Genomic DNA, 144179 nt, shown 5'->3' on the forward strand with positions numbered 1-144179 from the left:
CTGGATCGGGAAGAGCCCTTGGAGGAGGAAATGGCAACCCACTCCAGTATTCTTGCTGGAAAACCCCATGGACAGAGGAGCCTGGTGGGCTACCGTCCATAGGGTCTCAAAGAGTCAGACACGGTTGAAGCGACTTAGCCTGCATGTTCACAGTTCCTACGGCTCCTCGCATCTTCTTCCAGCTTCCTTGTCGTGCCTCGTCTTCCCTGGGTTCATTCAACAGTGAGATACAGCGAGACAGTTGGCATAGTCAGCAGGATACAGCGAGACACTCAGGAACAGCCAGATGAGAGAGATGCATAGGGTAAGATATGCAGAGAGTTCAGAATTTCCATGTCTTCTCTGAATTGCTCTGTTTTCATACACCTGGAAGCTCTTTGAACCCTGTTCTTTGGGTTTTCTGAAGGCTTCATTATGTAAGCATGATTGATTAAGTCCCTCTCACCTCCCCTGAGGGCAAGGGATAAGACTGAAAGTTCTAACCCTCTGATCCTGTGATTGTTTTTGTGGTAACCAGCCCCCATCCTTAAGTATTAGTTGCTCAGTCGTGTCTGACTCTTTGCAACCCCACGAACTGTACTACCAAGCCCCTCCATCCTTGGGATTCTCCAGGCAAGAATACTGGAGTGGGATGCCATTCCGTTCTCCAGGGGGTCTTGCCAACCCAGGTCTCCTGCACTTCTCAGGTCTCCTGCACTGCAGGCAGACTCTGAGCCACCAGGGATGCCTGCCCTCCCTTAGGTGTGGTCCAAAGGGCAGTCATTAACATAACCAAGACACCTTTGTTGCTGTTACCACTTAAATTTATGAAATTCTAAGGGTTAAAGGAGGAGCTTGAGATTTTTAGTGCTGGAAAATCTGCTGGAAATCTAAATAATTCAGTTTGGATGAAGGTGAGTAGCCCTTCCTTCTTGACAGCCAACCGAAGAATGCAGACGAAAGCTGAAACAAGAAAAACTTAGATTTTCCTTGTTTCACTTTAGCCTGAAGTCAAGCCCCTGCAGGTATAGAGCATGGAACCGAGTAGGCATTTGGTCGAGACTTGTTGAAGGAAAGAAAGCAGTAGTAAGGATTTAAGAATTGCACACTCTTGACCGACGCCCAAATGGTCACTGGATTTCTAGATCAAAGGCCGCGTTTCAGAACCAACTGGGAGTCTTTTTCTTGGGCACATGCCTAGCCCCCTTAGAACATCCTGGCAGGGCGGTAGCTTTTGAAGTTCCTCAGGTGGTTCTGATATAATCTGATACAACCACTCTTTTGTTAACTGTGGGTCCCCGCCAGTGCTGACCTTGTGATATTTCCCCCGAAATGAAAAGTCACTTTCAGTCTAATGCCTGATTGTGTCACAAGGCCAGTAAACTGACTCCCACCCTTAAAACTGACAGTATTATTTGAATTTAAAAACAAACAAGCCAGCAGGTCAGTGTTTGCTCAAGTGTGACCCGTAGAACGTGGTGCTGTGCGATGCTCTGCAGAAAGCAGTTCTGCGGGCAAATAGGCTTCCATGTTGTCTGTTACCCCTTCTCCCCTCAAATGAACGACTCACAGCACACTCTGCCACTGTGTATCCTGGGTCAGTCCCGCAGTAATAAGGCCCAGATAACCCCGTGGTTCCCAAATACACTGACCCTGCTGCTGCTGCTGCTGCTAAGTCGCTTCAGTCGTGTCCGACTCTGTGCGACCCCACAGACGACCCCCGTATTCACGGGACGTTATCAACATCCTGTAGAAGAACCACAGTAGCAGATACTCGTAAGCCCTGATGCTGACCAGATGACTGGAACCAAATTAGAGTATTAATTTCAGGATCATACCAGTAACTGTTTTATTCTATCATGTAATAAAACTATAAATTCCACTCAACAAATCTTGTGTTTAAAATGCAGACCTCAGTTTTGAGGATGCAAATTATTAAAACTGTTAAATATCAACTATAATTATATAGTCTTTGTACAGGTGAACAAAAACAACTTACATGGTAAATTCTGTTTGTGGTCAGGACATTTAACAGCTTCCGAGGAAGGCAGCCCGTGGAGCTTGGGTTCCTGTTTTTCAGAAGCAGCTCATGGCTCTGCCACACTGTCCTAACTCAACCCTGAAAGGCCAGCTGTGCCTAAAATAAGTTTCTTCATTTAGGTGACTAGGAAACTCCCAATATTTTTGGCCTAGGGGACACTGGGATCTAAGATCACAAACTATTAACTGTTATCCCAGAGCTGTCAGTGGCCATATTCCCCGGCACACAGACTGGCCCAGAGTGAGGCCATCACAAATGGAAATGAATTGGAAGGACCTGAGTCTGACTCACTAGATCCAGTCACCCCTGTGGCAATGCCCACCTTGGTTCTTGAGCCCATTTTTTTGTTTGTTTAGGCATGTTGAATTGTGCTTCTAACACTGTAACTAAGAGTCCTGTCTAATATATCCTTCTCCCAGATCACTTTCCACCTACATGAGCTGTTCCATAGCCAAAGATACATGTGCTTATTCGTTGCAAGAAAAATGTCCGTCAGTGGACTCACTGTGCGCCAGGAGCACTTGTTTCTCTAGGAGGGATCAGGCAGATACAAATTTAGAAAACAGTAGAACAAAGGAGATGGGAACCCCATAGACAGGAAGGAGGGGCTGGGCCCAGCACGCCTCTCACCTGGAGAGTAAGCACCCAGTGCCTTCTTGAGAAACCAGGTGAAAGGGGTTTATTTGTCCAGCCTGGTTGAGAGCAAGGATGGGACACTGGCCCAATACACTTTATTAATGAACACGATAGAGGGTATTTGCAAGGGAGAGGAGAGGAATTCAGAGGTGAAGTGACCCCATTCCAGAAGTCATAGCCACAAGAATGTCTCCCCATGAGCACTGAGGATGGGAAGCCAGGCTGTTCCCAGGCTCAGCAATGGAGGCCTGAGGGGTGGATGTGTTTTTTCAGCCCTTAGTGTTTTTATGCTAGGACTGATTTTAATATGTGGGTCACAGGGTTTTATTGTACGTTTGTGATTTTTACTCATGAACAGAAGCTAGATCCCAGGACCTCAGAGGCAAGGATGCTCAGGAGCCTGCCTTGTCCATTATTTGGGGGAGAGCTGGGGTCAGGATTCGATCCTGGGTGTTCTGGCGCTAGTGATAAAGATTCCGCCTGCCAGTGCAGGAGAAACAAGAGATGTGGGTTCGATCCCTGGGTCGGGAAGATCCCCTGGAGGAGGAAATGGCAACCCACTCTGGTATTCTTGCCTGGAGAACCCCAGGACGGAGGACCCTGGTGGGCTGCAGACCACGGAGCTGCTGAGTCAGACATCACTGAGTGAGCACACAGCCCGAGTTCTGCTGACCAGCCCACAGGCCCTGAGTGCTGAAAGCTGAGCCTTAACATTCATTAGAGGGAGATTAATTGGTAAGGTATAAGGTGCCCTGTTACGGCCTGAACGTGCCCCCCCTCCACCCCAAATTCCTATATGAAGTCCAACCCCCCACTGTGACTCTGTGGAGATGGGCCCTCTAGGGTAAGCTTAAATAAAGGTCACGAGAGCTGGGCCCTTGTAAGGAGACCCCAGGGAGCTTGTCCTCTCACCCTTTGTCTGCGCACATGCACTGAGGGAAGGCCACTCGAGGACACGGGGAGAGGTGGCTGGCTGCAAGCCAGGATGAGAGCTCGCACCAGAAAATGAATTCGCTGGAACCTCAGTCTTGGACGTCTATCCTGCAGAACTGTGAGAAAATAAATTTCTGATGTTTGAGCCACTCAGTCTATGACATTTCATTATGCGGCTGGAGCAGACTACGACATGTGCCCTGAAATGACTTCAGTGATGAAAATGAGCAGATGACCCAGCTGAAGAAGAAAAAAATTATGATCTGTTCACCAAGCTACATTGTCACTGCCCCCAGGCTATTGCTACTGTCCTGTGTGCTTGTAAATGAGGTTCAACACGGCCATTTAACCTGCATATTACTGATGTGGTTACAAAAAAGAACTCGAGGGACTTACCTGGTGGTCCAGTGGCTAAAGATTCTGCCCCGAGTGCAGGGTGCCTGGGTTTAATTCCTGGTCGGGGGAGATCCCCCCTGCCTCAACTAATTGTTCTCATGTTAAAACTAAGACCTGGCACAGCCAAATAAATATATTTTTGGAGAACAAAACTCAAAGATCACTCAGACTTCAGGAACCTGCAGTCTGAAATTTGCTCTGCTCTAAATATCACCAAATGAGGGCCACGCACACAGCAGAATTCAATACCAAAGTCAAAATTTTTCCTTGAAAATAGATTTAATCTTATTCAAATTAGAAATGTTCTGCATCTCTCTCCAAAACCACCTCCAAAATTCTCCTCTTGATATATGAAAAGTCTTCTAGGGAAGCTTTATGAAACTACTGAAAGAAATCTCCGTATTTCTTCAGGGTGGATCTGTCAAAAGGTACACAAGCAAAAACTTTCCATGTTTGAGCTGCTCACGGGAGGAAGGGGCGGGGTGGAGGGACTAGTCACCACGTGCGAACACACGCCCCTCTGCCTTGTCAGTTAACACTGGTAGCGCGCACAGAGGCGAAGGACTCTCAGGGGGAAGGTTTCACTGGGCAGAGGGTAACAGAGAGGAGCCAGAAACTGGGCAGGAGACGGACGTGTGTTCACCTGAACATTAGAGGCTAAGAGTGAAAAATCAACATTCAGTGATCAGTGACCTTAAAGGGCTCAACTCTCCCTTCTTGGCACAAGCGACAGTCCCACCATTCTAAGCTCCCAAATTCTAGAACAAGATAAAAAGATTAACAAAAATAGAGCATGTGGGAACCGCTGATTCTGTGTGCAGAGGATCCACGCTGGAACCTCAGGGCGCCCTGGGCAGGCAGCACCCCTGCATGGAGGGGAGGGTCGGGGGAGGAGGCCAGCGGCGGAGAGGTTGCCAACCCAGGGCCTGCGGGCTGCGGATGCTGTGTTCCCTCCTGCCGCCGGGCAGCTGGGACGCCCCTCTCCAAGGAGACCAGGGCCTACTTGGTCATCTTGCGGATCATGTAGTTGAGGATGCCCCCGTTATGGAAATAAGTGAGCTCCACGTCGGTGTCAAACCTCATGACAGCCTGGAAGGTCTTCCCGGTATCCAGCTGGGAGGATGGAGAAGCAGAGAAGAATTGCTGAGGGAGGAGACGAGCCAGCCCTCAGACTGCCCCTCCAAGTTCAGTCCATGCCCCGGCAGCACCCAGCACCCGGAGCAGGTGCCGGCCAGCCCCAGCCCAGACCCGCTGAGCAGTAAGCTGCGTTTTACTTAACAAGATGCCCCAGGTACTGATCTACAAGGTAAAGCCCTGCAGAGCATCTGTGATGGAAGTGAGAGACACCGGAGAATTAGAAACAGCCTCTCGGGGCAGCAATTACTAGCGATGTTTGGAATATTTTCGAAGCTTTCACCAGGGACGGCGGGAGGAAGGAAGTGTTGGCAGCCAGCAGGCGCTTTGTTAAGGCTGTCCCCTAGGCGCTGGCCCAGAGGCTCAGCCTGGGATACGGCTCAGCAGCTCAGTCTGCCTGGGCGGCTAGATCACCCTGGGACCACGGGGCCACACTTCATCCTTGCCTTACCCAGGGCTAATCTGCCATTTTCACCTCAGTGCTCATCAAAGCCAGGGCCTGGGGTGAGGTGCAGGGATGGGGTGAGTGTGTCTGTTCACATTTTTATAATAAAAAGGTGTTTTAAATGCCCTGTCCCTGAACTTTTCATCACTATTCTCCCAATGCAGGAGACACGAGTTCGATCCCTGGGTGGGGAACTAAGATCCTGCATGACCTGTAGCATGACCAAATTAAAACAAACAAAAAAAAGACTGATGACGAACAAGGGTCCCTTTTAGCTGGACCTGGCATGGAAAGGCACTGACTTACCTTGATCTGGACTTTCATTCGTGGTTTCAGGGTTTCTGGAATGCTGATAGTGTATCGTTCACGCCCGGTGAGTCCCAGGGTGTCTGCACTCTCCCCAGGGAGGTACTCGAGAGGGATCACCCCCATCCCGACCAAGTTACTTCGGTGAATGCGCTCGTAACTCTCCGCTAGGACAGCTCTGATTCCCTGAGAAACCAAGAGAGTAAGTAGTTCAGACAGTTTTTCTTTAGATACACAGACGCCTTACAGAAGGGTTCTTAGGTCACAACTCTTCTGCCTAAATTCTTAAATACCAATTAATCCTTTACATAAAATGTTGCCATTATGAAGAGCACCGTAGCTGACCGACTGCCTCCACTGGATAAGCAGCATGTAGGCAATGAAATGAACTCTCTGCTTCCACCCCCACCAACCCTGGATGGAGACACTGGTACTGTGCCCTGCACCCTGGGAGTCGGTGGTCTGTCAAGATATTTGAACCCACAAAGTCTAACCGCACACTTAGTTTGTGATACAAACTCTCATTGTGTCTGGAAACCACACTACAAATAAACACAAAGAAAATTCATTTCCCCCTTGAATTTTGGTATTATTGTAGGCTGTATTAGCAGACACAGAAGATTTAATCAAAACCCAACTTTCAGAACATACTTCAGAGAAAGGAACTGGTTACCTGCTGTGTGCTGCTTTTATACCTCCTGTTTCAAGGATCAAATTGCACTGAATATAATCTTGATATAAAGCTTCCTATAAAGTACATTTTATTGGTAACCTATAACTGACAATATACAGCAATGATCAGTAAACCAGGATACCTGATTAACTAGAACACCCAAATCTCAAATATTAGTTAACTGTAATATAATATTAAGACACCCGTAAAAGCTCTCAACATCCTTTCAGATCCCCTTAATCAGGGTCACTCAGGAAGCTTGTTAAAAATGTAGATTCTTGGGTACTTACTACCCCTGATCTACCGTATCAGAGTCTCTTGCAGAAGCATGGGTGGGAGAAGATGGGATTCTTTTAAGTCTGGAGAACCATGGCTAGACAGAGGTGTTCTATGACTCTGCTGATATTACAGTCACCAGGGGAGGCTTTTAAAATCCAGACGTCCAGGCCTTTCATCTTACCAACCAAACCAGAACGTCTGGGAATGAAATCTGGGCATAGGTATTTTTTAAATCACAAAGTGTTTCCAAGTTTAAAAACACAGATTTAAAGGAGCTGATTCTTTAGGACAGTAGGTATTTTGTATAGATTTATGTACGTATGTACTGTGTATTTATTTGGGGGGAAGTGGCAATGGTTGTAAACACAGGTTATTCACGCCCCAAGCTTTGTGAGGAGGGCTGTGTGGGGCTGCAGGTCACGCTGCCCGGCCCTCTCTGCCTGCAGACAACGTGGCTGAGGCTGGCCAGCTACAGAAGGAAGTGTGTGCACGGCTGTCTGGGCAGACAGAACTCAGGGCAGTTCTGTAGAGAAGCTGACACTTGTGGAGTCAGGACCCTAAAAGATGGCTGTTCCCTTGCTCTTTGTATACCCTCTTCTCTCCTGGTCAGGCTTCGCCTCCGCCCTACTCACCTGCATGCTTGCCCTCTGCCCCTTAAGCCAAGACGGCCCCACCTGTTAGTCCATTAAAGGGAAACATTTACCCTCTGATGGCTGTTACTTGAGGGGCTATGAGGGACATGCCCCAGCCCTGGTCTCCCTGTAACTGACAGCCAACCTGATGTCAATCCCTGCTCTAATAAATGGGAGGAGCCGCCCCCTCCTCCCAGGCGTAGAAGTGTGTCCTGCCGGCAGTCAGCCGCACCCCACAAGGCTTCAGATGTGTAAGAGCCTCCCTCTATGAGATCACTGATGCCTCTCTCGCCATAGCCAGGCTATTTCCCTGGCCCTGTGGCTGGTGCAGCCCCACCAGACTCGAGAGCCCCGTGCCAGGACTCGCCTATCCAGACCTTACTGTCTCCCGCCAGCCCCCGACTGCTCCTGCTCTCACTGCTGTTGGCAGTGCCTGGCTCCCTTCCTAAAAGCCTTCCTTTTGTGATTTCTTAGGTTCTTTTCAGCAGTTTCTAGAAAAGGCAGGCCTTTGACAAATTACCAACTAATAACATATCTTTTCTCTACACCGCCCCCTCCACTGCAAACTGATGGACTTAAAGAAAAGGGGGCTGGTGTTGGTAAGACCTGGGCATCTGGAGGGCTGTCTGCCAGACAGCCATGTATTCTTTACGGCACTTGTGGATATCAACTGAGTTAGCATCTGCCAAGTGCATGGATTTGCTCAAGCCATCATTATTTAAACTGATATCAGCTAAGCTACTCTACCCCACCCTGAGGAGGGAAGCCAGGCACGAGGAATGGCCCTGCTTTCAGGGCCAGCAAAGGGGCCAGAGGTAAAAACTCCCTGTGGGTGCCCCACCCACAGGGACAGCTTACAGGTCAAGCCCTGAAACTGGCTGAAGGTTCTGAAGAGCTGTCTGTCTACACACAGAGAGGGCTTCCTTTTCTACTGAGCCTGTGCACAGACCATTCACTGGCAGTAAAAAGCAGCTGTAAAAAGTGCATTCCCTGAGTTTATTCAGAGCTCAGGCTCCTGGGCTTCCCTTGTGGCTCAGCTGGTAAAGAATCCACCTGCAGTGTGGGAGACCTGGGTTCGATCCCTGGGTTGGGAAGATCCCCTGGAGAAGGGAACGGCTACCCACTCCAGCATTCTGGCCTGGAGAATTCCATGGACTGTATAGATCATGGGGTTGCAAAGGGTTGGACACAATTGAGAGACTTTCACTTTTAGGCTCCTGATAGCTTCCCTTCTGTGAACCTAACAGTCAAGACAGTAGCACCAGCTTATTCCTCACATTGACCTGGGACAAGGGCCTTAAATAAGCTTCCGGTGCTAACCTGAGAACATTATGAAAACCATGAAACTTTCCCCATTAAAAAAAAAAAAAGACACACATTCCACACTTCTGGATGTAATTTCATAGACTTCAAGATCCTCCCCTCAACTGTCGTACAGACACGCCCAAAGATCCATGGCTCCCAGCGTAGCAACATGTGATGGCGGGGAACCTAGTGACTCATTTCACTCCGGGAGAGAAGCCCCGATCTACCAAGCAGGAGGCGAGAAAACAGTCCACGCTTCCCCGAGCTTGCTTTGCTCTCCCACAGCATCTTCTTGGAAAGTAAAGCCTTCCCCCCAGCTTCCCTTCTGGTTCAGGCAGGCAGCTGCCTGCAGGGCTGTCTCTGCGTCCTACTCACCAGGAGGAAAGGGCCCTTGGCGGCCCAGTCTCGGGAGCTGCCCGAGCCGTACTCTTTGCCGGCCAGGACGATGAGGGGGAGGCCCGCCTGCTGGTACCGCTCAGCCGCGTCGAACACATCAAGCTGAGGAGGAGAGGAGGAAGGTTTTACCGACAGAGTGAAGGCACAGAGTGAAGGCACAGCGTGCAGACAGAGGCCAGTGAGTCCTGGGGGGACATGCAGGAGTGTCTGTAGTCAGCCAAGCCAGTGTAAAGTCAATGGCAAGCTCAACCAATCAGTTGCCTGGTCTACAAATTTCCAGTTAATGCTGTCTATTAGTACTTACCTCTATCAATATGAATTTTATACTCTTAAGTGAAATGCCTTATTGCCCTAATTTTAGAAAAACATTCAAATCCAAGGGCATCGGGGGAAAAAGGAAATTAGAGCAGTTTTTTTTTTTTAAACTTTTCCATTGATTAAAATATTTTAAAGCAAAAGCAGAGAATCCCACCTAAATGTGGGTTTTGATTCTGTACCAGAGATGATGGTGATGGTCAGTTGTGAAGGGTGGCCTAACACAAAAAAAGGTCATGTATTTGGAAATTACAAAAATGCAGACTTTTATTCATTACCCTTCTGCTGAGCCAGCATGGGGAATCCCGCCCGTGGCAAAGGTCATGAGGAAGGGGGCCTGGCAAAAAGCAAAGGCTGACCTCAGGCCTCATGGGTGCCCCTGGATTTTCCTGAGCATCTGCCCCTCAAACCAGAGTCTGCCTGCTTTATTGTACTGTGCTTTCCACTCTTCTGACGTAACAGGGGGCTATCCCCGACCACCTTTCTCTGGAAAGAATTAACTTAGAGCTCCAGTTAACAGTCTCCTGCATATAAAAGGAGTGTCTCAGCTCAAACCCCTCTGATGGCTCTCTAACTTGCCTGACAGTTAGAGACTTTTACAACTTGTGATTGTTTACAGCCCCTCAACGCGAGAGGCACGCAGCTTAAAATGTCTTAAAGATATAGAGCCTTTTCTAAAGAGCTAAGAATTATATTGGTGATGGGTTTCATTGTTGAGTCAATGACTGCTGCCAGGCCTCCATATTCTTTATCTTTTAGGCACCTGGAGGATATTAATCAATGTAATTGGGATATAGAAAAAGGAATATAGTAGTTTTGATGTTAGCAACACTAGACTTTTGAGTTAGTGAACTTTCTCTTTGTTATAAATCACTGTACTCCTCCTTCCTTGTTATAAATTGTTGTGTCCTTGCTATATAAGAATGTAACCTTAATTAGCGCTTTCTGAGAGTGGCACCAGACTTTAGTAAGAACAACACTTTTAAGGCAAATAAGTTTTCTGGTTGACAGACCCTTATCAGAAAAGGGCCGTAAAATGCTAATAGGCCTCCTGGCCAGAAGATGAAGTAAATCACCTAAGACTTGTGTATACAGCTAGGTATGCAGAGAGAAAGCCTGGTCTCGATAAGAGTCAGGGATGCTGACGCTGCATAACTTTTTATTATCCATTGATCTCTATGTACAACCAAAAGTATAAAAAGCTTTTCTGGACAATAAAGGACAGACCAGTTTCTCGGGCCAGTTCCTGGAAAGACTGGTTCCTCCGTGTCTTCTTTTCTTTCTTACTCTATTTTCTGGCTGATTCCCATATGGGGCATAGAGGCTAGCAGTGTCTACTTATTTGCCCAGGCTTCTAAGGCCCACGCGAGAGGGAGCCCAAGGCGGGGCACCCTCCACTATTCATGCAGGTGCCTGCGGCCCTACGTAGACGGTTCAAGTCCCTTGTCTCAGGGCTTTATTGGCTTTCTATGTAAACCAAGGAATACAGCCTCTTTCTCCCCTCTATTCTCTTAACTGCAAACTCTTTCCTTATCTCTCTCTAAATCTATATATCTCTCTCGCCACGCTGTCCCCGCTTCGGATACCCTGGATCCAACCGGGGCTGGACCCCGACACCCTTCTACATGGAGATCAAGGAAACAATAGTAGTAACCCTGATGAAGCACCAATCAATAAAGGACAAGAAAGGGTTAAGGAATCTCAGTATATATGAGAAACAGCTTTAACAAATAGATTCATTTGTTTCTCATAGGAACTCGGAACATTCTGCTGAGCTGAGGCTTCACAAAGACAGGTGATATCATTGATGGCGAATAATGAAACTTTTTTTTTTTGTCGCTACTTAAGTCAGAAAATAAGATCTGTCCAAAGAGGGAGTGTTTGATTTGAAAGGAGCTCTAGAAAGGTATATAATCAAACTCTCAAGTAGGCTTTCACAAATTACTATTGTGGTGAAAGGATGGAGACTGTGGTTAATGTCACACGGCACAGCCTAAATATAGGTAGGATCTGTCTGTCTTCAGTTGAACAGAACTCACAAATATGGAAACAGTTGGAAAAAAAAAAAAACAGAGTAAAAGTCTGCTCTAACCAAAAAGCCTGGATGCTTTCAAAGACTAGAAAAGAAACAACCTACCCGATATTTTCAGAGGTATCTATTGCTAGTTTGGATATTAAGAATGTGGGAGTGTGTGCTTTAAAGTGCTTTCAAAACTACCACAGAGCTGACAGTCTCCACGGCAGAGACAGGGACTCCATGGCAGAGCGGGTGGTGGAACCCAGCTGTGCGGACTCAGCAGGTTCGAATTCTGGGTCCTGCCTTTTCTCCTGTAGCAAGCAGCTTATAAAGCATCGGCTCCCTGCACTCGCCCTCTCTTCTAAAGAAAGCATAAAAGTTAGTGGTTTCTTCTGATATCTCACCTCTGGATCCCTAAGTACATAATTGGTCAGTTCATTTCTCCTTTTTTATTATCCATTAAATTCCTACTTAGAGGATTTAGTTCTTTCAACTACCACTCTTGTAGGGCCCTCCCCCTCCCCAACCTCTCCTCTCCAGGGCCTTCTAATATCGCTGTCATATCTTTTTTTATTTTTGGCCATACGTTTTGATTACATACATGCTATTTTATTTACAGCTGAGCCACATAATGGACTCAGATTTCCTTTTCTTGGCAATTAAAAAAAATTTATTTCCCACTGGAAATAATAAATTTGTATGTGTGTGTGTGTGTGCGTGCGTTCACCTGTTTCTGTGTCCCTACCCATTAACTAACGAATATACTACCTAAAGTATCGATACAAGTCTTTTCTGAAGACATTCACAGCTATCAGGCAATTTACTTTGAAAATCTTTCTCACGGGGTGTCACTCCTGATGCCCTCATTCCTGTGGACCGCTGACTCTCTGAGGTGTGTTCACGTGACAGAGGAGTCTTCCTTCCCCAGCATCCTGGCGACTCCCTGCACTTCCTTTTCCTGGGTCCTACATCTTCCCCTATATTTGGTTTATTCTCTCGTTTTGGTGGAACACAATTACCAAACAGCTTTCTGAGGCTGGGGCTGGCACATTATTTTTAAGGCTTCTGAATATCTGAATGTGCTGTTGCTTTACCCTCACTCGGCTGGGCGTATGAGGGATACAGATTTTAGAGTGCCGACAACTTTCCTCAGCCTGAGTCTCCTGGGTTGCCTTGGGGGCGTCTGACCCCCAGAAGAGTGCACGTAAGCCTCTTTCCCCCTCTCCGAAGTTTCTAGGTCTTCTCCTGCCTCTGCTGTTCTTAACTTCACGGAGATGTGACTTGGAGTGAGCATTAACCATGTGGCTGGGTGGGCTCAGTGGACCTTTCAATCTGGAATCTGAGATTTTGCACTTGAAGAATTGCTTGTGTTAACTCTTAACAATTTCCTGTCCGATCTTATCTGTTCTTTTTAGCATCATCTTTATTCAGTCAGTTGCTGGTTCTCCTCGGTTCAGGCTTTGATTTTTCTTAGGTTTCCTATTTTCCCCTTTGTCTTTCTACCTTCTGGAAGATTTTCTCAACTAGTCAACTTTTCCTGTGAAATTTTTTAGGGACTTTTTTTTTTTAAGAGCTCCTTCTTGTCTTCTGATTACACCAACAGAAAATAATCTCATCACTCTGATGAAATAACTGTTTTTCTTAGTTTTCTTCTACTCTGTGCATTACCTGTTTTTCTCTTTATTCTTCTGTTTCTTGTCTAGGTCTGTCTTTCAAGTTCAAGGCCTGACTCCAATGTCTCTTTATCTCTGATGCTGTCTCCTTATTTAAGCTGAGGCACTAACCATCTGACTAGGAGTTCTGCGCACGGTAGGGCTGTCAGTGAGGGGCCCCACCATGACAGCTGGCATCCCGGAGGCCCTCAAAGGCTACTAACTGCGAGCCCCTGCTTCGTCTCTTGGGGATTTTACCATTCATTTGGACCCTTTCCCTTAGTAGTCTATTGGCCCTGCTAGTCACTGAACAAATATGTCCTGGCACTCACGTTGTGCTGGATGGGCTTCCCAGGTGGTGCACTGGTAAAGAACCCACCTGCCAATGCAGGAGACACAAGAGATGTGGGTTTGAGCCCTGGGTTGGGAAGGTGCCCTGGAGTAGGAAATGGTAACCCACTCCAGTATTCTTGCCTGGGATATCCCATGGACAGAGGAGCCTGGCGGGCTATAGTCCATGGGGTTGCAGAGTTGACTGAGTGCCTGAAGCACGTATGCCACCCAGGGTTAAGCCTCAGAACCTTAAAAAGTAGATATTATTTTACTTTGCAAGTACGAAAAGTGAGGCTCAGAGAGGTAGGCAGATTGCTGAAGAAGGCTCCACAGCTGGTCTGAGGTGGAGCTAGGACTTGAACCCAGGCTTGTCTGACTTCAAGGGCAGGCTTTCCCACCTCTCCGCATGCCTGCCCTCTGTGAACAGACAATTCCAGCTCTAATAAACCACCTCCACGTGGTTCCCATTAGGACCCAAGCAGGCCTGCACAGTCCTCTACATTCTTCCTTCCCTAACGGTATGATTAATTAAATTTTACTGGAGTCATAAAACAGCACTTCTTAGTAAATATCCTCTACCTTAACCTGGAATTTCCCCTTCAAGTATTCTGAACCGAGGAAACCTCAATCGGAGGCTTTTTAAGCTCAACTCCTAAGAAACTAGATTTAGTTAAAGCACAAAGCAGAAGTCTCTAAGCAGGAAAAGGCCTCCCAGTTTAAAGGGACTCTTCTTTAGGGATGAACTCTACATATATGGAACACTTGGCAAGAGGGACTATGTAAAGCAAGAGGCAGGAGGAGGTGTGGAAAATAAAAATAAGACCGAAGGGAAAGAGACAGTGCAAGCACTGAACCACCCAGAGCCTGAGAAATGCTGGCTTCTAGAGGAAGCAGAAGACATCATACTCACAACTTCACCAGAAGGCAGATGGATAGTCTGTGGTGCCTGCTTGTTCAAGAATTTGTTTAATAAGCGGATGTTGGCAAATGTCCCACGCGCCATGATGGCATCATTCCCTCGGCGGGAGCCATAGGAGTTGAATTCTCGAGGAGTCAGGCTGGTAACGAAGGCAGGAGAGAAGCTGGTTTAGGGAACTGAGAGATTAAACCTGGCATACACCATGAAAGGGGGAAAAAAATCACAAACCTAGGTATTTCTGTAAGTCTACTAAGTATTGTTCTCCAAGGTGGAAAAACTGTTTCCATAGCTTCGACTGAGGGCACAATGAGAGGTGGCAGGTGCGATGGTGAATCTATAGCCTCCCAGCATCAACCTACAGTCTTATAAATCTGGGTAGAGCAATTGGGAGGAACTTTAGAAAGAGCATTTTATTTATTCAGTAAGGTAGCCTATAAAGCTTCATTAAAAATAAAATGTTAAAAATGGGTGGGAAAAAAAAAAGAAGCAAAGGGACTACTTGGGTAGGTCAGTTTGGTAGAGCCAAGAGTGGGGGGACACATAAAATACATTCTATAAATTAAACAGAAGAAGGTTCAAATTTGTCCAGGAACTCAATGCAATTAAAAAACACGTAACTGGCAACGTGACTTAGTATTACTGTAAGATCAAAGCCGGGCAGGGACGAAGGAGCAGAACAAGAACTGCTAGTCCTAAAATCAAAGAAAAGTCTGGTCTGTGGGTCCGAATGAAAGGACGTTTTGAGACGTCAGGAACAACATCTTAACAATGAACAGTGACCAGTTCACTGGGATGTTTCTTAAAATGCTAGGAACCATGTGTGTTGATGATTCATTCGTGAGTGCAATTCTGAAGACTGAGAATCTAAGCATGGCCTTCAGGAGTAGGTAAGTGTGTCTATGAACCCCTGAAATTATGTCCAAAATGTGGGTATGTATTTTTCGGGAAAGGTGTATTTCCTTTCATTCTATTCTCTAAAGAGTATCAATAACCACCAATCAAAAGAGGTGTTGGTTACTTCTCTCTTCCTAGTTCCTTCTTCCAGCCTCAACTCTGTTTCTCTAGCTTCTCTGTCCTTAGAAGCCTTTCCCATTCATTCATTCAACAGCTTTTCACTGAGCACCAACTACATGCCAGGCGCTGTCAGGTGCCTGGGATACAGCAAATCCCTGCTTTCGCAGGGCTTACATCCTAGAAGGTAGAGACAGAGAAGTTTTTTTAAAAGAGCATCCTACACAAGTGTTACAAGATTGTGGTTAATACCTAAGAAAAGGTATGCCAGGGCAAGAGCATGGTGGGCGTGACCTTATGGAGGAAGACTTGAACTTGGCGTGGGAGTTCGTTAAGAGGGTATCTTGGGGAAAGGCATCCGAGAGAAGACAGTCAGCTCACCCGAAGGCTCTCAGGCAGAGGGGTACTTGGCCTTATTTGAACATGCAAGGAACCAGATGGTGGGCAGTGTGTCCCGAGCAGTGTGGGTGAGGGGACGAGCAGGACTCCCAGACCCACCTTGAACATCTGCCCTTTGCTATTTGCTGATGGACTTCCATCTCCCACTCAAGACAGAACCATCCCTTTAAAAGCTCATAATATGAGGACTTCCCTTAGGTGGTCCAGGGGCTAAGACACCACACTTCCAGTGCAGTGGGCCCGGGTTCCATCCCTGGTCGGGGAACTAGATCCCACATGCTGCAACTAAGACCCGGCCCAGCCAAATAAACAAATAAATGTTAAAATCTCGTATGTATTAGGTTGGTCAAAAAGTTTGTTTGGCTTTTTCCATGCCATCTTAACAGTAGACAACCCTGAGTGAACTTTTTGGCCAACCCACTATCTGTGCATGGGCAGTTGCCATACATTTTAAAAAGTAGTTGCCCCACATTAAAGAAAAGTCTCAACATGACCACTGTGCGTTCACCTCCGCTAGATCTGGGCTGTCTTCTTAAACTCACAACACGCACATCCTGGGGAATAGGAGATATTCTCGGTCTGAATGAACAGACTGCCCCATGGGATGTACTAGGACAAGGCAGAGACTGAATGAGCAAGAGAGAAGGGGAAAGCTGTGAGGAGAATGGGTTACCTGCCCAGCAAGTGGGAGGAGGGGCAAGGGAGCTGCCTCTCCCACAGGGAAAAAAGGAAAAAAAGCTTCAGTGCTGTTTCTCATACTGGCTCTGGGCCCTGTCCCTGATGAAGGTGACTCAGCACGTGGGGATGGGGCCAGGAATGTTCATCTCCCCAGAAGAACCTCAAGGCAAGTCAGGTCTGGGATGGACACTGGCTGGTATCGGTGCACTGTGGTGGTGGTTTAGTATCCGACTCTTTGCGACCCCATGGACTGTAGCCCGCCAGGCTCCTCTGTCCATGGGGACCCTCCAGGCAAGAATACTGGAGTGGGTTGCCATGTCCTTCTCCAGGGGATCTTCTTGACTCAGGGTTTGTTAAATAGCAGTATATAATATTAGTGTGAAAGTGAAAGTGAAGTTGCTCAGTTGTGTCCGACTCTGCGACCCCATGGACTGTAGCCTACCAGGCTCCTCTGTCGACGGGATTTTCCAGGCAATCGTACTGGAGTGGATTGCCATTTCCTTCTCCAGGGGATCTTCCCAACCCAGGGATCGAACCCAGTCTCCTGCATTGTAGACAGACGCTTAACCGTCTGAGCCACCAGGGAAGTCAATATTAGTGTAATACCTGTTAAAATAGGTATATGACTGAAGGATTGCTGAATGGAGGTGTAAACTGCAAATCCTCAAAGCTGTTCTGTAAAGAATATGTCTCTTGGGACTTCCTTGGTGGTCCAGTGGATAAGACTCTGTGCTTCCAATGCTGGGTCCTGGGTTCAATCCCCAGCCAGGGAACTAAGATCCTATGTACTGCAACCAAGCCCATACGCCGCAACTACTGAGCCTGTGCACTCCAGAGCCCACACGCCACAACCAGAGAATCCACGGGCTGCAACAAAGACCCAGCACAGCCAAAATAAGTAGTAAATAAAACACAGCACATGTCTGTCAACTAGGAAATGTCAAAGCATTTCTGGTTAACCCCCTGCCAAGTGCTTCAAGTATAACCAGGCCACACAGGGGAAGACTGGAGCCTTGTACATAAACCATCAGCCAAGCTGGTGGCAGGGATGACAGCCGAGTCTAATAAGTAGACTTGCTCATAAAGAAGGTCTCTACGTGCTGGGGTTCATGTGCTGGTGGATTCTCTAGTAGCTTCAAAGCTACAAACAGAAAGAGTGATTGGTTTTCAGGCTCCAGGGTTCAGTGAAAAACTGGAGTCTGACTCCAAACAGACCTCATGAACAGAGGACTAATGACCTCATGCTGTCCCTTTTGTCTTCGGGCCTCCCCTCTCCCATCATTATTACCCTCTGTTAGTTAAGTAGCGAGCAGCAGGGCTGTTTCTTGCGATGTTTCCAGCTGGAGAGATGTGGTCTGTTGTTACTGAATCTCCCAAGTTTAACAGCACATAGGCATCCACGATAGACTTAGGGGGCTGAAGATCCAAAGTCTAGCAGAGAACACAGTAAGTCAGTGTTTGCCCGGCTTTTCTCCAACGCATCACCAGGGGAGCCTCAACAGTAGTGGTCCATGGATCTGACCCTGATGACAGCTCTACATCAACACACAGAGAATTCTGGTTTTATTGGGTTTATCAGGGGTGTTTAGTAAGGCAACGTGAATTTATGCAAAACATCCATATCTCACCCTTGAAGGAGGTGAAGTATTGGCACTATCCCCTCAAAAACAAAAGGGATGCTGCGGCAAATGGCAGTCTTTCTCCACATCCAGAGAAGGTCCCAAACGCTGGGTACGGCAGGAGTCCTGCCTTCTACTCACATCCTCTCATCCCCTCCTCCTACCGGGAGAGCACAGACTCCTGATCATCAGTTTCAGAGAAGATTTCCCTTGTTTGTATGGGTATAAGGCTTAAGTACGGCAGGTCCTAGAGGCTGTTCTCCTGGACAGTCCCCCTCAGACGTTACTGAGTCTCTATCCCCGTGATACTTGATCTCCAGGGGTCTCTGCACAGCCATGTGGAAGCCCTGGACAGACAAACCACAGGCCCACTCCAGCCAAATAACCCAGCTTCCTCAGGCTCTCCTCAGTGTTATCTGCTCAGGTTTGTAAAGGTTTCAATGAAGTAGGTAGTCAAAGTGAGGGTACTGGTTAATCAAGTAGATTTTACAAGCCAAGAAACTTTTTGAAGAACTCATTTTGTTAAGAAAAAACAAAACAAGTCCTACCAGGTCTTCAAAGAATGGTGGTGATTTAATGTATGTAGATTTGGGATTCCAGCAATATAGCTTATCTGACGGGGCTGCTAAGGCATTCCAGCTCTCATTCACAGTCTTGGGGAGAGAGAAAAAAAGGAGAGGCAGGACTAAGCATAGTTCATCCTGATGAAAACTTAACATGTGAACATAATATTCAAGCTAAGAGTACAGTAAGACCCATTCTTAGTCTAAATGGTCACACAACATGTCTATACAAAGATAACACGATGCTAAGTAATTTAAAAATACACATGCCCTGTAACAGGCCATCTCTAAAATGACCCCACGGACCTGCCTCCTGGGAATCCTACCTGTAAATGAACCCCTGCTGCTGAGTGAGGGCTGAGCCTAGTGACTCATTTCCAGGATGAGGTTACAGAGACTGCCTTCTGTCTCTTCACCCTTTTACTTGCTCTTGCTGGCTCTGCTGGAAGCCAGCCACCATGCTGTGAAGAGACCCACCAGTAAGGTCCTGAGGGGGCCCTCTCGCTGACAGTCAGTGAGAAGCTGTAGCCTTCACCCACAGCACGTGAGGTCCTGTATCCTGCCAATGACCACACGAGCGGTCTAAGAACTGGCTCCTCCCCAGTCGAATCATCACGTGAGGCCACAGCCTCAGATGACACCGGGAATGAAGCCTTGTGAAGGCAGACACAGCTTGTTAAGTGGCACCTCCATTTCTGACCCATAGAAACAGATAAAAAATGTTTGCTGTTTTAATTCACTAACTTTAGGAGGAACGTGTTGCAGAGCAACAGGTAACTAACACATATAATTTATGAAATAACAATCCAGGTTGAACCTGAGGAGAAATTATTGATGCTCTGAAGATTTGGGGAGGTAGACTTCTGGTCACAAGAACATTAGATAGTAAGTGACAGCCACTATGTGTTCAAATTGGCTTGAATTTGCTCCACATGTCATTAACTCAGCCTCTAGAGAAATGCATTTAACCCAGTAGCCACCAAACTCCCTTCAACCATTTCCCAACGAGCAGCTTGTGGGATTCAGTGTGTGAGTGTGACTCCCATTTGACTCTGCTCCCCAGTCTGCCCTCATATTTCAAGCCACCAGCCCCAGCCAGAAGCCCTGGGGTCAGCTTAACACAGAAACCAGGGAACAGGGTAACATTCGAGTCTTGGAAAGTGATATGGAGCCCCATACATTTCCCCTCTGTTTGTAAAATGCACAGCAAGTTTTTTTTTTTTTTTTAATTTCAGCAGCTTGATAGTTTGGTGCTTCCAACTGAGTGGCTTTTATTTGTATTACTCTTTGAAGCAGGCAAATAAATCTGAGAGGTGCGTTCAGCCATGTGGCCCCTCAGTGACACACTATAGTGACATCGGGCTCCTCAACCACAGCTCATGCTCTCCCCGGGCTGTCAGAAGAAGAGGGGAGCCATGCAAGAGCTAGCCAGGAGCCACATCCATGCCGAGTCCCATGCCTCCTGAGCCTGCTGCTCATGTGTCCAAATCTGGGAACATCTGGGGAGAGTTGGGTCTGGAAGAGCCTGAGTTGTAGGAGCAAAATGATTGTCCCACTTTCCCAGTTATCTGAAGAAATGCTACCTTGTCTAGTTGACACTGGCACTAGCCTCAAGGTTGGCAGAGAAGACGCAGGGGAGCGACTTCCCCTTGACACTGGGGCAGGGACCTCACCTCTATTTTCTGGTAGACCTCCTTAAACATCCCGGGGATCACGTACTGACGCTCCACCGCCTGGATCTCATCTCTGGTCGGCCAGATATCTTTCAGAAATACTTGCTGTCCCTTGGCATTGACACCTGGGGAGAAAATGTTTATTAGTGAGATGAACTTCATCTCATATCCAATTTTCATGGTCACAGGCAGTCAGCCCCGTCTCATTGTTCAGGGCAGTTACGTTCAGAAAATTCTCTGTGCACACTGAGAAAACACTCAGCCACCGCCCGGAAGAAACACACAGGTTAGGCTCCCAAGGGTTATCCACAACACTGCTGTCAACTGGTCAATACGTAACGCGGTTTCACATGTTTTTGCTTACATACCGTTGATACATTCACACTGAACTCGGGAGCCTGTCTCACATGAGGCCTGTCATAGCCTTCCTGAGCTCAGGAATACTCCACAGCCCTTTAGCCCTACTCTCTGGTCATTTTAAACAGTAAAACCACCAAAAAAAAGCACAAATGTGTGAAAAACATCATGCTACCCAGAGCACAAATAGAACCATTTGCAGTAGAGACTTGAAATAAAAATACAGAGTGTCACCGTGCTTGACCTCAGCTGAGAGCAGGCACAGTGAGTGACTCAGGGATTTCACCGCCTTGTGCATGTCTGTGAGTGACCATGGGAGGGTGATAAGTGCTGATTCTGGGGGTGAAAATCCACTTCTATGAGTAGTCAAATTTAAAAATATGGAATACATATGTAATGAAGATCAGCTGCACGTCTAAAGCTAAGATTTCCTTAAAGTAAATTCCAGGGCACTGTTTTCATATTATCTAATCTGCATAGCATGGACTGAGGAGGGCACACAAGGAGGCCAGGGGAAAGGAAAACAAGCATCATGTCCCCCAAGCTTTGAGAAGCTGCACACCGTGGACGTGTTCCTACAGCACAGATATTAACCAGGCTATCATGAGACTGAAGCAGGAACTGGAAAGGGAGGGACTGAAGCAGAGGCCAAAATGGCAAGACCTCCGTTACTCTAAGTGTTTCTTTCCCTTTTTGTCCCTTCCCCTTTCGTAAATTCTTGTTTAGCTAGTTCAGTTATGTCTTAGCTGTGTGCTGGGAAAGGAAGCAAAGACCCTTCTTCCTCCTCTGATCTTTGGAGGTTCTAGGCTTCATTATTTATTAAGGAAAGCAATAACTATTTTCCAGTAATGTTTTCAAATTCATTGGGGGAAAAAAATTGTAACCCCGCAAATCAGATCTTACCTAATGGCTCTTTCTCAAAGTCGATCCTGATGGTCCCAGCAATTGCATAGGCTATTACTAAGGGCGGAGAGGCTAAATAGTTGGCTCGGGTATTGGGGTGGACTCGCCCTTCAAAGTTCCTGTTCCCAGACAGTACTCCAACAGCTACGAGGTCTCCCTGTGTGCGGCAAGGGGGAAACAGGTTGCAGAGACAACAGACGGCCTGGGCTTCCGACCTATCTGTTTTAGCCTTCCTCTAAGTCAAGGAGCCCTTTAGGCTTCCCCTGCACTTGGGCCTCTCCCCGGGGGAGGAGACCACAGGGTGAGCCTGGGGGAGCCATGCTGGGTCAAGAGCAGCAGAGAGACGCCCTGGATGGTTCTGCTCAGGAGCAAATACCAGGTGGGTCAGAAGGCAGCATCCCAGTTATTCTGCAGCCGGGGGCCCGAGAACAGGTGGGGAAGATGACAGGTTGACAGTCGGAGGAAGCCACACTGGCTGACAGGGATACCATAATCAGTGCAAGCAGATGAAATAGTATTTTTCCACGCTATAGAATTTATGGGACAAAAATCAAGCCAATGAGTTTATGTTCAGTTGTCTGACTTGGAACCAGCCTGCAGACAATAGGAAGAAATCATTCTGGCGCCTTCGCATGTGTGGGGCATGTGCCGGCCAGGTACCGCACTAAGTCCTTAGCGTCCACTATCACCAGAAAGCTCGCAGCTTTCTGAAACACGTACTATCATCACTTCCCGTTTACAGTTGTGAAAACTGAGGCACAAAGAGGTTCATGAACTTGCTCAAAGATATATAGTTAATAAGTTTAACTCAACTCTCCAAAGACCATTCTCTTAACCACATCCCATGCTTCCCTGAACGTTCTTTAAAATTACCAGCATTTCATCACATATCATGCGAAAAAGAAAGACCCACAGGCTGCCCTGCTCATTACCTGTACGATGGCCTCGACCACAGCTTCCGGTAAGGGCCCGCTGTTGCCGATGCAGGTCATGCAGCCATAGCCCACCACGTCAAACCTGGTGCGGGAGAGAAGCACGGGATGCAGAATGACTCTCAGGGGGCCCACCTGCTGGTTCCTGGAGACCACTGATTTAAAGAAGGGTAACACAGGGCTGTTCCTGTGAGGCTTTCATTCTCGGGAACATTTTGATCTGCTATTCATCCATGCCAAATCATTCGATTAAGGCTCCTTTTTATAATTCACTTAAAGAAAAAAGACTGAAGTACAGTTGATTTTATATTTATATTCTATTTGACCTATTTTATACCTAGTAGTGTGAATCCTTTAATCCCATATTCCTAATCCCTCCCCCTTCCAAATCCCTGATTTCCCCTTTGGTAACAAGTTTGTTTCTGTATCTGTGAGTCTGTTTCTATTTTGTAAAAAGACTCATTTACATCATTTTTTTTTAAAGAGTCCACATACTACTGCTAATATATAATATTCGTTTTTCTCTGTTGACTCACTTCATTTAGCACCATATTCTCTGCTGCTGCTGCTGCTAAGTCGCTTCAGTCGTGTCCGACTCTGTGCGACCCCATAGACGACAGCCCAACAGGCTCCGCCATCCCTGGGATTCTCCATATTCTCTAGGTCCATCCACATTGTTGTGAATGGCAATACTTCATTCTATTTTATTGAGTAGTATTCTGTTATGTATGTATCTTTTTATCCATTCATCTGTTGATGGACACTTAGGTTGCTTCCATGTCCCAGCTATTACAAATAGTGCTGCTGTGAACACGTGGTTGCATTTATCTTTTTGAATTAGTTTTTGTCTTTTCCAGGTATATGCCCAGGAGTGGAACTGCTGGCAATATAGTAGTTCTACTATTTTTAGTTTTTAAGGAACCTCCATACTGTTTTCCATATTGGTGACACCAATTTACATCCTCACCTACAATGTAAGAAGGTTCCCTTTTCTCTATACCCTCCACAGCATTTATTATCTGTAAGCCTTTTTGATGATGGCCTTTCTGACTTGCGTAAGGTGATACCTCATTGTAGTTTTGATTTGCATTCCTCCAATTATTAGTGATACTGAGGATCTTTTTATGTGCCTGTTGGTATCTGTAAGTCTTTTTTGAAAAAATGTCTATTCAGGTCTTCTGCTCATTTTTTGTTGGGGTTGTCTGTCTGATGTTGAGCTGTATGAGCTATCTGTATATTTTGGAAATTCACCCCTTGTCGGTTGCATTGTTTGCAAATATTTTCCTCCCATTCTATAGCTTATCTTTTAATTCTGCTGATGGTTTACTTTGATGTGCAGAGTTTTTTTGATTCCGATTAGGTCCTATTTATTTTTGCTTTTGTTTTGCCTTGGGATATTGTCAAAGAATCTTTGGCCTATATTCCCTTCTGGTAGTTTTATGGTGTCATGTCTTACATTTAAGTCTTTAAGCCATTTTTAGTTTATTTTTGTATATAGTGTGAAGAGTATCCTAATTTCATTCATTTAAATGAGGCTGTCCGGCTTTCCCAAACCACTTATTGAAGAGAGTGTCTTGTTTCCATTGCATATTCTTACCTCCTTTGTCGAAGATTAATTAACTATAGGTGAATGAGTTTATTTCTGGTCTCTCTATTCTATTCCATATAATTTACTTTTAAATTAATTTACTTTTTAAATTTATAAGTAAATTATGAGGAGACTACCTAAATGATCTGTAATTTTTAAAAGTTGAAATCAGATATCTGATATCTTTATTCACTACTCTTATTATATATTCCCAGGGACTTCCAACTTTTATGAGGTACATGATAAAGATCTATGTCAATTAAAGTAGTAATAGTGGGTTACTAGGAGAAACTGTATTTGGAAACAAATAATTGACTTCAGTCATAACATTTCATAACATTTCTAGGCATGTGAAATAATTATTTTCATAGAGAGGGCAGACTCTCTGTGGCAGAGCCAATATTAGCCCACAGCACACCTTCATGTAACTGAGAAAAGCTGCCCCTTCCCTAGGAGGGCAGTGCTAAGTGGAGCACGGGCTTGATATCAGCCCATGCTCTCTTCACAGATACCCTTGTCTGATGAACAACCAGCGCAACTGTACAGGAAGGCCCTGTCTGTTGGAAAGTGAGGGTTTAAGTCTGCATTGACGGAAGAGTATGCAATTAGATACCGTCAGATAAGCTTACATCCATTTCAAGCTGACTGTGCAAGGTATCTGCGGAATACCACGCAACAAAAGCAATGGTGTAAGAGACTCCGCCCTCACCCAAGCTGAGACAGGTAAGGCATGACTCCGCTTTCCCGCAGGTAGTAGGTGACCACGCCGCTGCCAGGAGACAGGCTAGTTTTGATGTAAGGCTTCACGCTCAGGCCCGCATCCACAGCCTTCTTTGCTAACAAGCCTGTGAAACGGCAAACACAGACATGGTTGCGGGCTGCCTACTCCAGGTGCCACAGACAGTTCAGGAAACACTGACTTTGCTCTGCACCTCCTGCACAGCCTGACAGGACCCCACTCACACTGGTGCTTTCTGCCATTTTTGCTGCCTAATAGAAACCAAAGCCTGGCGTGCTGTAGTCTATGGGGCCATAGAGAGTCGAACATGACTGAGAGACTAAACGATAGAAACCAAATGCTCACTGGCACAAAGTCACTCATGTTTGTTCAGTAAGCTCAAAATGAGCCATGGACATGAATGACATAAAAAGAGAAGTGCTTTTTGTCTTTCAAAGAGATAAACCATTCATGATTATACTAGAGAGTGGGTTTTTAATTTCTGGAGGGAAAGCAATCTTTCTAATTATATTAAAAAAGAATTGCCAGGGCCCCTTCTTAAAGTATACGAATTGTGTACTAGTTGGTGAGGAGTAGAGTCCATCTAGATGTTAAAAATCTTGCTCTCAGATATTTCTTAAAGTGGAAGATCAAGGGCTGCTGGGTCACTTGATTCTGGGCAAATCCAGAGGCTATGTACTACAGGGACACTTGGGTGCTCTGACTTAGGACATCTCATGGAAGTAGGAAAGAAATAAGGACTGTGGGTATTAAGAAACAAGAAGCTACAGACAAGCTGGTGTCTTACCTTAAGGAAACACATTTGTCCAAAGCTTAGGGGGCAACAGACGAATTCTTGGACAAAGAAAGTTTTCCTTATGCACCTGTCCACTTCATAAAGGAAGAACTACCTGTGTGTGGACATAAGAGGAACTCTTCGGGATGTTTTAAAATTTGGAAACTAAAGGGACCTTACATTAATGAAACTCTGCATGTAAACATTAAATAACCAAAACTGTGTAATAGGCAGATAAGTTTGATCAACCAAGTGCCCTGTGTGCTAATTCAGATGCCCTTGACAATGTATCTAAGATTAAATGCCACTGTATAAAAAGGGATTTTATGAAGAACAAGCTGTGGCATGAAAACATTTTTTCCTTTTTTTAAATTCTGACACAAGATTCTAGGCTTTACCAGAAATTCATCTTTCTTTCCTCTCTCTTCCTTATTTTCTGTGTTAATTCTAAAGGCCATACTACTTTAAATATTTTGTATTGGGCACTGTTTATTGAATAAACATTTCTGGGCCAATTAGTCTCTGCATCTGGGAAGGATAAGGTTCAGAGAACAAAATGTTAGTCACTCAGTCGTGTCCGACTCTTTGTGACCCCATGGACTGTAGCCCACCAGGCTCCTCTGTCCATAGGACTCCAGCAAGAATACTGGAGGGGGTTGCCATTCCCTTCTCCAGGGGATCTTCCTAACCCAAGGATCAAATCCGGGTCTCCTGTACTGCAGGTAGATTCTTCGCGGTCTGAACCACCAGGGAAGCCCCATACACAGAACTTAATTAAGCCCTTGGGTTATGTCTTGGAAATTCCCACCCACATGTCCACATGACCATCAGATGTATTTACCTGCCCCTAACATCACAGATGGATTACTGGTGTTTGTGCAGCTAGTAATGGCAGCAATTACCACAGAACCATGAGCAAGGGTGAACTTGCTGTTATTATAGATAAATGTCTTATGGTCATTATGATGGTCTGGAGCAACCTGGAATCCTTTAAATCCTTGCTATAGGAAGAAAAAAAGAAGATTATATATATACGGTCAAAAGTTCTCACTTTGGAAGGAGAAGAAGCACTTTGGTAATTATAATTCTTAAAACATAAACATCTCAGCTGGTAAACTCTGAAATGCTACAGAAAAATTAAAGTTCCCTTTCCTCTTTTTAAATCTTTATAAAAGGGAGTCTTGATTTCTGAATCTTATTTTGCTTTGAAATTATTAACAATTACCTCCTTCCCACCTTAAATATTGAAATGCTAAAACTACAAATTTAACTTAAAGTTAGTCTATCTAGAGCAAATTAGTACAGATTTAATGGTGACAGAGGGCACAGACACTAACCATAAGGAAATTTAGAAAATAGTGCCGTAAGAGTCTAGTAAAAGAATCAGACGTGCAAATAATATAAAGTACCAACAATGAAGTTAAAGGGTATGAAACGCCATCACAGGGGTTTAGACTGATGCCAGAACGTTCAAATGAGGGAGAGATGACTTTGTGCTATGAGATCTGAGGTCATGCTGTGGAGATGCTGAGAGATTGGGGCATGCTGGTGAGGAAGGCGCATGTGGGCAGAGGGGGCATGAACAAAATTCGTGGCCAGAATAGCTTGTTCACGCAGAGTGAATGCTGTGGTGAGAGTCAGGTGAAGAGTGGACATGCTCTGGAAAAGGAAGAGTTAGGAAAAATGAAAAGGAGGGTTGAGTGTGTTTATAGGCAAAAGAGGACTGTAAGGAAGCTGCTCAGCTCTTAGCTAAGGTGGGAGGAGGCACCAAGGGGTTCAGTTTGGAGAGGAAATGCCTTCAGTACTAGGCTTCAGGAAGATTCATCATCGAGATGGGTGAAAAGAAGCCTGTGCATGAAGAAGCCAGGCATGGGGAGGGTCTCCACCCACCTCTCCCAGCTCCCTACCTTGGCCCCCAGGCAGCTCTCAAAGTCCTTTTTCATATCAGACACGGCGACTTTGTCCTGAGGCCTTTTGGGTCCGCTGCAGCAAGGCACTACTGTTTTCAAGTCTAACTCCACAACCTGTCCACCCAGAAGAAAAGGAACCACAGAACCGTCATTATACCCACAAAGAAAAGAAAAAAAACAGCTGTGCCAGAGAATTTACACAGCAATAAAAACAAACCAAACTGACACATTCAAAACCAAGAAAGTCAGGGTCCCTTTTTAACACTGAAGGGAATTTCCAGAGATCCAGATGGGCACTTGGTAGCATGCGACAGGCAGAAGCCTTGCCCACTCTCAGAAAGACCAGGGTGGGCACTATGCTGCTGTGGTCTTCCACTTGGCCCTCTTTATAAAGTAGCTCATACATCCTTTCTATTGCTTAAGTTAGTGTGAGATGTGTTTCCTACTGAAATGACAGATAAACCACGTAATTTTTCTAAGATGACTTGGGGGGATGTTGTCATTAAGTCATCAATGCCAAGAAATGGGCCCTAGTCTGATGGAGTATTTCCTTCCCTCAGTGTGTTAATAATAGGAAAGGAAATAATAGTCCCACATCTGGTTTATCCTCCGATCTTGGCTGTAGAGAAAAGTGGGGTTTAGTTTGCACCCTAGACAATGAGTGAAGATAAGCAGTGGATAAATCTCAACTAACTGATTGGCTCACACTTAATCTATTGGCTTGCACTTTCATTTCTTTCCCATCTATAATTCTGATGAGCTTATCAGCCTTTAAATAGCTCCAGTCCTTCTAAACTTCTTCTCCAAGGGTCGTCTACATCAGAGGAATAAATCAAAAAAGGAGACACTCAACCTAATGGTCAGGAAGAATGGGGGAAGTTATGTTATTTTGTTATGTCTGCAATTCCTTATCTTTTTTATTTTTTCAGCCTTTAACACCCTGTTCTTTTGTGATAACTTGGCAGTGACTAACTTCCTACAAGTACACTCCCCCTAGGAAAAACTTTCACAATTAAAACCACAGGCTCGAGGAAGAGGAAACGTGTTCAATGAGAGGTGCTCCCATACCTGGGCAAAGTCTGGGTCTTGAGAGGAGTCACTGAAGTCCCGAAACATTCCTACAGCCTGAAGATACTGCTTAATATGCTTTACTTTTTCTTTGTCACGACCTAATGGGCATTTTAAGAAGTAGCAAGTAACAGACGTCAGTATTTTCTGATGAAACTAATACCGTCAGTAGCAACTGCATAAACAATGAGGGTTTCACTTAAGACACTCCAAGCCCTCTGCTGACACTGCAGCCTGCAGGCTCATGGTCTGACTTTCCAACTGATGCTGCTGTTTACTAGGGACCATGAACCAACCTGCTGTTCTATTGAAGGGACTGTTTTCTGAAAAGGATTCTACTCTTAGTTATAAGTACTCCTCTCTCTGGGTTATAGTTCTTTTTTTTTTTTTCCCCAATTATTTGGCAGCACTGTGTGGCATGTAGGATCTTAGTTCCCTGACCAGGGATGAAACCCATGCCCGCTGCATTGGAAGCATGGAGACTTAAATCACTGGACCACTGGGGAAGTCCTGATTATGGTTCTTAATTAAGAGGCTCCTGAAAGTGAAAGTGAAAGTGAAGTCGCTCAGTCGTGTCCGACTCTTTGCGACCCCATGGACTGTAGCCCACCACGCTTCTCTGTCCGTGGGATTTTCTGGGCAAGAGTACTGGAGTGGGTTGCCATTTCCTCCTCCAGAGGATCTTCCCGACCCAGGGATCAAACCCAGGTCTCCTGCATTGTAAGCGAGACGCTTTACCGTCTGAGCCACCAGGGAAGTAACACTAAGAGGCTCCTAAGGCTTAGCAAATTGCCAAAGTGCCCCTCCTATGCATCTGCCTTCAACTGGCCATCGACCCTCAACATTCTACATTAGCCCTGTTAAAACAGTAATTCCCCCCACCTCCTATCACAGAACACAAGCTGTGTGCCCAGCACTGTGGGCTACACTTTTTCAATACATTATTTCAATCTCTAATCCTTTATCCCAACCTTCTGAGACAAACACTATTATTATCCTCATGTATAGATGAGGAAATACTGGCTCAAGAAGATTAAATAACTTTTCCTGGAACACAGGCTGTAAATAAATGGCAGAACCAGGAGCCAAAGCTGAGTTTAACTCCAAAGTTCAAAGTTCTAACTCATGATACTGTATCACCAGGAATATGACCCCAAACGCTCTGCTGTTTCATTCAGAAAGCTCCTGGTTACAGGAGATAATATGTATGGTTTGCCCAAATGGACACGCAGAACTCCCATTTCTCTGACAGTAAATTAAGACTGCTGGAGAGCTTGATTCTTGGATCCACATCAGATCAGCATTTGTTGTTTGCCTGTTCATTTTCACTGAATTGTCAAGGTCATCAGCTGTTCAGCAAGGATCTTACAACAGATGACTGTCTGATCTTCTTCAGCATATTTATCATGACCTGTTGTTGCGTTCCAGTGTTCACTACACCCCATGTCACCCTCCCCATGAAAACACATGGGAGAAATTTCTCTTAGGTTTCCGTTAAGAAAGGGTTCGCCTTCTCTAAAACCATTTGTTGCATTTCAATAGATGCTAGAAATTCAGTACCAGATCAGTAAGAGGTTCAGTGGCCACCTCTAGCTCCCAGAACCCAATCTTATCTCTGGAGTAGTTTGCAGCTTTCCCCTCCCCACCATCCCTTCCCTTCTCTTCTTTAGGGTGATGCCTCCACTGTTTAATTGAGGGACAGAGGCAGAAGGTAGCACTCCGATTGTCAGCTTTCCCTGAACTATACAAAGGACCTTCTGTTCTCAGGGTTCTGCACTTACCTGTCTGCACCAGGTACTTGATACTGACTTCATCAACTGGGAAAAAGGCAGCAGTGGCCCCATACTCTGGACACATGTTGGCAATCGTAGCTCGGTCAGCAATGGACAGTTGGGCTACTCCTGGCCCAAAGAACTCGACAAACTTGCCCACTACCCCAACCTGGCGGAGGTGCTGAGCAACAGGATAATAACAGAATTTGAGATTTGATAACCCATATTTTTTTTCAGCATTTACTTTTTATGGTCATGCCAGGTGGCACGCAGGATTGCAGTTCCCCAATCAGGGACTGAACTCGTGCTCCCCACATTGGGAGAGCAGAGTCTTGACCAGTGGACCAACAGAGAAGTCCTGATAACTCTGATTTAAAATGCAGAACTATCCCCTTGCCATTCTCATAAACTAGCCTTGTGAGTCAACACAAACAATAAATTAGCCCAATATATTTTGGATTATGGGCTTCCCAGCTGGCTCAGTGGTAAAGAATCTGCCTACCAATGTAGGAGACGCAGGCTGGACCCTTGGGTTGGGAAGATCCCCTGGAGTAGGAAATGGCAACCTGCTCTAGTATTTTTGCCTGGAAAATTCCATGGACAGAGGAGCCTGGCAGGCTACAGTCCATGGGGTCGCAAAGAGTCAGACACAGCTGAGCACACATTATAGATTACTCTTAAAAATAAAACTTAAAAAGCAATGCAACTAATACAACATGGTATCCTGTAGTAGATCCTAGAACCGAAAAGGGACGTTACTACAAAGACTGGTGGAGTTTCTAGTTTAGTTAAAAATGGCATACCAATGTTAACTACTATTTCTGATAAATGTACCATGGTTATGTAAGATGTTAACATTTGGGGGAGCTGAGAGAAAGGTAACAGAACTCTGTATTACCTTTACATTAACTCGCCTATAAATCTAAAATTATTTCAAAGCAGTTCTTGAAAAAGAAAAAATAATATAAAAACACAATATTAAGAAAAGTTTTTCAAAATGAGAAAACGTTCTAAGGATTAAATAAGTTCTTTCAACTTAAATTAGTTATGATTTGCACTTACTGAGTAAGCAAATGCCTTGTTTCCAAGTGCATAATGAATGAATATCCTGAACACAGGTATAAGTCAAAGGTAACCAAAAGATTCAGGCAGTCTGACTCCCACAGCTTTTCCATACAAGCCATCAGCCAGAGCTGCAGCATCAGTGACCAGCTTGGGCCTGCATGAAATCAGTTTCATGAAGTGTGGACAGCCACGTAGACAGGCTCTTCTGATTATGTGGAATTCTGCCAAATTTTGTGGGTAAAGCCTATATTATTCTACACTTGCACGATGTGGACATCTCTGATAAGCTATAATATTCAAATGCATCCAATTCTGATTTCCATGATGATTAAATCAAAAGTATAGTATCCATCTCAAATACCCCAAGCCTCCAAACTATACAACCAGAAAAAACTTTGTGATAATAAAAAATTACTTTTCTAATAATCTTTCAAAATGAAACTGTCTTCCTTCTGCAAAGCAAGCAAATCATTATAAAAGATTACTTTCAACAAGGGCAAAAATAAAAAACAAACAAAAAAACAACTAACTAGTATTTTCCAGCTTGGAAAAACATCGTTACAATAATGTAACTTAAAATACACAGAAAGAAATTTTAAAAGTCAAAAATCATTCATAGAAAGAGTTTGCTATTTACATACAAAGAAGAACCACATGGAAAAATACAGAAGTATAAAAATATGCATGGAAATGATTTTGTACAACCTCAGCACAGTGATTATCTCTAGAAATGAGGAGGGTGGCTTTAGCCATAAACATTACATTTCACTTCTTTAAAAAATGTACATACAGAGAGAGCTCTGAAGCAAAAACAGCAAAATGTTACCATCTGTTAAGTTTATGTGGTGGGCATATAAGTGTCATTTTAACTTCTGTGTATTTAAACTATTTCACGGTTTCAAAAACTTTTTTTTTTTAAAGAAAAATATCCATGCAGCAACAGAAGAGTAATGTGAACCTAATGATCTGAAATTTGACCACAGAATTCTCACCTTATCTCGTCGCTTTTAAAGTCATCAACGTACTGTTTCCTAGCATTTCTAGAGCACATGGAAACCAAGAGAGAGTCCATCAAGGACTTCCTTCCAGTTTGTCACTGAGACTCTCTAAGACCCCAGAAGAGGCAGCACTTGGTTACCTTGGTGATGGTGAGCACGATGTCAGTGGATGTTACCAGGGGGTGGGGATTGCCCACCAGCCTGTAGCCGATCACCTGGGGAAGCACCATGCTGATTGGCTGGCCCAGCATCACAGCTTCTGCTTCGATACCACCCACACCTGTATGCAATAATGGTTTCATGACTCCTCAGGCATAGTTCAGTATCATTAATAAGTAGTCAACCCACCCTCAGTATTTTACTAGTGTAGAGTTATATTTCCATAAAGAACAGTTATCTTTCCTCTATTTCCCTCTACAGAATTTTAAACAAGTGTTTCTCAGAGTGTGGTCTCCCGACATCTAGATCAAAATCCCCACGATTCCACACTGAAAAGGAGAGTGAGGGTCAGGAGTATCCATTTTTAACAAACTCTCCGGGTGGTTTTCATTTATTTTAAATGTCCCTAACCCCTTGTTCCAATTCATTCTTCCAAACATCATACTGACTGCATAAAAGGCACAAAACACTTTTCGGGGTACTGGAAATATAACAGTAAGCAAAACAGACAAAAATACCTCTCTGATATTTGTTGGTCACGCAAATTCATGCTGCTGGAATGTAATGGGATCAAAGTAAATCGAGGTCCAGGCCACAGACCAGCACATATGGAACAGGAACCCGAAAGAGCACTCACCCCAACCAAGGACACCCAAACCATCAATCATGGTGGTGTGCGAATCTGTGCCCACCAGGCTGTCTGGGTAGTAATATCCATCCTGATCAAAGACCACTCTCGCCAAATACTCCAGATTCACCTGGTGGATGATTCCTGAGCCTGGTGGAATAATCCTCATGTTGCAAAAGGCCTGAGAGCCCCACTACGGTTGAGAAATGGGAGGAACACTGTGAATGCCAGACACACGTTTATGCAGCTCACCTCGCCCTCGCACCCCACACATATGGAGGATCAATCAGTGGAACCAAGCTCTGCCCGTACCTTTAAAAATTCAAATCGTTCTTTATTTCTTTCAAATTCCAAGTCTTGATTCTTCTTTAAACTGTCTGCCCTGTCAAAGAGAACAACTAAACGTATAAATTTTGAGACTTAAAATGTTACCAGTCAAAGCTATTGATGATAATAAGCCAAATGGCATATCATCTGGGTGGTAGTGCATTTCTTCACATGGCAAAGAAGAGTTAACTAAAGAAAAAAGAACTTTATTTTTGATTCAGGTGATTTTTTTTACCATGCCTTTAAACATGGTGGGTAGAAAACATTGAGTGAATCTAAGTAAAAACTATTCTAATCATAAAGTCTGAGTCTTAGGAACAGACTTAAGACTTTTATGAGGAGAACAGCAGTTTAGATTCTTAAAGAAGCCTTCTTTCCATACACCTTTCTCATCTGTGACTTTGTTACGACACCTCTCTGAGCTGAGCCATGCCTGGGCCTGGCATTTTCATCTGTTTTATGTTGGGAGACAGGAACCCAGTGATGCCAGGAGGCACAGGAATTTGTAGGATCACAACCTCCTATCCTCCAAATGGAGGTTTACAGGGCAGATGGTGCCGCCCAAGAACATCTATAAACCCCAAAATACATGCCAAGGTTTGCTCAAAGTCATTCCATCCATCAGGATGGACATGGACAATGCAGAACATCAGGAAGCTTTTCTAGAATTTTTATAATCAAACTACATTGTTTTGAGTCCAGGTAGTACATCCTAGTACACTGAGGGCTCCATCCCTGTGGTCCCCACCTGTGTCTTCAGGTCCTCTACCTTCATCCTAGTACACTGAGGGCTCCATCCCTCCGGTCCCCACCTGTGTCTTCAGGTCCTCCACCTTCATCCTAGTACACTGAGGGCTCCATCCCCTTCAGCGAGTCCCCCACCTGTGTCTTCAGGTCCTCCACCTTCATCCTAGTACACTGAGGGCTCCATCCCTCTGGTCCCCACCTGTGTCGTCAGGTCCTCTACCTTCATCCTAGTACACTGAGGGCTCCATCCTCCTCCCGCTAGTCCTTCATCCTCATCCCACCTGTGTCTTCAGGTCCTCTACCTTCATCCTAGTACACTGAGGGCTCCATCCCTCCGGTCCCCACCTGTGTCTTCAGGTCCTCCACCTTCATCCTAGTACACTGAGGGCTCCATCCCTCCAGTCCCCACCTGTGTCTTCAGGTCCTCTACCTTCATCCTAGTACACTGAGGGCTCCATCCCTCCAGTCCCCACCTGTGTCTTCAGGTCTTCCACCTTCATGACTCAGAATAAGTCATAGTGGCAACTCGGCATGATTAGCACACAGGAAGCACGTGTAGACTATGCATCATGGACTGGGTGCACATAGGAAACGACAGTAAAATTAACAGCTAAGAGCCAAGTCACACCTCACTAATTGATAGTTAACACTTACTGACATTACAAGAGCTAGGCACTAAAGTGCTTTACATTTATTTTCTAATTTAGTCTTCAAAATAGCGCTTTAAGTTAGGGGCAACTAATATCCACATTTTTTTCAAAAGGAGACAGACAGAAGGTAAGGTGCTCAAGACTACCCAGCAAGTAAATGATGGAACTGGTATTGAAACCCAGGCGGTCTGACTCCAGAATCGATGTTCTAAATTCCTATACTGCCTCCTTGCAGTAGTAGTTACAGAAACTGCAGCAGTGGTGCTGGTATTGTAACAGCAACAACTACCATAATAATTGCAGCAGAAGCCAGCATGCAAGACTGCATGATGCGTCATGGACTTTACACACACGAACTCATTCAATCATCATAACAACCCCTCACGTAGGTACTATTATTGCAATGTACAGAAGAGGAAGCCAAGGCACAGAAAGATTAGATAATTTTTCCAAGTACACTGAGGGCTCCATCCCTCCAGTCCCCACCTGTGTCTTCAGGTCCTTCACCTTCATCCTAGTACACTGAAGGTCTCCATCCCTCCACCTTCATCCTAGTACACTGAGGGCTCCATCCTTCCACCTTCATCCTAGTACACTGAGGGCTCCATCCCTCCAGTCCCCACCTGTGTCTTCAGGTCCTCCACCTTCATCCTAGTACACTGAGGGCTCCATCCCTCCAGTCCCCACCTGTGTCTTCAGGTCCTTCACCTTCATCCTAGTACACTGAAGGCTCCATCCCTCCACCTTCATCCTAGTACACTGAGGGCTCCATCCTTCCACCTTCATCCTAGTACACTGAGGGCTCCATCCCTCCAGTCCCCACCTGGGTCTTCAGGTCCAGATCCATATTCCCAATGTATCCTGAGCATCCACACCAGGAACACTTTGGGTACCACAAATGCAACAGGTCAAATCCTAATGTGTGGCCTTCCTCCCTGCATCTCCTCCTTGTCCTTGTCTGTCCATCCCTCATCTAATGATCTCCTCTTCTCCCACTTAGTACCTACAGCTAGCAGAGTATTTATTCCAGAAACAGTCTCCTGCCCAGTTTCTCTCAATCTAGTCAACCTATCTTTTGTACCGTCACCAGAATTTGGTTTTCCAAAATACAGATCATCACAACCCATGTTGAATCTGCCAGGGGATCCCATTTTCTAAATACAGTACAAATCCCTTTCTTTAAAAAACAAGGTCCTTCAGCCTGACCTCAGAATTCCTTCATGCACTCTCTCCCATCCTCCAGTCCAAACTTTCAGCTTCAGCGGCACTGTGGCCTTCATACTCTCCCACACCACACTTTCCTCATGCCTTCGCATGCTCTGTTCTCTCTGTGTAGAATGCCTTTCCAGTTCCTTGTGGTAAACATGCCTGGGGACCTAGATTAAGTGATACTCCTGGAAGAACCTCCCAACTCTCCAAGTTAGAGATTTCGTTTCTACACTTATTAACTGCATTCAAGCTATGCATTCTCTAATCTCTCTGCTTTCTGAGACTAACCTGCTTCTTGAACAAATACTGGCACACAATAGGTTTGTTAAATAGAATTATTTTTAATTTAAAAAAAAGCAAAGGCATCTCGGAACATTATTCTTAATCATGTATGGCCCTGCTCTATCTCTTCGGCTGTACTCTGAGCACTCATGGACTCCCAGTCATTATGCCTCCTCATCCTCCTGTTTCTAGAAGAACGTCAGAGCTCCTTACAGCAGAAGCAGGGCTGGAAGAAGACCATTTAACCCGCAGAATTTTGGGACCATCAGTTTGATATAAATGACACAGTCACAGGACAAGCAGAAGCCAGAATGTTTAGGCTGCTTTGTGATATGTTAATTCTAAGTTAAAAAAAAAAAAAAGAAACCCACCAACAACAACCCTTTTAGTCACTAAAACAGAACAACTTTCATGCTAACCTTGGCTCCTTCTTTAACTTAGTTCTAGTTATTCAAATGAATAAACACACCTAGAATTCAGAGCTTTCCACCACTCAGAACTGCCCCACATTTACCCAACCTGGTGAGTTTTTAATAAGATCTCTGAATGTGAATGGCCTCACAGATTAAAGAGGAAATGTTCCCTTATTTACATAAATTGAAATCAGATCTGGATGTAGTTCCAACTTTCTGAGTATTACATTTAATGGTACTCCAGAAATTCACAGAAAATATTTATAGAGGAAATAGTTCGTAGTTCGGACATGCTTGAAATCTGGTTGGAAATTGTTATATTCTTATTGGGATTTTTAAAAAGATTATTTTTGAGATAACTTTGAAAAACATTATAATAATGCATTAGTTAGATCCTTGATCCCTGAAGATAGTGTGAAGCCAATTACTAATATTCAAACCAAGGAAAGAGCTTAGAAATACTTAAGAGAAAATTCACCATCCTATCACTCCTTACTCAGTTGTACTAACTCATTTCTGGAAATAGCTGGAAATAAGCCCACAGCACAGAGTTCCACAAAAGCTGAGACATATCACATTTAATTCTTTACAAAAATGAGGAAACAGACTGGGAGGTCAAATTGCAAAACCAAACTCAAGAAATAAAAACAAAACATTAGCAATGAAAATGCTTCTCACAGAAATGTTTCTCTCGAATTAAAAAAAAAAAAGTGTTTGCTAGATTTGGGTATCATTTTAGATTAAAGCTCAACCTTGGACTTTGCGTTTTTCAAAACAATATTTTCAGTATTACAGTGTAAATGAAAAATGTCCATAAAAAATTGAAACCTGAGTTGATAGATGTCACAGCTTCAAGAGGAAATCAAGTCACAGTTGGTGCTGATTCAGATTCTTTACCTACTTAAGAGTCAGGAGTTCTTTGAGTTTTGAGTTAAATAACTTCAGACATTAAAACAACTGCAATTCTGTCTCCACCAGTACTTTTACCTTCCAGGCCAGGGAAATAAAGGTAAATCCGTGAGGCCAATGAGAGGCTTCAAGAAAGATAAAAGTGGCCCATGATTTTGTGAGGTTGTTGTTCAGCTGCTAAATCGAGTCCGACTCTGTGACCCCATGGTCTTCCCTTGTCTTTCACTACCTCCCAGAGTTTGCTCAAATTCACGTCCATTGAGTCAGTGATGCCATCCAACCATTTCATCCTCTGCCACCCTCTTCTCCTTTGCCTTTGTGACCTTACTTTTTATTCATTTCTGAAGTGGGACTTTAGGAAACATACTTACTCTTCAGTAGGACAACAGTTTGTGTATTTTTAACTCTTCCCTTTGAAATCAAAATATTAGATTGAGCTCATGTAATTTAAGGGGAAAAAAACTAAGCCTAAGGATGGGTTGAGTCCAAAGGAAAGGAAAGAGCTGGCAAGTATCCAGTCTGCTTGTTCCAAGAACTGACAGTTCAGGAGACAAAACAGATTTCTCTCTATTCCTGAATTTTTCTGGTTTGGATATTGTCAATACTAATTTGAGAATGACCAGTTTCTACATTTCTCTTAAGGCTATATGGAACCCACTTAAATTGCCAAGGAAGCAAATAAAGGTTTTGGGTTTTTTTTTTTCCCCTTTGTGTGGCTGGTTTCACATTCTTAAATGAACTTCTATTATAAAAACAACAGCTTCTTATTGTAAAGATAAAGAATAGTTACAATTGCTTAGCAGTTTGGCACCTCTCTTTCTAATTCTCTAATCTCTGCCTACCTTTTAATTGTGGAGAAGGCAATGGCACCCCACTCCAGTACTCCTGCCTGGAAAATCCCATAGACGGAGGAGCCTGGAAGGCTGCAGTCCATGCGGTCGCTGAGGGTCAGATACGACTTCACTTTCACTTTCACTTTTTACTTTCATGCATTGGAGAAGGAAACGGCAACCCACTCCGGTGTTCTTGCCTGGAGAATCCCACGGATGGGGGAGCCTGGTGGGCTGCCATCTATGGGGTCGCACAGAATCGGACACGACTGAAGAGACTTGGCAGCAGCAGGTTTTCATTGAGCTGGGATCATTCTCACAGGCAATTTCTACCTGGCTCCTTGAGCTAACACATGAGCATGTTCCAAGTGTTATTAAGGATTTAAATATAACCCTAAAGGTTACTTAATATATTTATTTTAAGGATGTTATGTAATTTAATAAATCACTCTCCTTTGTTGGGACACCTAGAATGCTTTTAGGTTTTCTCTATTACAAATAATACTTTAAAGAGCACTATTTAGTCACTAAGCTTCTGCTGAATTTCAGAAATCTATAAAGGGTATGTTTAGAAGCATAAATCCCAGGACAAAGGATATGGCAATTTCTAAGGATCCAAATACACAGTGCTTTCATTATTTCTAATTTCCAGCACTATCAGCAGTGTATAAAAGTGTCTCCATCATGACACCTTTATAATTAATAACATTTATTTTCTAATCTTAACTATGTTGATAAGAGAAAATGGTATCTCAAGGATTTAATTTACCTTTTTATTACTTGTAAAGTTGAAAAGGTTGTATATACTGTTCACCATTTTCTTTTACTGTGAAATGTCTACTTTCCTTTGCCCATTTATTTGCTGGGTTTTACTGCTTCTTTTCTTTTTTCAAATAGGTTACACGTACTCTGTATATATTAAGGCTATTAACTCTTTTGAAAATATTTTTCAAGTTATCTCCTGTTAACTTTGAAGTCCTTACATCTATAGTTTTTGTGCCTTTGTTTCATTCATTGCCTCTCAATCGAGAAAAGTCTTTCTCATCAAGACATTTGATACATATAAAGTTACATTTTCTTCTAAATGTTTGATGATTTAATTTAAAAAATATTAATGCTTTCAATCATAGGTACTGTTTTTCCTACCAAAGAATTAATTTTCCCAGCATTGTATGCAGAACAGTTATTTCTTTTTAACTAAGGTTCTATCTAAAGTTGGAAATAATTTTACTTAGTTATGTTTCTAGGTGAAGGTATCAGCCTTCTAGCAGTACCTGGCTGCCCTCCCTGTATTCATATCCTTGTTGTATAATCTTGCAGTTATTGGAGTGTATGCCTCCACCCCTGACTTTGGGCTCGACCGCGGGCCTTGCTCTGATTAACATCATTGTGAACAGAAGTGATCAGATGTCAGTCCCTCATCAAGGCCTCGAGAGATACTGCAGGTTCCTGCTTGCTCTCTCAAGCCTCTGCGATGCCCAGACAGCTGCTTTCTCCAAAGCAGCCCACAGAGAATGGGGTAGGCCCAGCTGCCCTGCAGATGTGCAGTGTAAGCAGTCAACCCCGTCAAGGCTGGGTGAGGCACAGCTGCCCAACCGCACTCAGCTGAGATTAGCTGACCTCGCAACTAATTGGTAGATGTGTAAGAGATACATTTTTATCATCTACTGCCACTGAGATTTTACTGGTAGGTTATTGGTAGGGTTATAACAGGAAGAGAGAAGAGGATATCCTGAACTGTAGAAGAAACAGCGGAAAAGAAAGGTACAGACATTATGGACACTCATGTGGAGAGGCAGTGATGGCTGGATATAAAATAATTACTTGAAATCAAAAGAGGAATAAGGATCCAGTGGTTAGAAAAAGCAAAACAAAACACCTAAACACTTTTAAGGTCACACACATACTTGTACTAACAAGCCCTCCTGGCAGAAATCTGTTAGTGTTTTTCACCCAAACTTCAAGCTTAAACACAGCCTGCTCCCCTGAAGGAAGTAAAAAGAAAGAAAAAAAGATTAATGTCCCCATCACTAAAAAAAAAAAAAAACAAAAAAACTTCAAGGGAAAATATATAGTAAGTTTGAGTTTTTCTGAATATATCTTTCAAAGATTTTTCTTCTCTTATTTAATGATACACACACACACACACACACACACACACACACACGAAAGACTTATACTCCAAGATTTTGCACAAAGCAGAAAACCCAAATATTCATCCTAGTCTCTCACCTTCTGTTGAAATCAACCTGGATGGAATGATCAATGACAAGATCAGCAGGACAGATGGGGTTTATTTTCTCTGGATTGCCTCCTAACTTTTTCACAGCATCACGCATGGCAGCAAAGTCAACCACAGCTGGCACACCCCTAAGAAATGGGAAAATTAAGCAGAAAACAAATCTGTTAAACAAGTGTTATGTGGGTTTTTTCCAGCTTTTGTTTCTGCTGAAAATATTGGCAAGAGAGGTGAAGCTTTCTCACCAGTGGAGTAAATGATAGATGTCAGAAAAGTGAAAGCTGCTAAATACATTTCCTTGAGTGGAAATCACATCAGTAATGAGCATCATGGCTGAGCAGTACCTCTATATGCAATTTTATTCCTGCGTTAAAGTTAACAACCAAAGTGGTTTAGGCAGAGAAACTGTCAAAAAGCTGGCACTTAAAAACTTGAGAACTTTTTCTATCACTGTTCCCTACTCACATGGTGGGCTCGCAAAGTCTTTGGCAAGACATACAGATCACACCCTTCAACTTCAGACCAAATTTAAAGGAATGGATGTAACTCAGAAAAGCAGGCTGTGAATCAGGCTTATATTAAGCGCATCCTTCCTTTTGATTATATTAGAGAGTAAAATATGAGTAATCGTCCTCTAAAAAAATGAAATTTGGTCTCCAGAAGGAATAAAATAACATCGTTTAAAAAAATGACAAGGTAGGCTGTGAAGGGGTGAAGGGCTTCCCTGGAGGTCCACTGATTAAGAACCCACTTGCCAATGCAGGGAACACGGCTTCAATCCCTGATCCGGGAAGACCCCATACGTCCCAAGGCAACTCAGCCCGTGTGCCACAACTACTGAGCCTGTGCTCAAGAGCCCAGGAGCCGCAGCTGCTGAAGGCCACGCTTTGAGAACCTGTGCTGTGCAAGAAGAGAGAAGCCAGCACACCGCAGCGAGAGAGGGCCCCCGCTCACTGCAGCTAGAGGCCCAAGGGCAGCAGTGAAGGCAGCGCAGCCAAAAGTAAACAGACAAATCAGCAGACTGCCTTTTTAAGTGAGGCTGTGACGGGAAGCAGTTCTTGGGGCTAGCAGGGTGTGAGCAGACTTAACAGCAACACATCAGGCCTTGCAAACTACGCATCTCCCCTCCGGTGATCCAGATCAACATTCCAAAGATGTCTGTTTAAAACCTGGCTCCCTGGATGACCGGATGTGGGGGAGAAAAGATTCTAAGACAGTTCCACTTCATGCTGTCTCTTTCAACTTTTTTGCTAGTACACTGAGGGCTAGGATCATCAAGGCCAAGGACAATGACCTCCGCTGCTGGAAAAGGTGGATGAGTACCGTCCCTGAGATTATCTCTTGCCATCTGGGGTGACCGCCCTCTTTTGCTTTCAAGTATCTCTGAGTATTGAGTGAAAAATCACACAATCACTGTGTTGTTTTTTTGTTTTTGCCTTTAAAAAGCCTTCTCTACAGAGTGACAAGGGAGGGAGAGGAGAGAGTAAGGTGACACGAGGCTCACGTAAAGTCCTGCAGGATGACTCGGGCAGGCTTAAAGGGCACTTCTATGTTCTTATGCTGCATGACCTTCCAATTCAGGATATTTTCAACGTCATTCTTCTTCACCAAAAATTGATCACAGTTCCGAATGGCTGCCTCCAGGAGAACTCTGATAGAAAATGGTAAGGACCCTAGGAATAAAAGGAGAAAGCATAACAAAACAAACAAAAAACCATGAGCCATCTTATTATCAGAGCTCTTTAAAGCCTGTCTCCATCCAAACCTGATGCAAGGCAACATCCCCTCTAGTCTTTCAACAAGGAAAGAGAGCACATTTAAACTGATTTCAGCGATTTGAAATATCAGAATATTGAATGGGCTTGAGACATTCAGTTATTAGAAAATACCTACAGCCTAGGCAAAAATAAAATATCACAGTTAATTCTTTCATAGCCAGTGGCTGCCTAGCCTTGGAATCCAGTAATATAGCTTCCCTTAAGTTATCATGAAAGCAATCAGTCTAGATTATTTAATTTGCTGTATTACTGTTAGTGAGTAAAGCACACACATACACACATACAGAGTAGTATTTGTTATGAAACCTCAGTGTGTGAAAAATGAGAAAATAACCCCTTTACAAAGATTAAAATTAGACCCAAGAACAGTCATATATACCTTTCAAAGGAAATAAACACCTAAACTCCACGGAGTATGGTCATCGGTAACCATGTTTTTTAGAGTAACACAATGGTAATTTTTAAGAGAACTTAGTTTGCTTATAAAAGAAGTGGTTCATCTTGATACATAAGAATTATTCACTAGTATTATCCAGAAAAGGCAAGAGTACAAAGGCAGAAAGCATAGGAGTTGGGACCAAAAAGGCCTGTGTTTTCACCCTCTTCCGCTATCTTTTTGTTGCTGCTCAGTTGCCAAGTTGTGTCTCAGCTGCACACCATGAACTGCAGCATGCCAGGCTTCCCTGTCCTTCACTATCTTCCTGAGTCTGCTCAAACTCATGTCCACTGAATCAGCGATGCCCTCCAACCACCTTATCCTGTGTCGTTCCCTTCTACTCTTGCCCTCAGTCTTTCCCAGGATCAGGGTCTTTTCCAGTGAAACAGCATCAGGTAGCCAAGGAATCAGAGCTTCAGCTTCAGCATCGGTCCTTCCATTGGATAGTCAGGGTAGATTTCCTTTAGGTTTGACTGGTTTGATCCAGTGGATGTTGGCAATTTGATCTCTGCTACCCCTGCCTTTTCCAAATCCAGCTTGTACATCTGGAAGATGTACTTACTGCTGAAGCCTAGCTTGAAGGATTTTGAGCATTACCTTGCCAGTGTGTGAAAAGAGTACACTTGTGTGGTAGTCTGAACATTCCTTTGCATTGCCCTTTGGGATTGGAATGAGAACTGTCCTTTTCCAGGCCTGTGGCCACTGCTGAGTTTTCCAGATTTGCTGGCATATTGAGTGCAGCACTTTCACAGCATCATCTTTTAGGATTTGAAATAGTACTCTGCCTGGAAAATCCCATGGATGGAGGGACTTGGTAGGCTGCAGTCCATGGGGTCGCTAGGAGTTGGACACAACTGAGCGACTTCACTTTCATTTTTCACTTTCATGCCTTGGAGAAGGAAATGGCAACCCACTCCAGTGTTCTTGCCTGAAGAATCCCAGGGACCGGGGAGCCTGGTGGGCTGCCGTCTATGGGGTCGCACAGAGTTGGACACGACTGAAGTGACATAGCAGCAGCAGCAGCAGCAGCAGCAGCAGCTAGAATTCCATCACCTCCACTAGCTTTGTTTGTAGGAATGCTTCCTAAGAGCCACTTGACTTCACACTCCAGGAAATCTGCCTCTAGGTGAGTAATCACACCATCATGGTTATCTGGGTCATTAAGTTTTTCGTACACTTCTGTGTATTCTTGACACCTCTTCTTAATCTCTTCTGCTTCTGTTAGGTCCTTGCTGTTTCTGTCTTTTATTGTGCCCATCTGTGCATGAAATGTTCCCTTGGAATCTCTATTTTCTTGAAGAGATCTCTAGTCTTTCCCATTCTATTTTTTTTTTTTCTCTATTTATTTGCATTGTTCACTTAAGGCTTTCTTATCTCTCTTTGCTTTTCTCTGGAACTCTGCATTCAGTTTTGTGTCTCTTTCCCTGCCTTTCGCTTCTCTTCTTTTCTCCGCTATTTGTAAGTCCTTCTCAGACAACCATTTTGCCTTCTGGCATTTCTTCTTCTCGGGGATGGATTTGGTCACCACCTCCTGTACAGTGTTATGGACTACAGTCCATAGTTCTTCAGACACTCTGTCTACCATATCTAATCCCTTGAATCTATTTGTCACCTCCACTGTATAATCATAAAGGATTTGATTTAGGTCATACCTGAATGGTCTAGTGGTTTTCCCCACTTTCTTTAATTTAAGCCTGAATTTGGCAATAAGGAGTTCATGATCTGAGCCACAGTCAGCTCCAGGTCTTGTTTTTGCTGACTGTATAGAGCTTCTCCATCTTTGGCTGCAAAGAATATAATCACTCTGATTTTGGTATTGACCATCTGGTGATGTCCATAGGTAGAGCTGTCTCTTGTGTTGTTGGAAAAGGGTGTTTGCTCTAACCAGTATGTTCTCTTGGCAAAACTTTTGTTAGCCTTTGCCCTGCTTTGTTTTGTGCTCCAAGACCAAACTTGCCTGTTACTCCAGCTATCTCTTGACTTCCTACTTTTGCATTCCAGTCCCCTGTGATGAAAAGCACATTCTTTTTTTGTTGTTAGTTCTAGAAGGTCTTGTAGGTCTTCATAGAATTGTTCAACTTTAGCTTCTTTGGCATTAGTGGTTGGGGCAAGACTTGAATGTTGAATGGTTTGCCTTGGAAATGAACAGAGATCATTCTCTCATTTTTGAGACTGCACCCAAGTACTGCATTTCAGACTCTTGTTGACTGTGAGGGCTACTCCATTTTCTTCTAAGGGATTCATGTCCACAGTAGTCAGTATAATAATCATCGTTATTAAATTCTCCCTTTCCCATTTTAGTTCAGTGATTCCTAAAATGCCAATGTTTACTCTTGCCACTTCCTTTTTGACCACATCCAATGTACCTTGATGCATGGACCTAACATTCCAGGTTCCTGTTCAATACTGTTCTTTACAGCATTGGACTTTACTTTCACCACCAGACACAGCACAATTGGGCATCCTTTCCACTTTGGCTCAGCCTCTTCATTCTTTCTGAAGCTGTTTCTCTGCTCTTCCCCAGCAGCATACTGGACACCTACTGACCTTGGAGGCTCATCTTCCAGTGTCATATCTTTTTGCCTTTTCATACTGCTTATGGGGTTCTCAAGGCAAGAGTACTGGAGTGGTTTGCCATTCCCTTCTCCAGTGGAGCACGTTTTGTCAGGCCCTGACTAGCAGGGACATGTCCTTCTGCTGTCCCATGTAGCTCGAGGACGTGCCCAGTGCCCTGGCTGTCCCACTGCTGGTTCTCGTTGAGCGTGTAAACCTTCACTGGCTGCTGGGCATGTTGGTCAACATTCCACCCGGGGGCCTGGGCAAAGGCCCTGCTGGAGTTGCTGGCTGGAGCTGACTGATGTTGGAGGAAACCCAGGAGCGCAGGGCTCCCCAGCCTCTCTGCTGCCACTGCTCGCCCTAGGGCCAATCCGCCACCCAGTGGCCTGACTGTTGCTGCTGGCTGCCTACTACCTACATAGTTGTTATTTAACCATATCATTGATTCTTTTGGGGCCTCAGCTTCCTCAGGACTTTTTAATGTTTTTGAATATAGCCTGACAGGCTTGTTATTCAGATCAAATAATATACATGTACAAATACTCTCTATATCAAGTGTTATATAAATGTTATATGTATATAATCATTATCTACTTGAAAATGAGCAATGTAAGAAGGGTGTGTGTGTGTATTTCTGTGGTTAATCCAAGACCATTCAGCCATTCTCTGCTACTCCCTCTTCCAACTCTCCTAAAGGCTGATTTATTAGGTAGTTTACTTATTATGCAACTGACACGCCAATTGCTATCAGAGCATTTATATCAAAGAGCCAGGTGCCTACCATATCTGGAATCCTCCAATTTATTCAAATTGAAGAACTTCTTTCCTGGTTGTGCAGGATCCAAAGGCTCAACAAGGTGTGCGAATGGGTTGCTCATGATTCCTGATGACCACGTGTCCCTGAAAAGGACAGAGAACATTTAATTTCTCCTCTCAAAGCTGGATCTTATTTATTCCAATGAGTATTTGCCCTCTTTAACAGTTATGATACACACTGACTTCATGAAATCACTTATTATCTTTTCAGAGTGGTGGGAAGGTGGGACACGAATACCAGAATGATATTCTTAGCAAAGAAAATGACCTCTGTGAAGCTCCTATGAAAGCTAGCATTCACCTCTCAAGAGTGTAGATTCCAAACTTCTTTTGTCTTATATCTACAACTTTCCAACATGGCACTGATAAGACATGAGGCAGAAGGGAAATGAAGGAAGTGTCACACGGCAAGTTGCGAACACATGAACATCTGAGCTGGATTCATGCTTTGCTTGACCAGAGGTAAGAGGTCGGAGCAGGTGACATTGTACAACTACATAAAACCTGAACTCTGGGAAAGCAGGCTTGAAAACAGCTGTTTTCTTCTGTAGTTGCCTCTGCAGCATTTTAAATAAACTTGTTAGTTAGAAGTCTTCTGGACTCACTTTTACATAATGGTAGCGAGAGTGTGTTCACATCAAGGAATCTTTAAGGTACCTGGTAGATGTATAAAAGGCTAAACTCACAAATAAGTTTGGAGAGGACCCTCTACCCCAGCTCTGGGCAGAACTTCTCCTGTATCTTTTTATAAATTGTAAGTGGTGAACGAAAAATATCTGGCCTGCACCATACAGATAAACAGCGATTCAAATAACTATAAGACTTAGAGTAAAACACTCCAGGGCAGGAGCTGGAAGACTTGCTTTCTAAATCTACGTCTTTGGCGAAAATCCTTATCAGTCCATTCTTCAGTCTTAATTATTACATAAGAATAGTAAAATTTCCCTACTTAATCCAAGTTTTATGAATAAATATTTAAAAGTTCAACCTATTTTGGGGATGACTGATATGAAATGATCAACATATTACTATAAAATGAGAAAAATGAAAAGATATATATCTCGATAAACCCATCATAAATTGGAAATACCATAAGCTGAAATGCATTTAATGTACTAAGCTACTGAACATCATAGTTTAGCTAAGCCTACCAGGATATTCTCAGAACTCTTAATGCTAGCTTACAGTTGGGCAAGATAACCTCACACAGAGTTGAGTATCTCATGTAATGTATTGACTACTGTATTGAAAATGAAAAACAGAGTGGCTGTTTGAGTACAGAATGGCTGTGAGGTTGTTCATCCCAGGGATGGCATGACTGACTAGGAGCTGCGGCTACAGCTACTCACGATCACAGTAGAGTACTGTACCGCATAGCACCAGCCCGGGCAAGGATCAAAACTCAAAACTCACAGTGTGTTTCCACTGAATGCCTATTGCTTTTGCTCCAAAGTGGTAAAAAAAAAAAACAAAAAAAACACCCGTAAGCTGAACCACTGTAAATCGAGGACTGTAGAGAAAAGAGCTGTTTGTAAGGATGAGCAGTGACAGCGGCTCTTGTCTCCAGAGACAGGCCCATGTTTTCATCAAGACACAAAACAGACTGCTTCCTTTAGGGAATGCGTGAGTTACAGTTGCTCAGCCGTGTCCAACTCTTTGCGACCCCACGGACTGTAGCCTGCCAGGCTCCTCTGTCTACAGGATTCTCCAGACAAGAATACTGGAGTGGGTTGCCATTCCCTTCTCCACGGGATCTTCCCAACCCAGGGATCAAACCTGGGGCTCCTACACTGCACGCAGATTCTCTACTGTCTGAGCCAAGAGGGAAGCCCCTTAAGAGGGACAGAGGCCTGAAAGTCAGGACCGGGAGGACAACTCACATTTATCGTATATCCTTTGGTATTGTTTGCATTTTAAACTGAGTACAAATAAAGTTGTTTGAAAATGAGTTAAAAACTTAAGAGAGAGAATGTGTTCATTCACTCTGTCTGAAGCCCAGTGCTGGGCTACTCTGATGAGAGGCAGCTGAATGAGGAGTAGCCCTGCCTTCCTGGAGTTCCCCGTGCAGGAGGGCCAGGATGGTCTGGGCACCTGTAATGGACAGGAGAGAATGCAGTGGAAAGGCATGTGTGTGTGAGAGAGACAGTGTGTGTGTGTGTGTGTGTGTCTGTCTGTGTAGAGGTGGAGCGGGTGGGGTGGGGGTGGGGAAACGGATCTGATTCGCACCTTGTTGCTAGGAGTGGCTTCTTTCCCCTGCATCCATATGGTATTTTTTTTTTTTAATCTTTATTGAATTTGTTCTAGTATTGCTTCTGCTGTGTATGTTCTGGTTTTTGGGCCTCAAGGCATGTGGGATCCTAGCTCCCCAACCAGGGATCAAACCGGTACTCCCTGCATTGGATGGCAAAGTCTTAACCAGTGGGCGGCCGTGGAAGTCCCATCCCACGTGGTTTTTGCTGGAGCTGCAATTTGGTGAGCGAGGCTAAAGGCCAAGTGACTGCCTTCTCTAGGAATTCTGGAACTGAAACTACAGAAAGGCCAGCAGGGGACGCTGGGGCATGCTGCAGCTCTATTTACAAAAGCACGTACCCCAGGTCATCTGCAGCAGAATTACCTGGGGATCTTTCTTGTTAAAAATAGACTCCTGAGTCCCAACCCCGCTCCCCAGGCTGCTGAATCAGAAGGGACTGGGGAAGCAGCAGGACCCAATAATCTCCCAGGTGTCTCTAGAAGGTGTCCAGTCTGAGAATCATTGCTGGACAGTGTGGAGGGTCAGGTGAGGAACGCCCACTTACTTCAGAAGGCAGTGAGGTACCATGGAAGGGAGATGTGTAAGATGGTGAGGGAATGAAACCAAAATACCACCCCAATTCAGGAAGGGGCCCTGAACAAGGGAAGCAGGCAGTGCCCGGCCAGGCAGCTCAGGCATTGTTTGCCCCGCCAAGGGAGCAGCACCCACTTGGCTCCAGCCACAGGCTGCATGCAGGAATGCCAGCCCGGTGTGGACGGTGTTCAAGCGAGGCTGGCAACCTGGATTTCCACCCAAACTCTCTTGATTTACAAATGTTGGTAACTATATTTTCCTAAATGACTGAGTGGGCCTGCACCATGATGGCCAAACCAAACACGCCCATGGGCGAGCCCTGACCTGCGTTCTCACTCAGCCTGGCAGATGTTTTGGAGGAATGGTAGGAAACTAAAGAGAAAACTTGGGCAAGGAAACTCTGGAAGTGTTGGGGACCTTTTGCAAAACCAGGCATGGTGGCCAGGTCATATCTTTAAAAAGTCTTAAGTCACATTAAATCATTTCTGTTTCTCTGTCAAGCCCTAAAAGGGCTAGTTTGCCAAAATTCTATAGGCAAACCAGTTGCTAAATTGTACCCATATCTGCCGTGATGCGGTAAGAACTCAACATGTCAATTTGCTTCCCTGAAGCTTACAAATGTGGGCTTCCCAGGTGGCGCTAGCCGTAAAGAACCTACTTGCCAATGCACAAGGCATGAGTCGCAAGTTCGATACCTGGATCAGGAAGATCCCCCGGAGGAGGGCATGGCAACCCACTCCAGTATTCTTGCTTGGAGAATCTCATGGACAGAGGAGCCTGGCAGGCTACAGTCCATGGGGTAGCAAGGAGTCAGACATGACTGAAGCGACTCAATACAGCTTACAGATGCCCCCAGCAGAACTCTGGAAGTCTTACATGATTCTTGCTGTTCCTACCACCCTACAAAGCCAGCTGGTATTTCAGGATGGATATATGTCTCCTTGGTGGCTTAGATGGTAAAGAATCTGCCTGCAGTGCAGGAGACCTGGGTTTGATCCCTGGGTCGGAAAGATCCCCTGGAGAAGGAAATAGCAACCCACTCCAGTATTCTTGCCAGAATAATCCTGTGAACAGAGGAGCCTGGTGGGTTACAGTCTATGGGGTTGCAAAGAGTCAGACATGACTGAGCGACTTTCACTCATTCACTCACATATGGTGACCAGTGTGGCTCTTGTAGAAAATATGTTGTGTAACACACTATCTGCCTCCTTTTTTCTTTAAAACCTACATAATTATCTAGTTTCAGTACATAAATGAAGGAAATCTTACTTGCAGAAGTTAGGAGACAGACGAACCAATTACTGATTACTAAGTATCAGGATGTACCGTTGACTTCATACCATCTTCTATAACCCTGGCCACAACTCTGTAAATTTCAGCCTACTATTACTCTCATTTTATAGCAGAGAAGACCGCAGCTCTGAGACATGAATAGCTCGCCACAGGGCAAACATCCAGTTAGAGGCAGAGCTAGGCTTTGATCTCTGGCTTTCTCTACCAGCTCCTTGGGGCCACCTCTCGAGGTGTGGCAACTCCTCATCTGAAGGAGGTGCTGGCTGGAGGCCACCAAGCAACCCCTAGTGTTGATAAAAAGCCAGGAGACTTGCGGGCCTGCAAAATCCTCCTACAAGCCTCAGTTCTGAATACTAGAGTCGCCTTTCCTTCTATCCAGGGCTCAGCCAGCACAGTGGCCTGGGCTGGGCACTGATTGCCACACGTCCCTTGCCACTCTGAGCCCCAGGTCAGTGGAAAGCAAGAGCAGCTGTATTTTTGCAACCCCAAACTGGTTTTGCTTGGAAGTTGGGAAATGTCTACTCCTCACCCTTCTCCCCCAACCCCTGCTTTAAATCTGGAGGGTTCTGGAAATCAGAGCCACTCCAAAGTTTCACTCACTTTGTCGTTTGTATTTCAAATGATATTATAGGAGTTCACAGTGCTTCAGGAACCCCAAGAGGGAGCCAAAGTGACCACATTCCAAGCAGGGTGTGAGGAGAAGGATCTCTGCCTTGGGGACAAGCCAGACCAGAGCAGAATCTAGGCATCAGGGATATACGTAGGTCTGCCTGACCCTCTCCAGAACCCTCAAACCCCATCCCCAAGCCTCAAGTATTATTACTACGGGACCTGCAGCCCCAAATTATCCCGAGACCTGTGATTTTGCTAGAAACCCCACCAACTGGCCAGGGAATCTTGTCTACTTCCACAGTCACAGAAACCACAGACCTCGTTGCTTCAACTCCTTTCCTATCTGCTCTGCCTTGTTCCCTTTCGTCTGTTTTATCTAACCCCCATTCAATACTAATAAGGGAGGAATGAACAAACAGGATTGTTTTGGAGAGAGTGGAGTGTTATCCTAGGTTTTTTCTTTTATGGAAAGAGGAAAGGTTAGTGTATACATGGAAATACGTTCGGGTTGCTGCCTCTTCTGTTCCACAGAATAAGGTGGTACTGCATGGAGGCAAAGGATAAAAAGAGGAAAAGAAAAGAAGAAAAGAGATTTTTTAAAAAAGAAAGGAAAGCAGGGGAAATGTTATATTTAAGCAGCGAGTTTGCAGCTCATTCAGCGCTTGTCCTTCCTGAACACTTGTGTTGAGAAGGCCAGAACTGCTGACCTTTGCCTCTGAATCAAGCGGGACCCAGGGACAGTTCTTAAACAAAAGGAATCCAAAAAGAGACCTTTGTACTGTCTCTGAAACCCTTCACTACATCTGTGTACATTTTGAAAGAAAAGATAATTGTTTGGTAGAGAAATGGGTGTTTCTCAAAGCTAACCCATCCTGAAATACCAGCTGGGTCACTTAGCATGACCCTTACAGGTACATTCTGTGCACGGAGGAGTGGGAGTGGGGTAGGGAGTGCTGGACACCAGAATTTTAAAGTAAATCACTAAAAATACTAAACAGTAGGCACGGGTGGGCAGATCTGAGACATTTACCAAGTGAACTGTGCTCCTTGTAAAAAGCTCAGTGCAGGGATCCTTTCCAGCCGCACACAGCGCTGCTGCCTACTGATCTTTGGCCTCAGTTTAGGGCGTGGGCGGGAGGCTTGGAGAGGCACCTTCACTTGTGCCTAAGCCACATGGCACCAGCCCATCACCATGCCCCGTGTGCTTGTGCTCAGTCGCTCAGCCACACCCGACCCTTTCGTGATCCCATGGACTGTAGCCCACCAGGCTCCTCTGTCCATGGCAATTCTCCAGGCAAGAATATTGGAGTGGGTTGCCATGCCCTCCCCCAGGGGATCTTCCCAACCCAGAGACTGAACCCACGTCTCCCGCATTGCAGGCAGATTCTTTTACCATCTGAGCCATCAGAGAAACCCACCACTCCCTAGGTGAGCACAGTAGATGCTGAGGATGCAATGAGATAAATCAGAGAATGTTGAGCCTTCCTTGAAAGAACTGTAGATATCACCAACATTCCCCTGACGAGGAAATAGAGTCCCTAAAAAGAAGGTGATAGCCTGGGGGGTGGTTACAGGATTGTTAAGTGGCAGAACGAGGAAGAAAATATATCTGATTTTCCTTCCAATTAAAAGTACATTTCCCTGGCAGGGGTGAAAAAAAAAAAAACAAACTTAAAATCCTCCATAAATAGAGTTTAAAAAGTACTACTTAGACATATTACAGTCTTCTGGCACTTTCATGAGTTAGCTTTATAATCATTCACTGAACCTTCTATGATTCAAAATTCCAGAGAACTGACTGACAGCTAAACTTTGGGAAAACAACTTGTGGTTAAGTTTTTAACTATCTGGATGTTCTGGATGACTAGTTTATTCCAAGAGAGGCAGACGAGTAAGGGTAAATCAATCCTATAGATGTAAATATCAGACTCACATACTATTGTATAAGTAAATAAAAACAAGAAAGATATAAAGTTAAGGTATACAGATAGTTAACAGCCACAAGAAAAGATGTTCAACATGACTTCTCATCAGAAAAATGCAACCCAAGACCACAATGTCAGTGGTTTTGCAAATCAAAACCAGTCTCACACCAATAAAAATGGCTACCATGAGAAGAAGACATACAGATGGCTAACAAACACATGAAAAGATGCTCAATATCAGTCATCGTCAGAGAAATGCAGATCAAAACCACAATGAGGTACCACTTCACACCAGGAGAATGTCTGCGATCCAAAAGTCTGCAAGCAATAAATGCTGGAGAGGGTGTGGAGAAAAGGGAACCCTCTTACACTGTTGGTGCGAATGCAAACTAGTCCAGCCATATGGAGAACAGCGTGGAGATTCCTTAAAAAACTGGAAATAGAACTGCCTTATGACCCAGCAATCCCACTGCTGGGCATACACACCAAGGAAACCAGAATTGAAAGAGACACATGTACCCCAATGTTCATCACAGCACTGTTTACAATAGCTAGGACGTGGAAGCAACCTAGATGTCCATCAGCAGATGAATGGATAAGAAAGCTGTGGTACATATACACAATGGAATATTGCTCAGCTATTAAAAAGAACACATTTGAATCAGTTCTAATGAGGTGGATGAAACTGGAGCCTATTATACAGAGTGAAGTAAGCCAGAAAGAAAAACACCAATACAGTATATTAATGCCTATATATGGAATTTAGAAAGATGGTAATGATAACCCTATATGTGAGACAGAGACACAGATGTATAGAACAGTCTTTTGGACTCTGACGGAGAAGACGAGGGTGGGATCATTTGAGAGAATAGCATTGAAACATGTATAATATCATATGTGAAACAGATCGCCAGTCCAGGTTCGATGCATGAGACGGGGTGCTCAGGGCTGGTGCACTGGGATGACCCTGAGGGATGGGATGGGGAGGGAGGAGGGAGGGGGGTTCAGGATGGGGAGCACATGTACAACCATGGCTGATTCATGTCAAGGTATGGCAAAACCCATACAATATTGTAAAGTAATTAGCCTCCAATTAAAAAAATAAATTAAAAATTAAAAATATATATAGCATTAAAAAAAGACACAATCTCATAATCTTGCAAGATAGGTGAATTAATAATATAACTATTTTTCATGAGAAAAAAGAGAAAAGACCACAAATAACAAATGGTGGCCAGGATGTGGGGAAAAGGGAACCGTCATATGCTGTTGGTAGGAATGTCAATGGATACAGCCACTGTGGAAAATAGTATGGAGGTTCTCAAAAAACTAAAACCAGAACTACAATATGATCCAGCAATTCCACTGCTGGGTATATATCCAAAGGAAACGCAAACACTAATTTGAAAAGATACATGCACCCCAACGTTCAAAGCAGCATTCTTTACAATAACTAAGATATGCGAGCAACCTAAGTATCCATCAACAGATGAATGGATAAAGAAGATGTGATATATAATATATATATATATATACACACACACATATATATAATATATATGTTTAATGGAATACTACTCAACATGAAAAAGAATGAAATTTTGCCACTTCTACCAACTAGACTTGAAGGAAATAAGTCAGACAAATATGATATATTTTCACTTACACATGGAATTGAAAGAATAAAACAAATGAACATAACAGAACAGAAACAGCACAAAATAGACACAGAGATCAACAGGGAAGAACAGAGGGCTCAGAAATAAATTCACACACGGATGGTCAGTTAATCTACAATCAAGGAGGCAAGAATATACAGTGAAGGAAAAACACTCTCTTCAATAAGTGGTACTGGGAAAAGTGGACAGCTACATGTAAAAGAATAACATAAGGACATTTTCTAATACTATACACAAAATAAACTCAAAGTAGATTAGAAGCCTACATTTAAGACCAGAAACCATAAAACTCCTTGAAGAAAACATCGGTGGAACACTCTCTGACGTAAGCCATAGCAATATATTCTTGGACCTGTGTCCAAAAGCAAAATAAAAATAAATCACGGGACCTAATTAAATATATAGCTTTTGCACAGCAAAGGAAACCATTGGCAAAATGAAGACAACCTATGAAATTAGAGAAAATATTTGCAAATAATACGACCAATAAAGGGTTAGTTAATATTCAAAATACATAAACAGCTCATACAATTCAATACCAAAAAAAAACCCCAAACAACTCAATTAAAAATAAGACCTAGAATAACCTATGTGAAATCTTAAAAATTAAACAAATTAGTGAATATTTAAAAAAAACCTCACAGATATAAACAAACTAGCGATTAATATTGGGGAGGAGACGGTGAGGAGGGCAAGACAGGGGTAGAGGACTTCAAGGTATAAACTATGTATAAAATAAGCTACAAAGATGCATTGTACAGCACAGGGACTATAGCCAATATTTTACAGTAACCGTAAGTGGAGTATAACCGTTAGAAATTGTGAATCACTATGTTATACCCCTGAAATCTAGAAAAAGATCAGAAAACTATTGGTACAGTAAAATAAAATTTTAAAAACAGATATTCATTGTGGAAACATTAGAATATGCAAGTAAACGAAAAGAAGAAAATAAGTCACCTGTAACACCATGGTGTGGAGTTTCATTTAACATGAATTTTAAATGTATTTGGATTTTTAAAAAATGGATTAGACCTCATATTGCTTTGTAAACTGCTTCCCCCCCCCCCACTTATCAGTAGACCACAAACATCTTTATGGAGCCATCATGTGATTTTTTTTTATATGGTATTTCATATCACTTTTAACTACACCATAAAAATCTCTCCTTCAGTCATGTAATAATTTATTTAAATTTCTTATTATTAAAATGTGTAGGTGGTATCCAAGCATTAACATTCAAACACTGCTTGCACTTTTTGCATACACTTCTTTAGATAGGTCCTTAATCCAGTTCCTCAAAATAAACCCTGAGCTCTCAGTTCCTCGAAGTAGGACAGCTGGGTGGAAGGATCCGATAGCTCCATTTGGATACACATCACCAGGCCGCCAGGGAAAGGCTGTACCAATTTTATGACCCTTCTCTGACGCAGAGTAAAAACAAAAGTGCCTAAACCAGGGAACATAATTTGTCTTTATCTTTTCCAAACTGAGAGATTAAAAAGTTAACCTTGGGCATTTGTCTAACGGCTAGTAAAGGTGAGTACTTTTCCATCCTTCTCTTAGACATCTGAATTTCTTCTGTAAGCTCCGTCTGCCAGAAAGGCCAAACTGAGTGACGCTGAGATGGCCTCTGGTGACCAAATGTTCTCATACCTGAAGGGACGTTGCTGAGTTATTCCTGTGGATGAGACTCAGCTCTGTAATTCGGGAGAGGCACGGACTTGCCTCTTGGCCTCTATCTGATGTCGAGACCTGCAAGATTCCCCTTTACAAGCAGGGAGCCCTGACAACCTGATGCATAACCTGACCCCATGCTCAGGTGCACTGTGCACCTCGCTGGTTAGAGCCGCGCATGTGACCGATTCCTGACAGCGTGGGCAAAATCTCTACTGGGATCAGTGAACGCTGCTACCTGTTACCCAGACCATTTTCAAGCCCAGGCAGCAGTCTTACTAATGGATTTTGTGAGGGAGACTGAGTAGCTTATGGGCAGGACACTGCTAAACCGTCGCTCTTGCTAGAAGACTGTTGTTGTAGTTGTTTAGGTGCTAAGCCATGTCTCTCTGTGACCCCATGGACTGCAGCACACCTTCACTATCCTTCACTTCCCTGTAAAGGACTGTCTCCCAGAGTCTGCTCAAACTCATGTCCATTCAGTCAATGATGCCATCCAACTATCTCATCCTTTGTTGCCCTCTTCTACTGCCCTCAGTCTTTTCTAGCAGCAGGGTCTTTCCCAGTGAGTCAGCTCTTCATATCATGTTGCCAAAGTATTGGAGCTTCAGCTTTAGCGTCGGTCCTTCCAATGAATATTCGGGGTTGATTTCCTTTAGGATTGACTGATTTGATCTCCTTGAGTCTAAGGGACTCTCAAGAGTCTTCTCTAGTACCACAGTTAGAAAGCATCAGTTCTTTGGTGCTCAGCCTTCTTTATGGTTGTCCAACTCTCACATCCATACATGACTACTGGAAAAACCACAGCTTTGACCAGACGGACCTTCATCGGCAAACTGATGTCTCTACTTTTTTTTTTTTTTTTAAAGATTTACTCACTTGGCTGTGGTGGGCCTTTGCTGCTGCACACAGGCTTTCTAGTTGCTGAGAGCGGGGACTACTCTTCAGTTGCAGTGCTTGGGCCTCTCCCTGCAGGGGCCTCTCCTGCTGCAGAGCACAGGCTCTAGGGTGTGCAGGCTATGGCAGTCGTGGCGGATGGGCTCCAGAATGCTGGCATGTGAGATCGTCCCAGGCTAGGGATTGAAGCGGTGTCCTGTGCATCGCAAGGTGGATTCTCAACCCCTGGACCACCAGGGAAGCCTAGTCTCTGCTTTAGGTCTACGCTGTCTAGGTTTGTCACAAACCTAGACACTTGCTCGTTTTATTTCAAGGAGCAAGTGTCTTTTAATTTCATTGCTGCAGTCATCATCTGCAGTGAGTCTGGAGCCCAAGAAAGCAGTCTGTCACCGTTTCCATTGTTTCCCCAACTATTTGCCATGAAGTCATAGGACTGGATGCTATGACCTTAGTTTTTCCAATGTTGAGTTTTAAGGCAGTATTTTCACTCTCCTTTTTCACCCTCATCAAGAGGTTCTTTAGTTATTTTTCACTTTCTGCCATAAAGGTGGTGTTATCTACATATTTGAGGTTATTGATATTTCTCCCAGCAATCTTGATTCCAGCTTGAGCTTCATCCAGCCTGGAATTTCACAATATACTCTGCAAAGAAGTTAAATAAGCAGGGTGAAAATATATAGCCTTGACGTACTCCTTTCCCATTTTGAATCAGTTCATTGTTCCATGTCCCGTTCTAACTGTTGCTTCCTAACTTACATACAGGTTTTGCAGGAAACAGGTAAGGTGATCTGGTATTCCTACCTCTAAGAATTTTCCACAGTTTGTTGTGATCCACACAGTGAAAGGCTTTAGCATTGTCAACGAAGCAGATGTTTTTCTGGAATTCCCTTGCTTTTTCTATGATCCAACGGATGTTGGCAATTTGATCTCTGGTTCCTCTGCCTTTTCTAAATCCAGTTTGTATATCTAAGTTCTTGGTTCACATTCTACTGAAGTCTGGCTTGAAGGATTTAAGCATTACCTTGGTAGCACGTGAAATGAGTGCAACTGTTCTGGTAGTTTGAACATTCTTTGGCATTCTTTGCCCTTCTTTGGGATTGGAATGAAAACTTTCCCAGTCCTGTGGCCACTGCTGAGTGTTCCAAATTTGCTGGCATATTGAGTGCAGCACTTTCACAGCATCATCTTTCAGGATTTGAAGTAGCTCAACTGGAATTTCATCACCTCTACTAGCTTTGTTCGTAGGGATCCTTTCTAAGGCCCACTTGACTTCACATTCCAAGATGTCTGGCTCTAGGTGAGTGATCACACCATCGTGGTTATCTGTGTCATTAAGACTTGTTTTGTACAATTCTTCTGTGTATTCTTGCCACCTCTTCTTAATATCTTCTGCTTCTGTTAGGTCCATACCGTTTCTGTCCTTTATTGAAGGACAGAAGACTGCCTGGGACCACATACCAGCTGACAGTGATGGTATCTGTTTGGTACAGTCAGATTTGTAGAGATGTTTGCAATAGGTGAATGATTTCAGCTAAATGCCAATGATAAAATAAGATTCGCCTTTTCAGGTCTCTTTCCAGGCTTTGGAGATATAATTCTAATTACATTTAGCTGCTTCTACTGTCACAGTTGAATCCTCTTAGGTTATTTTGTGATAGAGAAAGAAGCATGGATGTGAACGACCCCTATGACCAACCACAGGATTCCCAGGCACCAGCAGGAAGGAGCAGAGGAAAGCTGTAACCCAGGCAGCAGAACTCCTGTCAGAAGTGGGTGGGGTGTCTCTTGTGCCATCCAAACACTTCATTTAGGAAGAGAGGGGAAGCTGGGGACAGACAGGTATACACTGTGTAGTTAAAATGGATAACCAACAAGGGCCTACTGTAGAGCACAGGGAACCCTGCTCGATGTTATGTGGCAGCCTGGATGGGAGGGGAGTGAGGGGAGAATGGATACATGTATGCGTGTGGTTGAGTCCCTTTGCTGTTCACATGAAGCTACCACAACACTGTTAATAGGCTATACCCTAGGGGAAAATTAAAAATTAAGAACAACAACAACAACGACAACTATAAGTGGGGAGAAAAGGGTTTGGGGTGGGGTGGAGACTGTGCATATCAGTTCCCTGGAAAGCTTCTATAGTTTGAAAGGCTTTCAGGTGATTCACTGAGAACCTCTGTGCTATGGTCTAAAGTACAGACAACACGCCCTCTGAATTACTTATTGAGCACATCTAAGACACACAGAGTGGATTTTTTAAATCTGTGCAAACATCAGAAAGAGGTGTATTCTGTAATTCATACGGTTTATTCACCTTGCTTCTCACAGTTTCCTAAATACACCCTTCCTGATTTTTCCTAGCTTGCAATCCAAAGTAACATAACATCGCTGCATCTCTCAGAGTTTACTTCAGTTCACTCTCAAGATTAGCTGTGCTTCCTTTTCTTCTGTTTAAAGAGAAATTAATTGGTCCCGCTCCCAAACTGACTGCTGTGTATCTAAACATCATGCTGCTTATAAACAGCTTTTTGTCAAAAGTGAGATTCCAAGGATGTCTATGTATATATAAACACGATTGAGGTCAGAACCATTCAGGCCAGCAAACCACCATGCTGGTCAGCTTGGTTCTTTTACAAACGAGAGAGCTAGAAATGTTTGTTTTTTTGCTTTATTTGATGCAGATGCATCTGGGAAGCTGAAATAGCTAAATATCTCTGAATATTCCCAGCATGTGTGTGTTAGTTACTCAGTTTTTGTCCGACTCTTAGCGACCCCGGGAACAGTAGCTGGCTAGGCTCCTCTGTCCGTGGAATTCTCTAGGCAAGACTACGGAAGTGGGTTGCCATTCCCTTCTCCATGGGATCTTCTCAACTCAGGGATCAAACCCAGATCTTCTGTGTTGCAGGCAGATTCTTTACTGTCTGAGCTACCAAGGAAGCCCAATTTTCAGAGACCAAATCATTTCTTTGATCTTCCTAGCTGTTCATAAAAGTACTTGGGGGGAAAAAAAAAAAAACAAAAAATAATACAAAAATCTCTTAAATGTGATACTTGCAACCAAAAGAATTTTAAAGGAGAAGTCATAAGTGCAATTATCTATTTTGGCAGAGAATGGGGGAAAAAAAAGGTAGTGCTGTTGTATGAAAAATGGGGCAAGAAAGGATGGTCATGTCCTAGGTCTCGAGTGGCCAAGTGAGGGCCCTTGGCTTTGTGCAGGAAAGAATTCAAGGTGAGCCATGGTAAAGTGAAAATGGTTTTATTTAGAGAGACCCACACTCTGTCCATAGATAAGAGTGTGGGCCATCTCCGAAGGTGAGAGGTGGCTCTAGGGCATGGGGTCCTCTTGGAAAGTTAGACCAGACCCCGAGTGTAGGGGTGGTTAGTTTCTATGGGCTGGGGAATTTCACTGGATACTGAGGAGGAGGAATATTCTAGCTATCTTGGTGAGGGGGTGGGGATTTCCAGGTACTGGGGCAACTCCTACTTTTTGACTTTCTATGGTTGGCCCTATAACTGTCATGGCACCTGTGAGACATTTAGCATATGCTAATTACAGGGCTTCCCTGGTGGCTCAGATGGTAAAGCATCTGCCTGCAATGCAGGAGACCTGCATTCAATTCCTGGGTCAGGAAGACTCCTGGCGAAGGGAATGGCAACCCACTCTGGTATTCTTACTGGCGAATTCCATGGACAGAGGAGCCTGGCGGGCTACAGTCCATGAGATCCCAGAGTCAGACATGACAGCATTAATGTGTTACAGCGAGTGTTCAATGAGGCTCAAGGTCTGTGGGAAACTGAGTCTCCTGCCATCTTGAACCTAGTGGTTTCTACCCAGCTTCTGTCATATCCTCAGAATATGTTCTTCTTTCAAAGGTTGCACCCTGTCCTCTTCCCTCCTGTCTCAGTGCAGAAGGAGGGTCTTGGAGAAGGAATGGCTTTATAAGAATATTAGCAAATCCATCAGCACATTTTTCTCGGGCACTGATTAATGCAAGGTGCACTTTACACCACAGAAATTAATGAGACTCTGCCTTCAGAAAGCTTTGCAGTCACACAATAACTTGTCACTCTGGGTTACAATTTTAACTTATCACAAGTTAACTTATTACAATTTTAACTAACTCTTTTGTCTCATCCTGGACCACTGGCCAGAGTGCTCCACATATATTCCTAGAGTTTTTAAAAGAGCTGCAACAGTTTTTGAAGGATTTAGTTTCATTCGATGGAGAAGGAAATGGCAACTCACTCCAGTGTTCTTGCCTGGAGAATCCCAGGGACAGAGGAGCCTGGTGGGCTGCCGTCTATGGGGTCACACAGAGTCGGACACAAATGAAGCGACTTAGCAGCAGCGGCAGTTTCCTTCGAAATAAGCCAGAACCTTTCTAGGCCTCAGTTTCCCAGTCTGTAACACAGGGCTACTTGATGATCTAAAAAGTCCTTTCTGGGTGAAAAAGAGTCTATAATTCATTCATTCATTTGTTCAATGCATCTTTAGATTAACCATGTAATATGTCTTAGGCACTCAGGAACAAAACTGACAAAGCTCCCTCATGGTGCTTCCATTTCAGTAGGGGGAGACTAAACAAATAAATACAGAAACAGGACGTCAGGCTGTGACCGGTTCCACGGATAAAGCAGGGCCAGGCAGCAGGGCGTGCTCTGCGCAGCGCTGTCGGGTGATCTAAGAAGGCCTCACTGGCACGGAGCCGCTTGAGACAAGCTGTGGAGGGAGTGAGGGGGATCTGGAGGAGGGGTCAGATCACATGCGAAGGCCCCGAGGTGGGTCTGAGGGAAGGCAGAAGGGGTGAGCGAGGGCAGGAAAGGAGGAGACTGAGGCTGGGTGTAGCAGAGCCCGTCACCGTAGGAGCTCGGACTAAGGGCCAACCACAAAGTGCGCTCCTAACTTTAGAAGTGGTTTAACTGTACATTTCCAACACCAGAATTTAGGTTTGGTAAGATGCTAACTCATAATACGAAAACATCTGATTGTCATTTAAGAAGTAGCTACTTCCTGAAATCTAACCTTTCTGTTCCTCCAAACTTCATTAAGTCACATTGGAAATTTTCAGGATGTATCATAGAAGTGATCATGACTCACTCAGCAGATGTGCACAGCCACAGCCAAAGGCAGTGGTCAGAATTTGGGTGGATCATAGCCCTGTGACCATGGCACTGTCTGAACAAGCCCCCCTCGCCTCTTTGAGGCTCAGTGCCCAAGATGGCACATCACCGCATGCAATTCCCAACACAGAAAGCTTGCCTGACACATCTTTTAAGCTCATTTAAAGTTAACTACAGTAGCACAAACCCCAAAGAGCAGAAATAGTTATTTTTATTTTCTGGTATCACTACGAGCGAATATAGATAGGTTCACAAGAAAGTCTTGGTGAACTTCACGCCTATCATTCTGGAGATGCACTGAGGGAGGCAAGTCCTGTGGGGTCATGGAGCATTTGTCCAGAGAGTAAAGGAAGAAGCAGGGCAGGGCGGGGTCTTCCTTGGTGGTCCAATGGCTGACTCTGTGCTCCCAGTGCAGAGGGCTCCATTTCCATCCCTGGTCAGGGGACTAGATCACAGGTTGCAACTAAGACCCAGTTCAGCCAAATAAAATAATAAATAAATAACTTTTAAAAAAGGAAGAAGCAGCAGCAGCAAGGGCAGGACCCATCAGAACTAGGCATCTCAACTAGCCCGCTCTGGACCTCATCCTCTTCTCTTTGAGGCCAGTCCTCTTCAAGGCTGCTCTTCTTAAACTGTGGTTCCCTACCCTGCAGCAACCCACCATCACCAGTAGGGTTTCCAAAACGACACCTGCAGAGACCCCAGCCAAGCCCTGATATATCTGAGTCCCAAGGGCAAGGGAAGCGACGTGAGTCCCTCGAGCTCCTACCTCACTTGGTAGTTCCTTGGTAATGAACTTCTCTAACTCGAATTTTAGAAATTAGAAAGAGTGTCACCACAAAAGGGTTGGGCATCAGGATGCCAGAGGTCACTCCGGGCAGCATTTCTCTCCATGAATTCACCGAGGTTCTGATGTGATCTGCCCCCACCCACTTTAGCACTGCTGGGATCCAACAGTGATGACTCATGCTGGTCAATTTCTCAGAAGTTTGAGCTATAAACCCACATTTCTTGGTTTTCCAGAAGAAAGGCAGCAGCAAGGAGGACCTGATGCTACTGTTTTTTTTTTCCCCACAGTCAGGTGGTTAGGAGTGGGAACGCAGCTGCCAGATAGCAGGAGTGCTGAAAGGGAACTCAAAGTCAAGTGCATCTGCCCTTAAGCCCAGCTCTTGAGCAATAATGCTCTAACCCCATCTCAGTGGCCCACAGGGCCACGCAGCATCCATACGCAATGGCCACTTCACTGGGTCAAAGATGGGACAAGTATTAGAGCAGCATTTGACAACGACGCATCTGGTTTCTGAGCTGCTGATCTGTCCAAGAAAAGGGACTATTGCAGATTCAGTTTTACATTCGACCGTGAAAGACACTGGTTTGACTTTGATGGGATAAAGACATAGCGCTCCCCCCGCCTCCCCGCCATCTTCAGTTACACAGACTGCTCAGGAGGTTATGACACGATCAAGCAGTCCATCCCGCAGCAGTGGTGGATGCAGGCCGATAAAGGGAACTCCACGGGGGATGCCCTGGCGGCCCAGTGGTTAGGGCTCCACACTTCCACTATAGCGGGTGGGTTCAATCCCTGGTCAGGGAACTAAGATCCCACATGCCTCACAATGCTGCCAAAGACAAACAGACAAAAGAAGCATCGAAGGAGAGCACCTGATCCAGTATGGGAAGGGGTCAGGAAGGCCTCTGGGGACAGGTGACACCATGCAGGAGTCTTGGAGAACTACACTGAGGGAGGGAGTCAGGGAAAAAATATTCCGGGCACAGAAGACAGCACATGTGAAGGTATGGAAGTGAGACCCCGTGGATGTCACAGAGCTGTTCCACGCGTCTGAAGGGGAGGTTCATGATGGCGGAGCTCAGAGGAGAGGGGAAGGGTGGGGCCCATATCACGAGGGACCTTGAAGAAAGGTGCAGAAAGACTTGAAGGGAGACATGTTAAAAGGTTCTTAGCTGAAATCTTCAAGACCTGATTGGATATTATACATCCCTCTGGTAGAGGTGGCTTCCCAGGTGGCACTCATGATAAAGAACCCACCTTCCAATGCAGGAGACATAAAGAGATGTGGGTTGGATCTCTCGGTTGGGAAGATCCCCTGGAGGAGGGTATGGCAACCCACTCCAGTATTCTAGCCTGGAAAGCCCCATGGAGCTCAGTGGTCTACAGTCCATAGGTTGCACAGAGTAGGACACGACAGAAGCGACTTAGCATGCAGGCACACTGGTTAAGATAGGAGCTGACTTGGGGGAAGGATGCTAGACTGGCATCAGGGAGGCAGGTTATGGCGCTGTTGCAGTCATCAAGTCAGAAGTGGGGGGCAGGGCAACAGATCCCGGGGGCAGCTAAGAAAGGAGAACGGGCTGAGGGTGGGGGAGGAAGAGAGATCTCGGATGGCTCCGTGTTCCCCATCTGCGCAACGTGGCAGAGCCAGTGACCATGACAAACACCTGGGTACTGCTTTCAGACGGTGAATTTGCCTTGAAGAGGAATGGCAGGCAGCAGCACACATGGGCCTGGAGCTCAGGAGGTCTGGGCTAAGAGAAGTGTGGACAGGCCTCTGCTGTGAGTGCTACATCACTCCATGGCGCTGCAGCCAGCTGACGTGAGCGGAGCCCCTGTGGAGTGCCCGACACTTTGTCCACAGCATCTAATATGGTCCCTCAACAACTGTGACATAGGGATCACCCCCCAGCTGCACAGATGAGAAGACTGAGGATCGCAGATGATACGTATTGATAACCTGTCAACACCCCATGGCTGGAAAGTGGCCAGTTTGTGTTTTGTTTTTAGTTGCTCAGTCGTGTCCGACTCTGCAACCCCATAGTCTATAGCCCGCCAGGCGCCTCTGTCCATGGGAGTTTCCAGGTGAGAATACTGGAGTGGGTTGCCCATCCCTTCCCCCGAGGATCTTCCCAACTCAGGGATCGAACTCGTGTCTCCTGCATTGGCAGGCAGGCTCTTTACCACTGAGCCACCAGTGGCCAACTCCCTTGCCCTATGCGTTTCCAAACAAGCAGAGAATCTTATAGTTACTCCTCATCCAAAAACCTATATTAACCAAATAGATTTAAAAAGTTAAATCTCACTTTTTAAAACAATCTTCCAACTCTAAAGTACATATGTGAGGACTAGATAATTTGGATAATTTGAGGTAGTCATGTCCAACTCTTTGTGGACTATAGCCCACCAGGCTCCTCTGTCCATGGGATTCTCCAGGCAAGAATACTGGAGTGGGTTGCCATTCCCTTCTCCAGGGCATCTTCCTGACTCAAGTATCAAACCACGGTCTCTTGCATTGAAGGCAGATTCCTTACCATCTGAGCTACAAGGGAAGCCAATAGAGTAGTGAGGACTAGATAGCTGCCCTCTAATTGCCCCTAAAATACCCTTGATTTCAGGATAAATTTGTATAGATGTATATTTCAGTATAGACGATTACATATAGTAATCATACATATAGATTAAATTACATATAGTATATGTAATTTCAGTACCGATGGCTTCTGAAGTATGGGCTGATGTAAAAAATCCATTATCAGGCATCACCAGCCTTAAAATGTAACTGATTCCTTATCTGAGCAGATAAGGTTTTATGAAACATAACAATTCTTATTGTTTTGGCTGTGCCACAAGGCTTGTGAGATCTGAATTCCCTGACCAGGAATAGGATCCGTGCTCCCTGCAGCGGAAGCTCAAGTCCTAACCGCTGGACTGCTGGGGCAGGCTCAGCATAACATAGCAAGTGCTGGTCTTGATGCTACCACTATTACACAACTGTCCTGAGTATGTCTGTGTAGTTCTCGCATGTAACCAACTGTCCACAATGATTTGTTCACTTCTCTTCACAACCAGAAGTTCAAACCTGGTAAGTCTGTAGCAGAACTCTTTCTTAGACTGACACGCCTCCTTCAAGAGCTAAGCCACAATGTGTACTTTGCTTTGTAAGTTTACAGTCATGATCATGAAAGGATGATGAGGTTGAAGAATAATGCTCCATCCGTGTCAGTTTGAGCAAGAGCCCAGGCAATTCCCACAGTTCAAAGATGGGTTTCCTCAAAGTTCTGAAGTCACAGAAACAGAAATGACAGAGAAGCCCACTAGCACTCATACAGAGCAGCCTTGCCAATTCATCAGAAAGTAGATCAATTTCTACAACCTGAGGAATTTGGAAAGTGATTGGTTCAGAGTGTGCTATCACTTTGGTAGTTTCATGCATCAGGATATACACACTGACTTCAAGAATCTGGTCTGGCTCCCAAATCCATGTCATGTTTAGAGAGTTTCCTGGCTTTGCATGCTCCCCATAGCCAATCCCAGAGAAGGAGGCAACAGAGGATGAGACGGTTGGATGGCATCACTGACTCAATGGACATGAGTTTGAGCAAGCTCCAGGAGACTGCGAAGGACAGGGAAGCCAGGCATGCCGCAGTTCATGGGGTCAAAAAGAGTCAGACACGACTTAGCAACTGAACATCCTGACTTCAAGAACCTGGTCTGGCTCCCCAGTACACGTCATGTTTAGAGAATTTGTCTTTGCATGTTCCCAATATTCAATCCCAAAGCCCTTTGGTTTCCAATCTACTCTTAAAATCAGACTCTGGCACTTTCTGTCATAGACAAGATTCACTCTAGCTGTTTACTTTTTGTAGATTTAAGGTAACATTACCTGACTGCACTGCTCTGCCCAGCTCACAAGGGCCACTGTGATTATTAAAGGAGGCACTAGATGAAAAGATGATGAATACTGGAAATGACTCTACACCCAGGAGCTACCAGTATTCATGACATTGATTGATATCAACTTACTTCATGGGGCGTGTGGACCCTACATGTAGTCTATTTCTTTTACTGAAGATTTAAGCCTACATCTTACAACATGATAGATATTCTAAAAGAGGGTCACTGTTTCCTGTTGAGGGAAAAAAGCACTCCAGAATCAGAGAGGGCTTCCAGATACATGTGAAAAAATGACAACAGACCAGAAAGATAATTTCCTCAAAAAAAGTTGCCTTTTTTATGTTGGTTCAAATTGGAGATTCTTTTTGTTGCAGTTCTTTAAAAATTATGTGGATGAGATAAAACATTTGTGGTCCTAGACAATATGGGAAAAATTTCCCTTGAACATGATGCATTTCTCTTGTAATCAAAAATGTTCTCCAGTGCTTGAGTTAAATTAATTTAGCATCTATTTCTTGAGCATCTTCTCTGCACAAAGTATTGCTTCCCTGGTAGCTCAGTTGGTAAAGAATCCACCTGCAATGCAGGAGACCCCGGTTTGATTTCTGGGTTGGGAAGATCCCCTGGAGAAGGGATAGGCTACCCACTCCAGTATTCTTGCCTGGAGAATCCCCATAGACAAACGAGCCTGGCGGGCTACAGTCCATGGGGTCACAGTCAGACACGACCGAGCAACTAAGCACAAGCAGCAAGGAGAAAGGGAGAAAGGAAAACCTTGTTTTACTTGAATATTACAAAGATGATGATCTGGCTAAGGAGACTGAAATAAGCTTGCTGTTTGCAAAGGGTCATAAGAGAGGCCAGAGGAAAGAGACAGCTGTGACTAGGGGAGGTGAGAAAGCCTTAACAGAGCAGAACTGGGAGACAGGAAGAAGAAAGGCCAAGAGGCAAGCAAACGCAGAGGCAGAGAAGCGGGACCACATAGCAAGTGTGTGAAGCCCACTTCAGGGGTTCAGTCATGCTGACTGCAGGGCACAAGACTTTAAGATTTTGCTACAGCAGTCAGTACATGCTTGGTACTAAAAAGACACAACAAAGAATACTTTTTTCATTAGTTTATACAGTTGAACATAAAGATGTTAATGTTCATAACTGCTGAAGCTGGGGATTTATATTCTCCATTTCTTTGTATGTCTGAAGTTTTCCATTAAAAATGGCTAAAAAAAATTAATGAAGGCCAGTGAGTCTGGGGAGGTAGTCAGCTGATGGCTTCTCGGGTGATGGTGCAAATCCAATAAGAACTGTCTAACCTCTGGGTCACTTGGAAGGAGAGGGCAGGGCTGATTGGAAGGAGAGATTGGAGCTGATCTCACAGGGGGAAGTAGACACCGCACAATGTGACTGAGGGCTGTTTTTGTTTCCCCCCTGAGTCGCTTTCCACACACTTCTTTCTCCACTTCCCACTGGGAGGAAGGGAGTAGCAAGGGTCTGCTACTGGCCAGGTGGCATGGTCCATCTAAGCAAAACGAAGGCAATTATGTTGTCCTCTGTATACAAGTAACTGTAGGGGCTATTTCTGGTCATATCAAGTTTAATACTTGTTTAGTGGTTGCTAGCAACTATTAATCGGAGGAGGCAATGGCACCCCACTCCAGTGCCATTCTTGCCTGGAGAATCCCAGGGACTGGGGAGCCTGGTTGGCTGCCGTCTATGGGGTCGCACAGAGTCGGACACGACTGAAGCAACTTAGCAGCAGCAGCAGCAGCAACTATTAATATGCAAAGTGAAGATAAATAAAAATCTACTGTACCCCACCACCAAGAGAAAGCCACTTGGCATGTGGGCATATCCTTTGCCCCACTTGGTGCATGGGCACATCAGAACGTACATGAGCATGCTTTCTCTTCTCATAACTTTCTCACAGAGAAACAGTCTTGGGTATCACATTTTTAAAATTTTGAAACTGTACTTTATGACATTTCATGAAATAGCACTTTACAACAGCAGTTTAAGGGGGGTATGATGATCCACTGAAGAACAGTCTGATCTGGTGGCTTCTAACCTTACATCAAACTATACTGTTCAAGAATGTTTTGATCTCAGAGGGCTCTCTCCTAGTATCATTTTGACTTAATATATATATACTAGTATCACAGATACTAGTTTAGAAATGTGATGTAATAAAGTAATTTGTTTTCTTGGGAGAGAGGGAGTAGTGGTAACATTCTTATCAGAGAAATACTCCTATCTTCTTTGAAAAAGTGTATGTTGTTGGGATTTCAGTTTTTGTTTTCAGATTGTAAAAGCAATACAGGAATGCTGCTAAACAGGCGGTCATATGGTATCATACAGAGTAACAAGGAGAAGGTTCCTGCCTTTTTTCTGACTGCATTGCCCAGAACTGACTGGTAAAGGTTTGGGATGTCTGTCTTCCAAACATTTATAAGGCCATGGTGTGTGTATGTGTGTCCAGTTGCTAAGTCGTGTCTGATTCTTTGCAACCCCATGGACTGTACCCTGCCAGGCTCTCCTGTTCGTGGGATCTTCCAGGCAGAAATACTGGTGTGGGTTGCCATTTCCTTCTCCAGGGGTCTTCCCGACCTAGCAATAGAACCCTCATCTGCTATATTGGCAGGCAGATTCTTTACCGTTGAGCCACAACGGTACTCTTATAAGGCTATATATGTACTAATTTCTATCTGGAACTTGTGCTGACAGAGCAAGAAGCCTAGGAAGAAATCCAATGAGGGGTCCCCACCTACCACACAGCAGCCTGCAGGACACTGGGGTCTGGCAGAGGCTGAGGAAGGGCCACCCACAGGGACAAACACCCCCCAACCCCGAAAGTGGAAAGGGAAAGAGCACCAAGACTGGGAAATCATATTCCAATAAATGCAAGGTTGCACAACCACACACAGAAGTGATCATGGAGGAAAGGGAGGCAATAACATGCCTCCCTGTTCTCTTCGAAATCACTTCCGACCCACTTGGAAGCTCTTGAACAAACTCCTCCACACTTGGCACGGCTCCCTATGGGCATGTCTCTGAACCCATGGGTCCTGTGTGCCACATCCCCACTACAATCTGAAGGCATACATAGGCCACCTCTGCAGGCACAGAAATAACCCAAGGCATCTGAGAGCCTTGCCAGTTTTCAGGAGGCGTGCAGGGCTCATTATCTTTTACGTGGGGACACAGTACTTGGGTTTCCAGAGTGAGGTCAGCTTGGTTGCAGCTACCAGAGGTTAACCATCCTTCCTTGGGGTGATCCGTGTTCCCATTCAGAGGAAGGATCACAAACAAGAAGCGGGATCAATGACTTGAGCCCCTGAAGCATTTCCTACTCCAGTGGTTCTCAAAGTGTGGTGCAGAGGACTCTAGGGATTCACAAAGTCAAAACCACTTTCATAATAATACCAAGACGCTATCTGATGCTTTTACTCGCACACGTTCAGGAGTACACAGTGGAGTTTTCCAGAGGTGACATGACATGTAACACCACAACAGACAATGCAGAAGCAAGATATAAGAACCCTAGCTGCCACTTATTAAAACTGATAGATTTGCAAAAATATAATACCATGATACTCTTGTCAGTAACATTCTATTTTGAAAGGTATGGTTATTTTCATAAACACATATCAACATATAATGCATGCATGTCTCTGTGCTCAGTCATATCAGACTCTTTGCTACCCCCATAGACTGTAGCCCATCAGGCTCCTAAGTCCACGGGATTCTCCAGGCAAGGATACTGGAGTGGGTTGCCATTTTCATATCCAGGGGATATTCCCAACCCAGGGATCAAACCTACATCTCTTATGTCTCCTGCACTGGCAGGTGGATTCTTTACCACTATTTTTAAATGAGATACTAAATATATTGAAAAATTCTGTTTTAGTTATACATGATAAATATTGAGACACATAACCCACATAAAAGCTCCTTGATATACTAATTTTTAAGAGTGTATAGGGGAGTTTTAGAACTGCTGAGAGGCTGTTTCCGACTCTCTGCCCCCGTTCCCGCAACACACACACTCACTCACTCACTCACTCCTCCCTGGGTCTGTGAGTCTTTAGGATGGACTCTGTCCCCACTGCTGAGAGACTGTTTCCGACTCTCTGCCCCCATCCCCGCAACACACACAGACACAGACACACATACAGACACACTCACTCACTCCTCCCTGGGTCTGTGAATCTTCAGGATGGACTGTGTCCCCACCCCTTCCACCGAGGGTCTCTTCCCTCCTCACTCCATTTCCCCCTTACCACCTGGTGTGGACTCCGCGATCTGTCGGAACCCCAGTGGGAAATGTCCCTCCCTCGCCACCCCCAGCTCGACGAGGACTCCCCGGCGAGGCCCGCACACCCTCCTTGGGGGCAGGACTCCCCGGTTCAGTGTGCCGGGACAAGTCGCAGCGTGGATTCTCCCGGCGGCCCCCACAGCCTCGCCGACTCCCGGCTGAGGCCCGCACAAGCTCGGCGCGGACTCTCCCGGCGGCCGGCACAGCCCGGGCGAAGGAGGCCGAGGAGAGCCATTTCCAGTCCCGCCCCGGTCCTCGGCGCGGCACGGGCTGGGAACAGGGCGGAGGGGTCAGTCCCCAGGAACTAGTCCCGATTCTCCCGGCTGCCTTCCCGCTCCCCCGGGCGGCCCGGCGCGCTGCAGCCCGGCTCGGGGAGGCGGCCCGGGGTTCCGCCGACCCGCATTCCCCCGCCGGGGCAGGGCGGCCGGCGCTCGGGCCCGGGGACCCGCGTTGGGCCGCATGGTACTCACCGCGGGGCGCACGGCGGACTCCGACTGGCGCGCGGAACCAGGCTGGGGGCGCTCTCCCGGGCTGAGTCCAGCCGCCGGCGCCGCTCCGCCCCCTGTCGCCGCAGGGCCGCCAGCCGAGGGGCGGGGCCGGGCCGGGGCCGGGCCGGGGCCTGCGGGCGGGGCGGGGCCTGCGCGCGGGGCGGGGCTTGCGGGTGGGGAGACCTCGCCCGGGAGGGAGCCGGGTAGCTGGGGGTCAGCGGCAGGAAGCCGCCTCAGGACAGGATCCTCCCATGCTGGCCCGGCCGGGGACACGCTCACTCTTGGGCGTGGAGTGTGACTGCCCAGCTCGCAGGGAGGGAGCTGAAGGGGCAGGTGAGAAATGCAGCTTTTAAAAATGATTTGACCATCACTGTGGAGGCTTCCCTCTCCGACACCCCGGTACGTGGTCACCTCCCCTCTCTCCACTTTGCCCTCACCCCGCCCCCACCTTAGCGCCTGGCAAAGCGAGCCGAGTGACTGCCAGGACTTCAGAGTTTCCATGGTTATGGAGTGCAAAGTTTCAGTGTTTTTTTTTTTTTTTTTTTTTTTAATGTCTAGCAACACTTCCTAATGCAGGCTGCTCACCTGTCAGAAGTCAGAGAAATGACTGAGTTGACTCAGTAGGCCTTCCTCACTGCACCTAGTTTCTATAGGTTGGTTGGCGTCGCGCCTGCTCAGGCAAATTTGACTGATTAGATCTTTCTAGAGAAAAGGTGAGGGTTTTGCCCAACTTATATGAAGAGTGATTGTAGTTTTCTATCTTGAGTATGTGGATATACGGCTTATAGAAAGAAGGAGTAGTGACTATCCCCATAGGGGCCAACCTGTGTGACGTAGCGTTTTTAGCTTCCCAGGTGAGGCTAGCGGTAAAGAACCCGCCTGCCAATGCAGGAGACAGAAGAAAAACGGGTTCATAACCCTGGGTTGGGAAGATCCCCTGGAGAAGGAGGAAATGACAACCCACTCCAGTATTCTTGCCTGGAGAATCCCATGGACAGAGGAACCTGGTGAGTTATAGTCCATGGGGTTGCAAAGAGTCGGGCACTGCTGAGCAACTAACACTGCTGTTACTATACTCGTTTGAAGAAGGACATATTTACTGTGTAGTAAACATTGCTTCCCAGGTGGCTCAGTGGTAAAGAATCCACCTGCCAGTGCAGATGGAGGCGTGCGTTGAATACCTGGGTCAGGAATATCCCCTGGAGGAGGAAATGGCAGAATCCCCATGGACAAAGCAGCCTGGCGGGCTGTAGTTCATGGGGTCGCAAAGAATTGGACATGACTGAGTGAGCGCGCACACACACATAACAAGCATTATATTTTTACTGTATGGGAGAAGACTTTCTTCCTACCCACTTTCTAAACTGTTACCATTCACATCCACTGAACAAACTTCCCTTGAGTGGACTGGGGTCCCCTTAGAGAGTATGTGCAGAAGGCTGAGGGGTAGGGAGAAAAGACATCCAGCTAAATTTTGATTCTTAACCAAGGTAGCCCTTCACAAAGCAAAATTTCTTAATGTTCAATGATAACATACATGTAATAGGAGAGCTGATAATCCTTGACAGGAAATAATTAAATCAGAACTATAAAAGGAATTGAGATTTATTAGTAAACGCTCTGGCCAAAACTGTGAAGGAAAAAGTTCTCGCGTCATCCTACTCTTTTGCTCTTGGGCCTGTCACCAGGAATGTGTGGATTGCAAAACCCAGTGACCTCTCTTCTGTTCTTGCCCTTGCTGACTGCTCTGTGATATTTGATACTGGTAATAGGTCTTTCCTTGAAATTTTAACCTCCTTTTGGCTTTAGAGGCTTCTACTCTCATGATTCACCTCTTCTTAATTTGGCCCCTCTTTCTTAGGCTCTTTCAGTGCACTTTTTCTCGTCTCACTTTACATGTAACTCCATACACTGATGAAGTCTTCGTCATCTACTTTCTCTCTATGCAAACTCCCAGCTAAGGTCTGCTCTGTCTCCGTCATTGACCTTAACCTTCTTCAGATCTCCACACTCTTTTAACAGCAGCTATTTGTGGAGCATTAGCACTTGAGTAGGAGAAGGCAATGGCACCCCACTCCAGTACTCTTGCCTGGAAAATCCCATGGATGGAGGAGCCTGGTGGGCTGCAGTCTATGGGGTCGCGAAGAGTTGGACACGACTGAGCGACTTCACTTTTCACTTTCATGCATTGGAGAAGGAGATGGCAACCCACTCCAGTGTTCTTGCCTGGAGAATCCCAGGGATGGCGGAGCCTGGTGGGCTGCTGTCTATGGGGTCACACAGAGTCGGACACGACTGAAGTGACTAAGCAGCAGCAACAGCAGCAGCAGCAGGACTTTGCTGGTGATCCAGTGGTTGAGAATCTGCCTGCCAGTACAGAGGATATGGGTTTGATCTCTGGTCTGAGAAGATCCCATGTGCTGCAGGACAGCTGGGCCCAGGTGCCTCAGCTACTGAAGTCCATGCTCTAGCACCCATGCTCTGCAAAAGAGAAGCCACCGCAATGAGATGCCTATGCATTGCCACTAGAGAGTAACCCCTGCTCATCACAATTAGAGAAAACCCTCACACAGCAAAGAAGACCCCGCACAGCCAATAAACGAATTTCAAAAGTATATAATTATTTAAATGAAATCATTGGATACTCTGAGGTTATAAGTTACTAGTTCTTTGCAGACAAGAAGAGGAGCTTAAATGTTCCAGGAGGGAACTTTGGTCTGTTCCTATATGGTCTAAAATTCTTTATTCATTTATTTTCAGGCCTGTGTCTCTCTGTTTGACAGTCCAGAGTTCCCTGCTACAGCTCTGTAATTTAGGTGCACTCAGGTAAAGATGCTCTCCATCCTGGGGATGGAGGTGTTAGAAATCATATCACAGTCATATTACTGTTCTGACTCTGCTGCTACTGACTTATTTAGTATTTTTTTCTGGATAATGATCTGTAATAAGTCTTTCATTGCTGAACATATTGTTGTTATTGTTCAGTTGCTCAGTTTTGTCTGATTCTTTGTGACCCCATGGACTGCAGCACCCCAGGCTTCTTGGTTCTTCACTGTCTCTCAGAGTTTGCTCAAACTCATGTCCATTGAGTCAGTGATGCCATCCAGCCATCTCACCTTCTGTCATCCCCTTCTCCTCCTGCCTTCAATCTCTTCTAGCATCAGGGTCTGTTCCACTGAGTCAGTTCTTCGCATCAGGTGGCCAAAGTATTGGAGCTTCAGCTTCAGCTTCAGCATCAGTCCTTCTAATGAATATTCAGTACTGATTTCTTTTAGGATTGACTGATTTGATCTCCTTGCAGTCCAAGGGATTCCGAAGAGTCTTCTCCAACACCACAGTTCGAAAGCATCAATTATTCAGTGCTCAGCCTTCTTTATGGTCCAACACTCACATCAACACATGACTACTAGAACAATCATAGCTTTGACTATATGGATATGTGTCGGCAAAGTGATGCCTCTGCTTTCTAATACGCTGTCTAGGTTTGTCATAGCCTGGACATATACTTGATATTTATGTTGTACCTACTTGTATTGTAAATGTGCATGAAGTCCAGAAGAGATTCTTGCATTCAGGGACTGTGGCAGGTAGAGAACCTGCCTCTGTTCTCTTCCCAGCAGTCTGCAAAAGAATGTAAAATCTGAGAGGAAATGGAATTACAGCTTTAAGGATTTAAAAAGTGGCAGCTTGGAAAGGCAGTTTCCCAGTACAATATCGCCACCTGCCGGATCCAGGCACTAAGTACACCCATTTTAAAAGGGGGAAGTAGCAATTGATGTTGCCAAGTGCTGGTTGAAGATGAATGCCTGGTCCTTACATAAAGGCTTAGGCCTCTGCAACCTGATGTCCCCATTCCTGGGTGAGCTAACTCAGACTTGACAACCAGTAAGGAAAAAGTCAGGGTTCCCTAGTAACTCATTAGTACAGAATCTGTCTGCAATGCAGGAGATGCCGGTTTGATTCCTGGGTCAGGAAGTTTCCTTGGAGGAGGAAATGGCTACCCACTCCAGTGTTCTTGCCTAGGAAATCCCATGGACAGAGATGCCTGGTGGGTTACGGTCTGTGGGGGTCGGAAAAGAGTCAAATATGACTTAGCGACTTAACAACAGCAAGGAAAAAGTCCAGTCTTACTTGTTAAATGGAGATTGTATGGCCTGGCCCCAGCAGCATCTTAGTTTATTTGAAAAAATGGCAGCTATTGCTGATAGCTTACAGTGAATGGTGCCACTGAATTCATGGTCTTTGGAGAAAATTTAACTCCGGGACCAAAGACAGTCTCAGTCAGTCAATGCTTTGTGTAGATTTTATTTAAAGTGAAAGTGACGGAAAAATCTTCTGACGTAGACATCAGAAGGGGGCTGGCAAGTACCGGCCTCATCGGTTTAAGCAGGGTCTTATGTACTTCTCAGACTTCCCTGGTGGCTCGGATGGTAAAGCGTCTGTCTACAATGCGGGAGACCTGGGTTCGATCTCTGGGTCGGGAAGATCTGCTGGAGAAGGAAATGGCAATCCACTCCAGTACTATTGCCTGGAAAATCCCATGGATGGAGGAGTGTGGTAGGCTACAAGTCCATGGGGTCACAAAGAGTTGGACACGACTGAGAGATCCACCTCACCCATAACATTCATCCAAAGCCTAGAAATTAAAAAAAAAGAAAAAAAGGCATGTCCTTGAACAAGAGATATTGCTGCTTACAAGGCCTACTTGTCTAAGGCAAAAGAATGTGAAAAAGAATGTTTGCCTCCACCTTAAAGGGCCTTAGGCTTGGACTCCTTATCAGCCTGCCTAAGTTAACCTCTCATTGCTTTGGAGACACTTTATCCTCCATTCAGTTCAGTTCAGTCGCTCAGTCGTGTCCGACTCTTTGTGACCTCATGAATCACAGCACGCCAGGCCTCCCTGTCTATCACCAACTCCCGGAGTTCACTCAGACTCACATCCATCCAGTCAGTGATGCCATCCAGCCATCTCATCCTCTGTCATCCCCTTCTCCTCCTGCCCCCAATCCCTCCCAGCATCAGACTCTTTTCCAATAAGTCAACTCTTCGCATGAGGTGCCAAAAGTACTGGAGCTTCAGCTTTATCATCATTCCTTCCAAAGAAATCCCAGGGCTGCTCTACTTCAGAATGGACTGGTTGGATCTCCTTGCAGTCCAAGGGACTCTCAAGAGTCTTCTCCAACACCACAGTTCAAAAGCATCGATTCTTCCGTGCTCAGCCTTCTTCACAGTCCAACTCTCACATCCATACATGACCACAGGAAAAACCATAACCTTGACTAGACGGACCTTAGTCGGCAAAGTAATGTCTCTGCTTTTGAATATCCTCCGTTATACCACCTGACATAAATCTATCAGTTTATTGGGGCCCTTTGTTCACAGAGGTTCATCTTAATGCCTGGTTCACTGATGGTTTGGCTAAGTTGCATCCTCTTAGTGCCCACTGGCCTGCTTCCGATGTTCAGTGGCTGCTCAATATATGCCATCTTGAAAACTTGTGTGGTTGTCCACTCACTGGGCAGAACTCAAGGCCATTCTCATAACTCTGGCCAATATTCCTTTTGATGTAAGAAATTTTTAAAAATTTTTGACCTGGTCCTTGGGATTTTGCCAACTATTTAGCCGACTGGTCTACTATCTGGCCTGCTACTTGGAGTACGTGTAGATGAAACAACTGGCATCTCTGGTGGGAACACTTTAGGCCCCAAATGTGTGAGGGTGGGGACAGTTCATAGTCTTGTTGTCCCGTAGGTCCACCAGCAACACTGGAGTCAGATAACAACTGCAGCTGACATTCTGTGGGTGTGGCTGGCCCTGAATTCCTCTGCCTGATGGCAGATGCTCTTGCTGTCATCAGTAGCAGCTCTGCACATGGACCCCCCTGTAAGCAGGTACAGCCTTGTTTCATTGTGACTTTGAAATTCACGTGCTTTTCTGATCCTTGCGAGGTCTTTGGTTATGCCGTGTATGGAAAAGGAGTCTACAACCCCTTATTACACTGCCCATGTGATGTAAACACTGCCTTCTGTAATTGTTGGCAGTGACCCCAAAGATCTGTAGGTTAGTGTAAACTCTCATGGCTTGTAGTGGATACTAGACAGCCTTACACTAGACTGCATCCTGACTGAAATAAAATCCCTTGGTCTCCCCGAGGACAGTTGCCTGGGCCCCGGAAGGCATATTTAAGTCAATACGGCAGGTTAATTTTTTCTTGCTTTTGGAGTCCTAGTGACAGAAGCCTTGATTACATGCAGTGTGAGAACATTTGAACTGACTTAGTTCTAGCTGCTGTTGGTTAGGGTAATGAGAGTGGTCAACAGTATGGCATACTTCTGTGATTTTTGCCAGAAGTCAAGACAGGGAGGAACAACAGGTGGATTGATGGGGAACGCAATCTTCCATGGCCCCTGCACATTTTTGCTGGGTATGCCAAGAACACAAGGTCCTGTCTGCTGTTTACACATGCCGTTCCTTAGGGTGGTGTTTACAGAGAGCAGAGATTGTTAGAATTATATAAAGTCAGGCATGTGCCTCAGAATTACTAGGTGAGGAGAGGAATTGAGTGAGACTATAGATGAAACAGTATTGTCTAAGAATTTATGATCGTTGAGTCTGGATCATGGGTGCGTGTGAGTTCAAAGTGCAGACTTTGTTATCACTATGCTGCGTGCAGTCTCTTTAGTCATGTCCACTTCTTTACAACCCTATGGACCGTAGCCTGCCAGGCTCCTCTGTCCATGGGATTCTCCAGGCAAGAGTATTGGTGTGGTCCCATGGGAGGGAACGATGTGGAAGAGCCTAAGTTCTTGTGAATTCCCAAGTTCATTGCTCCTCCTCTGCAGCACAAACCTACTGTATGTATTACATCCTTCTGGGGTCCTCCATGTCACTCACTCCCATGGGACCCGAGGCAAGGACTTGATACTCATGCCGCTTGCTGTGCCTTGAGTAATCAAGTTTTTCTATGACCCAGGAGTCTCCTGCCCCCTGCCAATATTCATAAATTAGTAACAGTCTCTTATTAGCTTGGAAGTACGCTATAATCTCAAACCCTCACGGGTATCTGTGTTTTTTGGGAGGACAAAGGATGTTATGGTTTTTGCTTGAAGTCACCAGGCACAAAGTTAGTTGTGTAACTTTGTTTTTATATTGAGGAAAAGAATTCAGTTCATTAAACTTTTCCTGAAGCTGCACCAAATTTCGCAGAGCTTGAAATCTGGCACTTTTTCATTCAGCCACTTTTTAAGTTTTATTTAAAAACTTTAAAATAATGAAAGGTCTCAGCCATTTACAAAAGTAGAGAGACTAGAATTGTGAGCACCGATATAGATATACCTCAGCTTCAGCAATTTTCAACTCATAGCTAATCTGATTACTTCTGTATCTGTCTCCCATCCCTGATAACTTGAAAGCACATTTATGAAATCATATCACTTCATTTTTAATATATTTTAATTTAAAATGATTGACTGGAATTTGCTTTGTTTTATAGTATCTGTATTCTTTGAATTTCTAAGAACTATTTTGTGGACATAAGATATATAGCACCACTAATAATAATTGATGGAAAACCATCACAATTCTCCTTCTCCTTGATCTCTGAAATATTTCAGAGGTACCAAAACTCTGGTAAATGGTATGTTGCTGAGTGGTAAATGTATGTTGCTGTTTGGTCGCTAAGTCGTGTCAGACCACTGTGACTCCATGGACTGTAGCTCACCAGGCTCCTCTTTCTTTGGAATTTCCCAGGCGAGAATACTGGAGTGGGTTGCTGTTTTCTTCTCCAGGGGATCTTCCTGACCCAGGGATCAAACCCATGTTTCCTGCATTGGCAGGTGGATTCTTTATCACAGAGCCACCAGGGAAGCCCAGTAAATGTATAGGGTTGAGTTTTTTAGTTATTTTAAACATATAAAAAAATCACATATAACTTTATAACGAGCTTCCATGTGCCTGTAAACAAAGAGAACACATTGAACAAAGAGTGTCACCTTGATAGCAAAGGGTTAAATAGAAACTCCCTGCAGTCTCCCACCAAGAGCACACAGGAGGAGAATTCTGGGTAGAGAAAGACGTTAGGGGAGTGGTGGGGGTGGGGTGGGGTGGGGGAAGCATTCTGTGTTTTGCATATTGTGCAGCTAGATGGTTAAGATGCATGTCTAAGGAAGAATTTTAACTACCCCAGATTGTTGCATTTTTCCATTCATAGAAAAACACTAAAGTAATTAACTTGAGAGATCTGTGTTTTTTTGTGTGTGATTATCAGTAATCTTACCAAGATGGATGCTTGACTACATGCATTTTCCTGCAAAAAATTCATACATAAACTAGCTCCTCCCCCACTTCTTCAGAGCAGTTCCTCAGGGCTGAAAGGCTGTCTCCTGGGTTGTTGTCCTCAGTAAGGTCCCCTAAATAAAACTGAAACTCACTGCTTTTATGTCATTTTTTTTTCAGTTGACATAGCCATGACCCAGACTCAAGTCTTTAGACAATATTATTTCTTCTATATCCTCACTCAATTCTTCCTCACACCTGATAGTTTTGAAGCAAATACCTGACTTTATACAATTTCATATATTATATATTTTGTTTTAAAAATGTAACCACAGTACCGTCACATAACAAAGTTAAAAATAATTTCAGAATATCATAAAATATCTCATCTATGTTCAAATGTTCCTTTCTTATAAAAATTTTAAAACAATTTGCTTGTTTAAATCAGGCTCATTCTCTTTTCTCTGTTAATTCACAGGTTTACATACTATTTTTTGATTTGTTGAAGTAATAATTGTGTTCTACCACCTGCATTTTGCTGATTGCATCTCTATGATGTCATTAATATGTTTGTTCCCTGCAGAAGATGGGCTTCCCTGATAGTTCAGCTGGTGAAGAATCTGCCTGCAGTGCTGGAGACCCTGGTTCGATTCCTGGGATGGGAAGATCCTCTGGAGAAGGGATAGGCTACCCATTCCAGTATTCTTGGGCTTAACTGGTGGCTCAGCTGGTAAACAATCCGCCTGTGATACAGGAGACTTGGGTTCGATCTTTGGGTTGGGAAGATCCCCTGGAGAAGGGAAAGGCTACCCACTCCAGTATTCTGGCCAGGAGAGTTCCATGGACTGTATAGTCCATAGAGATTGCATCTTTATAAGGTCATTAATATGTTTGTCACCTGCAATAGATACATGTATATTGAAGTGTGATTAGATTTATGGTTCCCATGTTTTATACAAGAAGACTTCATAGATGATATGTATGTGTGAGTGCTTGCTCAAGCATGTCTGACTCTTTGTGGCCGCATGGACTGTAGCCCACTAGGCTCCTCTGTCCATGGAATTTTCTAGGCAAGAATACTGGAATGGGTTGCCATTTCCTTTTCCAGGGGCTGTCCCCAATCCAGGGACCTCTTGTGTCTCCTGTGTTGGCAGGCTGTTTCTTTAGCAGCTGGGCCACCAGATGACATTGTGTAGTTTTATCAGGAGGTATACACTATCTGATTGTCTCCTTTTATATGTGAATGTGAGCAGGCATTGATGATCAATGGCTAGACTTATTAATCTTTATAAGTTGCAAATGAAGATATTATAATAGAATCAAGTTGACTCCTGAGTTCTTTTGACATAACCCAGTTGTCCTTGATAGTGTCCTTGCTTTCTGGTGTAACAAGAGCTTCCTTACTTGTTTGTATAATACGTTTTCTGTTCCAGATCTAGAGCCTGCCATCTCTCAAAAGAGTCCTGGCTCCATTTAGTGGGAACTGGTATTTAAAGATATAACCTGGGCACTAGAGGTCCTCATACCTGCATGGTCTAATGGTTTCCCCTGTTTTCTTCAATTTAAAGTCTGAATTTGGCAATAGAGTTCATGATCTGAGCCATAGTCAGCTCCCAGTCTTGTTTTTGCTAACTATATAGAGCTTCTCCATCTTTCACTGCAAAGAATATAATCAATCTTGCCAGGGTCCAGCCCTGGTGGATCCAGGGTAATTCAAAGGGGAGACGGAGTCGGCGTCTTAGAAAAGAATTATTTAATTAGAAATATAAAGATTAGGAAAGAATAGTATAGTAGGAAAATTAATGGAGAAAAGATGCTGAATAACTTGGTTTATGTGGAAAACCAATAAAGTTCCAAGACAAGGAACTTGCACCGTCTACGTGGGCCACCGGCACCCACTTGAATAGGGGAGGGTGCCCTACCTTGGGCTCCCTCTCGCGTGGGTCTTAGAAGCCAGGGCAAATAAGTAGACTTGGTGAGCCTCTGCGTTCCAAGGGATCAGCCTGAAAAGGAGAGGGAGGGAGAGGGAGAGAGAGAAAGAGTCGACAGGGGGGAGGCCAAGCTTGTACAAAAACTCCATAAATTTATTTTTAAAAGGTGTTTATATACCCTAAGTTTTACATAATGGAAGATACACAGTCATGCAGGGGCAGCAGTCCTGACCCTTTCTGTATATCTTTTTGTACACAAAAGGTCTCAGGTGATTTACATTATCTTCTGGCCAAGAAGCCTGTTAAAACTTTATGGCTCTCTTCCTTAATGAATGTTAATCTCATTTCCCCTGAAGTGTTTTTCTTTAATCTGCATCACCCTCAAAGCACTAAAGTTACATCCCTATAGAACAAAGGTGCAGTGGGTTATAACAAAGAAGGAACTTAACTCAAAGATCTATGTTGTTACTTGTTTTTTTCTCTATACCAACTATATCAACAAATAAAAGATATGAAAAGTTGGCAGCAAGTATTGGCTCAACAAATGAAACCTTCAATCAGTCCTATTCTAATGATTTTGACTCCTTGGAAGCCCCTACATTCCTAGGATGTTTTAAGCTTCCTGTGCCTCTCTCGGTTGGGAGGCTGCAAACAATCACATGCGCAGCTGTAAGAGTCCTGTAGGCAGGCTAGAAAGCCATCAGAGGGGTCTTTGGATTGAAACACTCGTATTATGCCCAGGAGACTTATTATCTAAAAGCTCTAAATTACCTTTTTCCAGAAAAAGGGGGTGGGGGGACAGCCCCCTGTTAATGTCAGAAAAGTAGGCAAAAAGCACAATGAAGTAAGGCAGGCAGACTCTGGTTTTGGGGCAGATGCATGAGCAGATTCAGTGAGGCTCCCTTAAGGCCGGACTTGCCTTTGCCTGTCGGACCCCTTAACCTCATGACCTTTGCCACGGACGGGACTCCTCGTGCTGGCTCCCGGCACAATCTGATTTCAGTATTAACCATCTGGTGATGTCCATGTGTAGAGTCATCTCTCGTGTTGTTGGAAGAGGGTGTTTGCTATGACCAGTGCGTTCTCTTGGCAAAACTCTGTTAGCCTTTGGCCTGCTTCATTCTGTACTCCAAGGTCAAATTTGCCTGTTACTCCAGGTATTTCTTGACTTCCTACTTTTGCATTCCAGTCCCCTACAATGAAAAGGACATCTTTTTGGGTGTTAGTTCTAGAAGGTCTTGTAGGTTTTCATAGAACCGTTCAACTTCAGCTTCTTCAGCATTACTTGTTGGGGCATAGACTTGGATTACTGTTGATATTGAATGGTTTGCCTTGGAAACAAACAGAGGTCATTCTGTCATTTTTGAGATTGCATCCAAGTACTGCATTTTGGACTCTTTGGTTAACTATGATGGCTACTCCATTTCTTCTAAGGGATTCTTGCCCACAGTAGTAGATATAATGCTCATCTGAGTTAAATTCACCCATTCCAGTCCATTTTAGTTCACTGATGCCTAAAATGTCAGCATTCACTTTTGCCATCTCCTGTTTGACCACTTCCAATTTGCCTTGATTCATGGATCTAACATTCCAGGTTCCTATGCAACATTGCTCTTTACAGCATTGGACCTTGTTTCTATCACCAGTCACATCCACAACTGAGTGTTGTTTTTGCTTTGGCTCTGTCCCCTCATTCTTTCTGGAGTTAGCTCTCCACTGATCTCTAGTAGCATATTGGGCACCTACCGACCTGGGAGTTCATCTTTCAGTGTCCTATCTTTTTGCCTTTTCCTACTGTTCATGGGGTTCTCAAGGCAAGAATACTGAAGTGGTTTGCCATTCCCTTCTCCAGCGAACCATGTTTTGTCAGAACTCTCCACCATGACCTGTTTGTCTTGGGTGGCCCCACACAGCATGGCTCATAGTTTCACTGAGTTAGACAAGGCTGTGGTTCATGTGATCAGATTGGTTAGTTTTCTGTGATTGTGGTTTTCCATCTGTCTGCCTTCTGATGGAGAAGGATAGGAGGCTTACGGCAGCTTCCTGATGGGAGAGACTGACTGAGGGGGAAACTGGGTCTTGTTCTGATGGGCGGGACCATGCTCAGTAAATCTTTAATCTAATTTCTTATTCATGAGTGGGGCTGTGTTCCCTCCCTATTACTTACCTGGGGCCAAACTATGGTGGAGGTAATGAAGACAATGACGACCTCCTTCAAAAGTCCCATGCAGGCACTGCCACACTCAGTGCCCCTGACCCTGAAGCAGACCACAGCTGACCCACGCCTCTGCCAGAGACTCCTGCACACTCACAGGCAAGTCTGGCTCAGTCTCTTGTGGGGTCACTGCGCCTTTCTCCTGGGTCCTGGTGTGCACAAGGTTCTGTTTGTACCCTCCAAGCATCTATTCCCCAGTCCTGTGTAAGTTCTGGCAGGTCTATGGTGGGGTTAATGGCCACCTCCTCCAAGAGGGCTTATGCCATACCCAGGTCTGCTGCACCCAGCCTCCCTGCCCCTGCAGCAGTCCACTGCTGACCTGTACCTCCCCAGGAGACACTCAAACACAGTTCTGTCTCAGTCTCTGTGGGGTCTTTGGGTCCTGGTGTGCACAAGGTTTGTCTGAGCCCTCTGAATGTCTCTGGCAGGTATGGGGTTTGATTCTAAACATGATTTCGCCCCTCCTACCATCTTTCTGGGGCTTCTACTTTGCTCTTGGACACAGGGTATCTCCTCAAGGTCACTCCAGCTCCATGCAGCTGCCGTTCCAGACTGGGAGCTGACTGTGGCTCAGATCATGAACTCCTTATTGCCAAATTCAGACTTAAATTGAAGAAAGTAGGGAAAATCACGAGACCATTCAGGTATGACCTAAATCAAATCCCTGAATGATTATACAGTGAAAGTGACAAATAGATTTAAGGGATTAGATCTGATAGAGTGCTTGAAGAACTATGAGGAGGTTTGTGACATTGTTCAGGAGGCAGATATCAAGACCATTCCAAAGAAAAAGAAATACAAAAAGGCAAAATGGTTGTCTGAGGAGGCATTACAAAAAGCTGTGAAAAGAAGAGACGCTAAAGGCAAAGGAGAAAAGGAAAGATATACCCATTTGAATGCAGAGTTATAAAGAATAGCAAGGAGAGAGAAAAAAACCTTTCCTCAATGATCAGTGCAAAGAAATAGAGGAAAACAATAGAAGAGGAAAGACTAGAGATCTCTTCAAGAAAATTAGAGATACCAAAGGAACATTTCATGCAAAGATGGGCACCATAAAGGACAGAAATGGTATGGACATAAGAGAAGCAGAAGATATTAAGAAGAGGTGGCAAGAATACACAGAAGAACTATACAGAAAAGATCTTCATGACCCAGATAATCACAATGGTATGATCACTCACCTAGAGCCAGACATCCTGGAATGTGAAGTCAAGTGGGCCTTAGAAAGCATCACTATGAACAAAGCTAGTGGAGGTGATGAAATTCCAGTTGAGTTATTTCAAATCCTAAAAGATGACGCTGTGAAAGTGCTGCACTCCATATGCCAGCAAATTTGGAAAACTCAGCAGTGGCCACAGGACTGGAAGAGGTCAGTTTTCATTCCAATCCCAAAGAAAGGCAATGCCAAAGAATGCTCAAACTACCACACAATTGTACTCATCTCACACGCTAGCAGAGTATTGCTCAAAATTATACAAGTCAAGCTTCACTAGTTACGTGAACTGTGAACTTCCAGATGTTCAAGCTGGATTTAGAAAAGACAGAGGAGCCAGAGATCAGATTGTCAACATCTATTGGATCATAGAAAAAGCAAGAGAGTTCCAGAAAAAAAATCTACTTCTGCTTTATTGACTATGCCAAAGCCTTTGACTGTGTGGATCACAAGAAACTGTGGAAAATTCTGAAAGAGATGGGAATACCAGATCACCTAACCTGCCTCTTGAGAAATCTGTATGGAGGTCAGGAAGCAACAGTTAGAACTGGACATGGAACAACAGACTGGTTCCAAATAGGAAAAGGAATACGTCAAGGCTGTATATTGTCACTCTGCTTATTTAACTTATATGCAGGGTACATCATTAGAAACACTGGGCTAGATGAAGCACAAACTGGAATCAAGATTAGTGGGAGAAATATCAATAACCTCAGATATGCAGATGACACCACCCTTATGGCAGAAAGTGAAAAGAACTAAAGAGCCTCTTGATGATAGTGAAAGAAGAGAGTGAAAAAGTTGGTTTAAAACTAAACTTTCAGAAAACTAAGATCATGGCATCTGGTCCCATCACTTCATGGGAAATAGATGGGGAAACAATGGAAACAGTGTCAGACTTTATTTTTCAGGGCTCCAAAATCACTGTGATGGTGACTGAAGCCATGAAATTAAAAGACCCTGGCTCCTCGGAAGAAAAGCTATGACAGATCTAGACAATGTATTAAAAAGCAGAAATATTTCTTTGCCAACAAAAGTCTGTCTAGTTAAAGCTTTGGTTTTTCCAGTAGTCATGTATGGATATGAGAGTTGGACTATAAAGAAAGCTGAGCACCGAAGAATTGATGCTTTTGAACTGTGGTATTGGAGAAGACTCTTGAGAGTCCCTTGGACTGCAAGGAGATCCAACCAGTCCATCCTAAAGGAAATCATTCCTGAATATTCTTTGGAAGGACTGATGCTGAAGCTGAAACTCCAATACTTTGGCCACCTGATGCATAGAAATGACTCATTTGAAAAGACCCTGATGCTGGGCAAGATTGAAGGCAGGAGGAGAAGGGGATGACAGAGGGTGAGGTGGTTGGATACCATCACTGACTCAATGGACATGAGTTTGAGTAAACTCTGAGGGTTGGTGATGGACAATGAAGCCTGGTGTGCTGCAGTCCATGGGACTGCAAAGAGTCAGACAGGACTGAGCGAGTGAACTGAACTGAGGGGTCCTCATTGCTGTTGGATTGGTCTTTGTGGAAACAGTGCCTTTTCAGTATACAGAGCCTTTGTTTATTGTTTGCAAAATATATCATTTAGAATATTTAATTTTCTTTGTGATTATTTAAATTATTTTAAGGTTTCAAAGTTTTGATAATATTTGTAATAAGAAATATGTATTTGGTCTTTGTCCCTGTTTCTGGCACAGAGCTCCTAAAACCCTTGGCATTTCCTGAGTGATTAGAGCATACATCAATTCAGTTCAGTTCAGTCGCTCAGTCGTGTCCAACTCTTTGCGACCTTGTGAATCACAGCACTCCAGGCCTCCCTGTCCATCACCAATGCCCAGAGTTCACTCAGACTTATGTCCATCAAGTCGGTGACCATCCAGCCATCTCATCCTCTGTCGTCCCCTCTCCCTCCTGCCCCCAATCCCTCCTAGCATCAGGGTCTTTTCCAATGAGTGAACTCTTCGCATGAGGTGGCCAAAGTACTGGAGTTTCAGCTTTAGCGTCATTCGTTCCAAAGAACACCCAGAACTGATCTCCTTTAGGATGGACTGGTTGGATCTCCTTGCAGTCCAAGGGACTCTCAAGAGTCTTCAACACCACAGTTCAAAAGCATCAATTCTGTGGTGCTCAGCTTTTTTCACAGTCCAATTCTCACATCCATACATGACCACTGGGAAAACCATAGCCTTGACTAGATGGACCTTTGTTGGCAAAGTAATGTCTCTGCTTTTCAATATGCTATCTAGGTTGGTCATAACTTTCCTTCCATGGAGTAAGTGTCTTTTAATTTCATGGCTGCAACCACCATCTGCAGTGATTTTGCAGCCCCCCAAAATAAAGTCTGACACTGTTTCCACTGTTTCCCCATCTATTTCCCATGAAGTGATGGGACCAGATGCCATGATATTCGTTTTCTGAATGTTGAGCTTTGAGCCAACTTTTTCACTCCTTTTTCACTTTCATCAAGAGGCTTTTTAGTTCCTCACTTTCTGCCATAAGGGTGGTGTCATCTGCATATCTGAGGTTATTGATATTTCTCCCAGTAATCTTGATTCCAGCTTGTGCTTCTTCCAGCCCAGTGTTTCGCATGATGTACTCTGCATAGAAGTTAAATAAGCAGGGTGACAATATACAGCCTTGACGTACTCCTTTTCCTATTTGGAACCAGTCTGTTTTTCCATGTTCAGTTCTAACTGTTGCTTCCTGACCTGCATATAGGTTTCTCAAGAGGCAGGTCAGGTGGTCTGATATTCCCATCTCTCTCAGAATTTTCCACAGTTTATTGTGATCCACACAGTCAAAGGCTTTGGCATAGTCGATAAAGCAGAAATAGATGTTTTTCTGGAACTCTCTTACTTTTTCCATGATTCAGCAGATATTGGCAATTTGATCTCTGGTTCCTCTGCCTTTTCTAAAACCAGCTTGAACATCTAGAAGTTCAACTCACATACTGCTGAAGCCTGACTTGGAGAATTTTGAGCACTACTTGACTAGCGTGTGAGATGAGTGCAGTTGTGCAGTAGTTTGAGCATTCTTTGGCATTGCCTTTCTTTGGGATTGGAATGAGAACTGACCTTTTCTAGTTTTGTGGCCACTGCTGAGTGTTCCAAAGTTGCTGGCAAATTGAGTGCAGCACTTTAACAGCATCATCTTTCAGGATTTGAAATAGCTTAACTGGAATTCCATCACCTCCACTAGCTTTGTTCATAGTGATGCTTTCTAAGGCCCATTTGACTTCACATTCCAGGATGTCTGGCTCTAGATGAGTGATCACACCATCGTGATTATCCGGGTCGTGAAGCTGTTTTTTATACAATTCTGCATATTCTTGCCACCTCTTCTTAATATCTTCTGCTTGTGTTAGGTCCATACCATTTCTGTCCTTTATCGAGCCCATCTTTGCATGAAATGTTCCCTTGGTATCTCTAATTTTCTTGAAGAGATCTCTAGTCTTTCCCATTCTGTTGTTTTCCTCTGTTTCTTTGCATTGATCTCTGAGGAAGGTTTCTTATCTCTCCTTGCTATTCTTTGGAAATCTGCATTCAGATGCTTATATCTTTCCTTTTCCCCTTTGCTTTTGCTTCTCTTTCCACAGCTATTTGTAAGGCCTCCTCAGACAGCCATTTTGTTTTTTTGCATTTCTTTTCCATGGGGTTGGTCTTGATCCTTGTCTGCTGTACAATGTCAGGAACCTCAGTCCATAGTTCATCAGGTACTCTGTCTATCAGATCTAGTTCCTGAAATCTCTTTCTCACTTCTACTGTATAATCATAAGGGATTTGATTTAGGTCATACCTGAATGGTCTAGTGGTTTTCCCCACTTTCTTCGATTTAAGTCTGAATTTGGTAATAAGGAGTTCATGATCTGATCCACAGTCAGCTCCTGGTCCTTGTTTTTGCTGACTGTATAGAGCTTCTCCATCTTTGGCTGCCAAGAACATAATCAGTCTGATTTTGGTGTTGACATTCTGGTGTGTTATGTTAATGGAGTGGATTTGGGAAAGCACGTAAGGATGGGAACTGATAGCCAGAGGTGCAAACCTGTGATTAGGTTTGGAATGTTCAGTCCCACCCCTTGACATTTAGGGAGGGGAGAGGAGCTGGAGGTTGAGTACGTCACAGCCAAAGATTTAATCAATCCTCTGTAATAAAACCTCCATAAAACCCCAAAGGGGCAGGATTTGAAGAGCCTCCTGGTTGGTGGACACGTGGAGGTTTGGGAAGACTGGTGTGCCTGGAGAGAGCATAGAGGCTCTGTGCCCTTTCCCCTTACCGTGCCCTGTGCCTCTCTTCCATCTGGCTGTTCTTGAATTATATCCTTTTGTAAAAAACTGGTGATCTAGGAAGTAAAATGTTCCTCTGAGTTCTGTGAGTCATTCTAGCAACTTAATTGAATTGGGAGGTTGTTGGATCCTCCCATCTATTGTCATTTGGTCAGAAGCACAGATAATAACCCAGACTTGTGAAAGTGAAACAGTGAAAGCCACTCAGTTGTGTCCAACCACCTGGACTGTAGCCCTGCCAGGGTTCTCTGTCCATGGGGATTCTCCAGGCAGGAATACTGGAGTGGGTTGCCCTTCCCTCCTCTAGGGGAATCTTCCTGACCTGGGGATCAAACTGCAGTCTCCTTCATTGCAGGCAGATTCTTTACCCTCTGAGCCACCAGGGGAGTGAGTTGTGACTGGCACCCAAAGTTGGGGGTGTTAGGGGCAGGGACAGTCTTTTAGGACAGAGCCCTTAATCCATGGGACCTGATGCTGTGTCCAGGGACTGGCAGTGTGCAGTTGATTGTAGGGTGGCTAGCTGGTATTGAAGAATTGCTTGTTGGTGTGGGGACCCATTCCACATATACACCCTCAAGGTGGGTGTAAAGTCGAATCTATGAAACCCGGTATATCCAGAGAAATCTAGGTTCTGTCCCTGTCTTCTTCAGCCTATTCTTACTACCTCCAATGGGTATCCTGTTTTTTTTTTGTTGTTGTTGTTGTTGTTTTTTGTTTGTTTATCCTTCCACTTAATTTAACAAAAGTAAATATATGACTGTTTTCTTATTCTTTCCTTTCTTAGACAAATAACAGCAATCTACACACATTTTATCCCTCTTGCTTTTATTTTTTTGCCCAACCATGTATTATGGAGATCACTCCATAGTGGTAATAGTGCCTTTTCCCATTCATTTTTATGACTTTATAATATCCTGTTATGTGTATGTACCATTGGTAAACATTTTTGTCTCCAGTCTTTGCTAAGAGAAATAGTCTTTCAAAGAAAGACCGTATATTTTTTGCATAGAGTACTAGCAGTGGTGTTGATGGGTCAATGGGTAAATCCAGGTTACTTTTGCTAAATATTGCCAAATTCTTTTCTGTATCAGTTAGGTTTTGCCATGAATTGAATGTTTGCATCCCCCCCCACCAAGATTTGTACGTTGAAATTCTGATGCCCTAATGTGACAGTATTTGAAAGTGGGGCCCTTGGGAAACGATTAGATCATGAGGATGAGGCCCTCATGAATGGGGTTAGAAGAGGCTAGAGAACTAGCCAGGTCTCTTGTTGCCATGTGAGGCTACAATATTAGCAGCTGTAACTTCTTCTGCAACCTAGAAGAGGACTCCTGCTAGAACCTGACTGTGCCGGTACCTTCTCTTTAGCGTCTACAACCATGAGCAATATTAACACATATTTGTTGTTTCAGTCACCCAGATTATGGTCATTTGTAATAGCAGCCCAAACTGACTAAGACAAAGTCACATTTGGAAATAGAAACCACACTGTTGTGGTCCAAGCAGACATGGGGCACAATGAGCAAATGAGTGGAGAATAGTTTATTAGAGAGTGAGACGCTAATAGTCAATTTTTATAGCCTCAAGACAAAGAAGATTCCTATTGGAATGGTGGCATTAGGTGATTGGTTAGGATGCTATAAGGTGTGTAATTGGATAAGTATTTTACCTAATATGGGGTCAGGGAACTGGCTGGTTTAAATCCAGAGGCTCATGGCAACAGTTGCTATGGAGCTTCATCAGTTCCTCAGATTTTTGTACTGTGACCTTGGTATAAAGCTCTATACACACCAGCTATTTGAACCAAAAGAATTTCATATAATATAAAGACTTCCTAGGTGGCAATAATGGTAAAGAATTCACCTGCTAATGCAGGAGACATAAGAGATGCAGGTTCAGTCTTTGATTTGGGAAGATCCCCTGGAGGATGGCACGGCAATCCACTCCAGTATTCTTGCCTGAAAAATTCCATGGACAGAGAAGCCTGGTAGGCTATAGCCCATGGGGTTGCAAAGAGTTGGACATGACTGAAGTGACTTAGCAAAGGCTTGTTCAATAGGTGTGTATTAGTCACTCAGTCATGTCCAACTCTTTGCTGACCCCATGGACTGTAGCCCAACCAGGCTCCTCTGTCCATGGGATTCTCCAGGAAAGCATACTGAAGTGGGTTGCCATTTCCTTCTCCAGGGATCTTCCCAACCCAGGGCTTGAACCTGGGTCTCCCACATTGCAGGCAGTCTCTTCATCAACTGAGCCACCAAGGAAGCCTCGCTCCATAAATGTTATTGATTCTTGTTGAGTTGCTCAGTCATGTCTGACTCTTTTTGCGACCCCACGGACTGTAACGCTCCAGGCTCCTCTGTCCATGGGATTTCCCAGGCAAGAATACTGGAATAATTTGCCATTTTCTTCTCCAGGGGATCTTCCTTACCCAGGAATTGAACCTGCTTCTCCTGCATTGCAGGTGGATTCTTTACTGCTAAGCCACTAGGGAAGCACTATAATCTTATTAATCAGTTCAGTTCAGTTCAGTTCAGTCACTCAGTCATGTCCAACTCTTTGTGACCCCATGAATCACAGCACACCAGGCCTCCCTGTCCATTACCAACTCCTGGAGTTCACTCAAACTCACGTCCATTCAGTCAGTGATGACATCCAGCCATCTCATCCTCTGTCGTCCCCTCTTCCTCCTGCCCCCAATCCCTCCCAGCAGCAGAGTCTTTTCCAATGAGTCAACTCTTCACATGAGGTGGCCAAAATACTGGAGTTTCAGCTTCAGCATCATTCCTTCCAAAGAACACCCAGGGTTGATCTCCTTCAGAATGGACTGGTTGGATCTCCTTGCAGTCCAAGGGACTCTCAAGAGTCTTCTCCAACACCACAGTTCAAAAAGCATCAATTCTTCGGTGCTCAGCTTTCTTCACAGTCCAAGTCTCACATCCATACATGACCACTGGGAAAACCATAGCCTTGACTAGACGCACCTTAGTTGGCAAAGTAATGTCTCTGCTTTTGAATATGCTGTCTAGGTTGGTCATAACTTTCCTCCCAAGGAGGAAGTGTCTTTTAATTTCATGGCTGCAATCACCATCTGCAGTGATTTTGAAGCCCCCCAAAATAAAGTCTGACACTGTTTCCACTGTTTCCCCATCGGTTTCCCATGAAGTGATGGGACCAGATGCCATGATCTTAGTCTTCTGGATGTTGAGCTTTAAGCCAACTTTTTCACTCTCCTCTTTCACTTTCATCAAGAGGCCTTTTAGTTCCTCTTTACTTTCTGCCATAAGAGTGATGTCATCTGCATATCTGAGGTTATTGATATTTCTCCCAGTAATCTTGATTGCAGCTTATGCTTCTTCCAGCCGAGTGTTTCTCATGATGTACTCTGCATAGAAGTTAAATAAGCAGGGTGACAATATACAGCCTTGACGTACTCCTTTTCCTATTTGGAACCAGTCTGTTGTTCCATGTCCAGTTCTGACTGTTGCTGCCTGACCTGCATATATCAAGAGGCAGGTTAGGTGGTCTGGTATTCCCACCTCTCTCAGAATTTTCCACAGTTTATTGTGATCCACACAGTCAAAGGCTTTGGCATAGTTATTAATAGTTGAATGTAAAAAGACAAAAAAGCAGCAATTGTAGGCAGCTGCTCCCAGCCTTTGGCTGAGGTCACTTAGAGGAGAAGTCCTTTGGAGCTGCACCTCAGACCTCTGAGAAGATGATACTGTTGGACTGGTGGGTGGTTCTGAGTTTGAAACAGGGAGCCTTGTGGGCCCAGGACCCCGACTTGAAGGAGGAGAGGGCCAGTTGATTTTGATGTCTCTATGGGGAGACAGAGGTTTGCAAGTTCAGGGAAAACTGAATTTGCTGCTCTGTGAAGGTTTCTCTGGTGACTTCCCTGGTGGCTCAGAGGGAAAGAATATGTCTGCAATGTGGGAGACCTGGGTTCGATCCCTGGGACAGGAAGATCCCCTGGAGAGGGGAATGGCTACCCATTCCAGTACTCTTGCCTGCAGAATTCCATGGACAGAGGAGCCTGAAGAACTGCAGTCCTTGGACACAACTGAGCGACCAACAATTTCACTTTCACTTTGTGTGAATGTACTGCCACTGCAGAGTGAAAGCTCTGCAGAGCTGATTCCTGGGAACTGCAAACAGACAGGGTGCTCTCCAGAAACAGACAGGATGCCCCCCAGGAAACAAACAGGACTCACCCCAGGAAACAGACAGGATGCCCCCAGGAAACAGGATGCACCCCAGGAAACAGACAGGATGCCTCCCAGGAAACAGACAGGATGCCCCCAGGAAACAGAATGCACCCCAGGAAACAGACAAGAGGCACCCCAGGAAACACACAGGACGCCCCCCAGGAAACAGACAGGATGCCCCCAGGAAACAGGATGCACCTGAGGAAACAGGATGCCCCTAGGAAACAGACAGGATGCCCCTAGGAAACAGACAGGATACCCCCAGGAAACAGGACGCACCCCAGGAAACAGGCAAGAGGCACCCCAGGAAACAGACAGGACACCCCCCAGGAAACAGGACACCCCCAGGAAACAGGACGCCCCCCAGGAAACAGACAGGACACCCCCCAGGAAACAGGACACCCCCCAGGAAACAGGACGCCCCCCAGGAAACAGACAGGACACCCCCCAGGAAACAGGATGCCCCCCAGGAAACAGACAGGATGCACCCCAGGAAACAGACAGGACGCAACCCAGGAAACAGACAAGAGGCACCCCAGGAAACAGGGCACCCCCCAGGAAACAGACAGGATGCACTTCAGGAAACAGACAAGGGACACCCCAGGAAACAGACAAGAGGCACCCCAGGAAACAGACAGGACACCCCCCAGCAAACAGACAGGATGCCCCCCAGGAAACAGACAGGATGCCCCCCAGGAAACAGACAGGACCTTAGCAACAGAATATTTTGTCAGACTTGCAGATTTTTGCCATCAGATGATTTTTTTAAACAACAAGCTATTATCTACCTTATAAATTGTAAAGTATAGCAAAACATGGAAGATATAATAGTTCTTACTGCTTTTATGCTTATTACCTATAATGACTTTAACAATGCTTGTAAAACAATACACAACTATACAGAAATGCAGCTGACACAGACTAATGGACAGTTCTGTGACCAAGGATAAAATGACTGCTCAAGATAGCTTGAACCATCAGCTGGCAAAAGTGAACAATAGAATCTTTTGTATTTTTTTTCCTTGGAAATTTACAGTTTATCCTGCTCAGATTTATGCCTCGAACAGCTTTTGCTATAAAACAAAAATCTTTCTTTAAAAAGAGTTTTTACTCCTTGCTTCATTTTAAGATTGGGCTTCCCTGGTACCTCACCTGGTAAAGAATCCGCTCGCAATGCAGGAGACTTGGGTTCAATCCCTGGGTTGGGAAAATCCCCTGGAGAAGGGAATAGCTACCCACTTCAGTACTCTTGCTTGGAGAATTCCATGGACAGAAGAGCCGGGTGGGCTACAGTCCATGGGGTTGCAAAGAGTAGGACATGACTCTTTGATTAACACAAAGAGGATTGATTAACACAAAGAGGATTGATTAACACACTTACTTTAAGATCACCTACATAAAAGGGAACATCTAGAAAACACCCTTGTCGGTTGTTTTCATTGATACATATTTTGACATTACATATAGAAAGCCAATTAGTCATCTGTAATTTCTATACCTTTACTGATAAAATAATTGTTTCCTTACCTCTCTAGCTAGGTATCCCAGTCTTTTAAGTATATTGAGGATCAAAACATGCTTCCTGCTGGGGAAAATCACTCAGAGATACATTCTCTTACATTCTAGACACATTCTCCATTAAGTTTTGAAACCTTTGATTGAAATCTGCAAAGGTTAAGTCATCATGTAAATAGCAGTGCTATTAACAATCACAAAATTAATGAGAATAATAATGAGTTCAAGTGTGTAAAATGCCAGAGTTAGCATAAACATTGTAATGCCTCTGTGTATGACATTTTTGTTTTGCTATAGGGAAAAGTTCTGTGAGCTCGTTGCCTAAGTGGAACTGATACATTATTACTACAAATAAGCTTCTCATTATCTATCACTTTTTGCAGCTTTTGGAGAAAGCAAAATGATGTATTCATGAAGGAGACACTTATGGCTGTGCAGTAAAATAAAAAAAAGCTGGCTTTAAACAGAGGTGAAATTTAAAACACTTCTGTATATCACTTTCATTGTCACTGTGAAACTAAGACACATTCACTGCAAAAAACTTAAAAAATATATCCGTGTGCTCATTCATGTGTATGCGCACACACACCCACATACACACATACATACACACACTCCATTAAAAACTGCCCACAATTCTTCTACCCATGAATGACATGAATGACTTATCACTGGTGGTATGTTTAGTTCTATAGGTCTCTGTCTTATCTCAGTAAGTGAGGAACACACAATATGTATTTTATTTGTTGTGTTTTTGTCAAAACATATCATAAACTTTTTTCAATCCATTGAAAGTTAATTGAAACCATGATTTTTATTCTGCTGCATAATATTGCATCACACAAATAGGTTGTATTTTACTTAACCTTTGACCATTCCACATTTTTAACTATGTAAAAATTTCCTTATTTTTCATTATAAAGATGAACATTTTTATGCATAAAATTTTGACCACATTTCTCATTATTTCCTTTGCACAAATTCCTAGAAGAAGAATTGCTGGATCAAAGGATTTGTACTTTCTGAAAACTTTTAAACTGTGTTTCCAAATTATCCTTCAGAAACTTTATATTAGTTTAAATCTTCACCTTCTGAGGCAGAGTAACTCTCTTTTGGGATCCTTCATAATGCTGGATATTAATTTCTAAAAAAATTGATGGGATAAATTGGTAGTTTGTCCTTGTTAAAAATTTCAATTTCTTGGATATTAATTTATAAATAAAATTATAAGACCAACATATTCCTGATTTAGCTTTGATCAAAATGATAGTTGAAATCAGAGACCATGCATTTCAGCATCAGAAATCTTGAGAGGAAAAATAATTGCTGACATGATGGTTTGAAGATGTAAAGTATCAAGATAGTCATTTTATGCTATTAAGGAGATGAGGGCAAAATGATAAAAGTGTGATGTTTTTCAAGTGTAATATTAGCCAGAATTATACTGTTTTGATTACTATAGCTTTGTAATATAATTTGAAAGAACAAAATGTGATACCTCGAACATTGTTCTTCCTCAAGATTGCTTTGACATTTGGAATCTTCTGTGTTTCCATATGAATTTTAAGATAGCTTTTTCTGTTTCTGTGAAAAATGCCATTGGAATTTTCATGGGGATTGCATTGAATCTCTGGGTTGCTTTTAGTAGTATGTCATTTTAACAATGTTACTTCTTCCAGTTCATAAACATGGGAAATCTTTCCATTTATTTGTGTCTTCTTCTGTTTCTTTCATCAATGTCTTACAGTTTTATTGGCTAAGAGAGTAGATCTTAAGCATTTTCACCACACACACACAAAGGGCAACTATATGAGCTATTGTATGTGATCATTAGCTTGATTGTGGTAATAATTTCTCAATATATACATATATCAAATTGTGTAACTTAAAATATAGAATTTGTATTTGTCAATTGTACCTTAATACAGCTGGAAAAAATGGTTTAGCCTTTTGGAAAAAAGTATAAATATTAATTAGGTTGGGGAATAAAGTTCTGGTCAAAATTTGCATATATGTATATATATATTAGTGTAGGAAATATTCTTGCCTGGAAAATCCCATGGATAGAGGAGCCTGATGGGCTACAGTCCATGGGGTTGCAAAGAGTTGGATACAACTGAGTGATTGAGCATATATATATATACATACATATATATATATATGTCATCATGAATTTGGATCTGGCTAGTTTTTCAGCAACATGTTCTTTAGTAACACACTGATCTTTAACCTTGAGATTTTTAAAAAAATTGTTTTAATTTTGTATTGGGATATAGCCAGTTAATAAACAATGTTGTGATAGTTTCAAGTGAACAGCAAAGGGACTCAGCCATACATACACATGTATCCACTCTCCCCCAAACTTCCCTCCCAACTAGGCTGCCAGGACTATTATAATTCTTGGCTGTGTTGGGTCTTTGCTTTTGTGCTTGGGCTTCTTCTGGTTGTGGTGAGCAGGGGCTGCTCTTTGTTGCGATGTGCAGGTTTCTCATTGTGGTGGCTTCTCTTGTTGCAGAGCATGGGCTCCAGGCATGCAGATTTCAGCAGCTGCAGTATATGGGCTCAATAATTGTGGCTCACAGGCTCTAGACTGCAGGCTCAGTAGTTGTGGCCCATGGGCTCAGTTGCCCTGTGGCATGTGCGATCTTCCCGGACCAGGGATTGTACTTGTGTCTCTTGCATTGGCAGGCAGATTCTGGACCACTAGGGAAGTGCCCATCTTTGAGATTAGTTTAGAAAACTATTTTGGAGTGGAGAATTTTATTTATTTAACACAGGTTATAGACATTTATATTTGAATTTTGTAATATTTCATTAACAGTTTATGAATTTATTGACCTTGTGATAATTAAACAAGCCATACAAAAATTCTCTTGGAAATACATGGATTATATGATAGAAATATATGGTATTTTAAACAAACATTTAAAAGCAAAATACAATTAAAAGTTACAGAAAATAAGTAGTATTGATCAGGATGTGGAGAAATTGGAACCTTTATTCACTGCTCGTGGAAATATAAAATAGTGCAGCCATTTTGAAAACAGTGGAAGTTTTTCAAAATGTTATATATACTTATCATATGAACCAACAGTTCTGCTTGGGTATAGGTATATACCCAAGAGACGTGAAAACATATGTCCTTATAAACATGTATACATAAATGTTTATGGAAACATAATTTATGAAACAACTCAAATGTCCATCAATTAAAGGATTCATAATCAAAAAGTGGTATATCCCATTTAATGGAATATTTTTGTTGTTTAGTTTGTTGCTAAGTTGCGTCCGACTCTTATGTGACCCCAGGGACTATAGCCTGCCAGGCTCTGTCCATGGGATTCTTCAGGCAAGAATACTGAGTGGGTTCCCTTGCCCTCCTCGTTGAGGGGATCTTCCCAACCCAGGGATTGAACCCATGTCTCTTAAATCTCCTGCATTGGCAGGTGAGTTCTTTACCACTAGCATCACCTGGAAAGCCCCACTAAATGAAGAGAGTCAGTCATAAAAGAACACATACTGTATGATTCCATTTGCATGAAATGTCCAGAGCAGGCAAATCCTCAACATAATATTAGCCAATCAAGTTTATCAGCATATAAATAGGATAGCATACCATGAAAAAGAGATTTATCTTAAAAAAGCAGGAGTAGTTCAACATTTGAAAATTAACCAGTGTAATTCACTATATTAACAGATTAAGAAAAGCTACAACCATCTTAACAGATGGAGAAAAGATTCAGCATTCACTCATAATAAAAACTTTGGCAAACTAGGAACAGAGGGGAACTTCCTCAACCTGATAAAGGGCAGCTACAGTAAACTTATAGCTAATGTCATGCTTAATGGCAAAAGACTGACTGCTTTCCCTGTAAGATCAGAGACAAGGCAAGAATGTCCACTGGCACCACTTCTATTCAATTTTTTTCCAGATTCAAGTCAGTGAAATAAGCCAGGAAAACGATAGAGTTTATAAAACCTGGAAAGAAAGAACTGTATTCTATTTGTGAAAAGTGAAGGTGAAGTCGCTCAGTCGTGTCCGACTCTTTGTGACCTCATGTATTGTAGTTTACCAGGCTCCTCCATCCATGGGATTTTCCAGGCAAGATTACTGGGGTGGGTTGCCATTTTCTTCTCCATTCTATTTGTAGGTGACATGAATAACTATGAGGAAAATCCCAAAGAATTTACAAAAAGATTATTAGAACTAAAAAGTTGGTGTAGCAGGGTTTTAGGATACAAGGTCAATATATAAAATTCAATTGTATTTTATGTATTAACAACAAATGGTAGGAAATTAAAATTAAAGATCAGTACTATTTGCAAAAGTACAAAAATTATAATAGGTATAAATCTCAAAAAAATACATGTGGAATCTGTGTGCTGTAAACTAAGAAACACTGATGAATAAAATCAAAGAAGAACTAAATAGAGAGTCATACAGTGTTCTTGAATATGAAGCTTCAATATTATTAGGATATTAAATCTTTCCAATTTGAACTATAGATTCAATGTAACATTAATCAAATCCAACAGGATTCTTTTGGTAGAAGTTGATAAGCTGATTTTAAAATTTCCAATGATGGAAAGGCAAATGAAATCGAGTATCTGTAACAGTTTTGAAAAAGAAGACTCAATCTGAAACATTCATTGTATGTGATTTCAAGATTTATTTTAAAACTGTTTCAGTTAAGATAGTATAGTATTGGCGAAATAATAGATACATCAATCAATGCAAGAGAATAGAAAGCCTGGAAATATACATACATATATATATGTATTATTAAAAGATAGTTGATTTTCAACAAAGATGCAAATGCAATTCAATGGAAAGAGGGCAGGAAAAATTATATATTCATATGTAGGAAAATTATTTTCAATCCATACCTCAGATTACAGTCAAGAATTACTCAAAATAGATCATATCTTTAAATTAAAATCTAAAACTATAAAAGTTCTGGAGAACAACATAGGAGAAAATACTTATGTGTGTTATTAGTAACCTTCCAAAAAAAAGAAAAGGATAGATTTCCTAGATATGACACTAACCACACAAATCATAGAAGAAAAATATTGAGATCCCCCCACCAGACACATACCTTTTTATTTCCTTGAAATATGAAAGTATATTTTATGATTTATTGATTGTTATTTGTCAGAGAAACTAACAGGAACTTGAACACTTTATTTTTAAGAGCCATTTTAGGTCCACAGAAAAATTGAATGGAAAGTACAGCGTTCTCAGGTACTCCTCGTATTCACTCTTTCACTAAGTGACTTGCATTTAAGATTATTCCATGTCTTTTCATGGTTTGATAGCTTAATTCTTTTTAATGCTGGATAGTATTCTGTTATCTGGTATACCACAGTTCATTTAATCATTCATCTAATGAAGGACAACTTGGTTATTTCTAAATTTTGGCAATTATGACTAAAGCTGCTTGGGGGGCTTGCCTTCCCTGGTAGTTCAGTGGTAAAGAATCTGCCTGCTGAAGCAAGGGACACAGGTTTGATCCTTGGTCCAGAAAGATCGCACATGCCATGGGATAAATAAGCCCACGAGATACAATTACTGAGCCAGTGATCTAGAACCCATGATGCTGCAACTACTGAGTAAACCTTGCTTGCCACAACTAGAGAAAGCCCATGGGCAACAAATGAAGGCCCAGCACAGCCATAAGCAAATAAATAAATCTTAAAAATAAAATGCTGCTTTAAACATCCACATGCAGGTTTTTATGTGGACATTAGTTTTCAGTTCATTTGGGTAAATATCAAGAAGTGCAATTGCTGAATTGTGTGATAACAGTATGATTAGCTTTGTAAGAAATTGCCAGTTGGCTTCCAAAGTGGCTGTACCATTTTGCATTCCTGCCTACACTGAATGAGTTCCTGTTGCACCACATCCTCTCCAGCATTTGATGTCAGTGTTCTGAATTTAAGTCATTTTAATTTAGGCATGAAGTGGTATCTCCTTGTTGTGTAAATTTGCAGTTCCCTGGTGACATATGATGTTGAGCATCTTTTCATGTGTTTACTTGCCATGGGTATATCTTTGGTGAGGTATCTGTTTAGGTCTTTTGTCCATTTAAAATCAGATTGTCCATTTTCATATTGTTGAGTTTTAAATGTTCTTTGTATACTTTGGATTACAGTCCTTTGTCAGATGTGTGTTTTGCAAATATTTTCTCCTAGTTGGTGTCTTGTCTTCTCATTCTCTTGATGTTATCTTTTACCGAGCAAAATTTTTTAACATTAGTGAGTTCTTTTATCTATGGGTCAGGCCTTTGGTGGTGTATCTAAACAGTCCTTTTCATACCTAAGGTCATCTAGATTTTCTCCTACATTATCTTTTTATTTTATAGTTTTGATTTTACATTTAGGTCTGTGATCCATGTTGAGTTAATTTTTGTGGAGGGTGGGAAGTGGTGTTTCAATTTTTTGTCTGTTTGCATGCAGATATCCAGCTGTTTCAGCACCATTTGTTAAAAAGACTGTCTTTGCTCCACTGTGCTGGCTTTGCTCCTTTGTCAGAGATCAAATGTTGCTGTATTTATGCAGCTCTATTTCTGGGCTCTGTATTCAGTTCCATTGATCTTTTTGACAATTCTTTTACTGATATTAGAGTCTTGATTACTGTAGCTTCATAGTAAGTCTTGAAGTCAGGTAGTTAGTCCTTTAATATTGAATTGGCTATTTTGAGTCTTTTACCTTTCTATATAAACTTTAAAATCTGTTTGTGGGTATCCATAAAATAACTTGTGCATACCTGGGCTAAGTCCCTTTTTGTTGTGGTGTACCACATTCTTTTTATACATTGTCGGGTTTGATTTGCTATTATTTTGTCAAGGATTTTTTCATCTATGTTCATGAGAGTTATTGATCTATAGTTTTCTTGAATGTTTTTGTCTGGTTTGATTTAGGGTGATGCTGGCTTCGTAGAATGACTTGGGAAGTATTTCCTCTGCTTTTATAATTTCTTTCTTAAATGTTTAGCAGAATTAACCAGTGAACCCATCTGAACTTAATGCTTTTTTTTTTTTAGAAGTTTACTAATCATTGATTTACTTTTGTTCATAGCTAAAGTCCTCTTCAGATTTTCTACTTCTTTTTGTGTGAATTTTGGCAGATTGTGTCATTCAAGGACTTGGTTGATATCATCTAGGTTATCAGATTTGTGGGCACAGAGGTTGATGGTTTCCCTTTGTTATCTCTTCTATGTCCATGAGATCCATAGTGATGGCCTTCTTCCATTTCTGATATTAGTAATTTGTGTCTTCTCTCTTTTTGCTTAGTTACCCTGGCTAGCGGCTTATCAATTTTATTGATTTTTAAAAAACCTAACTCTGTGTTTTGTTTATTTTCTCTATTGATTTCCTATTTTCAAGTTCACTGATTTCTGTTCTAATTCTTCTTGTTTTCTCTTCTGTTCCCACTTGTGTCTTCCTGTCTGAAACTTCATAGTTTTCATTAAGGCTCTTATTTCTTGCTGTTTATGAACCTCTCTGATTTTAGGTCCTCTTAAGTTGTTTCTTCAGGTCAGAGATTCAATTTGTGAAAGATTAAGAGGACTTGTGGGAAAAACTTCTCTTCTTCCTACAACAACTACTCCTATTACTATAATCTCCCACTTATTGAATATTTAGTATGCATTTAAAGGTATTTAAAGGAATTTTAAAGGTATTTAAAGGAATGATGCTGAAGCTGAAACTCCAGTACTTTGGCCACCTCATGCGAAGAGTTGACTCAGTGGAAAAGACTGATGCTGGGAGGGATTGGGGGCAGGAGGAGAAGGGGACGACAGAGGATGAGATGGCTGGATGGCATCACAGACTCGATGGACGTGAGTTTGAGTGAACTCTGGGAGTTGGTGATGGACAGGGAGGCCTGACGTGCTGCGTTTCATGGGGTCGCAAAGAGTCGGACACGACTGAGTGACTGAACTGACTGACTGACTGACTGAGGTTATTTAATCTTCAAAATAGTCCTACAGAGGAGTAATTAGTATTATTTTACATGAGGAAAGAAGATTCCAGAGGTAAAACAACTTGCTCAAGTCTGCATACTTCGTATAAGTGAAAGAATTGGGTTGTAAATTCACTGCAGATATATAGTCATAGAGATACTACAACATCACAGGCATTTTTAAAAACATCTTACACTTGAAAAAGTTTTAAGGGTAGTATATTTTGTTTATGAGACAGTGGTGTTGCTTTGTCAAATGGAGGGAATGACTTATTCAAAGGTAGATATTTGTTGATGGGTGAGGAACGGGGAGAGTTCTGTCTCAATTTTTAGTATTAGTCTATGATATAAAACTGACTGGCCCTTTTGGATGCCCATGTTTTGTCACTTATAAACTATAACAAGTGAGAATTGAAATGTTATGTCCCATATTTCACTTGGCCTTTAAACTATGATTTTTTTAAAACAAATGATCATATCCTATATTGGTTTAGATGAAGTCTATGCATGATACTTCTTTATTCCTTTATATTTTATTTTGGAAAATCTGGCTTGACTTCCTTTAGGAGGTGAGATTGTGATCCAGGAAAGCTCTCAGCCCAGCGATAGTGCCATGAACTCAATGTCAAGTTTAATAGCTCTTAAAAGCAGAGAGCTTAAAGCTAGGGAGATATACTTAATTATTGACAGTGGAAGCTTTTTTGAGGTTCTTAGTGGCAGAGAAGTTTCCATAGGATAGCAAGGGAGCACTTCATTCCCAGATAGTATTTGCAGTATTAAATCGTGCCAATAGATGGAGAAGTTGTTCCATACAAATCAGAATGCTTGATTTTTCCGAAAAGACTAAAGAAATTCAGGTTTCTGGCAAGTGGAAAATGGATTTCCGCAATAAAAATGTGAAACAGGAAAAGTGGATTACTTATAAATTTTAATAAGAAATAACTTTTAACGGGGACAGGAATTTCACTAATTTCAATTATATCTACATGAAACCCTTAGTACCTCCACTGTTTTTACAATTTAACTGTGGTACTTTTAGATCTGTACATATGCATGTGGGTATGTGTGTGTTTATTTTATACAAAATGCGCTTGTACATAAAGGATTTTTAACAACGTACAAAATTTTATAGGATAAAGAAGATAAAACATAACAATTTTAAAGTGGAGCAGGAAAGAATGAAATGAACCTAGAGAGATAGCATGTCTTGACTTGGTTCACAAATCTGACCGGGAGCTTCCTAGCAGCTAATGCTAGTTGGAAGACAGGATCAATTGCATAATCCAGTGTCTATGTCATAAGAACATGACAAGTGCTAGGAGAGCTATAATAATTCTGAGGTATAATGAATATTCTGGAGCTCCCCAGGTAGCTCAGTGGTAAAGAATCTGCCTGCCAATGCAGAAAACACAGGAGATAGGGTCGGGAAGATCCCTGGAGGAGGAAATGGCAACCCACTCCAGTATTCTTGCCTGGAGAATTCCATGGACAGAGGAGCCTGGTGGGCTCCATGGGGTTACAGAGTCTGACATACTTAGGGACTAAGCACACCCACACACATAATGATGCTAAGATCAGAAATTATGTTACTTGGGGATTCAGGAGAAGGATGCTATGTCACATAATACATACTATTCTTACCTTAAGCACATTAATACTTAAAAAATAATTTTATTTATTTTTTATCTTTGGCTGTGCTGGCTCTGTGTTGCTGCGTGGGACTTTTCTCTAGTTGTGCTGAGCAGGGGCTACTCTCTAGACTTCTCATTGTGGTGACTTCTCATGTTGCAGGGCACAAGCTCAATAGATCTGGCACATGGGCTTAGTTGTTCTGAGGCATGTGGGATCTTCCTGGACCAGGGATTGAACCCATGTCTTCTGCATCAGCAGGTGAATCCTTCACCACTGAGCCACCAGGGAAGCCCACATTAGTACTTTTAACATGACTGCAAGTCATCTAGTGTCATGTGGTGGTCAGTGCTATTCAGCTGAAGGAGTTGGAGATGCAAGAGGGAGGGTTAACACCAGATGCTCCCATACCTGTTGTGTAGATTTCTGGATATAATTTCTAATCCACCAATCCTCCATAAATATTATTTCTCTAACTGAGGGGTTTGCTAAGGATGGAGGGTTGCTGTGAAGACGAGATCACGTGTTATGTGAAGAACACTTAGCTCTGAGTCTGAAGAGAGTCCTCACTGAAACCCATCTACAACCAGCCTGAGCCATGCACCAGTCTCGGCCAAAGGACACACAGTACTAGCCATGGCTGACTCGTGTGGTTATTTGGGTGGTCTGTTAAGCATAGTAGTGTAGTTTTCAAAAGTGGTTTGAACTGGAATAGCTTTGACTTCCCTTTCTAGAAGGAATCCCTCCAGCCTCATGTTCGCACATACATCCTAGTTTCAGACCTCTTGTAGGCTCCTGGGTCCTATTCATGTTTCTAGACTCTCTGCACATCTTCTCTAGCTTGCTCTTTCTCTTACGCTGTCTGTGATGTCCCAAAGACATTGCTGCTTCAGATCCTGAAACCCAAGCCAGACTTCTGCTGTCCCAACCACTTAAAAATACCGCTGTCCGATGAGGTTTCCCTCTCTTTCCAGGAAGGAAGGTTAGACCACAGATTTAAGGTTTTATGGCTTTATTCTTGGTCAACTTCCTACAATCTGTGAGTCTGTGACATATTTATAAACTTTTCAGAGCAGCTTCTGGGGCTGGAAGCTGATTTGAGAAAGGTCTTTCAGCTCCATCCAGTCACTGCTTGCTTTATTCACACGCAGACCCTGTACCTTCAAATATGGAATCATTACAACCTCAGGCTGGACATGACCAGCGGTCATTTATCCCCTCTATCCAATCATCCACATGTCCCCCTACATCTAATCTTACTCAGTTCTCCACTGTATTGCTTGCATATCCTATTACATAGAATGTTGCAAAATAATTTTGCATTCTATAGCCAGGTGATATGCTAAAGGTATATTTTTGCTTATATTTCTTCACGCTGTTTGGGAGAATGTGCCCTGAATTCTGTTTTGTTTCCATTAACCTTTTTCTGAGAAATTACTGACCCTGAGTATTGGAATCTGCAAATGGATTCTTTTAACAACTATCCTGTCAGGATGCAACCTCCGTGTGTTATGTGGCTTTTAGTCTGCAAATGCTTCCTCTTAATGCATCGATTACCTTAAGAAGTATTTATTTGAATGACTTTCCCTGCATTAGGATTTCAGGAATATATCCATCTCTGCTGTTTTAGGAAAGCTCCAGTCAGAAGGATTTACAGTTCACTTACTTTTATAGCTGGCAGCAGCTATTTAAAACCTTGCTTCTCACTCTTACCTGTCTGAGATCGTCCCAAGTCAGTGATTCTTTGGATTTCTCTGTAGACTTCGCCTTAATCCTGTGCACTCAGTCTTAAGTAAGATATTTGTGTCTTGACATATTTTTGCATATTTCCATCATCCTTGAGAAAATCATGCAAACTCTTTCCCAGCTCCATGCCAAACAGAGGTGCACCACTATCATTTAGCCTTGAGTGAGGCTGTGTTGACGGAAAGATCAAAGGATTTTGATTTAATGTATCCACATGGGAGTCTCTCTATTCTTCAGGGCAGCACTGATATCTGTGAAACAGCTCCCCAGTGTCACTGTTGGAGGACAGGTCAGGATTGGAACCAAAAGTTTCACAGGTGGCTCAGTGGTAAAGAACCCGCCTGCCAAAGTAGGAGATGTGAGTTCAATCCCTGAATCGGGAAGATCCCCTGGAGGAGGGCATGACAACCCACTCTGTATTCTTGCCTGGAAAATCCCCATGGACAGAGGAGCCTGGTGGGCTATAGTCTATCGGGTCGCAAAGAGTCAGACATGACTGAGCGACTAATGACAATAGGATTGGATATATTTCTAGAAAACAAATCCACAGCACTCAATCTTGGATCTTTTATTATTTTCAGGTGACGTTGCCAACAACTTGGGACCCTATAGCAGCAAGCAGCAAGTGGGGACCAGGCCCACGGTGGCTGGCCAGTCCTTTGGGGAGATGTTCAGTGGTCAGGCCTTGGCAGATAAGTAGGGATTTGTCCTCATGATAATGATATTGTTAATTTTCTTCTCTATTTCCTATTATAATAATAAAAAAAAAACCAAGCACACACAAAAAGACCTGTTGTAAACAGCACTTGATTCCTCTCAGTAAGTATACTTCGAAAGCCTTAGAATCTTGGATATATATTTTCACATGTATGTGTATGTGTGAGAGTGTGTGTGCGTGTGTGTATGTGTGTGTGCATGTGAAAACTAGGGGGCACTCAGGGCACAGAGAAGAGACAGGAGGCACAGAGGACACTGTAGTGGTAAAAAAAAATGTAACCAAACTGAAAAACAAGTGCTCCCAACAGTCTTGCTGGAGAGCCAGCCGAGAAGTAAAATGAATTGCATTTCAGACTCCCCCGCCGCCACAGCCCACCCCTAGCTCTCCCACCTCACCCTAAACTACCCGCATTGTTCTGATTCCTCAGCCTGAGTTATTGGTGATGAGTGAAATTAGACAGCCTGGTTTCTAGGTAGCAGGTTGCATTGCAGTGAAATGTCTCTGGAACACCCCAGCCTTTGTCAGATAGCTAAGCAGAGCTGCCTCCAGATGGTATGTGGAGGGTACACTGTAACCTTCTTGTGCTCATTACCTATATCTGCACTCATGAGGTGTAACTGCCGGGGAGCCAGATGTGCACTGAGAGGCTTGAGGAAAGACCCTTTAGCACAAACAACATCATGCTGGTTTTGGTCCTGTGAGGAGGTGGCGGGAGCTGGAGATCACGGAGGAAGAGTGCAGATGAGTGGCAAGTCGGGAATGTGTGCCTGTGTGTGGCAGCAGCTAGCGGGTTCTTCAGATGGGATCACTTCCCACCATCTCTTTATTACACGGAGCAGGGACTTGTCAGCTTCAGTGCCATTAACTCCTTTACGTGCCAGGAGCAGCCTTGAATGAGCATGCCAGTTCAGGCGCAAAAGAAAGGGAACTTCTCTACCAGAACACAAAGCCGAGCGCTCACACGTTGATGGAGATGGGAATGGGCTCAGGGAGAGGTGCAGTGAACAAAGGGAACAGGAGAAGAAAAGGGAACAAGTATTGTCATGCAGGGACACAGCAGTAATGGAAATGGTGTGAAAGAGAAGAGAAATGGAAGACAAAGAATTTGAAGCAAGAAGTGAAAAGCAAGAGAGAATGAGATTCAGCTCCTTGTCTAATGAGGCTGTATAAACAAGAGAAAAGATGGTGAATGTAATGTCTGGTCCCAGCAAGACTGAAGCAGAGGCCATGAGCTGTGACTTCGAAATGCTACAGAGGGAACACTGCACGGAAAATGGTGCTCTGTATCTCCAATATTAGTGCAACTGAGTCCTGGTCCAACACTAGGGGAAAGTGGGACAGGAGGTCTGTGCCCAGGCAGAGGTGGCTCTGGAAGATCTGCCTGGTGCCTTGTTCTCTCAGAGCTGGTCCAGCTAGTTGTAGAGTGATGAGGAGGTACATGAAGCTGTCTTCTCGCTCTTGATGAGGGTGGTGTAAGGGGAGGAGGAGGAGCAGACAAGAGACATCACAGCTTATCTCGCCATTTCTGTTTCCTCATTTAGAAAAGGGTAAAATGTGAGAGTGTCTAACTCAGAGTCCTTGTGAAGAGTAAGAGAATGCTAAATTAATTAATAAGGAGGTCATTAGATTGACCTGCACCTATGGGAGCAAACCAAAATCTAAGCCTGTAAATGCCTCAACATTACTAAAGCTAACGGCAGCCAATCAAAACAGCCAGCTAGGCTTTAAGCTATAGCCAATCAACAGTTTTCTTACTTTGCTGCTGCACTTTCTCTGTGTAAGTCTCTCCCCTAACTCTTGTCAGTGGAGTGCTCCTAGCCACCTTCACATTGGCGCTGCTAGACTTAAATAGATTTTTGCTTAACTCTGAAAGTGTTTGCTATTGCCTCAGTTTCCCTTTTAACAGGAGATAATATAGCCAGGTTCCTGGCTCAGAAAATGTTACCTATTTTTAGTGCTCATATATGTGATCTTCTGAAAAAATGTACAAAAACATTTATATAGCAGTTTCAAAAGTAAACGTAATAGTTATAGTATTCAAAACAACAAACATACACACATGCAGAAGCATGGAAGGGAGGAATTGCATTAAAATCTTAACTGTGCTTACTTTCACAGAGTGGATTATTGCCGATTCATCTTTCTGCCACGCTTGTCTTTATTCCTACAGTGAACATGAATTACTTTTGTAATAAGAAACACATTTTTCTTTACAGAGCTGCTAGAATCAATCCCAACAAGATCTGCTATCTGTCCTTTTTCTCATACCTCCTCAAATATGGATTCAAGAAGCTCCAACATCAGCCCTTGTTCTCACCGCTCCCCACCCCCGCCATATGGATTCATTTAAATTGGGGGCTGTATGGCCACCCCTCCTGGTTCCTCCTGGACAGAGGGAGAAGCGTATTTGCATTTTTGGTAAGAACTGGGAGAAGCTACTCTGTGCTGTGTTGCTCACCTGTGCTTTTAGAAAGGCACTTGGAATTTACAACAGAAGACCTAATTTGCTCACAACTGTGTTGGATAAAGGAGCCAGATTTGCAGGCAATCTTGTATCAGGCATGACTTCCCAGGATCTGCAATAGGAAGGCCAATTATTTGGAGGGCTGTCTCTTTGCCCATGCTTTATTAATCTGTGGGCATTGCCATAAAAAATTGGCTTTTCGCTGAGAAAGCCTTCTCAGGGAGGCTCAGTGGAGCAGCTGCTCTAGGCTGGAAATTGCCACTTTCCAACCGGGTGTGCATGTGAACCACCTGGGGAGAGCTGGGCGCACCCAGAAGGAAGCATTTGTCAGTGGAGTGATGCTTGCCCTGGGCTCTGTTTGGAAATGTAAGATGTCCCGTTGTGTTTCCATTGCCTTGCTGCTAAAATCCTAGCATCGTATGATGTAGTAGAACCTGGTGATGCTAGGTGGTGCTAATGGCTTTGAGGAGCAGGGAGGAGGGTGGTGATGTGGCATCCAATTAGGTTGCCACAATCCAACTGGAGACTAACTGGGGAAGCCAAGAAAGAGTTAAAGTTAGACAGCTGTGCTGTGAATTGCTCTCTACCTCAACTTAAGCACTGCTTCATATTTTGATCTGCTTTGGCACGTTTTGATTTTGGGCAGGGATTCAGTCTTGTCCATGGTGCCAGAGGCTGTGTTTGTAATAGAGGCATCACATGCAGTGAAAGGCTTGTAGAAAAAGCAATCTGTACAGATACGGATCAAATGGGAGCATTTCCATTGAACAGTGCAGCACGGCTTGCTTTTTGCATCCCACTGGTAACATGACTGCTCACAGTCACATTCAGCAGTGTCCAAGTTTGTTTGACACTCAGTGATGCTGATGGGTGGACCTGGCCTCCCCTGGTAGCCTGGTTCTTAGGTGGAGAGGCTGGGTGGGGAGGCTTCCTGAGCAGCAGGTCCAGGACTGGGGCTGAACACTGGCTGTTCAGGGTTGTTCAAGCCTTGGGCATGACTCTGATCCTTTGTCAGAAACTGACAGTGCATGACAACTGAAAGCTGAAGCTCTGGGATTATTCACTCCCTTTATTCCTCATTCTTCTTTTGGCTATTGTCAGTTGTCGGGGCTCCCAGAAGGCAGAAGTGGTAGGAGAAGAAATTTAGGGCATGATTTCTTGTCTTTCTTTATTAGTGGTTCTATTGTGGCAGTGGGAAAACTCATGGTAGGAATAATGAAATGTTGGATAATTTTAGGTTTCAAATTCTCTCTGCGTCTATTTCCTCCATGACTCATTGCTAGTACAAGTGAATCTCTTTCCATGATGAGGGTGGGGTCTTTAGTTGTGAATTACATATTTGGTTGGGAAAATTTGCATTGATCTATTCCCGTGTCCAGTTAGATGGATGGGCAGGTTGACTACTCAGTGTTATTCCACTTTGATTTTTGCTAAGGCTCTTAAAATGTACTATATTGGCTGATTAGTAAATCCATACAAAAGTTCGATGCATGCCTGCTATGCAACAGACCCTGAGCAAACATACAGGGTAACCTGGCCCAGAGCAGTTCTGTCTTCATGGAATTTAATCTAATTAAAGGGACAGAAAATTAAGCAGATAATTAGGAGGCAATATAATAAGTGCTCTGATAAGTCCTTTGTGTCTCGAAACATGTAGCAGGGACATTGGAAGGAGCAAAGAAGTTGTTCTAGAGGAACTGACTTCTAGGTTGAGACCTGAAGATGAACAGACTTAAGAAAGAGATAGGGGCGTCCCTGGTGGTCCAGTGGAGAAGAATCTGCTTGCCAATGCAGGAGACATGGGTTTGATCTTTGGTCCAGGAAGATTTCACATGGCGTGGGGCAACTAAGCGTGCAAGATGCAACCAGTGAAGCTTTTGCAGCTAAAGCCTAGCCTGTGATCTGCAACAAGAGAAGCCAAGACAATGAGAAGTTCATGCACCACAGTAAAGAACAGCTCCCACTTGTCTCAACTAGAGAAAGCCCTCAAGCAGCAGCAAAGGCCCAGCATAACTGAAAATAAGTAAAATTATAAAATTATTAAAAAAAAATCACTGTGGACAGTGACTGCAGCCATGAAATTAAAAAATGCTTGCTTCTTGGAAGGCAAGCTATGACAAACCCAGACAGCGTATTAAAAAGCAGAGACATCACTTGGTTAACAAAAGTCTGTCTGGTCAAAGCTATGGTTTTTCCAGTAGCATGTATGGCTGTGAGAGTTGAACCATAAAGAAGGCTGAGTGCTAAAGAATTGGTGTTTTCAAACTGTGGTGCTGGAAAAGACTCTTAAATGTCCCTTGGACAGAAAGAGGATCAAATGAGTCAATCCTAAAGGAAATCAACCCTGAGTATTCATTGGAGGGACTGATGCTGAAGCTCCAATACTTTTGCCACCTGATGTGAAGAGCCAACTCACTGGAAAAGATCTTGATGCTGGGAAAGATTGAGGGCAGGAGGGGAAGAGGGTGACAGAGGATGAAATGATTGGATGGCATCACCAGCGCAATGGGCATGAGTTTGAGTAAACTTCAGGAGACAGTGAAGGACAGGGAAGCCTGCCATGCTGTACACCATGGGGCTGCAGAGTGAGACTGGACTAACTGACTGAACAACAACAACAAAATTAAAAAAAGAGAGAGAAAAGGGGCAGGGAGGAGCCAGTGTTGTAAGCAGAGGGACCAGTCTGGGCTTCACTTGGTAATTCCTTTCTAATAGGTGTGTACATATTAAGAAAGAAAAGTCTTAAGTGAGAAAGAATTTATCTGGTAATAATCAGATGCTTATTAACAAATCTCTTGTCAAGCAGAGCTTTATTTACCTCCCTCTTATGATCCAGACCTCCTGGAATGTTAAGTCAAGTGGGCCTTAGGGAGCATCACTATGAACAAAGCTAGTGGAGGTGATGGAATTCCAGTTGAGCTATTTCAAATCCTGAAAGATGATGCTGTGAAAGTGCTACACTCCATATGCCAGCAAATTTGCAAAACTCAGCAGTGGCCACAGGACTGGAAAAGGTCAGTTTTCATTCCAATTCCAAAGAAAGGCAATGCCAAAGAATACTCAAACTACCGCACAATTACACTCATCTCACACGCTAGTAAAGTAAAGCTCAAAATTCTCCAAGCCAGGCTTCAGCAATACGTGAACGGTGAACTTCCAGATGTTCAAGCTGGTTTTAGAAAAGGCAGAGGAACCAGAGATCAAATTGCCAACATCCGCTGGATCATGGAAAAAGCAAGAGAGTTCCAGAAAAACATCTATTTCTGCTTTATTGACTATGCCAAAGCCTTTGACTGTGTGGATCACAATAAACTTCAAGAGGTGGGAATACCAGACCACCTGACCTGCCTCTTGATAAACCTATATGCAGGTCAGGCACCAACAGTTAGAACTGGACATGGAACAACAGACTGGTTCCAAATAGGAAAAGGAGTACGTCAAGGCTGTATATTGTCACCCTGCTTATTTAACTTCTATGCAGAGTACATCATGAGAAATGCTGGGCTGGAAGAAGCACAAGCTGGAATCAAGACTGCTGGGAGAAATATCAATAACCTCAGATATGCAGATGACACCACCCTTATGGCAGAAAGTGAAGAGGAACTAAAAAGCCTCTTGATGAAAGTGAAAGAGGAGCGTGAAAAAGTTGGCTCAAAGCTCAACATTGAGAAAACTAAGATTATGGCATCTGGTCCCATCACTTCATGGGAAATAGATGGGGAAACAGTGGAAACAGTGTCAGACTTTATTTTTGGGGGCTCAAAAATCACTGCAGATGGTGACTTCAGCCATGAAATTAAAGGATGCTTACTCCTTGGAAGGAAATTTATGACCAACCTAGATAGCATATTCAAAAGCAGAGATACTACTTTGCCAACAAAGGTCCGTCTAGTCAAGGCTATGGTTTTTCCAGTGGTCATGTATGGATGTGAGACTTGGACTATGAAGAATGCTGAGCTCCGAAGCATTGATGCTCTTGAACTGTGGTGTTGGAGAAGACTCTTGAGAGTCCCTTGGACTGCAAGGAGATCCAACCAGTCCATTCTGAAGGAGATCAGCCCTGGGATTTCTTTGGAGGGAATGACGCTAAAGCTGAAACTCCAGTACTTTGGCCAACTCATGCGAAGAGTTGACTCATTGGAAAAGACTCTGATGCTGGGAGGGATTGGGGGCAGGCGGAGAAGGGGACGACAGAGGATGAGATGGCTGGATGGCATCACCGACTTGATGGATCCGAGTCTGAGTGAACTCCTGGAGTTTGTGATGGACAGGGAGGCCTGGCGTGCTGCTATTCATGGGGTCACAAAGAGTTGGACACGACTGAGTGACTGAACTGAACTGACCTATGATAATACCTTTTGGAGCTGGTGTTATGGCTACTTACGTGCATCACCAAAGGATCTCTGCCGCCTCTAGAAGGCCTTCGGTTTGCTCGTGTCACTCAGGTAGAGCTTTTGTAAGTGACCTTGTTGAATGTTGAATCAAAGAATAATCTGATAAAGAGTATCATAAAATGAAAAAAAAAGAATAAGCTGATTCAGGGCACATTGGATATCCAGTCTGTGTCCCAGAGCCAGTAGGGAAGGCAATTGATCTTAATGTGTGATCTTGGCTTTTCGGTGTTACCTGGATTATTAACCAGTGGTGTAGGCCTATCGGACCTTCTTGAAGATTCTCTTGGCCTCTCTCCTTTGATCTGATATCCTTCTTTCTGCGAGGCTCACTGCATTTAGCCTAGGATGGGCATGTTGGCCTATTTCCTCAAGTATCTCCCTTTAGCTACATTTAAGTTGTTATGTTTGCAGACTTGTGCGTACATTACTCATTCAACAGATATTTTAGTTCCACATATTTCAACACAATTAAGAGCTTCCTGTGCCCTGGGCTCTGTGGTACATGCTGACAGTAGAAGAACGGATAAGACAGGATCTCTGCCCCAAGTTACTGGTAAGTATTGTGTGCCAAGATTCAACTAAGCTGGAGATGGTGAGGGCCTGGCAGAGTGGATGGATGGGAAGTCCCAGCATGAAGATTTTAGGTAGCAGTTCTCCATGACATCAAAAGGGAACATGATCTTGGTTCTGGAGCTTTGAAGATAATTTCCATAGGAAATAGGACCTGGTCTCATCAGCTCAGTTCAGTTCAGTTGCTCAGTCTTGTCCGACTCTTTGCAAACCCATGAATTGCAGCACGCCAGGCCTCCCTGTCCATCACCAACTCCCAGAGTTCACTCAAACTCACGTCCATCGAGTCTGTGATGCCATCCAGCCATCTCATCCTCTGTCGTGCCCTTCTCCGCCTGCCCCCAACCCCTCCCAGCATCAGAGTCTTTTCCACTGAGTCAACCCTTCGCATGAGGTGGCCAAAGTACTGGAGTTTCAGCTTTAGCATCATTCCTTCCAAAGAAATCCCAGGACTGATCTCCTTTAGAATGGACTGGTTGGATCTCCTTACAGTCCAAGGGACTCTCAAGAGTCTTCTCCAACACCACAGTTCAAAAGCATCAATTCCTTGGTGCTCAGCATTCTTCACAGTCCAAGTCTCACATCCATACATGACCACTGGAAAAACCATAGCCTTGACTAGACGGACCTTTGTTGGCAAAGTAATGTCTCTGCTTTTCAATATGCTATCTAGGTTAGGATATTATAAATTTTTCTCCAACTTCTTTTTTTCTTTTCCTGGTGGGGATGAAGCTCTTTATATTCTTTTAGACAGTTCTCTTTGGGTCCTTGACTGATGTGTCTGAGGTCATTTGGAAGGTTCACACCCACCAGATTCTCTTGGTGACTTGAAAGAATTCATGTGCCTCTGTGATACTGTGATAGAAGAAGAAATATATACTTAGTCTTTGTACTCAGTTCCTGACACAGGGCTGTTAAAACTTTTGTTATTTCCTGAGATAATAGGAGCATTGTTATTATAATATTCAGCCTTAGTCCATAGTTCCTGACACAAGAGCTTCGAAGACCCTCAGAATCTCTGGGGTGATAAGGTGTCTCTTTGCATGTTAACGAGATGCCTGGTAGCTGGGGGCACCTAGGTATCTTCAGGGTGGGGGCTGGTTGCCAGAAAGAGCAGGACATGATTAGAGGGTTGGAGCTTTCACCCTTATTGCCTGACCTCTGGGAAAGACTGTAAATTGAATTAATCATTAATAGCTAATGTTTAATCATGCCTACTTACCTAATCCTCCAGAAAAACTCCCAAGACACAGAGATTAGAGAGCTTCTAGGTCAGTGAACTCATGGAGGTGCTGGGAGGGGGGCACACTAGGAGAGGCCTGGAAGCTCTGTGCTGCCCACCCTACACTTCGCCCCATGCATCTCCTTCATTTGGCTGTTTCTCAGTTGTGTTGTTTAGAGTAAGCCAGTAAGTAAACTTTTCCTGAGATCTGTGAATCACTCTAGAAAATCATCAAACCTAAGGAGGAGGTCATGGGAACCTGGTTTTATAGGTGGCCAGTCAAAAGTTTGGGAGGCCCAGGACTGGCATCTCAGTCTTGTGTGACTGAGCTCTTAACCTGTGGGGTCTGTGCTAACGCTGGGTAGTTAGTGTCAGAATTGGATTGGAGACACCCAGTTGGTTCTGGAGAGTTAGAAACTTGGTTGCTGTTGGAAAAAAACCCCGTGTGTATTAGGTTTCAGAAGTTTCATGAGTAAAAACAGTTCGTTGTTGTTTTCAGTCGCTGAGTCGTGTCCAACTCTTTTTGTGACCCCACGGACTGTAGCCCACCAGGCTCCTCTGTCCATGGGATTTCCCAGGCAAGAATACTGAAGTGGGTTGTCATTTCCTTCTCCAGGGGATCTTCCTGACCCAGGGATTGAACCTGCATCTCCTACAATTGGCATTTGGATTTGTTACCTCTGAGCCACCAGGCAAGCTCCTAAACAGTTTAGAACCTCCAGAAAGAATGATGTATTTTCCTTTCAAATAAATATATATTTTTTTACAAAAATCTCAAAAATTCATCTGGAGTCTATAACTTTGGAATTTGTGATTCTTTTGGAAACAATTTAGGCTAATTTTTATTTTAACATGTTCTTAGAAAAAGGGGCTTGGACAGAAGATAATACTGAAAAAGTACAAAAGGCAGAAGAAATAAACTGTCTTTAGTAACTCTGCTGCTGCTGCTAAGTCACTTCAGTCGTGTCCGACTCTGTGCGACCCCATAGACAGCAGCCCACCAGGCTCCACTGTTCCTGGGATTCTCCAAGCAAGAGCACTGGAGTGGATTGCCATTTCCTTCTCCAATGCATGAAAGTGAAAAGTGAAAGGGAAGTCACTCAGTCGTGTCCGACTCTTAGCGACCCCATGGACGGCAGCTCACCAGGCTCCTCCGTCCATGGGAATTTCCAGGCAAGAGTACTGGAGTGGGGTGCCATCGCCTTCTCCGTTAGTAACTCTAGAAGCACGCAAACTGGACATACTAATTAAAAATAATAATTACCTTTTCATAAAGAGAGGTCTGCTAAATAGAAGTCATGCTATTATATATATTGTTAGACCATTTTGGGCCAGCTTTTTGCTCGGGGAGACTTGAGGTACCTAGTGCTGATTTCCAAGTTACAAATCACCTATGTGTTTTATACAAAGAGACAAATGAACAATGACATAAATCTAATGGGTTGTTTATTTCTAGGAGGAGTGAAAGCCAGAAAACCATGGCAACCAATGCAGTCAGAGATGATGTGCAAAGGACTTAGACTCTTGGCAAAAATGAATTAGAAAAGAAGTGTGAAAAGTCTTGAAACACTAACAGTTCTAGGCAATTTAACTTTTCGTTTTTCATTCTGATGGAGGAGTTACATCTCAGCAGGAGTGGAAGTTACAGTGAAGTGTTATTTGTTGCTTCCTCTACTACTGTTATTTTATAATTCTAAGCTCAGTGGTAGAGGCCCAGTTAAAAGCCCATGGACATGTTTTATAGTGAAGATAGTGATAATGATAGCATATGAACAACTCATGAAGAATTCAGTATATGTCGTGTACCTTAAGCTCTCAGATTCTCTCTTTATTAAAGTCATCTCTTGAAATTGAAAATAACTCAGTTGTGTCCAGCTCTTTGCAACCCCATGGACTATACAGTCCATGGAATTCTCCAGGCAAGAATACTGGAGTGGGTAGCTGTTCCCTTCTCCAGGGGATCTTCCTGTCCCAGGGATTGAACCCAGGTCTTCCACATTGCAGGCAGATTCTTTACCAGCTGAGCCACCAGGGAAGCCCAAGATTACTGGAGTGGGTAGCCTATCCCTTCTTCAGCGGATCTTCCTGACCCAGAAATCAAACCGGGGTCTTCTGCATTGTATATGGATTCTTTACCAGCTGAGCTACCAGGGAAGCCCTAAAGTCATCTCTTAGGATCTATAATATATGAACTCCACTAAGCCATGAAAAAAATTATTGTATAAGTTTGCTTATGGGTAAAAGACTTAGCTGTCAAAGCTGAGTTTATGGATGGTGAAATTGCTTTGCCATTTGATAGATATTCTCAGCTATGTTATAAATCAGTTGATCAACCAGAGAAAACTACATTTATTTGTTCAATGAATAATGGTGCCAACTTTCTGATTCAAAAGAGGACAATAATGGGACAAACCAAACATCACAAAGTTTGCCCTTTTTATTGAGATTCAGCCATGTTTTTGAATTAATACTTCTTGAATCTTTTCATGCCTTCAGTTAATTTATATCTGAAAAAATTAATTTTGACTTTTTTTGTTTAAAGCCAGTATTCTGGTTGCTTTTATGGAGGAATGGAGTTTCGGAGGTTCTTTACCAAACTGAACTCAGGTTTGCTTTCCCAATACTTGCAGCAAGGCCAATTTTTTGACACAGGACTCGGGTGAAAGAAAGTATAGCAGTTATTTGCAGGACACCAAGCAAGGGGAATGGGGAGCCAATGTTCAAAGGACCTAAACTCCTTCATGGCTTTTAAACATGTGTTTTTAAAGGCAACATTATGGGTGGGACCCTTGGGTGCCTGGGTCAGTTCATGAACACTCTGAATGGCTAGTGGTGAGGTAACAGGGTGATGTTTTGAGAATTTTAATCATCAATATCTGGTTCCCCCCAGTCTAAGGTCTATGTGTTTGTGGTCAACAAGTAGTTAAGGTTGTCCACTGGTTTTCATTGATGACCTGTTGTTCAGAACATTATTACTTTTCTTGCTTGACCGCTTTGCCTTTGTTTCCGCATTTTCTCACCTCTCTAATCATTAACTGTTTTTAGTCCGCTCTCCGGAACTTGAGGAGAGCTGAGGAGACTAAACTCTTTTACAAACCAGAAGTAGGGGACGTGGAGGGGCTGATATCCAGGAAGGTCCTGCAAGGTCCTGCTCAGTTTCGGTTCGTACTCCACAATTCCGGAAGTGCTTCTTTCTAGTCCCTCCATTTTTACTTTGTACATTTATCTGCATTAAAGGTCAGTGAGATTAAACAGGCTCCTGTGTACCCACATAACTCCGCATGTGTGGGACAGTGTTCCTGGGTAATTGCCTGGCCTGAATGGCCTACAACTGTGGGTGTCTGAGCAGCTGCTGTTTCAGCTTAGCTATTCTTCACCTGGAGAGGAGCAAATGGGAGGAGAGCAAAGGGAACACCACTAACCAACAGTGTGGTCGTGTGCATAGAATTTCTGGATGAGCGTTAAATACGGTGGCTTAAATTTATTGATTTATTTTAAAAAATATTTATTTATTTAGCTGTGCCTGGTCTTAGTTGTGGCACATGGGGTCTTAAACTTACTTGTAACATGTAGCATCTAGTTCATGGGGGCTAATGCAGGTGAACCAGTTTCAATCTCTGGGTTGGGAAGATCCTTTGGGGAAGGAAATGGCAACCCGCTTCTTTATTCTTGCCTGGAGAATTCCATGGACAGAGGAGCTTGGGGGGCTACAGTCCATGGGGTTGCAAAGAGTCAGACAAGACTGAATGACTAACATACACATAGTACAATGCGCAGGACAGCTCTCCACAACCAAGAATTAACCCTTCCTGAAGGTCAATAATGCTGAGTTTGAGAAACCCTGCTCTAGTCCATGGATTTGAAGGCAGGGAGCTGGTAGCTAGGTATATAGACATAATAAATGGTAAACATAACAGCTGGCTAAAGAACAGAGTCTGTTGGTTTCTTATCGGTTTTTGGCAGTTGTAACTAGTGGTCTGAGGGCTTGAAATGATGTATTTGCTTTCCTTCATTTCTTGATTAGTCACTGAATAGGAAATCCAGAAAGATCAAACAGTCCATTTATTTCTATGAATAAACATCAAAAATTCATGAAAAGTGCCAACCAATAAATGCTCAATACAGAGTAACTATTTAAGCTGTCATAAAAGTCCCCATCTCTTCCTAGATCATTTATGCATTAAATCCTCTATGCACACATCCCTTCAGCAAACATTTCTGGTTGTGCGCTTTCACTTTGTGTATACACGTATCCAACAGGACACTGATGGATGGGAGATGTGGGTGTGTGTTATCGGGCCCGTGCTCACGTTCTCTGCAAAAGCAGTATCTGAAAGGTGCAGGCTGGCCGCTGCCGTCTGCTTTCACAGAGACGTCAACTACAGAGCGAGGCCCAGGGATCCAGGGGATAGAGCTATCTCTTCCCTGGGGGCAAGACAGAAAATGCAACCCATATAACGTTTCTTTAGAAAGGCATCATTCAGTCTTACCTGAGCTGATGGGGCTGGCGGTGCTCACCCATCAGAATAGGCACAGCCTTTTGTCTGAGTTTTACTCTTTCAGTGTGGCTTTTGGATGCGGACTTGATTCTCTGCCTTCTGGTATGGACGGTCTTGAGACAGGACAATGCAGAAAGATACAGAGAGCCGGGCAGCTGATGCGCAGATGACAGAGGGATGGTAGGGAGGCTGTAAGCGGAAGGGAAACTTTCTGCATCCCATTTATTCTGGTGTGAAAAGAAACCATGCCCTTGCTGTTTCAAGAGAAAAGATAAAGAGCACGGAGGAAGAGATAGCTCTATTCCCTGGATCCCTGGGCCTTGCTCTGTAGTTGACGTCTCTGTGAAAGCAGATGGCAGCGGCCGGCCTGTACCTCTCAGATACTGCTTTTGCAGAGAACGTGAGCACGGACCCGATAACACACACCCACATCTCCCATCCATCAGTGTCCTGTTGGATACGTGTATACACAAAGCAAAAGCGCACAACCAGAAATGTTTGCTGAAGGGATGTGTGCAAAGAGGAATTAATGCATAAATGATCTAGGAAGAGATGGGGACTTTTGTGACAGTTTAAGTAGTTACTCTGTATTGAGCATTTAGTTTCCCTGGACCTTTGTTAAATACTGTTTTCATTTAATCCTCATATCATTCCTGTGAGTGAGGAATGTTTATCTTCTTTTCACAGATTAAAAAACTGAAATTCAGAGAGGTCAGCTAGCTGGCCTAAGGTCTTTTTAAAAAAGTGATTTACTTATTTTAAGTAGAAGATAATTACTTTTCAATATTGTGATGGCCTGTGCCATATATCAACATGAATTGGCTACAGGCATACATGTGTCCCCTCCCTCCCACCTTCCTCCCTACCTGATCCCTCCAGGTTGTCACAGAGCCTCGGGGTTCGGACCTAGAATGCTAGGTTAGGATTTGAGCCCAGGACCCTGCTGCACTGTCTCAGGGAAGATGCTTTAGCTCCTGTGAAACCTGAGAAAGCAAGGTGGTGGAGGAGGGGAATGGAGTCAGGGCTCCTTCAGCAAGCACCCTCGGTCCATGCTTTCCAGCAGAAACCCCAGAAGGTGTTCTCTTGGCAGGTTTTTAAAAAGTGTTTTTTCTTTTGATGTGGACCATTTTTAAAGTCTTTATTGAATTTGTTACAATATTTCTTCTGTTTCTTATTTTGTTTCTTTGGCCCTGAGGCATGTGGGATCCTAGCTCCCTGACCAGGAATGGAACCCATACCCTCTGCACTGGAAGGTGAAGTTTTAACTACTAGACGTTTTCAACTAGAAAGTTGAAAGTTTTCAACTAGAAGTTTTAACTACTAGCTGTTGTTCAGTTGCTAAGTCGTGTCCAACTCTTTGCAACCCCATGGAATGTAGCATGCCAGGCTTCCCTGTCCTTCACTATCTCTGAGTTTACTCAAACTCATGTCTTTGAGTCAGTGATATCATCCAACCATCTCATCCTCTGTCGTCCCCTTCTCCTCCTGCCCTCAGTCTTCTCGAGCATCAGGGTCTTTTCAAATGAGTCAACTCTTTGCATCAGGTGGCCAAAGTATTGGAGCTTCAGCTTCAGCATCAGCTGGTGCCTTTTTAGCTGGTTTTTAATGAAGATGTAAAAGGGTCAGATGACAATGACAGAATCCATCCTCTGTCATAAGAACTGTAGCCTTTTTACAGATACAGTCTGTGAATCTTCAGGCCACAGACTGTGGATATGGTCCACATCACTACCACCATCCATGCATCACACACTAGACCTCACTAGCTAAAGAGGAAACCCAGCCCCCTGTAAAGCTCTCCGAGATTCTCTGCAACTCTTGGATTTTGGGTAGGTCCTTATGCATATGGCAGGCAGCTTCCTTGAAACACTCAGAATTTCCTTCCTCTGTCTTTGATCTGACCCTGGTCAAGTACTGTCCGTGCAGCCCAGTCCTGGAAAGTATAGACTCTGGAATCAGACTTCCACCATTCTTGTCTAACCCCTGCCACCAACTCACTGCGAGCATGGACAGTTTGCTTACATCCACTTCCCTCATCTATAAAATGATAATAATGATCATGCCTACAGCACAAAACTTGTAAGGATGAAACAAAACAACTAATTCAAAGTGCTTAGCATGGTGTCTTATAAATAGCTCTCCTTTAAGCTTATCTATTGATATTTTAAACTCCACCATACCTTCCAGACATGGTAAGAAATATCTGTTTGGAAACTGCCTGGGCAGAGCGCTCTTTAGAGAACTTTCTGTTGGGGACACAGGAGGTTTATGGATGTGAGAGAAAGCGGAGGAAGATATGACTTTCAGCAAAATGGTCTACCTTTCTCTCACCTTCTCTTCATATCCCCTAGGCATTTTGGAGAATTTTATTGGCTTAAAACTGTGGCTTAAATTTATGACAGTGTTATTCCTGCATGTTTAAACATGTAAGTTGTATTATATACCTGTGATTTACTGTTAAACTTTTAAATATATATTTTCAAGGAGGGGACCTTTGGGAATTCTCTGGTGGTCCAGTGGTTAGACCTCCACATTTTCACTGCAGGAGGCACAGGTTTGATCCCTGGTAGGGGAACTAAGATCCTGTGTGCTGTGTGGCATGGCCAAAAAAAAAAAAAAAAGGGGGGGGGCCCTTTTCTGTGGTGTTAATCAAAATCAAAAGAAGGTTAGATACTCAAAAATTTTAAGCGAAAGTTGAAAATGTGAATTTCTAGTGTTTATCCCCAGAGATTCTGATTTAGGAGATCTGGCAAGGCAGAAATAATTTTTAACAAATGTTTCGGGTTTCTTAGAGGTGAGTGGTCTAGAAAGTGCTAGAACAACAACTAAGGTAAAGTTTGAGGAATTGTTTGGGAGAGGTCATCAAAATGTACATAGTGGATAATCTACATGATTGCAATTGCTCTTTGGAGGTGAAAATGAGACGTGGCAGTGCTGAGGTGAGGGAATTACTCTTCATTCTCCCCAAGTCTTTTTTGGGCCTCCCATTAGATGCCTCATTGCACAACAAAGCTGCACCCTTCCTACATCCTGAGCTGCAGTGTAATTGGAGTTTGAGGTTGTTTCTGTCCACCGCTTCTATGGATTGGGAGTGGTGGGATTAAATGAAACCTGCATTTTTCACTCCCATGAGGAAAATCACAAACTATAAAGACAGATTTAATGGGAAGCAATATTTAACTCTGCTTACAATTATGAATCTCTGCCTCAAACAGAATCAAATAGTGCTCTTTTTTGCAAATAAGAGAATTCACTGTATTCAGTCAAAACACAAAAGGGATTTATTAAAGAAGAATATAAGGAACCTCCAGGTGGGCTTGGAGGCCCTGAAGTCAGTGTTCCAGCACACCTCATGTCTCCTGCTCATGTTGCTAGGCAGGTGGGGCAGACATAGCAACCCATACTATAGGTGCTGGGATGGGACCCTGGAGCCACTGCGTCTTCCACACTCCAAGAGAGGATGGTTCCTCTGCCAGCTTCAGAAGCATAGATTCCTTGTGGAGCTTGCTTCCAATATTTTTCTGTTCTCTCTTCAAAGATTGTGTTTCATGCAGGTGCATCTGATTATGGAATCTGAGTCACCCGCCTGTCCGGTGAAATGTTGAAGCTGGCTGAAGCTAGCTTTGAGAGGTGATGGTTAAGTTTCAGGGATGTTATAGGTTAGTTTATAAACTGTTGGTAACTTGAAGTAGGCCATAGTAGGAGGATTTACACCATGGAAATTGGCAAGTGATACAAAGCAGTGAAACAGAAACATTTGCCATTTGCCATCCCCTCATTGCAAAGGATGCTGGGTAGATTTCATAGTCCCTTTGGACAGGTAGACTGCATAGTGGGTGGAATTCTCTAGACAGGGGGATGCTGTTTAAAATGTGCCACACAACCACTAAAATAGTGAACCATTGGTTTCAGGGTTTCTTCCAAGTGACTCTTGTCAGAGTATCTTTTGGTGTCAGATAATGTGTAGTGAATTAGAACTGCAAATGTGCTTCAGGTTATAGCCAGAATTTTCAGGTTCATCCCCTCCATTGTGCACCCTGCCAAGCAACTCTGTTTCCTTGAAATTGTTCAGAGTGTTTATTAAAAGACAAAGGGGAACTGGAGGCCTTTTGAAACCTCACTGTGGGGCCCTGAGCCATGTCCATTCAGAGTATGACAGTCTTCTAGCTTGGGGTCTCCAGGAATTATTTCTAGGTGGGACATAAAGAGAGAGACTCCACAGATAAGATGGTGAGAGAAATGGCCACACAGTAATGACGAGAGATGTAGCAGAGAGTACTTCTGTCCCTGAAGGAAGAGTGGGACCTAATTGGCAGACTCAGAAGTGGGAAATCCTCTTGGTGAAGAATCTCTCCATTGGGAATAAAGGAGATTGGGCTGGCTAAGGTTGCGAAGATCCCTTGGAGAAGGACATGGCAACCGACTCCAGTATTCTTTCCTGGAGAATCCCATGGACAGAGGAGCCTGGAAGGCTACAGTCTACAGGGTCACAAAGAGTTGGACATAACTGAAGCAACTTGGTGCAAGGTGTGAAAGTAGAACTACCGTCATCCTGTCCTCCCTTGGGGACCGCAGGAGATTGGCTCCAAATATTACCTCCAATATCAGAATCTGAGGATGCTCAGGTCCTTTGTAGAAAACCATATAGTATTTGCTGGAGAAGGAAATGGCAACCCACTCCAGTACCCTTGCCTGGAAAATTACATGGATGGAGGAGCCTGGTAGGCTACAGTCCATGGGGTCTCAAAGAGTTGGACACAACTGAGCAACTTCACTTTCTTTCTTTCTATAGTTCCTTTTGGAGAAGGGAATGGCAACCCACTCCAGTGTTCTTGCATGGATAATCCCAAGGACGGAGGGGCCTGGTGGGCTACAGTCTATGGGGTTGCAGAGAGTCAGGCATGACTAAGCAACTAACACACACACGTATAGTATTTGCATACAACCTGTGCACATCCTTCTGTATCCTTTAAGTCATTTCTAGATTATTTATAGCACCCCATAGAAAGTAAGTGCTATGCAAATAATTAGTGGTATGTAGCAAATTCAAATTTTGCTTTCTGGAGCTTTATGTAATTTTTTTTTCCTCTATAAATATTTTTAATCCATGGTTGGCTAAATCCTCAGATGCAGAACCTGTGGGGCACTAGTAAAGAGTGAGAAGGTGTAGATCCATTGCCTTTATACCTCCTACATCCTGATTTTCTCCAGGCACCAAGAAGAGTCCTGGGCTTCAGGGAATGCAGGAAAAACTGTAGCCCTGTCCAGGACAAAGAGCTCATGCTGACAGGCCAGAATTGCAGCTGGGTTGCCCCCAGTTAATATCTTCTCAAACACAAACACTGAGGGATCATTAATCCTGCAGTGGACACACAGAGCAGTGGCCAGGCTATGGAGATGCCCAGTTTGGGGTGCAGAAGTGTCTCTGGAGCCTGGGAGTAGAGACATAGTTGTAGGTTCCAAGCAGAATGTTTGGAGGAGGATTTTTGTGAAGGACACAAAGCCTTCTCTCAGCCACAAAGGACCCCTCCTCAGTGACCACACTGACAGCAGCTGCTGTGAGGGGTGCATGGCAGGACAGACCACCCAACCCAGATGGTGCTGGAAGGTGACTTAGGGCACCAGTGGGGGTCCCTGGCAGGTAACAGTCACTTCACCCACTGCCTATTAAAATCAAATAAAAATGCCACTGATTGTAAAAGTAATATGTGTTTTTGTGGAAATTTTTAAAAATAGAAATATAAAGAAAAAAAATTTAATTAGTATTACTTTGCATGAGTGTATGCAGGCTCACTCGCTCAGTTGTGTCTGACTCTTTGGGACCCCATGGACTGTAGCCCCTCAGGCTCCTCTGTCCATGGGGTTTTCCTGGCAAGAACTGGAGTAGGTTGCCATTCCCTTCTCCAGGGGATTTTCCTGATCCAGGGATCGAACCTGGTCTCCTGCATTGCAGGCAGATTCTTTACCATCTGAGCCACTAGTGGAGGCCTTCATAGTCATAATTTTGTTGATTTATTTTTTTGGCCACCCTGTGCAACTTGTGGGATCATAGTTCCCCCACCAGCAATTGAACCCAAGGCCCTGCCAGTGGAAGCACTGAATCCTAGCCACTGGACCACCAAGGAATTCCCACAGTCATCATTTAAAATGATTGTATGATACTTTTCTATGTATCTTTACATCTTTTCCATTATAAATAAGACTAGGATAAACATCATTTTTTCGTGTACATTTCTGATTGTTTCCTTAAGTTAGATTTCTAGAATAGAAATAAAATTAATAAGTATTTTAAAGTCTTTGGTATGGCCTCCTGAACTAACTTTCTGAGTTACCATCTAGTTTAATGTGTTGAATATAGCTGAAAATTGTGGGTAAGCACGGGCTCAGATCAGAAAAGAAGTAGAGGAGTCCTTAACCTTGCCACTTCCCAGCTGTCTCATTTTGGGCCTCTAACCCTCATTCCCTTTGCTGTAAGGTGGGCGTAGCAATGCCTGCCTTATAGGGAGCATTAAATAAAAGAATGGTGAAACCTTTAGCCCATGCTCTGACCCATCTCAAGTGTACTGGACGCTTCTCAGATCAAACGTGATCCCGATCTTGCTGCTGATGCTGACACGTGGTAACCAGGTCCACCCAGGCCCCCGCCCACCTGGTGCAAACTGGCAACTCCTTACTGCCCTCACTTCCTGCCTAGGACTTCTCTGATGCCTGAAGTAGGCACTCTGTGTATGCAGTGGAAAAGTGTGAGATTTAGTGTCCCTTGACCACTGGGGGAGCCCTGGCCCCTTACTTCCCTGCCGATGGTTCTGAGAAGTGTTTCCTAAAGCTTCTTAGACGGTGCTATGGGATTAAGTGAGTAGTGGTCACTGGCAATGGTCAGTTCTATCCTGCAGGCTGGAGTTGGCTTTCCCTGCTCCCAAACTCCTCCCCTAGTCCACACTCCTGTCCCTCTGGTTGGGTTCCCAAATACACCACCAGCAGCTGAACCTTTGTTTCAGGCTCTACTTCTGGGGAAACCCCGGCTAAGGCAGTTAAGCATCTGTACCTTAGCTTTTGTTAATACTGTAAAATAAGGGAATTCCATAGCGGTCTGGTGGTTAGGACACTGTGCTTTCAATGCCTAAGGTCTGAGTTCAATCCTTGGTCAGGGAACTAAGATCGCATAAGTCACACAGCACTACCAAAAAAAAAAATTGTAAAAACGTATAATTTTATATGTTTATATATATATATATCAGAGAAGGCAATGGCATCCCACTCCAGTACTCTTGCCTGGAAAATCCCATGGACAGAGGAGCCTGGTGGGCTGCAGTCTGTGGGGTCACCAAGAGTTGGACAGGACTGAGTGACTTCACTTTCACTTTTCACTTTCATGCATTGGAGAAGGAAATGGCAACCCACTCCAGTGTTCTTGCCTGGAGAATCCCAGGGACGGGGGAGCCTGGTGGGCTGCCGTCTGTGGGGTCGCACAGAGTCAGACATGATTGAAGCGACTTAGCAGCAGCAGCAGCATGCTGTCATATAGCATATTCTACAGGAAATTCAATTACCTACCAAATATTTCCAAGACTCCTTAGGAATTCCCACATGCCCTCTTTTTGTTATTTCTGCCACTCCTCTTGCCTTCTCAGCATCACCGCCCTTGCCTTCTCGGCATCACCGCTCTTGCCTTGTGCTGCAAATAGCTCTTGTGCTACTCTTGCCTTCTCAGGTTGGCTTCTGCCCAAACTATGAACACACAGATTATCCCCAAACCCTGCCAGGTACCCTTAACCCAGGGCTTTGTGGATGACAAAGATGCATATGAAAGACCCATGTCTTCACTGAATGAGGATATTTTCCTTTTTCTTGGAACAGAGAATTAACAAACTATGGTTGTTAAGGAAATGATACTAAAATCTGTGTTTCCTTTCCCAGAAGATACGTAATGCATATTTTAATAAGGGATGAAAACAAATAACCGTTTCTGGAGGCAAGGAGACAGCTGATTTGCTTTCCCTCTTTGACAGGATGGCTCAAGAGACCAGGCTTTTGTTCTCATTTTCATGTAAGTAACCTCAGATCCATCCTTGACATTACTATCACTCCCCTGGGCCTTTGCTTTAACGTCATCATTTCCTGAGAGGCTGACTGGAACCCGGTTATAACAGCCCTTTCCTTCTACCCTTCCACCAGAGTTGCCCTCTGAAAACACAAATGCGATGATTGTACTCTGTAGCTTCAAACCTGTTCAGATAGTGATTGGTCTCTCCGTGGGCCCCAGGGTCCCTTATGATCCAACGTGTCCCTGTTTCCCAGCATGCCTTTCTCCACATCTGCTCCCTCCCGTGCCCTTAAGCCTCAGGTTCTCAGCATTAGCATCAGTTGTGAAATTGTTGGAGATGCAAATTCATGGGTGCACTTCAAACCTAGTCAGTCAGAGACTCTGGGGTGACGCTTTGCAGTCTGTGCTTTAAGACACTCTCCAGGTGACCCTATGCCTGCTGAAGTTTGAGAACTACCCATCTAAGCAAAACAGGATTGGCTTGACCCATCAAGGTATCTGGAAATTCCTACCCTCCTTCGAGAGTCAGTTTATCATCACCTCTTCCATGAAGCCTTCTCTGCCTTCACCTGACAGCACATCCCACTCCTTCCTGGGTCCCCACATGACACTTCCATGGTGAGATGTGATACGCAGTTTTGCAATCAATGCAGTTTACTTGTCCATTTCCCTGACTAGACTCTGAGATGCTTGCAAGAGCAGGAAGTGTCTGAAAGCTTGCTCTAACTTTGATCGTCTATCTATCTGTCTCTCTCTAAACACACACACACACACACACACACACACACACACACACACACTAGCTTCTATAAAGAAGGAGATCACAGGATCTACTAGAAAGACCCTGTTCAAAGTTCATTGGCCATTTCCACCAACTGGAGTCTTTTTGACTGTGTCTCTCTGAGCCCCACCATGAGGCAATAAAGCCAATTTTGCCCAGGTATCAAAGGCACAGATCTGAGATACCTGAGATACCCTAGCTCTTGAGAAAAGGGGGCTGTTATCAGAAAATGGCAACTATAGATAAATAGTTCCCTTTTTGCTCCTTGACCCTGACTCTCTTTTTTAAAATAAATCAATTGAAAATGTGATTGATTATGTTTTCTCTTCAATTAGTAGAACTTAAGTCACTTAAAGAAATCTTGGAATTGCCTGTTGAAGGACACTGATTTGTATACAGTCTAGGAGAGCAGACCCTTGACTCTCTTCTCTCTGACTGTGGTCTGAGAGGCAGTCTTGGACTAGAGACGGTTCTACTGTTAACTCAGGAAGGGAGGTGGAGTCCAGGAGAACCAGGGAAGATGGAGTGGTGAAGGCCTTTCCCTTCCTCCTGCAATGTCTCTGCACCTGTAGAGAGGCTGGGTACTGGCTTCCAGTGTTGGCAGCCTGGAGGGAGTTTGGCTATTTCTGTCTGGAGAGACAGATATATTTCAGATATGTGGTGAATGCAAAGACTTGCCAATGGCTAATGGGCCAGGTCTCACCCTGTGTCCTTCATCTAGATATACACAGTGACTAGACAGTGCCTGGGTGCATGTGTGCTAAGTCGCTTCAGTCATGTCTGACTCTTTGCAACCCTTTGGACTGTGGCCCACCAGGCCCCTCTGGCTATGGGATTTTCCAGGCAAGAATGGGTTGCCATGACCTCCTTCAGGGGATCTTCTCCACCCAATGTGTCTCCTGCATTGGCAGGCAGGTTTTTTCTTTACCACTAGCTCTACCTGGGAAGCCCCCAGAACAGTGCCCAAAGTATAGCAAATTTGAAATAAACTGAGGCTGAACTTTTACAGTTATGAATACCAGAGTTTGTGGGTGCTCAGATGGTACAGAATCTGCCTGCAATGTGGGAAACCTGGGTTTGATCCCTGGGATGGAAAGATCTCCTGGAGAAGGGCATGGCAACTCACTCCAGTTTTCTTGCCTGGAGAATCCCCATGGACAGAACAGCCTGGCAGGCTACAATGCATGGGATTGCAAAGAGTCAGACATGACTGAGTGACTAAGCACAGAACTTTTACAGTTATGAGTACCAGGGTTTGTGGCTACTACACTACATAAATTTACTTTTTCCCTGCAGTTGGGCTTGGATCCTAGACTTCCATGAAAAGTCTTAATTTAAAAAGAAGAGAAGCAAGCAGCCTGTGGCTGCAATATAGTTTTTCTCCAGGCCAGAAACTTTCCTATAAACCATTTGATGAAGTAGCAGATGGCAAAGTTACAACCTTTGTAGCTCTAGGACTTAATAGAAACCACGATCAGCTACAGTAATGGACTGTCGTGGAGCCCAAATTGATGCTTTTATTGTGCTCTGATGGGCTTGTCACTTGTTCTGCCCCTTTGTTAATTAGGACAAAAGTCCCTATAATTACACATTTTGAACAATAAATCTTTGGCCAGTATCCTTTAGATTCAATTTGTGTAACTGAATACTGTCTTTTGAGTATTGCTTTAAGAACTGAAAAGGAGGAAAGAGATGACTCTGACAAATCCAGGGCATTTCTGAATAAGCATGAGTTGGATTATAATAGGCTCAGTGAGAGAGTGAGAATATGCTGGAATACTTTATATTCAGCAGAGCTCATCTGGGTCCTGACAGTCAGGAATTCCGGGACACAGACTCTCTCCAGTGGAACTCTGAATTTATGCCTGTAGTAGACTGATTAAGGATTGATACGGTTATCATCATATCAGTGGAGTGAGGTGATTATCACCTCAGCTTCTTCAGTCTGAAGTTATAGATCCCAGGAGCCATGTATTCTGTTTTTGTGGGATGTTGTCTGGATGTGGGCCCTGAATGAATGTCCCTCTGGTGGAAGTTACCCTAGATGAATACAAAAACGTGCCTTTTGTCAGGGATTATAATTAGCGAGATAAAAGTTTCCTCTGTAATACCATTTTTGCTTCTACTTCCAGGATGTTGCAATTATAGGCCAGGACAGAGAATGGGGACATGAATAATAGAGGTGCCCGACATTAGCACAACACTCTATTCATCACTGCCAAAGGGCATAGGATAACCCTTAAAACAGTCCTGGGGAGAGGGGAGGGGAGGGGAGTGCAGATTCCTACGGACCATGATTTACCAATTCAGCAGAGGAGAGAGCCTCTACACTAGAAGGGGCCACAGCTTTAGAACTTGTATGTCTATAGTGATATTTATAATATGATCATTATGTGGAGCTGATTCATTGTACAAGTGACGATGTAGAGATTTTCTAGGCAGGCATTTGATTTTAAATATATGCGTTCCCTGTCTGAAGGCAGGGAATGACCTCTTGTGAAGTTTTGCCTGAAAGGCGTTATCAAGGAATGTGTGCATGCGTGCTAAGTCACTTCAGTCGTGTCTGACTCTTGGCGATCCTATGGACTGTAGCCCGCCAGGCTTCTCTGTCCAGGAGTTTTTCCAAGCAAGAACACTGGAGTGGGTTGGCAAGCCCTCCTCCAGAGGCTCTTCTGGACCCAGGCACCAAACCATGTCTCTTACGTCTTGTCTCCTGCTTTGGAAGGTGGGTTCTTTACTGCTAGCAGCACCTGGGAAGCCCCTATCAAGGAATAATTCTCCAGCAATCAGAAGGAAGGGTTACTCTGACCAACTGGCCATGGATTAAAGAAGTGCATGATAATAGGACTTCCCTGGTGGTCCAGTGGCTAAGATTTTGAGCTCTCAATGTAGAGGACCTGGGTTTGATCCCTGGTGAGGAAACCAGATTCCATATGCTGCAACTAAAAGTTCGCATACCCTGACTAAAGATCCCATGTGCCACAAGGAAGACCCGGCGCTGCCAAATATATAAATATTAAAAAAAGAAGTGTATGACAGTGTGGGCAGCAGGGGATGGGAAAGCCTAGGGGATTGCAGAGAGTGAATTCTCAACCCCACTGAGTGATCATACCACAGGACACATTCTTAGGTAGGTAAGTTCTGCCTACTGGATGCCTCCGTATATCACATGACACTGGCACAGCTGAGACCCTGCTGTGTCGGATTCCTGGGCTCTCTGGCTCTCCAGACTGTCTTCTGTGTCCAAGTCAGGAGTGTGTAGAAGACAGTTACCAAACAGGTGATTTGCAGAAAATGATTGCCAGTTTATACCTCTTTTTTGGTTTCCTTGAGCTGAGAGGGTTAGAATGGTGAGAAAGCTCAGAAGGACAGCACCCTGAAGGTAAATTGAAAGTAAGTGTGAAAGTGTTAGTCACACAGTCCTATCTGACTCTGTGATCCTATGAGCTGTAGCCTGCCAGGCTGCTCTGTCCATGGAATTTTCCAGGCAAGAATACTGGAGTGGGTAGCCATGTCCTACTCCAGGAGATCTTCCTGACCCAGGGATTGAGCTGGGTCTCCAGCATTGCAGGTAGATTCTTTACCATCTAAGCCACCAAGGAAGCTCAGGTAGTAAATTAGGCATAGAGAAAGCCTCATTTTCTGTTTCTGAGAAGTATTCTTTCCTTTCCATTGTCCACTGAGACCTGAAGGCTACTCTTTCCAGAGGGAATGGGACTTTTTGTTTCTGTTGGTTTCTGTGTTGTGTGACTCAGCCTGGTTGGAGCTGAAATGTGACATAAATCCACAATGGGCTGAGTCACGTGTGCTGTGTCTCAGGCTTTCCCTGAAGTACTTTGTTTGGAGAGAATTATAACTGAAAAGGAAATGTTTCTTCTGGCCAGAAACTAGGCTTAGAAATGCTCATTTGGGGAAGCTCTTTTTTGCTTGCTGTTTAAATAAACCCACTGATAGAAATCAATATTTGTGAGTATTAGAGAAGACAAACAAAGCCCTCCATGTTTATTGCAAACAGAACCTCTGTTGAGGTTTCCTAGGGGAATTGAAGAGTGTGTGTGTGGGTCATCATTTTTTGCATAGAGAATGAACTATTTCATCAGTTTCAATACAAACATATTCTTTTCTGTAAAAATAGTTAAGTAGTGAAACCTTGTTAAATTTATGCCCCTTAGTAGGTATTCAAAACATCAAAAATATTAGATACAAGTAATAGCATTATTCTGGACTCTCACCTCATTTCCACCATCTGGATAGAACTCCTGAAAAGGCGGAAAGCAGTTCCTGACCTTTGAGAACTGGGAGGACACTGACCACCAGGCCAAACGGACATAGAGCATATATCCACATAGAGCATCCACATCAGAGGAGGGCATCCTGTAACTGTGCTGAAGTGAGAGAAAAAATAAATGAGGGAACCTGATAGTTTTGTCTAGCTGCAGACAAAAACAAACCATAAATGGGAAACATTCCTGTCCTGGCTAATATGAGTGACTGTCACAGCCCTGGCCTCACTTCATACCTTGTAGATCAAGATTTACTAAGAATCTAGGCTAAAATTGCCCTTCTCTCCTGATGGCATCCAATCTATAGCAAAGTTCTTCAACCCTGCCTCAGATCACCTAACCGATGCCCACTCTACAGAAGTAATCGTTTTGCACACTTTGAAAAAAATTATTTTTATTTAACTATTTGGCTACTCCAGGTCTTAGTTGCAGCATACAGAATCTTTAGTTGCAGTGTGTGGGATCTAGTTCCCTGGCCAGGGATTGAATCCCAGGCCCTCTGCACTAGGAGCCCAGAGACTTAGCCACTGGACCATCAGGGAATCTCCTGACCACTGTCTCATGGAGCAACCCCACAGTTCCCCGTGGTGTGCATCCCCCTCACTGCAATGAGCCCAGTTAGTTCAACTATAGGTGCATTGTTTTTGGTGATCTTTGGCTAGAAGACATAGATTTTCACTGGTTTCTTGACAGCCAGTCCTTTCATCCCTTCTTTCCTGGAAACAGAACCATGATGTTTAGCAAGTAACACTCTCTTGTTCTCCAGGAAAGTCAGTCTTACTCCCAACTTGAGATGCTTCACGATTGGTCTTTGCAGGTGTTAGGTCTAAGGATGCACATGGGAACCAAACCTGGTCAATGTGGCCTGGGGGGAAATGGATTCATTGTGCTTTTATCAGGAATACATATTTAAAAAATTAATGACATTTATTATTTTATTTTAAATTTTGTAAGCAATATATGTTCATGGCCGATAATGAGAAATACATAAAAGCATAAAGTAAAAATTAACAGTCACCCATAATCTGTACTCACCAGAGGTAACTATCATTAGCATTTTGATGTATTTCCTCCCAGGGTCTATGTATTTTTTAATTGAAATATCATTGACCTACATCATTATGTTAGTTCCAGTTGCACAACATAATGATTCAGTATTTGTGTTTATTACAAAATGATCACTGTGGTATGTCTAGTTAACATATGTCGCTGTACAAAGATATTACAATATTGGGAATTCCTTGGCAGTCCAGTGGTTAGGACTTTGCACTTTCACTGCTGAGGGCCTGGGTTCAATCTCTGGTCAGGGAACTAAGATCAATCCTGCAATCCATGCACCATGGCCAAAAAAACCAAAAAAGATTACAATATCATTGACTGTATTCCCCACACTGTACATTTCTCCCCTGAGACTCATTTATTTTGTAAGTAGAAATTTGTACCTCTTCATATCCCTCACCTATTTCACTCCTCCCCAGCCCGCCTCTCCTCTGGCAAACATCTGTTTGTTCTCTGCATCTATGAGTGTGTTCCTATTTTGTTATGTTGGTTCATTTGTTTTTTAGATTCCATGTCTTAGTGAAATCACACGGTATTTCTCTCTCTTCTTCCCTTCCTCCTTCACTTCTTCCTTCCTTTCCTCTCTTTACTCCTCCTCCTCTTACTTCTTGTTATATGGTTAACCAACATTTATTATCATGAACAGTAATTCTGAGTCACAATATTTTTGCATTGAATCTTTGTTCATGTTGCTTCTTTGTCTTCTGAATTAATATTTTGGGGGAAAAATACTTTTTTCTTAGAATGAATATCTTAATAATTTTAATCTTACAAATATGTAAAAACTCTCTTTGAAAATCCATGAGTTTGCTTCTTGAGTAATTTGTAGTCAGTTGAACTATTGGTGAAACTTCCAAGAAAAGGCAGCAAAACATATTACTTCAAATGTTGCATAGCTAAAAGTCTAATCCGTTTTAATACTTGGCAGTATTTTAAATTTTAGCCATTTTGATGGGTACATAGTCGTATCTCATTGTGATTTTCATTTGTGTTTTCCTGCTGACTCATGATGTTGAACATCTTCTCATGCTTATTGGCCATTTCTTTAACTTCTCTTTTGAAATGTCTCAACTGCTTTGTATATTTTTTGTTGGTTTGTTTTTCTTCCTCTCATTGATTTAAAAGTTATATTTACATATAATCTCTTAACAGATATTTGTTTCACTTTAAGATATTGGAGATTCAATATATGGGTGTGATTTACTGAAAAAGGACTTATGTAACTCCAAACTATGATATACATAAAAAGGTTGGCAGGTGAATAAGCAGTTGTGTGTTTTAACCTGAAATGCTTAATATATGTGTATTCATTTCGTATTCAGTTCAGTTCAGTTCAGTTGCTCAATCACGTCCAACTTTTTGCGACCCCATGACCATAGCACACCAGGCCTCCGTGTCTATCACCAGCTTCTGGAGTTTACCCAAACTCATGTCCATTGAGTCAGTGATGCCATCTTCCTCTGTCATCCCCTTCTCCTCCTGCCCTCAATCTTTCCCAGCATCAGGGTCTTTTCCAATGAGTCAGCACTTTGCCAAAGTATTGGAGTTTCACCTTCAGCATCAGTCCTTCCAATGAACACTGAAGACTGATCTCCTTTAGGATGGACTGGTTGAGATCTCCAAGGGACTCTCAAGAGTCTTCTCCAACACCACAGTTCAAAAGCATCAATTCTTCTGCGCTCAGCTTGCTTTATACTCTCACATCCATACATGACTACTGGAAAAACCATAGCCTTGACTAGACAGACCTTTGTTGGCAAAGTAATGTCTCTGCTTTTTAATATGCTATCTAGGTTGGTCATAACTTTCCTTCCAAGGAGTATGTGTTTTTTAATTTCATGGCTGTAGTCACCATCTGCAGTGATTTTGGAGCCCTGAAAAATAAAGTCAGCCACTGTTTCCACTGTTTCCCATCTATTTGCCGTGAAGTGATGGGACCAGATGCCATGATCTTCGTTTTCTGAATGTTGAGATTTAAGCCAACTTTTTCACTCTCCTCTTTCACTTTCACCAAGAGGCTCTTTAGTTCTTCATTTTCTGCCATCAGAGTGGTGTCATCTGCATATCTGAGATTATTGATATTTCTCCCAGCAATCTTGATCCCAGCTTGTGTTTCATCCAGCCCAGCGTTTCTCATGATGTGCTCTGCATAGAAGTTAAATAAGCAGGGTGACAATATACAGCCTTGACATACTCCTTTTCTTATTTGGAACCAGTCTGTTGTTCCAATGTCCAGTTCTAACTGTTGCTTCCTGACCTGCATACAGATTTCTCAAGAAGCAGGTCAGGTGATCTGGTATTCCCATCTCTCTCAGAATTTTCCACAGTTTATTGTGATCCACACAGTCAAGGGCTTTGGCACAGTCAATAAAGCAGAAGTAGATTTTTTTCTGGAACTCTTGCTTTTTCCATGATCCAGCAGATGTTGGCAATTTCATCTCTGGTTCCTCTGCCTTTTCTAAAACCAGCTTGAACATCTGGAAGTTCACGATTCATTTAACTGTTGAAGCCTGGCTTGGACAATTTTGAGCATTACTTTGCTAGCGTGTGAGATGAGTGTAATTGTGTGGTAGTTTGAGCATTCTTTGGCATTGCCTTTCTTTGGGGCTGGAATGAAAACTGACCTTTTCCAGTCCTGTGGCCACTGCTGAGTTTTCCAAATTTGCTGACATATTGAGTGCAGCACTTTGACAGCATCATCTTTCAGGATTTGAAATAGCTCCACTGGAATTCCATCACTTCACTAGCTTTGTTCGTAGTGATGCTTCCTAAGGCCCACTTGACTTCACATTCCAGGATGTCTGGCTCTAGGTGAATGATCACACCATCGTGATTATTTGGGTCATGAAGATCATTTTTGTACAGTTCTTCTGTGTATTCTTGCCACCTCTTCTTAATATCTTCTGCTTCTGTTAGGTCCATAACATTTCTGTCCTTTATTGAGCCCATCTCTGCATGAAATGTTCCCTTGGTATCTCTAATCACCTTGAAGAGATCTCTTGTCTTTCCTGTTCTATTATTTTCCTCTATTTCTTTGCACTGATCACTGAGGAAGGCTTTCTTATCTCTCCTTGCTATTGTTTGGAACTCTGCATTCAAATGGGTATATCTTCCCTTTTCTCCTTTGCTTTTTGCTTCTCTTCTTTTCACAGCTATTTGTAAGGCCTCCCCAGACAGCCATTTTGCTTTTTTGCATTTCTTTTTCTTAGAGATGGTCTTGATCCCTGTCTCCCATACAATGTCACAAACCTCTGTCCATAGTTCTTTAGGCACTCTGTCTTTCAGATCTAGTCCTTTAAATTATTTCTCACTTCCACTGTGTAATCATACGGGATTTGATTTAGGTCATACCTGAATGGTCTAGTGGTTTTCCCCACTTTCTTCAATTTAAGTCTGAATTTGGCAATAAGGAGTTCATGATCTGAGCCACAGTCAGCTCCCGGTCTTGGTTTTGCTGACTGTATAGAGCTTCTCCATCATTGGCTGCAAAGAATATAATCAATCTGATTTCATTGTTGGCCATGTGGTGATGTCCATGTGTAGAGTCTTCTCTTGTGTTGTTGGAAGAGTGTGTTTGCTATGACCAGTGCGTTCTCTTGGAAAAGCTCTGTTAGCCTTTGCCCTGCTTCATTCTGTACTCCAAGGATTCATGGAGGTGCTCAGGAGGAGCACACTTCAGAAAAACACTGGGGACAATCACAAACTCCTTAAGAAGAGATGAGTGACTTAGGTCAGGAAGTAGTTCTGCTGATGGAGGCTGATCCTGAAAATTTCTTACCAGATCTCATAGTCTTAATTGAATCTTTGGGTAAATGTGGCCTGGGGATGGTGGTTTACTGTTTAGTTGGGGGTTTTGTTAGTGTGTGATATATGAGTGATCCAGGGGTCAAACTATAATTAAAGCATGAAATTCACTACTGTAGACCACAGGGAACTCTACTTAATAGTCTGTAATAACTTATATTGGAAAAGAATCTGAAAAAGAATAGTTCAATGTACATGTATAACTGAATCACTTTGCTGTATACCTGAAACTAACACAGTGTTGTAAATCATCTATACTCCAAAATAAAAATTAACTTTAAAAATTTTCAAACTAAAAAACCCCCCACAAAAACAAACAGGCAAAATATAGCATTGAGTCCTTGACTGTAAACTTCTGGTCACTCACGAAGGCAGCCATACTGTAAGACTTATAAATGGACATAAGTGCAATGTATATGCATTATACAGGCAAGTATAGCTCCAGTTGAGAACAGATCTATACTTGTATTTTTCCTACTTAAATGTATGTAATTAAAAAACTATTTATTTTTAATTAGAGGATACTTGCTTTACACTGTTGTGTTGGGGTTTGCCACTCATCATCATGAATCAGCCACAGGTATACATATATCCCCACCTCTCCTGAATCTCCCCCCCACCTGTCACCCATCCCTATCCTCTAGGTCATCATAGAGCAGCGTTTGAGCTTCCTGAGTCATAGAGCAAATTCCCGCTCGCTATCTATTTTATACATGGTAGTGTGTATGTTTCCATGCTACTCTCTCCATTTGTCATCATTCACACGCTTATTTTTAATGGCAGCCAATTGTCGCTTTTTCCTCTGCAGCTTGTTATTAAATGTCTTTGATCCCTTTATTCTAAGCTTACCTCCTATGGAATTGAGCAATAGTCTCCAGGAGCTTCAGGCTCTGCTTTAGAAGGACTGAGCCTCCTGATCAGACTGCAGGTTGCTGTAGCGTGTCCAGGGCCCTGGAGGCTGAGTGGCATGACCTTGCCCTCCTCACTTTTGAGCAGTTTACCTCTTGAGTATCTGAATGTCTCCTGGGCAACAGAGGGGTCTCAGATCAGTGCTAGAGGCCTGAAAAGACCAAGAGAAGAAAGTGACTGCATTTATCTGAGGAGTAGTGATATACGTGAGATCAACACATGCACTCTTAGAGCTGCAATGAGGTTAGTCACATAAAAATAAAATTACGAAGGATAATATCAATATTTAAAATTTTTTTTAAAAATTAAAAGTAAATGAAAAATAAGGCTCTTTAATGAAGACTAGTTGAAAAACAGTACTTCTGAGAATTTAATTTCTTAGCTACTACTCTCTCTCTGTCTTGTTCTCTCTTGCGTTCTCTCTCCTTTCTTCCTTCATCTTCTCTACTCTCTTGATTGGCTGCTATTATGAGAAAATACAGGCTGCAAAGAATCCCCTCAAACCCTGAAGAAATTATTGTAGTGTTCAGTTAGTAATACTGAGCTGTTTACCTGTTTTTCACATGAAAGTCTATTGTCTAGGATCACTGAACCAGAGCAAATAGAGCAGACACATGGTTAAAGTGTTAGTATAAGAGCAATAAAAGCTATCGAACACAATTTCTGATTGCCAGGGAGGCTGTATGTTCCCAGGTTTCATTCTGTCACTTGGAATCAATGCTACAGTCTATACCCTGATATTTTCCAGAGCCTCACAGGCAGATTCCTCCTTATGCTTATGAGTCCAGCAGCAAACAGGAGATGTGTGCTCTATATTCTCCTGTCCATTTCTCGGATTTTTTTTTTTTCCAGATGTCACACAAAACTTCCTTCTTTCATCAGTCAAAATAAAACAACAGCAAGCAACTTACTTATAAACTGATTCAGGCAAACTACTTTTTGACCTTCAATTATTTCACCAGACGTTTGGCTCTCAATTATGGGCCTATTTGTTATTTTAAAAAATTTCTTTTATAAAAAAATTTTTTTGGCTGTACCATGTGACATACAGGATCTTACTTCCCTGACCAAGGATTGAACCCATGATCCCTACATTAGGAACTTGGAGTCAGTCACTGGACTACAAGGTAAGTCCTGGGCCTATTTGTTTTTTAATAAAACATTCATTATGCTCACATGCATATGAATTTCTTATCATTTTGGTTTACTGTTGAAACAGAAGTCTGCACTTTAATTAGAGGTTTCGTATGAAATAGTAAAACTGTGTTAATGGCTTTTCACTAAGTCACTTTTCCTGTTGGCAAGGTTTGGTCTGTGGTTTGGTAAATGTCAAGGGTACTAGTTATGGTGATTTTGAATGACCCTCAATGGCTCTCAGAATGTGGGCAAGACCCATCTGGCTGTTTGAAGATTTCGCAATATCAGTCATTGCATATTCAGTGATCATTTGATAGATTCAAGCTGCAACTAGCATTCACACCACTCAAAGGCCCTGGTTTTCTGTTAGTTCTTTGTAGTTGGCAGTAAGTCTCAGAGCAGATGGTTTTTTCTTGGCCTTGATCATGTGAGGTAAGAGGAGCAGGGTAAATCTGCTTTTCCTTGTGAATTGTCATGGTCTTTAGTCCAGAAGAAAAAGACCAAGTGCTTGTGGAAAGCAGTGTAGAATTCCCATGGGATGAAGTTCATTTAAGTAAGTGAAAAATGAATATGTAAGCTATTGCATCAAAACTACAATAAAAAAGTATGATGTAATTCTCAGCAGAGGAAAGTTGATGTTTTAGAAACTTTTTGTTTCAATTTGAGTTCCGAGAAGGTTCACTGGCATGAACACACAGGATTGTATCACTTACATGCTGTCATTCTCTCAATCTGGTATAGCTTGATGCCAAAACCACAGAGAATGCTTTTAAGGTGGAATCTAAAGAATATAGACACTAGCTGACCTGTAATTAACCACAAAGCATCACTTTATTTGAGAGTCTCTCAAGACTATGACACAAGGCTCTCTTTATGACCTGCAGTCATTTGTGTTGTCTCTCATCATACTTAAAAATTGCCAGTCTGCATGAATATGTATTTTGTTTAGCCATTCCAGTAGTTCTATGAGGGAGAGAGGGCAGAAGGTATTATTCTTCCGTGATAAATTAAGGGTCTCTCATGGCCTATGAAGGCTCTGAGATTTTATCCTGTCTGCAAGCTGATGAGCTAGCCTGCTGCATTCTCTGGCTACTGGTAGCAGACATAGAATTTGAGTTTGAGTTGGTGATGGACAGGGAGGCCTGGTGTGCTGCAGTCCATGGGGTTGCAAAGAGTTGGACATAACTGAGCGGTTGAACTGACTGACTGAATGGAGAAACAGACATAGAGAACAGACTTATGGACATGGGGAGAGGGGAGGAGAGGGTGAGATGTATGGAGAGAGTAACATGGAAACTCACATTACCATATGTAAAATATGTAGCAATGGGAATTTGCTGTATGTCTCAGGGAACTCAAACAGAGGCTCTGTATCACCCTAGAGGGGTGGGGTGGGAGATGGGAGGGAGGTTCAAGAGGGAGGGGACATATGTATACCTATGGCTGATTCATGTTGAGGTTTGACAAAACAAAATTTTGTAAAGCAATTATCCTTCATTAAAAAAATATATATATATTAAAAAAAAAAAAGAATTCCTAGGCAAGAGACAAGGGGAGCACAGCAAACAGCATGAAACTGATGTCAGCTCTATTTCTCCATGTCTTCCATATCCCACGAGATGACATAGATGGACCTAGATGGACACTGCACATGCAGTGGGTTGTGTTATAGAAGAGGAATCTGCTGCTGCTTTTATACTGAGTGCTAAGCAAGCCTGCTCTCTGTTTGGGTGGAGACATTACCTTATCCTTCAGAATTGCTTGCTGCAAAAACTACCGTGAGAAATGGCCCAGATAAAGAGCCCCCAGGGCCTTGCATTCTTGGCACACGTGTTCAGGGCCCACAGGGATTATCGTTCTCAACAGAGTCACGGTTGAGCTAATGCTCAAATCTAGATTTTCTGATGCCAGATTCAGTACTCAAATTTTTTTAAAATTAGTTTTTATTGGAGTATAGTTGCTTTACAATGTTGTATTAGCTTCTATTGTACACCAAAGTGAATCAGCTCTACATAGAAATATATCCCCTCTTTTTTGGATTTCCTTCCCATTAGGTCATCACAAAACACTGTGTAGAGTTCCCTGAACTATACAGTAAGTTCTCATTAGTTATCTATTTTATACAAAGTATCAAAAGTGTGTATGTGTGTCTGTATGTGTATATATATATATAATGTCAATCCCAATCTCCCAATTCATCCCACCCCCTTTTTTCCCCCTTTGGTGGCATTATATTTGTTCTCTACGTCTATGTCTCTGCAAATAAGATCATCTATACCATTTTTTTAGATTCCACATATATGTGTTAATGTATATTTGTTTTTTTCTGTTTGACTTACTTCACTCTGTTTGACAGTCTGTAGATTCATTCACATCTCTGCAAATGACCCAATTTCGTTTCTGTTTATGGCTAAGTAATATCCAGTTGTATATATGTACTGCATCTTCTTTATCCATTCCTCTGTTAATGGACATTTAGGTTGCTTCCATGTCCTGGCTATTGTAAATTGTACTCAGTGAATATTGGGGTACATGTATCTTTTTGAATTATGGTTTTCTCTGGGTATATGCCCTGTAGTGGGGGTATTTTTTGTTAATATTAATGTCTCTAATGTTAATACTTACACCAAAATGAATAGTAAATACCAATACCAATAATTTATAGAGCATTAAGCCTCTTGAGAAATGTATATGCAGATCAGGAAGCAACAGTTAGAACTGGACATGGAACAACAGACTGGTTCCAAATAGGAAAAGGAGTACGTCAAGGCTATATATTGTCACCCTGCTTATTTAACTTTTATGCAGAGTACATCATGAGAAACGTTGAGCTGGAGGAAGCACAAGCTGGAATCAAGATTGCCAGGAGAAATATCAATAGCCTCAGATATGCAGATGACACCACCCTTATGGCAGAAAGTGAAGAGGAACTAAAAAGCCTCTTGATGAAAGTGAAAGAGAAGAGTGAAAAAGTTGGCTTAAAGCTCAACATTCAGAAAATGAAGATCCATGGCATCTGGTCCCATCACTTCATGGGAAATAGATGGGGAAAAAGTGTAACCAGTGTCAGACTTTATTTTTCAGGGCTCCAAAATCACTGCAGATGGTGATTGCAGCCATGAAACTAAAAGACACTTACTCCTTGGAAGGAAAGTTTTGACCAATCTAGATAGCATATTGAAAAGCAGAGACATTATTTTGCCAACAAAGGTCTGTCTAGTCAAGGCTATAGTTTTTCCAGTGGTCATGTATGGATGTGAGAATTGGAACTTTCTTCACAGAAAGTTGAGTGAAGAAAGCTGAGTGCCGAAGAATTGATGCTTTTGAACTGTGGTGTTGGAGAAGACTCTTGAGAGTCCCTTGGACTGCAAGGAGATCCAAC

The 144179-nt window shown here is 43.6% G+C and overlaps 1 protein-coding gene, 2 long non-coding RNA genes and 1 other non-coding gene across 8 annotated transcripts; 2 read left to right on the plus strand and 2 right to left on the minus strand.

Annotated features, from left to right (window-relative positions):
- ACO1 (aconitase 1) lies at positions 4246 to 72018 on the minus strand. The gene is made up of 21 exons (XM_018051882.1): positions 71915 to 72018; positions 46386 to 46504; positions 42339 to 42507; positions 40828 to 40965; positions 33541 to 33610; positions 33238 to 33421; positions 32582 to 32721; positions 30388 to 30559; positions 28607 to 28707; positions 27536 to 27652; positions 26470 to 26629; positions 24824 to 24959; positions 22527 to 22611; positions 21595 to 21751; positions 20335 to 20459; positions 18647 to 18751; positions 17768 to 17910; positions 14383 to 14530; positions 9135 to 9257; positions 5871 to 6056; positions 4246 to 5098 (listed from the first exon to the last, which is right to left on the minus strand). The coding sequence occupies exons 2-21, from the start codon at positions 46480 to 46482 to the stop codon at positions 4985 to 4987; spliced, it is 2670 nt and encodes an 889-aa protein (XP_017907371.1). The 5' UTR covers positions 46483 to 46504; positions 71915 to 72018; the 3' UTR covers positions 4246 to 4984.
- TRNAG-UCC lies at positions 17181 to 17252 on the plus strand. Its single transcript has one exon. It is a non-coding gene; the product is annotated as a tRNA-Gly (tRNA).
- LOC106502385 lies at positions 33618 to 35778 on the minus strand. 5 transcript variants are annotated; one of them, XR_001918420.1, is made up of 4 exons: positions 35497 to 35618; positions 34797 to 35459; positions 34584 to 34732; positions 33618 to 34367 (listed from the first exon to the last, which is right to left on the minus strand). It is a non-coding gene; the product is annotated as an uncharacterized LOC106502385 (long non-coding RNA). The 5 variants fall into 5 exon arrangements; XR_001918421.1 differs by lacking the exon at positions 34797 to 35459 and adding an exon at positions 35697 to 35778 and having other exon boundaries at positions 33633 to 34367; positions 34584 to 34796; positions 35497 to 35660; XR_001918419.1 differs by lacking the exon at positions 34797 to 35459 and having other exon boundaries at positions 33624 to 34367.
- LOC108636608 lies at positions 72131 to 107682 on the plus strand. The gene is made up of 3 exons (XR_001918498.1): positions 72131 to 72331; positions 77684 to 77823; positions 107495 to 107682. It is a non-coding gene; the product is annotated as an uncharacterized LOC108636608 (long non-coding RNA).

This window comes from Capra hircus, chromosome 8 (genome assembly GCF_001704415.2).
Source record: "Capra hircus breed San Clemente chromosome 8, ASM170441v1, whole genome shotgun sequence".
Lineage (NCBI taxonomy): Eukaryota > Metazoa > Chordata > Mammalia > Artiodactyla > Bovidae > Capra > Capra hircus.

What these genes read in the sequence shown, in the direction of transcription:
- ACO1 (XM_018051882.1), bottom strand. Translation starts at nt 46,482, where the DNA reads ATGAGCAACCCATTCGCACACCTTGTTGAGCCTTTGGATCCTGCACAA. An exon ending in CAGGTTGATTTCAACAGAAG is followed by an intron (nt 33,611 to 40,827) that starts GTGAGAGACTAG and finishes TCTCTTTGACAG; the next exon opens with GGCAGACAGTTTAAAGAAGA. An exon ending in TTTGGGTGTCCTTGGTTGGG is followed by an intron (nt 32,722 to 33,237) that starts GTGAGTGCTCTT and finishes TATTGCATACAG; the next exon opens with GTGTGGGTGGTATCGAAGCA.